Source organism: Sparus aurata, chromosome 2 (assembly GCF_900880675.1).
Source record: "Sparus aurata chromosome 2, fSpaAur1.1, whole genome shotgun sequence".
In the NCBI taxonomy this organism is placed as follows: Eukaryota; Metazoa; Chordata; class Actinopteri; order Spariformes; family Sparidae; genus Sparus; species Sparus aurata.
The window spans coordinates 24,767,465-24,909,386 of NC_044188.1; the positions used below are offsets into that span (position 1 = coordinate 24,767,465).

The 141,922-nt window shown below is 40.9% G+C and overlaps 10 protein-coding genes across 17 annotated transcripts in view; 4 read left to right on the top strand and 6 right to left on the bottom strand.

Moving 5' to 3' along the window:
- Positions 1-6,210: 6,210 nt before the first annotated feature.
- On the top strand, positions 6,211-15,816 carry siae (sialic acid acetylesterase). Its single transcript, XM_030404604.1, has 10 exons — positions 6,211-6,448; positions 6,678-6,839; positions 9,203-9,357; positions 10,263-10,401; positions 10,620-10,788; positions 10,872-10,957; positions 11,778-11,911; positions 12,172-12,326; positions 14,049-14,235; positions 14,420-15,816. Exons 1-10 carry the CDS (start codon positions 6,337-6,339, stop codon positions 14,681-14,683), a joined length of 1,563 nt encoding a protein of 520 aa, XP_030260464.1. The 5' UTR covers positions 6,211-6,336; the 3' UTR covers positions 14,684-15,816.
- tbrg1 (transforming growth factor beta regulator 1) lies at positions 15,686-24,119 on the bottom strand. 2 transcript variants are annotated; one of them, XM_030404590.1, is made up of 15 exons: positions 23,818-24,119; positions 23,482-23,613; positions 22,915-22,972; positions 22,732-22,814; positions 22,499-22,535; positions 22,077-22,139; positions 20,765-21,001; positions 20,601-20,671; positions 20,221-20,462; positions 19,982-20,118; positions 19,645-19,791; positions 18,670-18,767; positions 18,389-18,499; positions 17,730-17,875; positions 15,686-16,297 (listed from the first exon to the last, which is right to left on the bottom strand). In XM_030404590.1, the coding sequence occupies exons 2-15, from the start codon at positions 23,598-23,600 to the stop codon at positions 16,209-16,211; spliced, it is 1,638 nt and encodes a 545-aa protein (XP_030260450.1). In that variant the 5' UTR covers positions 23,601-23,613; positions 23,818-24,119; the 3' UTR covers positions 15,686-16,208. The 2 variants fall into 2 exon arrangements, with proteins under 2 accessions (XP_030260450.1, XP_030260457.1); XM_030404597.1 differs by lacking the exon at positions 22,077-22,139 and having other exon boundaries at positions 23,816-24,119.
- Positions 24,120-25,852: 1,733 nt separating this feature from the next.
- Positions 25,853-32,362, bottom strand: LOC115575286 (collagenase 3-like). Its single transcript, XM_030407202.1, has 11 exons — positions 32,112-32,362; positions 30,985-31,101; positions 30,703-30,830; positions 30,459-30,607; positions 30,157-30,282; positions 29,665-29,826; positions 29,166-29,352; positions 28,944-29,071; positions 28,690-28,855; positions 28,433-28,536; positions 25,853-27,512 (listed from the first exon to the last, which is right to left on the bottom strand). The coding sequence occupies exons 1-11, from the start codon at positions 32,247-32,249 to the stop codon at positions 27,409-27,411; spliced, it is 1,509 nt and encodes a 502-aa protein (XP_030263062.1). The 5' UTR covers positions 32,250-32,362; the 3' UTR covers positions 25,853-27,408.
- Positions 32,363-33,098: 736 nt separating this feature from the next.
- Positions 33,099-39,640, bottom strand: mmp20a (matrix metallopeptidase 20a (enamelysin)). The gene is made up of 10 exons (XM_030407229.1): positions 39,438-39,640; positions 38,104-38,357; positions 37,777-37,925; positions 37,500-37,625; positions 36,424-36,585; positions 36,219-36,330; positions 35,994-36,136; positions 35,615-35,771; positions 33,959-34,062; positions 33,099-33,646 (listed from the first exon to the last, which is right to left on the bottom strand). Exons 1-10 carry the CDS (start codon positions 39,555-39,557, stop codon positions 33,546-33,548), a joined length of 1,428 nt encoding a protein of 475 aa, XP_030263089.1. The 5' UTR covers positions 39,558-39,640; the 3' UTR covers positions 33,099-33,545.
- A 324-nt stretch (positions 39,641-39,964) lies between these two features.
- On the bottom strand, positions 39,965-46,338 carry mmp20b (matrix metallopeptidase 20b (enamelysin)). Its single transcript, XM_030407216.1, has 10 exons — positions 46,204-46,338; positions 45,300-45,538; positions 44,506-44,654; positions 44,085-44,210; positions 43,840-43,998; positions 43,586-43,751; positions 42,469-42,602; positions 41,688-41,844; positions 40,949-41,052; positions 39,965-40,195 (listed from the first exon to the last, which is right to left on the bottom strand). The coding sequence occupies exons 1-10, from the start codon at positions 46,336-46,338 to the stop codon at positions 40,095-40,097; spliced, it is 1,470 nt and encodes a 489-aa protein (XP_030263076.1). The 3' UTR covers positions 39,965-40,094.
- Positions 46,339-55,617: 9,279 nt separating this feature from the next.
- On the top strand, positions 55,618-60,478 carry mmp13b (matrix metallopeptidase 13b). The gene is made up of 11 exons (XM_030441987.1): positions 55,618-55,740; positions 55,879-55,989; positions 56,807-56,934; positions 57,024-57,172; positions 57,320-57,445; positions 57,541-57,696; positions 57,800-57,920; positions 58,686-58,819; positions 58,913-59,072; positions 59,672-59,775; positions 59,907-60,478. Exons 1-11 carry the CDS (start codon positions 55,651-55,653, stop codon positions 60,005-60,007), a joined length of 1,380 nt encoding a protein of 459 aa, XP_030297847.1. The 5' UTR covers positions 55,618-55,650; the 3' UTR covers positions 60,008-60,478.
- An 11,908-nt stretch (positions 60,479-72,386) lies between these two features.
- Positions 72,387-82,723, bottom strand: tsku (tsukushi small leucine rich proteoglycan homolog (Xenopus laevis)). 2 transcript variants are annotated; one of them, XM_030407467.1, is made up of 3 exons: positions 82,452-82,723; positions 74,113-74,424; positions 72,387-73,389 (listed from the first exon to the last, which is right to left on the bottom strand). In XM_030407467.1, exons 1-3 carry the CDS (start codon positions 82,464-82,466, stop codon positions 72,649-72,651), a joined length of 1,068 nt encoding a protein of 355 aa, XP_030263327.1. In that variant the 5' UTR covers positions 82,467-82,723; the 3' UTR covers positions 72,387-72,648. The 2 variants fall into 2 exon arrangements, with proteins under 2 accessions (XP_030263327.1, XP_030263335.1); XM_030407475.1 differs by lacking the exon at positions 82,452-82,723 and adding an exon at positions 75,183-76,124.
- Positions 82,724-88,328: 5,605 nt separating this feature from the next.
- gucy2f (guanylate cyclase 2F, retinal) lies at positions 88,329-102,237 on the top strand. The gene is made up of 19 exons (XM_030440800.1): positions 88,329-88,443; positions 88,550-89,348; positions 90,920-91,221; positions 92,701-93,055; positions 93,179-93,263; positions 93,926-94,022; positions 94,197-94,322; positions 94,740-94,820; positions 95,070-95,246; positions 95,393-95,549; positions 95,676-95,825; positions 96,004-96,152; positions 96,975-97,138; positions 97,245-97,437; positions 97,662-97,836; positions 99,154-99,252; positions 99,370-99,464; positions 99,570-99,655; positions 100,367-102,237. Exons 2-19 carry the CDS (start codon positions 88,607-88,609, stop codon positions 100,446-100,448), a joined length of 3,315 nt encoding a protein of 1,104 aa, XP_030296660.1. The 5' UTR covers positions 88,329-88,443; positions 88,550-88,606; the 3' UTR covers positions 100,449-102,237.
- Positions 102,238-103,227: 990 nt separating this feature from the next.
- Positions 103,228-107,175, bottom strand: serpinh1b (serpin peptidase inhibitor, clade H (heat shock protein 47), member 1b). Of its 3 annotated transcripts, XM_030408648.1 has the most exons (8): positions 107,041-107,171; positions 106,403-106,434; positions 105,502-105,651; positions 105,199-105,391; positions 104,846-105,116; positions 104,621-104,719; positions 104,294-104,526; positions 103,228-104,191 (listed from the first exon to the last, which is right to left on the bottom strand). In XM_030408648.1, exons 3-8 carry the CDS (start codon positions 105,618-105,620, stop codon positions 103,889-103,891), a joined length of 1,218 nt encoding a protein of 405 aa, XP_030264508.1. In that variant the 5' UTR covers positions 105,621-105,651; positions 106,403-106,434; positions 107,041-107,171; the 3' UTR covers positions 103,228-103,888. The 3 variants fall into 3 exon arrangements, with proteins under 3 accessions (XP_030264508.1, XP_030264525.1, XP_030264517.1); XM_030408665.1 differs by lacking the exon at positions 106,403-106,434 and having other exon boundaries at positions 107,041-107,175; XM_030408657.1 differs by having other exon boundaries at positions 105,502-106,434; positions 107,041-107,174.
- A 7,420-nt stretch (positions 107,176-114,595) lies between these two features.
- Positions 114,596-141,922, top strand: part of gdpd5b (glycerophosphodiester phosphodiesterase domain containing 5b) — a 43,982-nt gene continuing 16,655 nt past the window's right edge. For 2 of the 4 annotated variants that reach the window (XR_003982170.1, XR_003982171.1), the window contains exons 1-3: positions 114,596-115,074; positions 130,132-130,305; positions 141,232-141,335. Coding sequence is in view for 2 of the 4 variants with exons in the window: in XM_030403325.1 (XP_030259185.1) it covers positions 130,189-130,305; positions 141,232-141,335 (221 nt within the window). In the remaining 2 variants the exon portion in view is untranslated. The remainder of the gene's footprint in view (positions 115,075-130,131; positions 130,306-141,231; positions 141,336-141,922) is intronic. The other 2 variants (XM_030403325.1, XM_030403335.1) reach the window with 1 other exon arrangement.

Genomic DNA, 141,922 nt, shown 5'->3' on the forward strand with positions numbered 1-141,922 from the left:
TTTCCTCCAAAGCGAAAAAAAAAAACACAATAGCTGATGAGCCAGATACTCCCATTTATTAATGTGACACTCAGCCAGGATTGTTCCTCCCAGGCGTGTCTCAGTGTGGGCTTTGCTCTATCATCTAATGGCTTGCCACCGAAATAGAAAAGGTCATTAATAACGTTATAGTATTTGCATTTCGCTTTGCTGTCGTTTTCATATTGCCCCTCTGGATATCACTCTATTTATGACATGAGGGGCTCACTTCTGTGTATGGATATTTCTGTTTTGCAATATAATTAGTAACTATGACAGAGGGTGAAGTGCCCTCTTTCCCCTGCTGCTTGGCTTTAGTATATAATGTCGGTCATCAGTGAGAGAAGCTGCATCAATTTTCCAGCTTTAATACCTCCAGCTGTTTCACATGAAGCTATAATGGCCGTAAGACAACAGCTAAGGAAATCGACGCGTCTGCAGTGCCTCATGCCCACAAATAGATTCAGTCATACCTTGCATGCGTTTAGTGCCTGATCAGTATGAACACCTTAGCCCATCATGAAGCCAGAAACCAATTTAGATCTGTGTGGGAGGCTGAGCACTGGATCGGCACGTGAGGCCGGACAAGACTGGGCATATTTGTTTTGTTGCTTGTTTTTAATACATTTTTAATACCCTACTTCTTTAAAATTCATGAATCTGGTTGCATGAGCTTGGTGATGTGGTGCCCTTTCTTGGAGGGTTCGTTTGCGAACTGCTGTAGCTGGCCAGCTGACGGCAAATTCACTATCCATCACCCGAGTAAACCCGCACACTAATCAGTCACGTTATTATTATTCCCCCCCCCCCAAGACTGTACCCTCTAGTCCCGTTCTGCTGTGCTGCGATTGGCCAGAACTTATTGTTCCGCTATAGAGCTTTTAAGAAGTCAGGAAATGTCATTTAAGGATCAACAAAAGTCCACACAGGGAGGAGATTGTGGTGGATGCACTTTATTTTCATTTTTACCTCCATCAAGGGGGCTACGTTTTGCGTTTTGAGCTTTCCAACTCTGTAAATGACAGTGATGGGACAGCATATGAAAATTGAGGTCGACTTGCTCTTTTTCATCACGCAGCACAAATGTATGAGTCAAAGTTGAAAGACATTCTACTTTTTCCCTGCAAGAGTCGAATGAACTGATTTCACTAGAAGATCTCACAGTCACAGTTACTTTGCCCGGCTGCTCCCTAAAAAGCGAATTTACAGCGTGCAGAAAATATATTCTTCGGCAGGTTGTCTCGGCATAAACAGGGCGATGCAGTCTGGAGTGTAGACGGAGTAAGGTGGCAGTGAGTGTGAAAGTGTAAAAGCACGGTGCACTGAGGGCTGCAGGAGATGATGCTCGGGCTCCTCTCATGCACCTAATAGCTGCTGAGTGACTTAAAGGGAGGCGCTAATTCGAGGGATTTATCACATGATGGATGGGAGCCGGTGTGTTAAGAGACCTATGAGGGCCCTAGACAGCAGCCATAAATCTTGGTTCATGCATGAAACCACAAACATATTTGCATCTCTCATCTCTCCACATGAAATTAGCTGTAAAATGTGATGGAACAGAGCAGAGCCCATTCCACGGATCACTAGAGGAGGGATGGGCATTTTCAACCCAATTTCTGCGATCTAATTTGAGGACTGGCTTCGGACTCTGAAGTGGGGTGGTAATGTTGATGCATTACTCACACGGAAGTGCACTGTCACATCAGGTCGATGCTGTCTTGGTCGGCATGTACAGAAACAAGATAAGTAAATTACAGATCTGGAGGTGCTGATGATGACAAATTATTCAATTTTTGTTTCTCATTTTAGAGAGAAACTCGGAAATGTGTGCATCTCTATAGATCTGTTGTGTGTGTGTATGTGTTCACTGGGGGAAAAAAAGTGTGCATGCCTCCATAATTGGCGAAGCGCTTGGCAACGTATTGTTCTCTTTCAGTAAATCCATCAGGAAATAAAGGTAGCAGCCTTACGTGGAGGAAATAATGTTTTTCGTATTCCTAGTCCCATTTGTCTTCTTGATGCGTGGTATCACTTAGCAACCATATTGAAGTGCAAGTGTCGTCCCGGATCGATGTTGAAATATCAGCTGCAAGCTGTGTCTTATTGTGAAATAAGATTTTGTTGTTGTTGTTGTTTTCACATGAAACAAAAATCTCCAAAGCATCTGATCTCCTTTAACTTGTCCATAACACTTAATTACCTAATTATATCATTGGTTCTTTTTGATTTATTTGACCTTTTTCTGTAATATTACCTCTATCATTACAGTTTTAAACAGTAAGGTTTTTATACAACATGATACCATTGACAGTTTCTCTACTGTCAATCAAATCCTAAATGAATGCTTGTATGTTTGACCCCATCCAGGCCTATGTGAGGGAAAAGGAAAGAAAATCAAAGAAGAAGAGGAATGGATCATTTGGTGTGGTAACCAGTCGACTTCATTTGCTTTGCAATGGTGAGCACGTCTTCACCTTCATTAATTATTTGAGATTCTATTTGTGTGCAATTGGAAAAACAATTAAAGTTTATTTGCTAAGTTTTAATGACTGTTGAAGAAAATTGGAACATTTTATAATGGCACAGATGCCTCTGCATGATTAGTTAATTCAAATGTTCACTTTATTCACCTCACCTTCCTGTTAAAGCTAAATGATAGAAAAGAAAAGAAAAGAAAAGAAAAAAAAGAATCAGTTTTAACAGTGCATGTAAAGTGCCTATGAGGTTTCAAAGATGAGGAAAGATATTCTTCTTGTTGATTTCAGTAAATGACTCTGATAACTGACAGCAGCTTCCTGTCAGAGTCAGTGGGGTTGATGTAGCCAACAGGAACAACATAATATGCATTGTCCTCTGTCTCAGTTATCTCAAACAGTCTTGGAGAGGGGGTTTGTATTACTTGTTGATCTGCAAGCCTCAGATTTTAAAATCCAAATTTTAAAATTAGGTTACGCGTTTGAAAAATATGTTTTTGTGGAGCTGGAGCTCTCAGTTGTGAAGGAAAATTATTTATAGGATTGAAACTTGCATAGCATGATTTATATTTGTGTTGTTGAGTGTTTTTTTGCGTGCGTGTCTCTTGCCTGAAACCACATGAACCAAACAAACCCTAAAATTGATGACTTTGACAGCGTTTATGATCAAAGCAGTCAGGGTGTTTGTGTGGAGACTACAATGAAGACATCCCTATTTTACATCCTGAAGGTACATTTTCGGGCACATCACTCCCAATCTGTTTCCTCGTCATCGTGTCGAAAGTGGCATACGTTTAACTACCCCTGAGCCCGGGGTTCATATTAAGATAAATGGGCAATTTCAATGCAATTTCAACTTTCAAATACTGTCACTGGCATTTGAAGGGGTCTGTAATTGACACAGTAGGTGCACGCTGGCACTAATGCGAAGAGGAAATAATGTCATGAACCCCTTTGATCGTGGTAACGTATGTAGCTACCCCACATCTCACTATAAATACACTCCACAAATACATTTCAATCCCTCGCTTTGCAGTTCTCTCATTTCCTTATGCTCCAACAGCTTTCTCATTCTCCTGCTCAGATCCATCACTTATCTCCATGGAAGTGCTGAAGGTTTGTGGTAAATAGCATGCCAACAGAACACAGCATGTTCATTTGTCTCTACTAAAGAACAAAAAAAAAGAAAACAAACACGTAAAACGCTTCGGTAAATAAACACCTGGCTGGTAAACTGTTGGATAATTAATGTTACACCTGATTTCATTTTTCATGCTGTTGTTTTAGACCATGGATGTTAATTACTTTCTGGGTTTTCATAAGGATTCACCTCACAGTGGGAGGCTGCTTTTAAAGTTTCCCAAGCACCCACTTTACTGTTTATCAAATGTGTGTGTGAGGAGAGAGGGAGCCGTGTTACTTTATGCTGTGCAGATACTAAAGCTCTTTGAAGATAATTTGTGATTCTGCGTTAAATAAATCAATAAATGTCTCGGCTAGTTTGTTTTCTTTACCTTAGTGTTTCCTGCAAATTCCTATTCATTATATGACTGACAGCGTGACATGGGCTTACACGTGAGCAGGCAGCTATATTTGGAAAGTTTGCCCACCGAGTTTAATTCATCCAAAGTGCATTTCAGAAAGTGTGCAAACATCTAAAGCTGTTTGTGTTTGAGAGGACGGCTCACTCAAATTAAAAGTGAAACTTAAAAAAAGAGAAGAGAAAAGAAGAAATAAGCCCACACTGGTTTACAGTAGAGGATGTTAACTCTTGAATAGCCGTTGCCACTGTTATTCTGGTACAGGACCTGAATCATCACACAGCATTATAAGCATTTCTAATTACAAATCATCAATTACTTTCGGTTTGAGGGTAATCAACGTTTTCTCGGATTCCAGTTTAACAGACTTTCAAAATCGTTTGAAGGACCATTTTTAACCAACACAGTACTGTCCAGCTCTCCAGATTTGAGCTTTTTTGGGGGATTTTGAAGGAAACCTACTGTGCCTTTTGCGTTTCAGACAGAGGTTGAATACAGTGTTGCAGCACTCGACAGTATGAGAAAACTGATGGGTTTTTTGAACACTAAAGCATTTAAACCTATTCTAGCAGTAACCCAGAATTTAATTATGAACCTGAAAATGAGCATAACACGTCTCCTTTAAAAGTCTTGTCCTTAATTATAAGTTGTCTAAGGCCACTAGAGGACAGGAGGAACATCAAACAACTTGAGGTAATTACCATGTTTAATTACCTGACTACTCCAATTTGTGCTGTTGATGATGTCTACATTATGAAGTGATTTGTTTTATAACAATTGTAATCGTTTTAATGTCACTTGTGTATTTTTATTTTTATTGGATGGTTATTTGCTTTTTCAGAAGATCAACATCCCTCAACATTTTTTTTTTATCATGACTGCATGAAAAATGAATGTAGACAATTAAATTAAAGTGTTATTTTCACCTAATTAACAACAATGACTGCTTTGCCAAACCCTGCGGCCACAGTATCTGCATGCTGTCATGAGACAAGAATTAAATATATTGGGCTCCAATACCTAAAGCAGTAATCACTGAACAGCAGAAGCACCAAGAACAGCAGTATCTGCACTAGTTTCAGCTCAGTAACTGCAGGACCAACAACACAGAGGCGTTGTTTTATTGTATTCAATAAAAAGGAACATTCTCTCTTATATTCATACAAACAACATGAGGCACATTTCATTTACCTTAAAGCTGCAGTTTTTTGTTTTTTTGTGTGAAATGTGTGTGTGATATGAAAGGTGTCACTAACCCTCAGTGTTATATTACAATTATTTCGACCTCAACATTTTCAGCCGCCTTGTTTACGGGAACAGCGTGTCCAAAACAATGACCGTTCACTTCCTGCTCAGCACCAAAAGGCAAACAAGATATCAACTATAGCGTAAAAGTAGAACTTCAAACAAGCTAGTGATTCAAATTTGGGAATTTGAGCTGCAATGTGCGTGTGGCTCCATGTGTGCTGTTAAAGCTTACTGGGTTAAAACATTGTCTTTGTCTGTCATGTTGTTGTGGAGTTCTTCTGCCCCCAGGTGGTAACGCATAAATTCCTGTCCCTTTAAAGTACATGTTGGTCCTTCCCATGTCAGCAGATTTTTCCCCCACAGAATTTGCCTATCAAGAGAAAGGAGCAACCAGGACTATAAAGTAACTGTACTTCCAAGGGTACAATTGTTTTTGTGCAAAATGTCCCTTATATTGATCCCACGGACTGAGGAACTGAGGAAGAGTAAACAAAACAACTGTAACTTTGGAAAATACCAACTTACTTTATCTAACTAAGATTATCTATTAATTCACAAGTAACAATTCGAGCTACTAATGACCACTGGTGGAAAGTAACGAGAGTAAAGTACATTTACTCAACTGCAACTGATGTTTATAAACCTTTACAATTGCTTCGTTTGTAAAGCATTTCATTGTTTGTTAACCAAAGTTTGATTAACCATACTTTTTTTTTTTGTAGTTGCTATAGTGATGATTGATACTTACAATAACATGGGATTCATAGATATATAAAAATGTGTACGCTTTAACTTTAACTTAATTATAATCATTTGTATGTGGTGTTGTTGGTTTTTTTCCCCATGTGATTAATAAGAGCCACATCATGTGATGATCATGTGACACTTGCGGGATTTCTACCATTTTTGACACGCTTGCTCTTTGCTGCTTTTATTTTGAAGGCCCGCAGTCGGGCTCGATCTACCGGGTGACGTCAAAGGCAGGGTTAAAGTCCTCGGTTCCCTCCTCGAAGTCGTAAAGTAATCCTGGCGAGTCATTCAGATCAGTAACTCTTATGACTTTGTCCGTCAGGGCTCTCCAGCTGTGTGCTTATGTGGGCTGTCTTCTCGCCATGGCGGTGATTCTGTGTGTTCTTCTCATACTTGCTGCCTCTGTTCGGAGCTCTGGTGAGTAGGCTGCACTCAACAGTAAATGTTGTCAACAGCTTCTGCCATCATCAGATACTGCCTACACCGCCAATATGTGTGAAAACAGACACCAAACGCCTCTACTTTCAATTTCCTCCTTGCACATTTAATGCTTTATAGATTGAATGGGACTTTCAAAGTAATGGTTGCATGTTATAGAAGCAGTGGGTAAAAAGTAAAAAAACTGTGTGTGTGTGTGTGTGTCTAGATGGGACCCTGCGCTTCGCCTCCTACTACAGAGACCACATGGTGCTGCAGAAGTCTCCAGAGAAAGCCGTGTTGTGGGGCTACGGGCCCGAGGGTGCTCAGGTCACCCTCCTCCTGTCAGGACCTGTCAAACAGAGGAGCTCGCCGGTCACTGTGACAAAAGGTGAGTGCAAGCCAGGTGGGAGGTTACTGCTGACATCGACAGGGTCCCTGAATGGAGGCAGGGGCCACGCGGAGTGAATCCATACAGCGGCAGATGTGGCACAGAGGGACCCTTATTGTGTGTGTGCAGGCTTTGTGAGCACTGTTTGAACAAAGAATCAGCTTCTCAACCATTTTTTTAATAGAATACAATTAATGCATTATATTTTCCAAGATACATGTTATAGTGACACCGCAGAATATGTCAGTTTGTTACTGTGTCCATTTTATTTATACAGCCCACTGTCACGAATATGCCTGAAGTCCATACACACTTCATTCCCTGGTTGGGTTGCAGCGGTAAAACCCAGTGTTGTAAAAAGTACACAAAAGTTATACTTGAGTATAAGTAAAGATACTATTTTAAAATATTACTGTGGTAGATGAAACTCACCCATATGAATAATGCTTTAGTTAAATTTACTGTATCAAAAGTACTTTTTTGGCACATAATTGTACTTATGATATAAAAAGTACAAGTATAAGTAAATTATTTACATGAATGTATATACAGTGATGGAATATACCTTAGTATATCTGATCAATAACTGTACTGAAGTAAAATTTTTGTGGCGCTTGTACTTTACCTGAGCATTTCCATTTTGTGCTTCTTTGCTTACTTCCACTCCATTACATTTTGGAGGCAAAAGTGTTGTGGAGTGTTATACGCTATACTAGATTACATGAGTTACTTTGCAGGTTACATTTTGCATCAGAGCCAAAGTAGCACATTTTTAATTAAATACATTTTATAGACAGTCATAGAAAACACACTGATAATGCTTATCTGAAAAATTCTGATTATGTGGGTCGCATAAGTAAGTAAAGTTAAAGCACATTATATCTTAAATTTACTTTTACTTGTACTTTTGACACTTAAGTACATTTAATATCGGATGCTATTCCTATGGCTGATTTACATTTTCCCCAAAGAAATATGTTAACATATTATCTTTACTTCTATTCAAGAATGACTTCTGGGTAGTTTATACAACACTGTGTACATCAGTGGCTTTCTTTTTTTTCTCCTTATCCGATTGCCAATCAATTAAAGTAATTTAAAAATGCTCTGCTTTGGCTCCGATGCAGCATCTGGAAAGTAAAGAGTACCTAAAGTTATCAAATAAATGTAGTCTAGTAAAAGTACAATATTTGCCTCCACAACGCAGTGGGTTAGATAAAGTATGGCAGAAAACGGAAATAATCAAGCAAAGAACCTCAAAATTGTACCTAAGTACAGTTCTTGAGTACTTTACATTCCATCACTGGGGTCCGTGGTATGAAGATTTGATGGTGATCATACCAAATACATTTACTAATCTACAATATTGTATTATACGCTTTAAGTACAGTTCAAATATATTTATTTCAAGTTTATAACGTATGTCTATTAAGTCTATTAGGACTTAAAGGTTGAATATGTAATATGCTTATTAAAAGCTATATTTTTTCAAAAATAATACATCCACGGGGCGTTTAGAGGGGCGCAGATTAAAAGTAATGCTTTCCTTGAAAAATTATATTTAGTCTGAAATAAATAATTTAAGAAATTTTGATGGGTTCGACAATGACTTCCTGTTTACATCGTACCAGCCAAATAGCGGCCGGCATTGCGGGTTGCCAATTTCACAACCTCGGCAATGCTCAGCAAAGCTCGGCAAAGCTCGGCACAGCTAGGCTGACACTGGGTCAAATGGCGGCGTCTGCAAGCTCTTCAGAGCCCCAGCGAACGGTGCGTTATCTGTCCCAGCAGCTGAGTGACCGGAGAAGAGCAAAAACCAGAGTAAATATCGGTGAAGCATACGCTCGATGGACTCCTGGATCAGTAAGCTAACTCGCTTGCTAACTTAGCTAACGTTACCTGTTGGTCAAACTCCTCTGCTATACTTATTTTCATTATATCACGTTGATCCTAGATATGAGAATACTGATCGTGACCCATCGACCTCCACACCCAGTAAACAGAGGAAACAGAGGCGACTCAGTCCTCCTTCCCTGTCCAAACCTGGCAACCCGACCGCTGGAATTACCTTTTTGTTGTCGCGACTACGATCTTGAGACACTAGATGGCGGCATTCAGCTCATATTCCATATTCCACCTTTAATATCTTAATAAAGCATTGGTTCAACCAACAAAATCTTCTGTTTATATTCCTTTAAGGTTCATTTTTATAATAACAATAATAATAGCTGTGTTATATTGTGAAACCATGATATGTTCTGAGTTATCTTATTATGAAAATTTGCAACCCTAGTCTTCAGCCCAAAGGGCAAACATGAGATTAAGTCTGTCTAAACTCCATGTATCAAACACTGACTTTCCAGGTGTCTGGCGTGTAACTCTTGACCCTGTCGAAGCCGGCGGTCCCTTCAATTTGACAGCGGCCATTGAGGATGACAAAGCCACTCTGACAGATGTGCTGTTTGGAGATGTTTGGCTGTGTGGAGGGCAGAGCAACATGTACTTTAAAACATCTCAGGTAGGCCAAGCCATGTGAACACCAGTCCGTCTTTCTGATGAGCTCATTCATGTTGTATGTTGCATAATACGTCATACATATTATCTAAATCACAATACAATATAATTCTTATTACCCTATGTTGCAGCCATAACACTGTTTTCTCAGGAAATTCATTCGGCTCACTGTTTTTTATATCCTATATCTATATTACATATAGTATGTCCGGTACCGTGCAGTAGTGTTGCAACGGTATGAGACTTTGATGGTACGATATCTCAGAAAATATCACAGTCTCAGAGTATCACAACATACAGCATACATTAGACAATTGTTAGAATTATTTTTATCGACTACAGTGACCCGTAAAAAAATAACAAGAAAAGTATTTGGGGGTTAAGAAACATTTTTTTTTTTATCATTTCAAAAAAATAATGTCCTCCTGACAGACACAAACTAAATATGAACTTGATTTATTGTTTTTTCAATCACACTTATACAGTAGAAGTCAATACTGAACATAAGCAACTCTACACAGTGTAATGGTTGTCAATCTTCATACCATGGTATGCCTTGAAAACGGTATATTGCTGCACTTTACTGGACTTCTGGTGAGGTGTTAAACTGTATTTTAGTGTTTAGTATGTAAACTGTGCAATGACATTGGTGAATCTTATCATTTAAATGTACTTTATTTCGGGTTTGTGCAACATAATTGGCTTCAGAGGACAATATCAGGGTCAAAGATGACTCACAACATCTATGACAAAGCGAAATCGGCAAAGTCTGACTTTGGCTGTAATGAATCTGTAAAAATCCACGAGTGGTTATGAAGCATTCTATACAAAAACACTATTTATTTGCTGTGTATTTAAAAAAAAAAAAGTTATTGTTTAATGAACTTTGATTTATACATCCTCTAACAGATTTTCAATGCATTAGAGGAGCTGGCCATCGCAGCAAAGTATCCTCATGTGAGGACTTTTATGGTGGCTTTGAACCAGAGTGAAACTGAGCTGACTGATTTGATTCAAGTGGAACTTCCCTGGTCTGTGCCTACAGCCAGTGAGTCAAGGTTTTATTTACTTAGAGTTATTTAAGGACTTTAAAGTGTGCAGCAAAATGTGATGGTTTGGGGTATATTAAACTTCAACTGAGATGTTGTGAAAGCATTTACAGGACAAATAAATGAAATAAAGAACAATTATGCTATTTGTTTATGTGTGTTCTTATGTCTATTTGCATGGTGCTGATGACTGATTAACAGACGGGTGTATTTCCAGGAGACGTGGCAGACTTCTCAGCAGTGTGCTGGCTCTTTGGACGTTACATGTACGAGAACCTGAAGTACCCCATAGGACTGGTGGAGTCTTGTTGGGGAGGCACCCCTGTCGAAGCCTGGTCATCTTCCAGGGCACTGCAGAAGTGTGGACTAGAGCCAAGTGAAGACAGGTAACGATATGGCACAGTTCAGCTAAGCTGCAGCCTGATATGTATTTAAACTTGGCATGCACTTACTGTTAACATCTGATCAGTCCTAAAGAGAGAAATTCTGTTTTGTGGAATGCGATGATCCACCCGCTGCTCAACATGACCATCAAAGGAGCCATTTGGTACCAAGGTAAGACTACCTGCACAGGTAGCAGATGTTTGCTACACCATGAATCCACCTTGGAATTTCTTTTTAGAAACAGGTATTAAACATATTTAAGTTTCTTTTTAAAATACAAACATTAAAATTAAAAAAAAATTCTGATCATAAAAGTGAAATCACATTTTTTAATTACATTTTCTATAATAAAAATGTCAGAGAAACGAAAAAAGCGCTGTAAAAAGTATAAAATGTAGGATTTCCAGTGCGCCGGCTAGTGTTGCCAATGGTTTTATTCAATAACTTGGAAAAGCCACATTCAACGAGACCAAGTAATCATGATGTGTATAATATAACATGAGAATTTTTTTTTTATTTGAGTCTTTTGCCCTTTTTGTTCACGGCAATCACTGCTACCATAATAGCGCAAATAAATGTGCATCAAAATCCAAGAGGTTGGGGCTTGGCCACACTTAAACCCAGACTTAAGCAACCCATGGTGAAACCGGCAAAGTCTGACTTTGGCTGTAATGAATCTTTAAAAATCCACGAGTGGTTATGAAGCATTCTATACAAAAAGACTATTTATTTGCTGTGTATTTTCAAAAAAATGTTTATTGTTATTAAATATTTTTCATACATCTGGTCCCAGAACATGGATGAAGAATTAATAATAATTTAAATTTCACTCATCCCTTTTTGATCATGGAAAAGAAAAAAAGCCTTGTTTTTCAATTTGAAGCTTTTTATTTTAAAACAAAAGCTAAATAATCACTATTATTTTGTGGGGATCGAATTACCAAAAGATACACTGACCGTCATGCATCTATAATTCTTGTCTCTCCTCCAGGTGAGGCAAATACAATCTATCATCAAGAGAAATACAACTGCTCCTTCCCCGCAATGATTGATGACTGGAGGATGGCGTTTCACGAGGGCTCAGGGTGGCAGACAGCTCACGACTTCCCTTTTGGATTTGTCCAGGTACGCTGGTATTATAGTTTTTAATTTGTATAACAGAAACAAGTGCAAACACCGAACATTGTCACAGGTCTTTGTATTTTAAAAATACTACATGTAGAATTCTAAACTTTTGACTTTGGCGACCCCTGTTGGTAGCGTCAGAGCAGAAAAATGTGGCATACAGCAATGTGCGCTACTTTGCTCCTATGTAGGTAAAATCAGTCACAGAATTATCATTTGCAGTATTGTAGATGTGATCCATGATACCCTTGTACTCGCAGCTGTCCACTTACCAAAAAGACACCAGAGACGACGGCTTTGCGAACATTCGCTGGCACCAGACAGCAGACGTCGGCTTTGTCCCGAACCCCCGCATGCAGAAAACCTTCATGGCTGTGGCTATGGATTTACCAGACGAGAGCTCCCCCTATGGCTCGTAAGGATTGCGTTCATTCCTAACATTTGAAATCATTACACTTTTCTAAACAGGACCTATGATGTTATTAACAAATGTTACCCTACTGATAACTAACTGTGTCCGTCCAGGTTTATGTAATGTGTATTGAATACCCATTCATACCAGGATTAAACCCGAAGAAGCGTCTTGTTCAAGCGATGCACAGGAGAGCCCATCTTATTCTGAAGTACAATTATTCAGGGCTCAACAGACGTCTCTTTTTTTAAACATTCAGAGCTTCTAGTGAGGTCATATTTCATGACGCCAAAAAAAAAAAAAAAAAAAAAAAAACTTAATTTGAATAAAGTGATCCTGGAAATATATTTTTTTCTGAAACATATCTCCTAAATGAATAGAACTCATCAGTTTTGTCGACATAAACATGTGGGAGGCAGGCGTATCAACTGAAGGCACACAATATTCAGTGGGTTCTACATCTTTCTACAGTTGTTGGTGGTATGAAAGTGATGACGTGTTGTCTGAGCGCCAAGCTAACTCAGATACATAATCATCTTCTTGGGGGGGCAGGGGACAACCTATGTAATTAACTAAAGTAGTGTTAGGGCTGAAACGGGTTCGGTTTTATTGTGGTAATATAAATGCGATGCTGGATTGCTGCCAGACCGCCCGTTAATGCGCGTTCGTACCTGAGCCGCAAGCAGGACAGAAAATTGTTTTGTTGACATCAGTAAAAAGTCATTTTTTCAAGTAGAAACAACAACCAATAAGGACTGAGGCAGAGTATTTTGTTGGATAAAAACATGTTGTGAATTGTGAAGCTTTATTCAGTAAACTTTGACTTTTAGATTTGACAATGCTCTGGACATCTTGGAAATGTCTTAATTCTACATAGTATAATACTGATGTCAGTGTAGCCTAAGCTTGTAGTGGAACTTCTCACATACTCTCATTCTATCATCTTTGTATATAATACAGGTTTAAACAGAATGAGTATACGTACAGGAGGAAACTAACTGCGGAGCATCTTTGATTCCAAAGGCACCGTTATGAACAAGATTCATTCTGTTTGTTACAGCCCCGTGTTCAGGACATTCAGGTAGAATGCGGGGGCACAATATTGAGATACCGTGTTAAATAAATGTTCAAGTTACTGCTGTGCAACTCCTTCATGCAGGTTTGATCGAGAATTCTTAGATGTCAGAAGTCCACGTAAAACTAACTTTTAATTTGAGTGTTGCCGCGCAGAAAGCCAGCGCTATTTTTGACGACCGTGACAGGTTTGACCTGATTCCATTTATGCTGAGTATGTTTGTAAAGAGTTCTGCTGGAAGACTTTTAATGGGAGCAAAGAGCTCAGATCACACCTGCTCAGAGATTTCTGGCTCTGGCTTCCAGTTAGTCTTTGGATGAATTTTAAGATGCTTATAAACATCCATAAAACTTTTTAATGGACTTGCGCCTGATGTGCTGCCAAGGCACAGAAAGTCTCTGGCATAATTCTCATCTACAGACTTCCTTAATATATCACAAGATGAAAGACCAGCAGGGAAACAGCTTTCTGCTGTTTTTGTCTTTATTACATCCGATTATGTGATTATTTTCATTTCTGATAAGCTCTTTTTGTTTTTTTTACTGTATTGACTTTCAACCTCCTTGTCTGGTCTCACCATCTGGCTCATCCACGTTTTTTTCTTTTTGTTTTTTTTTTTAATGATGACTGCTTTTTATCTGTTGTTTCAGGATCCACCCAAGAGACAAGCAGGATGTAGCCTACAGACTGACACTAGGAGCGAGGGCAGTGGCCTATAATGAGCAGGATGTGCCCTTCCTTGGACCTTTCCCCAAACTCATCCTGTCCACTCAAGTGTATATCAACATCGCCTACGATCAGACAGTCTCTGTCACGCCGTCTAAAGACATCTTTGAGGTGAGGCTGTTTAGTCACAGCGAGCTGTGTCCCATATTAACCCACTGGTAGAAAACCATTGTCAAATAACAGTTAGATGTAGTGGATGTTTGGTCTGATAATCAACAAACTCAGATCTTGCTAATCAAACAACACAAAACATTTATCTTTTTTTCATCCGTCTTTTTTTTCTCCTTTTAATAAGATCTGTTGCTCGAGGATTAAGGCTCCATGTGGGCCGAAATCCCGCTGGATTGAAGTTCCCATCCTGCAGTGGAGTAACACCACCGTCCAAGTGTCTGCCAAGGTGTGTGAGCCTCCTGATGAAGTAGCTGCCATCAGATATGCATGGAGAGACTGGCCCTGCGAGTTTAAAGCCTGTCCAATCTACAGCTCCAGCGGGATTTTACCCGCACCTCCTTTCATCGCGAACCGCTACCCGACCGATGGAAACATTTGGATAAGTTAATGAACCAGCGACTGTAAGAAGACAAATTGATAAAAGCAAGTGCCTTCTTTTCTTGAGATGAATATACACTGCTTGGAGGGATGTTGCCAGATTTAAGCACAAGACAATTGATGACGATGTAAAAGTGATGGTGAGATAAATGTAGCGAATGTTTTTGTTTTTCAGAGATATAAAAAGTACTTTTTATAAAAATCTTAGAGAAGGGTAGTTTTCTTTTTTTTTTTTAAATCAACAAATTGTTTTGGCTCCTGCATTGTTATGAGAGGGAAACTTGCCATTATTTTTTTAAGATCAGCAGAGATAGAAGTAACTAACAACAGCTGCTCAAATGACTGTAGGTCATTCTTTAGGGCACTTGTATTTTATGAATATTGTTTCAAGTCTGTACTTTTTATCATACCTAAGTGTGCAATACGCCATATAATCTACTTTGTTACTTTTATAATCACAATTGAGCGCTGGGTATGATTTTAATTGAAATCTAAACCTTTCATACGCATTTTGTACCCAATAAGACTATCCAATCACAAACAGGGCAATGAAAACCCTGACAACTGTCCGGCAGGCGCAGGTCCACCGAGCAGAACAGAGCAGGAGTTGAGAGGAATTTAGACTGAAGATTTAGAGAAACAGAAACCACTATGATCAAATGCTGTTATTGAAAATATATTGAACATTGAGGGCTAAAAGTAACTAATACGCTGGGTAGCGTTTGAGAAGAATGGTTTGCACTTTTACTTGAATATTATTTTAATACCAGTATTAATAATAACCCTTTACTTGTAATTGAGTAATATTACAGTAATGTAAATGTACTTGTACTTGAGTACAGATTTTACAATCTTTCGTCCACTTATGATCGGTCTGCCTGTAAAACATAAAACTTTCTTACACTTACTGGAGCTTACAAAGGCAGATAGCTTTGGTTTCATGTGTTTATCCTGTAAACAATGTATGCTGTTAGAGCCACTGATAATAATTGCTGGACTGTATGAATGTAGATAATTGTGACAAATGTGTTTTTATTTGAACGAGACTGTGGATTTTGAAGTTAACAGCACAAATGAGACTTGAGTACAATTTTGCACAAATAAATGTCAAAGCAGCCACTAAGTTTATGTGGGTGTGTTACATTCAAAGCCGATGCCTTTTATTTCAAAATAAAACAGACGGAAATGCGATGAGTTTATTATTAATCCACAATAATCTACTTGTTCCAACTAGTGCAGCTTTAAATACCAACAGGACTATAGTGTGCCAACACATCAATTAGTAAAAATGTTATGTCCCCCGACACAGGTGTTGGGTTTATGTTGCTGTTGGCACAGTAAGCACAAAGCTAACTAACCAACCACATCCAGTATATTAGCATAAACCATGCTAGCACATATATTCCTGGTAATACGGTCTGGGATCTCTTGAAGATGACATACTGAGTTATTGAGCCAGGCAGCGAAAGGGGGAGAAAAACAACACTTTAGAAACAGAAAGTTCACAGGGGTTGTGATCGTGTTTGACCGTGATTTCAGCTGCTGTAATATGAGGTCGAGGGCTTCATGGTCGGGGAGGTCAGGTGGTGCTGATGAGAGGAGCTGGGGGACTGTGGTGTCTGTCCTATGGAAAGACAGACGGATACACAAGAGAAGATGAGTCACTAGCTGCATTTAAGTGGACCCCAATATAATATTCCACTAACAATCTGTAAAAATGGCTCATGATCAATCAGAAGAGACTGGTCCAATCCCCCCTGATGGGAATCCATTTTCAATCGAGTTGATAAGCCAAGCCTTGTAAACACTCAGATCGTTTGTCTCTGGTTGAAATCAAGATATATTGTTTGTAAACAGGTTTGCCTCAAAGCGGGGGAGCTTTAAGTGACATGAGGAGTTCCTGGGGGGCAATTGTGCATAAATTATGTGCGAATCCCATGGACTACATATCCCTTACCAAAATATGATTTCAAGTTATAACTGGTCTACCTGTCACTACCAGGGCCACTTTTTACCACAATCGTGTTACTTTGGTTATAAGTAAAGCACCTATAAAAGCTGAGATTCGGTCTAAAATCGTACAACTTTGTCAAAATGTTATTTGCTGAATTTAGAGGAATTTCACGCTGACCTGTGAGCCATCATGCTTTACAAACTGCAAGTTGTGTACATTTAATAATAAGTAAAGAAATATAAAAATTAAGTTATTAATTTATTTATTAATTTAAAAGGGGACTCAGTGGGTTCCCCTGAAGTAGAAGAAACCAAATTCCATTCAAAAATCTTGTGAGCAGATCAGATGCTTCATGAAATGCTTTAGGGCATGTAAACACACATCTCGTCAGAGCACTTATTATATTGCACTTAAACAGAGTCGGAATGATTTCAGTCTGCTTGAAGAAATATTGTCCATGCAGCTACTTTCAATGCTGCGGGGGTCATCGTGTCAGCACTAGAAAATGTGAGAGATATCAAAAATAAAAAAAACTATGGAAGGTTTGCCAGTATGGCCACACTTTTACTTACTCTTGTAAGAGGAGTGCGCTTATAGTTTTCAGCTAACCTTGACACTTTCACTTATAATATGTTATTTACACCGGAGGCCTGGAGCTAATTCACACACACTCTAGAAGGGAAGAGTATAGCTGAGCAGCTTCACTTTCACACATTTTGACAGCAGTTGACCGAGGACCAAGACAGTTTTTACTTGTTTCTCCACCACGAGAATTCCTCACCAGCTGATCAACCTAAGGTTCCACTGGTTTCTGTATGTTTGACAAGTCAGCTGTAATGCTCCTACATGTAAAATGTTTGGATGTACAGTAAATGCAGTAATCAGGGTCTCTGTAAATGCAACAGACAAAACGAAACATCCCAGGAGTAATTAACAGTACCGCAAAGCTAGAAACATCTCCAGTATGGAGTGATATGGTGGTCGGCACCTTGCATGGCAGCCACCACCATCAGTGTATGAATGTATGAATTACTGTAAGTCACTTTGGACAAAAGTGTCTGCTTAATGCCCTAAATGGAAATGGAAATGATATTCAGACAACCTGTTACGTGCTCCGTCTTGATGTTCTCATCATAGCCCTGGCGTCTCTGGTAGGCTTCAAAGTTGACTGAGGCATCGTCCTCTGATAGGCTGTGAGGAACTTGGCCGTCACCAGGGCGACACACCTCGAAACGTATCCATCGGTAGCTAAAGCAACAAAGTAAATCCCTGTTAATTTGATGCAATATCAAAAAGGAATGTGAATTAAGAGCAAAACTATTTTTCTTTTCTCCTTTCTGCTTTAGTTTACCGCATATAACTGGTTAAGTGGACACAAGACAGATTGGGTCATAACAAAATAAAATGGTAAAGTTCAAAATTATTTCATATTGTGAATCATATTACTCATCAACTGGGAAAAAACGGTTGCAAAAATTGTCAGTCTATAATAGAATTGACCCATCTGTAAAATTCACTCAGTTTGATGATTTTTCTCAAAGTTACCACACTACATAAAGTAGGTTCTTGTTTAAATAAAGTAAGCTTAACATTATTAAGCACAGTAAGAAATGTGCTTTTCAAAGTAAAGTAAAAAAAATCTAAAATGTTGTAAAAACATGAAAAAAAAACAAACATCTTCCTCCTAATCTTAGAAGATTCAGAAAAGTCAGAAAAGATGTGAAGTGCATGTTGTGTACTCAGTGGAAACGGTGAATTTACTTGCTGCATTTGCGTGCTCCAGGACAACTCTGGATCAGGTTCTGGATGGTTGGGTGTGAGAAGCCGAAGAAGTCCGCTCCTGACGGCACGATGGGCACCACAGACTTTGAACTAAGAGAAGGACACATCGAAAGAGTTTTCCAACGGGATCAAATACAGTTGACTTGGCTTTCTAAACTAACATCCAACCCCGAAGCACAAAGCGGTTATGCCGTTTGTTAACTAAAACCAAATGCCCAAATTAAACACAACCACCAAGCCTTTGTGGTGAACTCTGGTACCTGACAGATGCGATGGCCTTCAGTAGATTGGAATGGCACGTCAGGGCGGAAGAGGCCACGATGGCATTCTGAGGATCTTCTTCAGGCACAATCTCAAACTGGGAGAACAATAAAGAATAGCATGTGTCAGTAAAGTTTACTTAATACGTTTAACTTTCAGGTTACCTGCATCTTCTACAGTGGGAATTTTGCAGATGTTGTGAATTTTGTGTCACGACAATGTTGGTAAAAATGCAAATGAACAATTGTGAACCTGTCTCCATTTCACCTGTACCCAGAACCCCCAAAACATTTCTGGATTCCTCTGGTCATGTGACACAAAGTTTCAAATATCTGTATCTTTCTACTGCATAGACAGCCCCGTTTGATGCAAGGGCCATCTTGGGCCAGTCGTTAAATACTTCTTTAAACATACGCAATTCAGTCATATTCAAGGACCCAACACAGCATGATTTGAGACACAGATCAAAGGGTGATTAGTGTTACAGCACAGAAGTTTTAGAATAAATTAATTAAACCAGTAGGCTCTACAGAAGCTCTCAGACAAAGCTTAAAAAGTGAGAGAGGATGAAAGGGAACATTTCTCAGTTGTGTTACTGACGGCAGAGACACACAGGCAGACAGCGGGACATGACCTGTGCGCCCATCGAAAGAACTTAAACTCTATTCCTGCACAAAATATCCAATCCAGGCACCAATGCAAGCATCGAATACCCATGTCTCTTCACATCTATTTTCAAAAATTTCAAGGCCTTGATTCCCGCCCCCCTCAAATTCACAAACTTGAAGGATTTCAAAGACCGTTGGGAATCCTGTCAATCATAGCATTACAAACGGACACAGACTTATTTATAATATTTATTTTAATTATCTCTAAATGCTATCTACATAAAGAAAAACAAGGGTCGGGAGAATGATTTGGCAGACATGACTTCAGCAACAAGTATGTGTACGTGTGTGCATGCGTGTGTGCACCTGTGGACCTGTTCCCCCATCCTTGATTTGGCAGGTGTAGAGGCACTGCTGGTCGGGGTTTTTCATGCTGGCAAAGACTCGTGTGCTGCAGAATCCCACTGGGTAGATGGCACACTCATCGTGGAACAACATCCTGTCTGTGATGATCTGGAGATCGGACAAACGGTTGCATTCGGCTCTCCGTCAACATTTTGGTGTGTTACAGACTCAATATTTATTCATTGAACCACCACCTGTTGGACAGTTGGACTTGTCACAGCATGGCGAGAGCGTGCGTGCCCGTCAATATAAGTGACCACAGTGATAATAAAGCTAGTGAGGGAAGCCACCCACTGACCTCTCCCAGACTGTAGACCGTTAAACCTCCTAGTACGATGGGGAAGACGGGACGACCAGATGAGTCCAGAGGTATGGGCTGCACCAGCTTCCGAGACCCGTCAGCCAACTTTCTCTTCTTGGACATCTTCTTTGGAACTGAACAATCACAAGAGAATGAAATAAAATAAGGGGCCAGCTGTCTTGTAAAATGAATTTCACCTTTCACCTCAACTCATATTATCTTATTCCAGCACTCACGCTCCTCTTTTCCATTTTCCCTGCCTCGCTCTCTCCTTTCCTTCTTTGGTTTTTTAAGCGGTCCGTCTTCCCCCGTCGACACCATTGACACCAGGTTGTGGCCCCCGGACAGGCCCGAAGCCCCTGCAGGACCTGAGGTCAATGCCACAGGCGGCACAGGTGGATGCGCGCTCGAGCTAGGCGTCGGCAGTATCTCACCCTCTGACAAAGACTGGTACTGCAACAGCGACTTCAGTAAAAACCTGGAAAACGAAAAGGGAATACTGACGTGAATCAATCATTTGGTTTTTGTGCAAAAAAATGGAGTAAAATTGGACGAATGTGAAAGTCCTTGCTGGACACACCAGTTGTCCAATACCATTTTTATACCATCTACTCACCTCCGCTCCTCTTTCGCTCTCAGAAACTTCTCCTCTAAGTGGGCAACTTCATCACAGAGGGCTGCATTTTCCTGTGGGTATCAATCATTCATTACAATATCATAGCGAGTAAACCTACAAAATAACTAGTCATAGTCATTGAAAAGAATGAATAGTTTGCTCACAAATATCATGGCCCGGGCAGTTTTGCGCAGTCTAAGGTACTTGAGTCTGTACTTTTCGTTCTGGTTTTTTCGCGGACCTCTCTTCATGTTGGTCTTGCGCTCGGAGGAACTTGCAGGGGATGGGAAGGCAGGTCCCGAGGCACCTGAGCCGGAACTGGAGATGGTGTTTTGCTGCGGGGACCCGAGGAAAGACTGGGCGGTGAAGGCCTGCAGGGCCTGCTGCCTCTCCTCATCAGTCTGTGAGGGAACAAAGGCGCAGAGAAACACAGATCTATTCATCGGTACCACAAGAACCTGAGGCTAAAGCTTGTGTTGCCTTCAGGATGATGGATGAGAATAAAAACGACAAAATAACACTGATGGAGCTTACACTTAAACTGCTGTATGACAAACGGTGAAAGTTACTGGAAACAAAATGTGCGCGAGCTCCTCAAAATGAAAGAAAATGAAAGAAAATAATTATTTGTACACTGAATTTATCAATAGTAGGATTCCCTTTTTAACGTTTTTTTTCAAAGTGAAACACAGACCCAAGAAATATCCAGGCCAAGATTAACACAGGCCTGACACTTATCAACTATGAGCTCAGCTTTGATTGTGTAAAAGTAGTAAGATGTGTAGAGGTCATTATAATTAGATATAAGGAGTGATAAATGATGTTAAAATCTAATTCTCAACATATATCGTGTCTTTTCTGGTTATTATAATAATGCCAGGCAGTGATGTTTATCAAACTGCAGTTCCTGTGTGGACATCAAAATGAAAAGCAATTCTTGATTCTTTGATACATTGTGATTCTCCTCTGAAAGATTATTTCTTGATGCAGGACAGTCAATAATAGGAACTTTTACACCCAATTTGCACGATGATCCCCCATAATGAATCTGCAAAACCAGGCTGTGCTTTCCTTACAGTTAAACCAAATGGACGGTGAAACCTAACAGACATAAACGTGTGTTGTCTTTTTTTTGTAAGCTATGCCACTTCTTGAGTTTTGGTGAGGATGGCTGAGCGTGAGCAAAGATAATGGATGTAAATTAATCTGTTCATTTTCCATACGGATCATTTATGTTTTAAAAGTGGTCATACCGTGAGGGGAAAAATAAGGTTTTTTCATGTAATTTTCAAACATTTTTAATGTTTTGATGCATCAATAGCCGTATCAGAATTGCATTGTAGCCCTCTAAATCAAATCATAATGTGTCAAGAAATTCCAACCCCTAGGAGAATCCATGACCAATAGTCAAAATGCATTTTCAGTATCACATTCAGGTTTTGTGTGAAATTGGCATTAGTGTCCCAAATAACTCACCAGCAGTGCAAAGACTCCATTTCTGTTCTCAATCCTCTTGAATCTCCTGCTGCCTTTTTGTGTCTGAAACATAATGTGAGACTGATGCCAATGCATTGGTCTGGAAAAGCCAAATTTGACTGCCAAAAGCCGGGGAGGGGGTGTTCAATTTAAATTAATTCCACTATTATCAGATGTAGCAGCTATAAGGCCTCTGCGCCTGAGCACAGAGCAATCCTTTGTTGTGTCTCTTTTTATAAAATGTGAAATAAAGTCAAAGAAGCAGGACGGAAAACACGGAGAAAGAAAAGTAGCAAACAGAAATACAGATGAATGCGTGTCCTGTAGCAACCGAACTCAACACATGTGGGAAATGGAGGTGCAAGCTTTAAAACTCAACAGCAGAGGTTGCTGTTAGACTTAGTCTTAAACATTCTCCTTACCTCCCGGTACATGACAGCCTCCAGGCTTGACTTAGCACTGTCAATGAGAGAACAGCAAGATAAGCAGAGTGTGATCAAGATTCAGGAGCAAGATGGCAGTCTACTTTAAAAATTGAGACAAAACTGAGCCTTCAGTGAACACTTAAACATCCATCCTCACTGCTTCATAACCTGGCTTAACACGTGAGCAGATGAGCTCTAAGATGTATATTAAACTGAGAGATTTGCTGTACTTTGATTGAACGAGTCCCCTGTCGATGATTCTCTGTTTTATCTCCTTTATGTGCATGGGACGTCCAGCTTCTTCCAACACAATCTGCATAAAAATAAGGAGAATGATTCAACACACTACACATCTTATTTTATGATAAAATGTTATTAATAACACCAGAGTATGAGGAACAGATGGCGGGTACCTGTGCAGCATCGAGCCATGTGAGGTTCGGCTTCTCTGCGATTTCACTCTGTGGTTCACTGCAAATAGAAATGGTTCGTATAATCCAGTGTAACATGGAATTCCTGGTATGGAAATCATTAGCTATAAAACATCAAACTTTTAGAGCACACGTTCATCCATATTTTAGCAGTGAAACTGTACCAGGAAACTAAGAATGTCGGCTTGCAAGTGAAACATGGAACGTATTGTGTTTATCGTTTGATACCATATTGATCTTTAGCCAAATAAACATGAATGATGGAGTCTAGAACCGCAAATAACTTTGCCACTGTTGTCTAGGGGTGGCATTAAATCATAGTATTAAACACGAGTTGCATAATAATTTGATTTCCTGTAAGCACAACACTACACCCACTGACAGAGATTTTCATTTGGGCACATACAGATGGGATGCTCTTCTCTCTAGCCATCGCTCTGTAATCTAAATGAGTCATGAATTACATCGTCCACAGTTTCCTATATATAAGCAGCAAAGTCGACACTTTCTAAAGTATGACACAGTAATAACATGTTTTAAAATGACAACCTCTCCAGAGTCTCAGCAGTCCCAGACAGACTTGCAATGCTGTCCAGAGCAGGAAACAGAGAGTAGTTCCCCTGCCCGTCAGCCTCCATCTCAGACTCAAACGTGTTGAGTGACTCCATGGGAGACAGGGACCTGCACAGACACACACCGACACGACATGTATTATCTTCTGCCTACAAGAGCCTCGTACACTGAGCCACAGCAACTCTGAGGGGACACACGCACAGGTATCTGAATACTGTGTCGCGGTGTAGTTAGCTAACACTTGCTAATTCCTCATAGCGGCTAAAACGTAATATATTATTGTAAAGTTTAGCTAGAAGCAAATACTCACACCTCAGTAAAAACTGCAACAAACCAGCAAACCCCACTTCTTCAGGTCGTGCTCCCGGACTGTTTATTTCCGTGAGTGAACCGGAACCTTCGGTCGTCTTAATCGCATTGTTTACATACCGAGTGGCTAAATGCTAACGTTCACCACCGAGCAGCAGCCGCGTCTGCGTCGAGCTACACTGCGGAGCTGTGTGCAGAAAACAGGGAAGAACTGTGGCTCAAAATCTGAGTTTCGACGGGAAAGATATACATGATGTATGTAAAAAATAAATATACACGATCAAGGAGATCGGTACCGGAAGTGGCCGGACATTATACTGAGCGCACCTTCCGCGAATTTCCGGTTTAGTTTGTTTTATTGTTGTTGGTTTTTTTGGGGGGGGGGGGGGGGGGGTTTTACATTGTTGAAGATTGAATTTCAAGTAGTTTAAAGTTTTATTTCCGTTTAGTTTAGTCCTTGGTTCGGTCACATTCACTTACTTTCCCATCCATCCAACATCTGTATAATAATGGAGAACATTGTAAATGGCAGATTAACCTATTTTGTAAAAGTTTAATCTATATGTATACAAACATCAGAGTGGTTTCAGGAGAGGAGAACCACTTAGGATCCAGCTTTATGTTTAGTAACATGAAATAAGGCAAGCGCAGATAAACAAGGAAAATGGAGTGGTCATCTTTTTTGATTCAGAGAAGCTGTGTGATGGGAGAAGGATTATTAGTCTGACTTTCTAAGTGGGAGAGTACAAGTTGGTGTTGAAAATGGAACAGTTCAGGGAAACTTGATCAGCCCTTTATTACTTTCATGATAAATTGTGTATTTATGGGAATGGAGTGTGGAAGATTTTGAGAGATTTTGAATTTACTGATAAGAAACTGCAGGGTAGCATAATGAAAACTGAAGAATGTTCACATAAATGGGGTTTTAAATTTCCTCTTGACAAGAAAAAGACAGTGTTCGTCACAAGCTAAAGTAGAGGGCATTACGTAAAACCAAAGTTATATCCTCAAGACACTTAAAGGTTTTGGGGTTGCTGTTTGATGAGAAAATTACATGGGCTATACATGTTCAGAAAGTGGTGGACAAGTTCATGAAAGTATTACATTTAATGAGATTTCTTGTTGGAAGTGAATGAGGGACAGACAAAACTGATCAGCATGAGATTATGGCTGTGTGGTTTATGGGTCAGCAGCAAGCACTACACTCAAAAAGTTGGAACTAAAACATGTAAGTATCATAGACTTGTGTTTGCCACAGAGCTTATTCTGCAATAATCCAAAATCCAATTCAACATAGGCTTTTTTTATTAAGGGAACCAGAGCGATGCTCCCCAAATGTACTGAAGCCCCAAGAAGCAAGTTAAAAACAAAACATCTGCTGATTCATTTTCTAAATCTGATCTTAATTGTTTCTCTCCTGAGTTCTTGACTTAATAACAGGTGAAAAGAAAGTCTGTCCAGGATTATCTTTCTAAATTATTTTTCTTTTATAGAGGTTGGAGAAATAAACAGCATCCTACATAATAATTATGAATAATAACCATATTGAATTGAATTGCCAAAATCAAAACGTATCCCAAGTGCTTATTCTGTTGTGTATAGCTATCACTACATGTACAACATTATCCTTTCCCTTAGCACGTGTCCGAATGTCCCACTCACAATGTGCAAACATAGTGTATTACAAATAGTCATTTTAACATTCACCTAAACGTGAACCTTATTAGGAGGGACAGACTTCCTGCCTGGAAAAGAAAAGATTTAAAAATAAATTTCAAAATTCACCACTGCTGGAAGCAATGAATTTTGAAATTTATTTTGTAGCTAGTTCAGTGTTGGGCCCGATGTTCTCATTTAAGTAAATGAATTGTTCCTCTTCAGATACCTGGATTCAGACGTCTTCACCGTTCCTCTGAATTCTCAGTCATCCAGGTCACAGGATATCTCGAGGTACCAGCGCAAAAACGTGTATAGACTGCCTCTGCCTCAGCAGTTGTTAACATAACTCGGTTTCCTGAAAAACTCTTTTGGGCCAAGATTACTCAAATCACATTCTGATTTTATTACATTTTCTTATCCCCCATCATTGCAAAATGAATCGACAGCATGTCATACAGATCTAAACGTTTGTGTGGTTGTTTTATGTGCAGAGAATAAAATACAGATTACAAGGACATCTTGAGGAGCACAAAGTATGCCACACCTCCCCCCACAGAGCACCAAAAAGTCCTTCGAATTCATGGGTGACTGACGAAAATGAGGTCAAATTGATCTCATTGGCTGTGTACTGGAATGTCAACATCTCCAAACTAAATTACACTTGAGTTACTGCCTGATTCCTGTCATTTTGACGTGTTAGCAGGCAATAGAAGGACAAGCCCCCCCCCCTAAAATTTGATTTAAGCATTTACGTCTTCTAATCCGTATCAAGACCACCAGAATTACTAATCTAAGGGTTGGTTCACCCAAATTACAATAAAGTATTTCTTACTTATTCCTTGCGGTAAATAGCTACGCAGATAGTGTTGGTTTTCTCTGCTGACATTGAGATGGCTGCTTCTTACAGTGGAGATGTAACTTTGTGTATTGTGCGGATAGTTTTCCACTGCAGTAACAGTCATTATGACAAATGCTGACAGTGTGTTCCGGCTATTATCTGGATGGTGGGGACACACTCAGGGAAGCGATTTTGCTGTTGTGTAATCCTATGACGATGACACTTATAAAGTCCTGTCACTCCCATTGTCTTCAGGTACAAGCAGAAATTCTAGCGATGGATATTTTAAAACCCCAGCATATAAAACCAAAATGATTGGATGCCATTACATGTAAGAGATGAAGGTAATTTGGCTGTAATTTGGGTGAACTAACCCTTCAAAGCTCCCCTTTTTTTTTGTTCACCTCCTTGGTTTGTTTTGTGGACTGTACTGCTTGGACACATGCATCACTAAACCATAAAATCCTTATTTTAACCACATTCACGAAAACAGTAGTGACTCAGCTCTCTCTCTTTGTCGAGTCTCTTCTCATGTGGCCAAAGTTGACCTGACAAGCCCTGTGGTCCAATTCTAAAACTGCCGCATCCAGACAAAACACAGGAGCACTTCTGAACATAACAGAGACATGGTCAAAAACAAATAATAGTGTAATTTGTTTGCTTTTTTTTTTTTCTTCATTGTAACACAGGTTGTCACTTAAGGATATTCTGCACGCTGGACCTGATATGGTTAAAGGAGGGTGGAGAAGTCGCACAGTAACTCTTGCATTAGCCTATTTTATCATTTGAGACGTGTTCAGAGGACCACTCATAATACACTCAAAACTGTGCGATTTATCATCACTGAAATGGCCAAAAATCTCTGAGCAAATACATTCACCATCAGCACATTCCTTTGCATCATCCATACAGAAAAACATTATACAGAAAAAAAAACTTTAGCGGGTCAAGGATTATTTACTGAATTGATTGAGTGCTAATCACTCACTGACCTTTGCCTTCTAGAGTATTTGCGATAGTTTTTTACGTCATGATATGCTAACTGCAGTCACATCTCGAATGTTGACATCCGTGTTGTTGTGCCTTCTTTCCTTCTCTCAGTAACAGTTGAGCCAGCCGTAGTTGAGCAGCACACGCACCACGCTCTTGTATGCCAGGTTGTACTCAGTCTGTCTGGGGCCATTTGAGAAATATAGATATCCTGTGGGAGGAGAGATTCATTTCATATGCAAACATGCAGTATATGTCCAGCCGATTAAAGGGACAGTTCACCCCGAAATCAATAAATATTTTTCCTTTTCCTTTTTTCCGTAGCTTTTTATCCATCTGGATTGTTCCAATGTGGTGTGAGTTGTCAGGTTTTGAACATTTATTTTTTGATTTTGGAGTGAACTGTTAATTAATTTACAGTCATGATTCCTGCCACCTAATTGAAAGTACATTAAATATTCAGTGTACTTTTCACTCTGTTTTTGGTCCCCACCAACTCTCTTTGCTGGTATTGCTCCACTGTGTTCACCAGCTGATAGCTAACGGTGTCTGTCTGCTGCTTAGTGTTAGACACAGGGCGCAGTTGGTTTATTGGAGCTATTTTTTTTTTAAAAACAGTCGCCAGTTTCTGGAAACTTGGTTATACTAGGCCCATAAAACCCAAAATACACCTCTAGACATATGGTGGGAATTCTCTGTGGGTTTGTCAATGTGAGACCTTTTCACATTACATATAGTCATTCGAGCAATTTTTAAAGTTTGAGGAGTTAGTCTACCCTATAACCTCCTTAATGAATGACTGGGCCAAAGCCTGGCTGCCTTTCCCAACCTGCTTTTAGTCTTCAAAGTTGCAATATGTAAGAATCTTGCTTAAATTCAAGAAATAACGAAGATTACTGACAGAAAATGAAGAAATAACAGTTTCGACATACCGTCAAAGACGTGTATTTATTGTATTCCATATGTGTGTACTTAAGTTAGCATGCTAACCAGCAAACACTGGCCCATCCTGTCTTGTAATGCCATTCTGAGCTCCCAGTCAGGAGTGCTGCTGTTAACTGTTTCTGCCATTTTGTCCTTGTAACTACAGGTGACTTGCGTTAAACAAGTAAAGGGAATAATGTCTCTCACCATAATTCTCAAAGGCGGCATCCACTTTGGAGCCTATGCCAGGGAAATCCCAAGATATGAATCGTGGGTATCCCCTGTCCATTTGGTTTCTGAGGTCGTCATAGCTGCGAAAGAAAAAATAGAAACTATCACAAAAGCTTTGTAGGTATGTAGTTGTACGCAATAAATATCTCACTGATTTGTATTTAGATTTTTATCTTTCAAAGAGTATGTGCTTTGTTGAAAAACATAAAGACTTGATCATGACCAACACTCACCTCCAGTACTGGTTATTCACAAAAATGAGTGTTTTTCCAGTCCTCTGCACGTAGACGGCTGCATCTACCTTTCTGACTGAAGAGGGCAGACCGAGGGCTGTGAGAGACTTTGGATAGCCTGGCAGTATTGTCTTTGCATAAGCTCTTATGCCCCAGTATTGATTACCTGCAGAGAATTACTTGGAGGATATCACCTGTTTCACAGTATTCACTGACTTGAGTATTCATCCATAACCAAAGCATTTGAAACTTACCTTCAAACAGGTGGACCAAACCTTTGCTTGGGACTTCATAGGCAGCATCGACATAGTGGATTCGTGACCATTTCGTGTTCACTTTAATTAAACGGAGTCCTTGGATTGAACTCTTCCTCCAGTAGTATCTGGTTAAGATTTGAATTTCAAAATGTCACAAGATTATTACACGTTACAGTATATAAATATGCCACAAATGACCAAGATGATTATCGAAAGTACCCGTTTTTGAAGAAGTACAGGTCTCCCCCGATGGAGGTGGCGGCGTCAAACACCAGACTTCGGCTGCACTGCTCATCTTTGGGGCTGGGACCTATGTTTGGATCCTCTGTTGGGTCCTCTGGCTCTGGTTCAGGCTCTGGTTGAGGAGGTGGTTTAGGTTTTGTTGTGGGCACTGGTTGGCGGCTGCCTGAGAGGTGGATTAGCAAGAAAGATTGTCACCATAAATAACTACAAGATGCACTCTTGTTAATGCTTGGGCCTTCAACTCGTGTTTAAATCGGTCAGGGATAAGAACCACATTAATATAAATTGGATCCAGTTTAATAGTCGTGGTTGAATGGAAGATACTGTCAGGAGCCAAATACGAAGTAAAAAAAATTCAGCTTGGCTCTCGCCCTGCATATCTGGACTGATTGTTTCAACAGAAGAATGTCTCACCATAATTGAATAATCCAGCATTAATGTGACTCATTACATGGAACGTGCTGTCCTCGCTCACCATAAAGGGCTTGAACCCCACGCCTGTCATCGTCTGGCAGCCTGTATCCATTCGTGTTGACGTATTGGTAAGTGGGGAACATCAGTGCTCGTCTGTCCCTGGAGTGATCCAGGCCCAGAGCGTGGCCAAACTCGTGGGCCGCCACGAGCAGCAGATTCACACCTCAACACAACAATCACAATGAATCAGTCAGACATATAAGTATGTATATTATGCTGCAGTACATTTGCTTTATTGTGCAGGTGTTTATTTTCACCAGTGGTCAAACTGCCTGCGTTGTATAAGTAGATGGGGGAACTCCTAATTTCAAGGCAACTGTCTTGAGATTTAGAAACAAAAGGTTGTGCATTTTTATGTCCAATTGCAGCCATTTCATCTTTTCAACTGTGGGCTTTATTTTGTCCTCATGCTATGGACAACTAAACTGCTATAAAGGGAGCTGTACTGATTATATTGATTTTCTCCCCAGCGGACAGAGTAGAGTATATTTACCTCTTCGGGTAAGAGTCCAGGTTTCATCATCATCAAAGTGCGTGTCCCCTCCCTGATTCGCACCAGGAGAGTTAGCATGAGCCAAAACACCACCCGCCCCATCAAAAGGGTAAAAGTCCCCGTGATCTACAATGGGATAAAGAAGATCATGTAATCTGTAGTTTCTAGAGTCTATAATTCAATCACGGACAAGGATTCCTGTAGAGATCAGCTGGGGACAGTGACAAGAACAAAGGAAGAAGGCAAAGGGAATTGTTTTATCCAGGCTGTGTTTAAAAAGCTCTTGTTTAATCCAGACTCACATCCACCCTTGAAGAGGATCATGATGTCCGCAGTGCCACTGTTGATCTGTTTGAAATCCAGTGGGATGACATCGCTGTAGAGCTGGAAGGCCTGAGCAATGGTTGCATCCACCTGACTCCGGCTCAGATCTGGAGTGTACCGAGTGATCCTGTTCAATCATATGTCATCATGACCATCACATTTCTGTTTGTACTGTAAAAATGCAACAATGTGACTCAGGCGTTGCGTGTAACTTCCAGTTACCTGTATGTGATCAGCCTTTTCCTCCATCTGGGCTTCCCCTGGAAGTGTCCGTATCGGCTGATGTCCGACACACCACAGCGAGGTGCCTTCATCACCTCAACAGTCTCGTTATTCAAGACACCAGTCACCTTGTGGTCAGATGATGATATGAGGTACAGATTTGTTTTATGTGAGGTTAAAAAATTGTTAACATTTTGCTGTATGTTATCCTTGTCAGTGTTGAAGCCATCAGCATTGATTACAAAAGGGCAAACAGTGAAATCTTTCATTCATTGTGAATACCTCCAGGCCAAAGAAAGACTGCATGGCCTGCAGGTCCTCGGTGAAGTTTGAGAGAGCGAGGCTTCGAGCTGTGGAGTTTGTCATCCCGACGTCAGAGTAGAAGTCAAAAAGGTATGCCTAATGTCAGCACAAGAGAGATGATTTTATTGCAAATGATTCACGTTTTATCAAATCTATGACAGAGCTTAATTCCAAGAAGAATTTCAAGACTCATTTTGCAGCCTGTTCCACCTCTGACATCTTTAGTTCTCAGAGTGGCTTTAAACTAGGGGTGGTGAAAAAAGTCGATTATTGATTAATCGCGATTATGATATTGATTTTTTTTTTTTTTTTTTTAAATAGTAATACAAACTGGAGTCCTCCTCTTACTGGCTTCCGCTACATGGTCCACAGTCTGGAGCCAAGATATGTTATTCCATCCCGGAGCTTTTTCACACTTAAATCGATTCCAAATCTTTACAAGGGGACAAACCTTTCCGTGCAAGAGTCCCTCAACTCAGCTCACAGGGTAGCAATAAAGTGTGATGCCTGGACATCCAGAGCTACAGTCTCATACGTGACCGTTACAGCTCATTATGTCAGCAGTTAATGGAAGCTAATGTCCTACGTACTTCAGACGAAAGCTATGGATGATAGCCACACAAGCGCAAATATGTGTGAGTTTCTCAAAGCAATGGCAGACGAGTGGGGAATAGAGAAACACGCCCTGGTTCTCGTCACCAACAATGCTTCTAACATGAGTCCGGCTGCTGAGCTTTGCAGCTTTCTTTTAACAGTGAAAGACTACATTTGACACAAATTAAAAAATAATAATTTTGATATTACAGTTACACTATACAATATTGAAGGTGCTGTGAGGTGTTACTCAAAAGATAAGTTAAATAATTCAGAAGCTGACTGATGTTAAATGGAATATCAATAGTCGTTAATAATTGAAAATCGAATCGATAATCGTTAATAATCGAAAATCGATTTGTAATCGAATCGAGACTTAAATAATCGGAATCGAATCGTATCGGATAATTGGGCTGATTAACCACCCCTACTTTAAACGCAACATGTTGTCACCTGGTTGATCCAGACAGCTCATTATTGCTAGTATGTCTGCAAACTATGTGCTGCATTACCTGAGCCAGGTTTTCATCCTCCGGTGAAACCACTGGAGCAGTGGTAGGCGCTGCACTACACACGGCTAAACATCCCAGCAGCGACAAAATCACAAAATCAGCCGCAGACATCTTCTTAAAATGTTGTCTTCTTTCCATCCAGTCTTATAAACAAAGGCACGACAGCCTGATGAAAGCTGAATGGGAGAAAGCAGTGTCCTCTTGCACATTCAGTGGAAATGAAGGGGACTAAAGAGTTGTTTTCAGTGCTCTCTTGTACTTTTTGATAACACTTGAACAGGGACCACAGTCCAGTTTGGTGGGTAAACATGAGCATGATGTGCAGTTAACTCATGTCACATGACTTTATACCAGACACTGAATTCCACTGACGGAGGGTTCAACTACCTGTTTCTGCCATTTGGGGGCGCCAAAGTTGCCAAAGTCTTTCTTCCTGGAATTTCAACAACACAGGGGCACTGCAGTTCATATTACTGACTGAGTGTTCGGAAACTGATTGTCTGCATCTACCTGCCTGCTCATATATTATGATCCTGCAGGAGTAGTGTGAGTTTACACCTGTATAAAATGAGTTTCTTCTTTGTATGCTTCTGTATACATGTACTTGCTTAGACATATTGTATGTTTTAGTGGACTGCATTTAATTAATTTAATTAACTAAAATGAGCCCCACTGAAAGCAGCTACAACAATGAATACATGCTTCAAAGTGAATGTGCCTTTAATAATAATTTTCTTGTGCAGCATATATGATGAGGGCCATTTGCCTGCATACTGTGTTTGTTTACTTTTTATTTAAAAAAAAAAAATACTTTTACTGAAGTTATATTTTGTATATAGGACCTTTGTTTGTAATGGAGCATGTTTAAACTGGTGTATTTTTGCTTTTACTGATTCTCAGTATGGAATATGACTAGTGCACCTCACTTCTGCCTTGAAAGGCCAGACATGAAACAACTGTGTTATACAAAAACATTTTCAGTTTTGTCAACCAAAATGGCATTTTATTGAGTTCAATTTATTAAGACACATCCTGTTTTCAATTTTTCAGGCTCACTACATAGTCAAAGTTATGTTGACTGTGACATCCTACACAGTACATGTGGGTTATAAAACAAAGTAAGCTGAATTAAATGTAGATTTTAAATGTACAAACGCTATATAAAGAAATGATACACAGTGCACTTGATATTCACATTATCCTCTGTACTTTACATCCTTGCACATAAGGGCTATTGTGCTCAGCAGGGCATCATTGAGGTAATTTACATACACGCATTCACATTTAGTTAATTCAAATACATATTATAACATGGTTATTATATTCCTCTAACAATAAGACCTTTCTTTTACTCATTATTTCTCATTACAGAGTTCTACAAAACTTTATAAAGAATGTGTTCCCAGTGACTCGCTCGCCACTGTATCCACCGTATCAACATCCTAGCCAGGAATTTGCTGAAATCACTTTCACCACCTTGTTATTTCTGAAGTCATACTGGTAGGATTTGGGCCCGCTGAGGAGGAAGATGCTACCTGTCAACAGAACATCATACAAAAAGATGTGTCATGTCCACATGTTGTTTCAAAGCAAATCAGATGAAGTGTACACACGAAAGTTCAGCTGTAAACAGAAGAGTTATACTTGGGTAAGGCATTGTTCTAAAAATGGGCCAAATGGTGTTTCCAGTATAAAAGTGAGTCCGGTGCGGTAAACCCCAACCGTCTGCCACCTAAACCCGGTAAAAAGAAGAAATTACAACTTCTATTTCAGCTGTTCTCTATTTGTGTCCAGCTCCTTAGGTCCACATTATACAAAGTTCATGACCATAAACCTCTTTTCTTTACCATGTAACTTGAAGGCGGCGTCGACCCTTTTCGGAACTCCGGGCCAGTCCTTCTGAATGAGTCTGGGGAAGCCTGGGTCCATCCTTTTGCTGCGCTCATCATACCTGAGAGTGGATCATTCAAAGACACCCGTTTTCAGTGTGGAAATGTCAGTAAAGAGCACTCCTCATGCATAATGTTGTTCATCCAGCTAGATTTCTTAAAATGATTTTTCCAGATCAGACTTAAAGCGAAACTCTCGCCAAAAAGCAACCGAGGCTTTATTTGGGATTGAATATGAGTCAAACCTTCGTGTGAAAGCCTAATTACGACGAAAGAGGCACTTTTAAGATTTACTGTAGTTTCGGTTTTGGGCACGTTAATTTTGAACGGGAGTGCATGGGGCAAGACATGCTAGCATCAAAATCGCTATTTTTAGAACACTAAAAAGGCTCGACACAACATGAAACTTTGCTCGTAGCATCACTAGGGTCTCTACTCATGAACAAGAGCATTGAGAACATTGTTTGTTGTCCGCAGAGTTTATGAAAAAGAAGGTTTTTTAACTACTCACGTTAGCTGCTGCACCTCCTGCGCGTTGCCGTCATGGCAGGCAAAAAGTGTCGATCCCAGAGTGCGACCTGACAGGCACACTTGAGGAGCGGTTCACCATTACTCTCCTGCCTGTCAGGTCGCACTCGGGGATCAACACTTTTTGTCTGGCATGACGGCGACACGCAGGAGTGCAGCAGCTAACGTGAGTAGTTCAAAAACCTTCTTTTTCATAAACTCTGTGTACACAAACAATGTTCTCAATGCGCTTGTTCATGAGTAGAGACCTTAGTGATGCTACGAGCAAAGTTTCATGTTGTGTCGAGCCTTCTTAGTGTTCTAAAAATAGCGATTTTGATGCTAGCATGTCTTGCCCCATGCACTCCCATTCAAAATTAACGTGCCCAAAACCGAAACTACGGTAAATCTTAAAAGTGCCTCTTTCGTCATAATTAGGCTTTCACATGAAGGTTTGACTCATATTCAATCCCAAATAAAGCCTTGGTTGCTTTTTGGCAAGAGTTTCGCTTTAATTTGCTCTTTGGGTGCAGGGATAGTACATACTGATTTGCTTTTAACAGACAGTATATTTACATAATAATGTATTTAAGTTGTATTATATGTTTTCTATCGTGTCAAAATATATGATCAAAACAGAAAAAATATTCTAAAGGGGCAGTTCACCCTTAAAATTCAAAATACATATTTCTGCTCTTACCTGTAAAGCTATATTACATCTAGATTGTTTTTGTGTGAGTTGCCGATTTTTGGAGCTATCGGTCATAGAGACATCTTCCATTTTGCAAATATAATTGAACTACATGGTATGCAGAGCAATGGGATCGTTGTCTTTCTACCAATCAACCGTGCTCAGTAAGCTTTGGTAGCTAGCCTTGTCTATGAGTAGATGCAGTTGCTTGCTGTATGGTGATAGAGTTGGTGGATTCAGTTTGGCATAAAAAAAATTGTACAACAAGGTGCGCGCAACTGCATCTACCCATGCAGGAGAGGCTAACCAAGCGAGCTAGTGCTACAGCTCATCCGAGGGCACCGTTAATGTATTTTTTCATTTTGGGGTGAACTGTCCCTCCAAATGTGAAACGAGCTGGCACCAAAAGAAGTTACCTGTAATAAAGCTCTCCTGTGAAGAAGAGTGTTTTCCCTTTTTCACTGACATGCACGGCAGCGTCAACCTGCCTGACTCTGGCGGAGAAGCCGTACTCATAGATGGAGCCCGCATGACTTTTCATCTTAAGCTGTTGAACCACCCAGTACTTATGACCTGGAAAAACACAGGCCGTGTCACTACATTTTTGGACACTATGAAAAAACAGAAACATACCACAAGCACTGCCAAACTCAACGAGCCTCTTGCATGAACTGCAACACTTAAGTCGCACAAGGCTGTAATTTGGGTGCGACGTTGTGTTCCCCGGCTGGAAATTCGAGCCATGTCATGCTGACAAGGCCTAAGTGATGCTTTGCAGACTGCCCATTACTCTACCAGTGAATATGTACGCCACGCCTTTGGCCGGGATGTCATAAGCGGCATCAACGGGAGAACTGATGCTCGGTAAATATGTGCTCCTGAGGCTCTCTCTCAGGCGATTCCAGTACGTTGTCTTTGTTGTTCTCATCCACATGTGCCTGTAGGTTGACATAGTAAGCAGACTCGTTTGCGGCTCAAACATGCTGAAGCTCACTCACAGTCATTAAAAACATGCCGTACCTGTCTTTGAAGAAAACAATCTCATTTCCGATCGTAGCTGCCGCATCGAAGGAAAAGTTGGGGTCACACTTTTTCGGGGCTGGTTGTGTTTCCACTTTTCCTGTAGGTTTTCCTAGGAAACATTGGAACGTGAGTTTCCTATAACATTGCACATAATGGCACACTATTCTTCAGTCATTTTATATCCAATTCTTAAGTTCCTCACCGTAAAGCGTTTGGATCCCGAGCACATCATCTTTGGAAAGAGAGGACTGAGTACTGCTGCCATGCCTGTAATTAGGGTACATGATGGCAGAGGGGTCTCTCGAGTGGATCAAACCCAGCGAGTGGCCAAGCTCATGAGCTGCGACGGCGAACAGACTGTAACCTGAAACGCAGCAACAGAAGATGACCTGTTAGACCACTGGACAGGTAAATTGCCTGAAACGTCCAGAAAAAGGTGTCATTTTTGGCCACACCCATCTGATGATGTCACAGGAGGGTTTTGAATCAGCTGACATGCAACACCTGGGGCAAGTTCAATCTGAAAATGGTGTGGATCGGTTTTGTTATGGTTTCTGGTTTGAGCAACATGTTTCCTGCGGTGTGCAACAGGTTTTCAGATGCGTTTACACTCATTTGGTTGGCGTTACCCAATCAGCAGCAACATGTAATTAAACCCTGCCACAAAAGGCAGAGTGTACAAAGGATTACAGCATTCACAGTGCATCTCTGTTTCTGTCTAAATATACATACTACATTTTGCACCTTTGACACTGATTGGAGTGTTTAAAGTGGTTTAAAGGAGACCTATTGTGCTTTTTAAAATGTTTTGTCCTTGCCTTCAGGGTTTTATATATGTTCTTGTTTATATAAATATCTTGAAAGTTTAACATGTCAAAGTTCATACCAACAGAAGCTCCTCTCACACAGAAAACACTGCCCCTCAAATGCCTCATCAGTAGTCTCACCTTTAACTCAGTGACTTTGTGACATCACACCATGTCACAGAGTCACACATTTGCATGATTTTTGCCTTGCAGCAAGCGTTGCTGGGCCAGGCATGTGTGAGCTGACCAATCAGAGGAGACTGGGTAGCATAACAGTGCTTCAGTAGTCGACTATACATTTAACTATATTCACATTATGTACCTTTGTATGAAAATATTGATACACATCAACAAGCAGTGTAAGTCAAATAATTGGACTGTCTAAAAAGCAGTCTTTCTGTTTCCTAGCTGAGCCTGCTGACTCAATATTGTTCCTGCTCACAAAATTGTAAACATGCTTTGAGTGTCACACCTTGCATCCCCGCCGTCCATGTTTCATCCTCGTCAAAGTGCACGTCTCCTCCTAAGCCCTCTCCTGGCTGAAAGGCATGAGCCAGCACACCCCGAGGTCCGTCAAAGGGAAAGAAATCTCCATGGGCTGCAGCAGAAAAGACACTTCTTCACGCTATGATTTAGACAGGATTCACAAAGAATCTATTTTACACTAATGACGAATCAGGAATTCTGTGTTGAGCGTATCTTAAACATCATGTTAATTGTTCAGAGGTGTCAGAGTTTGTCAGTTTTACTTCTGCGAGCAAAGGAGAAGACTATATCAGCTTTGCCATGGTTGACTTTGTTGAACGTCAGCGGTGCTGCGTCACTCCACATCTTCAGGGCTGAACGAAATGACTTCTCTACATCCGCTCTCTTCATGTCTTGGGTGTATTTGGCAATCCTGCTCGCATGGATATACAAACGCAACATAGTGTGAGCAACGAGCTCCACAGCAGCAGCAACAGTGAAATATAAAATCAAATCTAAAAATAAAATAAACAATCTGCATGATTTTGTTTAGATGTATCTTTTTACAATATGACAATAATCAGTTTCTGAGATACTATGAAACATCTCACGTGTATGTGATGGTTGGGTTCCTCCATTTAGGCTTTCCTGGGTAAAAGCTGAAGTTTTCCACATCTGGAACACCACACCTGGGCTCTCTCATCACATCCAGGGTGTGATGGTCCAGACGACCCGTCTCTCTCAGACCAAAGAAGTTCTGCATCTCTCTGATCTTCTCTTCCACAGCTGACGTAGACCTGATAATTCTTCCCGACACTCTGCCTTTGTCTCCGGGGTTCAGGTTGTAAAACCTCCTGAGGTAGTCCTGTTGTTAAGAGGAGTTCAGGTCGAGAGACTCAGCTCTAGGTTTTCGACAAGAGGTCTAAAATGCATCTGCAGATCATGTTTTCTGTTGTTTCTTTACAAACAGAATTGTAATATGATGATGTGAGCTTAAAGCTGGTGCTTTTGCTTTCAGATGCACTTTTGTATTAGTTGTTCAAATCCTTTCCCCCTGAATCACCACAGCTAAATCGTTTTGCCACCAGGGCAGTTATCTCTCTTTCAGTTCGGTTCATGAAGGACACAGATGAAGAGTCGGGATTATCCCTCATTGATCTGACTTATTAAATGAACAGTCTATCAACAGTGAAGAGGGATTTTTAAAGGATTTTAAGATAGCTGAGCCATGGATTAATGAAAGGAACATCAATTAAGAGCTAGAGGGATGCCCACATATTTTGTTTTTATGTCATGCCAGTAATGTTGAGGTTAATTCAGAGCAATTCTATTAGATCCAATTCTGGTTTCTTTGTATAAAAAGCTGCAACTATTGTTTTTGCTGCTTTTTTATCATTTATGACGTGATGTGACTGAAGATTCTTTGGGTTTCGGACTGTTGTTTGAACATAAGAAAAGAAGAAAACTGTTAAGAGCATTTTTCACATCTTTTTCACATTTTATCAATTGAAGGATCAATTGATTAATTGTAAAAAATATATTATAAATTATTATTGTTTAGTTGCAGCCTTGATTGCATATTCTTCTTGTCATGTTATACTTAAAGAATGTGCATTTTTTCATATCCAAAAAATCTATCTATGCATAAACTGTTATTTGTACTAAAGGTAAGAAACCGCCTGCATTATGTTGTGATACCACTTTGTAAATGAACCATTAAAATCAAATACCCACAATTTTTTTCCTTTTTAGATTAAAGAATATTACAAACTTTATTCTAAAGTTTTGAATAGTTTTACATTGAACAATAAAACAACAAATTGAACCTAACAATAAAAGTAACATTCATTGGCATGAAATCAAATATGTTTTAGCACAACATTTCTGAGGTGTTTTCTGTGTATCATATAATTTCCTACATAAAGACAGTCGTCCACCCACAAACCTCAGCCAGCTCCTCATCCTCAGGCCTCGGCCACTGGTCCGGATCGATGGGTAGAGTCCACACATAATCCACTAACATCAGAGAGCCAAGAACAGGTATCCACAGCCACAACAACTCCATGTTTAAATGCACATTTCCACCAGGCTTCACATTTTTTATATGGGAGGATTCCCGGGGATGTTGGGTAATCACATGCCACAAAAGCGCACGATCCTGGTAGTTACAGCCGGGTCTACCTGCCCCAATTTTCTTTGAGGTTTTGTGGTTTAAACCTCCCAATGAAATGTCTACACACTATGTCTACATACTTTCTGTCTGTAACGGTAAAATATGTGTTCATGCACTGTGTTTTATGTACCAGAAGCCAAATGCGTTGTTTGTATAATTCTGCAGATCCTACTCAGTCAAGTCAGAGCCTGCAGCCATTAAAGTCATCAACTATCACATCTGTGCAGATCTATTTTTCTGTGGAGCACAGAAAAACCACACCGATCATTAGGTTTAAGTTCTTTATTCTGACAAAATATGATAAATAATACTCCACTTAGACGTGAAGGTGTACAGTGTTTTTTCTTTTCTTCTTCTTCTTCTCGTGGTTTAATTTAATCAAGGTTTACAGGTATTTTCCTTGTTGCACGTTTGGAGATTTACAGTACTTCAACATCCCAGCCAGGAATTTGCTTTCTCAACCCCGACGACATATTTCTGGGTGTAGTCGAATTTGTAGACTTGCGGTCCGACAAAGAAGTGGATGAAACCTGAGATGAGAAAAAAAAGGAGCAAACAAAGTGAATCATATATTTAGCGTTTCATCGCGTCTAGTTGTCTCCTATGTTTATGTTTTGGATGATGATGATGATGATGATCATCATCATCAACATCTACCTGAACTTGAATATCCACTTCTACTCACAGCAGAAATGAGGGTATATCACATGAGAGGCGGGTGGTGGGTTAATTATACGGCCTTTAATCATATAGGGGAACCACACACTCTGCAAAAAATGCTCTCGGCTGATGTTGCACGTAAATTAACATTCCTGTGCCACTAATAACAATACAACTTGCGAAAGCCCCCCTTAAGCTACAGACAGAAGTACTGCCTGCTGTCGACAAGATTGACTTGAGTAAGATTTAAAGGGGCACTCCGTAGTTTTCGAGAAGAAATTAAAACTCAGAATTTGAATATTTACCATTGCTGAGGTAATAATACAAGCTCAGAAATATTTTTTTTTTTCACAAGTGAATAAACAAGCTTTTTTCTGAGGAAAATAAGGTCCCGAGAAAACAGTTTGAAGCTAGCAAGGTGGCAGGGTCCGCCAAATATAAACAACTTCAGTCATGAAAACAAAGACATTTAGTTTTATAGTTTGTTTAGGCATGAAAATAATATGTCAATGAAGATCTTTCTCTTCTGATTAAAGAAGACAATCTACACACTTCTCCTTTGAGTGAACAATAATCTGTGCCATCATACAGTACAGCAGGTAATAATAGTCACTCTTGCTCACCGTCTTTATACAAAGCTGCATTTATTGTGGTGTTGACTCCGGGAAAGTCCTCGCCGATGTACTTCGGGTAACCAAAATCCATAACCCTTCGATTTTCATTGTAACTGAAAGAGAAAATCGTATAAGCTTTGTTTTTCAGATTCCATGACTCACGATCATCTGTCCTTCTTTCAAAGCTGAGACAAAACATTTGTTCGTGGTCGCTACTGGTCCAGTCACGTCATCGGACCTCAGAGTCCACACTGAGCCCTTTGCTCTCTGTGTGAGGTCCAGATGACAAATGAAATCCTTCAGTCAGATCTGAGTCAACTCTTTTAACGTGCAAGTCGCTCTCAACCAGTGGTTTGTGATTTGTCTCGGTTAGGCCACTACACGTTCATTTAATCTGACACAATGTCAAAACGGTAGTTCATTTAGACTAAAAACAGTACAGTGTAATTGTGTTTAATATGTAGTGCACGTTCACTTCTAAATTGTTCAATAATACATGGAAAGGGACTCTGCAATTTCCTGTCCTCAAAAAGAGAAAATATATATTTGATACAGTGCCAAACATGAGCATTCTAGTACTTGAGAGTGTTGAAATAACCTTAAAAGATTGAAAAGTGCGTCTAAGGAAAAGAAGAAGAAACTAGTGCGATCTAATTTGAGTCACAAGTCTATAAGGGACTAGTTGTCTTAACGGATGTATAAGAACAATGGGGATATTGTTTAACCGATTGGAATCATGTTGCCGTACCTCCAGTAAATATCATGCATGAAGAAGAGGGTTCGTCCTGTTTTCACTATGTGCACTGCTGCATCAACGTCCTGGACCCAGGCTGGAAACCCAAAGTGACTGAGTGCTCGTGGCTTTCCCTTCACAAGAGAGCCTCTCACTGTCCAGAACATGGATTCTGTCGACACACAGGGAGAGAAAAATCACTGGGATTTTATTTGGTCGTTAGCCTTAAGCTTTTTAAGTATGAGGCTGTAGTTACACGTGCAGCATCATCTCTAGACATGCCCCCTGTTGTGGTAATATAAAGGGCAAGAACAGTATTAGTCAGGAGGTGGCTGGGGTTGGATGGATCATTTAGAGGACTTTCCCCAGGAGAACCCCAGTACCCTGTGTGACCAAGTGTAAATGTAAATTATGTAATAGATGTTATGTAAATTATGTGACCAAACTTATGTTAGAAAATTATTTTAACGTGTTTTTTTAAACCTAACCTAACCTTAAGTAGGTTTTGTGCCTAAGCCTAACCAAAACATGCAAACCATGACCACTTTACATCACAAGCAAGAGTTGTAATATGTCAAAATATGTTAAATGTTTGCCAGCAATCTTTATTTTGAAAGTCTAACCACACATTGCATATTAATGATAACCGCAAAAACACGAGGGGTAGGTAGAGTGTCATAGTTCAAAGCTTGAGGCCACGGAACAAGCTGCCATATTTGATGAGTCGTAAGGCGAGAAGAGATGTGGTGGTATCAAGGTAACCTGTGCTGAGTACTAACTTATTGAAGACATTTACCGTGAATGAGATAGGCGGTGGATCTGCGAGGCACCCAGAAGGCAGCATCAATGCTGGTTTCAATCTTAGGCATAAAGTTGGTGATGGGACCCTCTTTGATGTCATATTGCTCATTGTGTTTGATCCAGAGATATCTGGTGAGCAAGAAATAAAGCGTGAAGTGAAAATATGAATTACCAATAACTGTTGGATATAACTGATGATATAATCAGATCTCTTAAAGGTCCAATGTGTACACCCTCCTCTCAGGTTGATGCTAAAAAAGGGAAAAATGCAAAGGTATTGCAGTACAGAGCGTGTTGGTGTTGGTTTTGTTCATTGTATGCTTCTGTAGAAACATGGGCAGACTCCATAGAAAAGGATCCACTGCCTTGATAGATTTAAAAGGGCAGTAGTTCTTTGTTTCAGCAGTAATGAAAACATGGATGTGATTATTATACTTCATTTCCACCCTACCTAAATCATCATCACTGGATCATTAATGCATACTGGGAGAGACTGTATTATAAATGAAATTAGGTATGATTATAAAATGAAGACTATATCCACACCATGTGAATTCATGAATACATACCAAAAAGTAGACAATATTCAGTTATTGTTGAATGGTAAATGCTAAAAACACTTTCACATGGCAAACCATCAACTCCTACGATCAGTCAACAGTATAAGACACAGTTATTTAGTGATACAATATGTCTGACTTTTTTCCGAAGCTAAAATACATCTCTTCATTTATAAAAGTTGTGAATTAAAGGAGCAGCTCAACAAGAAATGAGAATTCAGTCTTTATCTACTCGGAAAAGTAGAATGAAGTTTCATAGTCGAGCTCACACTGACCTCAGACGGGCAAACGCTTTTAGCTCAGCAGCTGCAGCGAAGCTTTAATAAAGTGTAAATAACATCTTTTAAAAGCTGGGGGGACGCGTTTTATGTTTTTTCTTCCGATTGTTCGTTTACATTTTAAAACAAGTCCCCATCTACTTCAGTTGTTTAGGAGAATGCTGTCATCCTTCGAAGCTCAAGACATTTTTGGTTGAGTTTTTCCCTTAATTCACAGCTGGATGGAGAACTGTCATAAAAAAATAAAAATGATAATGATAATAAATATTCATACCTCTCTTTGAAAAAGAAAGTGGCATCCCCAAGAGTGGAGACGGCGTCAAAAGTCAGGTCTGCATCGCATTTGTTCTGCATGAGTCGAGGCACCAGCGATCCCGACACCCAGGGGTTATACTGAGAGCCGTACCTCGAAAAGTAACCTGGGCGACCTCTGACCGGACCTGACACAAAACAGCACACAGGTGCTGCTTAAACCAAAAACTGTACTGTACTTCAACTATTAATCATTTCAAGTGGATATAAATTTACTGTAAAGTGCGTTGATATTCGCTACGTCTTCTCTTGATAATATGTTGGCTGGACGGGAGGATTTGTAGGTCGGATACATCAGGGACTCTGGGTTTGTGGAGTGCTTCAGGCCCAAAGCGTGACCGAATTCATGTGCAGCTACAATGAACAGATTAAAACCTGCAACAGGACGGAGAGAATTCATCCAAATAAATGACAGTCTTGTATGTGTATCTATTGACTTCACTCCTCCTTCAATCCAGCACCTGTTTCTCCTGCTGTCCAGTGCTCATCGTCGTCAAAGTGCGTGTCCCCTCCGACGCCCAAACCTGGGCCGAAAGCGTGAGCCAGTGTGCCTCTGGGTCCATCGAATGGATACAAGTCTCCATGTTCTTCATGATATAAACATGAAAGAGAAACCGCAGAGAAAACAATTTTGTTTCATGCCAGAAGAAAATTACAGGCCTCTGTTCACCTCCCCATAATGAGTCTGTCGAGATCAGCAGCCAGTGTGTGATGACACTGTCTTGTTTAGCACTTAAATGACTACTGAATCAGTTATGATTTGCGTTATACACCAAATATCAGTGAAAGGTGTTTTCACTCTGTGAGCGTGACTCAAGCTGTGCAGCCCACATGTTAATATTGTCCATCCCCGTCCTGTGTGAAGCAAAATGACAGACTCACGATTGGTCAGAAACTCCACCATGATGTCAGCGCTGCGGGTGTGTGACCTGACAAATGTCAGACCGCTGGCTCGGGCCCAAACGCTGAAAGCTGAGTCAACCAGAGAGTCCACAGTGTAGCGGGGTAAATCTCGGGTGTACCTGCCAATGCTGCAACAGCAGTGAACGCATGTCATGTTATTGATTAAAGATCAAGACATAAATCTCATGACTGTGGGGAACCTATTGAAACTGATACATCAGAGAAAAAAGTAGACATCCACGGTCCAACGATGACAAATCATGTACCAGATGGTTAAACAGCCTTTTTTGAAATGCTCTCTACATTGTAAAAACAATGGCAGCAGCTGCTTTTCATATTTTTTCTTTAATTATACATTCGTTCCACATCTAACCCAGCAGGCATGCCTCGAGCAGAACTCGCAGTGAACTGCATGAGGACATTTCAGACGGTGTTACATAAGTTCAGGCATGTATGGTGAACTTGGCACTTTCACAAGCCCACAATAACTCTCAGAGGCAGGAATCCCAAACCAAAATGCTCTGTTAACCATAATGATTTGTGACAGTTGCTATTCTGACTTTCTGCCAAAGGTTTTATTGCCCGCTGGCTCAAAGTGTTTCCCACGTACTGGCGGGGTTTGCAGTTTAGGGACAACCAGACTGGTCTGTATTTTGAAATCGCAGTCTTGGTCAGACATGCCTTTATCGGTCATATACAGTAACAATGTAATTCTACTCCATTAAAAAGTAAAAACGCTGATCATTAAACGCCATTAAAGACCGCATAAATACCTGTAGGTGATGACATTCTTGTTCCATCGTGTCCCCTGGATGAGGCTGAGCTCCTCCACATCTGGAACGCCACACCGAGGGGTACTCATCACCTCCAGGGTGTCTGAGTCCAGAGCACCCGTTGCGTTGAGCCCAAAGAATATCTGCATGTCCTTCACCTTGGAGGTGAAGATGGGCGAGCTCCTCTTTATGCGCCCCATAGGCTCTTCTTGCAGGTTGTAGTATTGTTGAAGGTATTCCTAGGAGTAGATTGGAAAGCAGCATCAGATCGTGTCGCACTGACGAGCCAGGTAGATGAACTGGTCCTGCACCATTCCATCAATGCTGAGGACGAGCTGCTTTTTTTCCGCATGCAGGACGGTAGTGTCCATCTTACTTCGTAGCATCCATCCAATTGCGCATTATCTTGAATCATGATCTCTACAGAAACATACTGATCTACACCAACAGATGGTCAGATTTACAGCATCAACTGCCGATGACACCTTCTCTCCTAACAGCTAAAATCCTTCACAATCAGTTGGATAAAAAAAAACTTTCCAAGCATTCAGTCCCCATGCAAACCATTCCTTCTGAAATAAAACAAGAACACCTCCATGAAAGGACATTAGGGAGAGAGAAACAATGACGGTGCTGAAAGAATCTGCTAAAGCATGCAATATAACAGCCACTCGGACTCCGAGGGCAGTGCAGTGACTTACCTCCGCCCCCCACCCACACAAAAACAAAAGTAAATAAAAACATAATGACAAATTCTCAACACAGGCGAGACCGGAGCCTTGCAGCAACCCTCAAGAGAAACACTTCTAAACTGTCACATTTATGGCATTGTACAGAAGAGAAAAAGTCACATGCAGTCCAGTCTCCAACATTTGCAATGCAGATCATGCAATTATGCACTTACAGTGGCCAGCTTCAAGTCAACCTGTGGTTCTGTGGAAGGAGAAATCTCTCCCACCGGCATAAATGTGGGCGCCGTAAAACACGGTCCGGGCATAAGCAAGACCAAGACGCAGCAGGAGAGCAGCATGACATGCATTTCACAGACGTAACACTACATGAACTGTAGTGGCCTAGTTTAAAAACACCTGGAGATGGAAGTTCTGGTTAATGAGAAAGCCTTTTAAATGGTTATTGTGACTCATACCGCCTGCAAATCCAAAGGGAAGCCTCAGACAGTACTATGGAATTAGGGAGGGGTTTGGAGAGAGCCAAGGACAGCAAAAGAGAAAAGATAGAAATGACATTTCAACATTTTTTTTGTCACGTGACATGTTTTCTCCAATGGCGGATCTAAAAGGATGCAGTGCATGGTTTCAATTTCAACATTTTATTCAAATTCAAATGCAAATTTAGGGCTGGAATGGATTGCCTCAGTAAGGATGAGAGCGATGTGAATTAGACAAAGATGCAAACTTTTCACTGGGAGTTTAAGAGCGCAATGTGCTGACTAACAGAGAATCGCCAACAGGTGGTGAAACTGAAATATGAGGCAACATGCAGCATCGAAAGAGATTATTTCTGCAAGATGCGCTCATTAATGCACAAGTATATTTGGCGTAAGCATGGCGCAAACATGTGGGTCAAAACCCTCTGATATTGAGTCAACGATTCCCTCAGCAGAGCTCCAGTGAAGGAACCTCAAGATTGGTGTAACACAATGAGCTGGGTGGCACTGCTCAGTCCCACGCATTCTGCAAGGGCTCCCGAAATAACCCCATCAAAGACCATTCTCGTACCGTTATAGCAGTAGATGCATGTAAGACCTTTCAATGACAGAGTTCGCTGAAAGGGGGCTGAAATTGCAGGGGTGGATTTAAGGCCTTTCGAAAAAGAAAATGGCCGCCAGCCAGGCCGCCTAGACTGGCAAGGGTGGTGCCGCGGTAAATTCAGGCTACAATTACGGTTGATTGGTCATTGTGGAGGTTTATGGGACCAACAGCATTCCTCTGCGGGGCAACATGAGCAAAGTTTTCCAGAGGACGCCTCGATCTTTTGCAAGAGGACTTGCAAAATTTGTGTCGCTATGGTTTTATGGTCAAAATACAGACGAGGTAATGAAGTCATTTTAGGCAGAGGTGATGACTGAGAGTGGAGCTTGGACCTGCAAGGTTACAAGCTGGGAGAGACAGCTGGGGTAATTAAAATGGTAGAAACAACTCTGTTTTACCCCAAACATACACTTTCAGACTGAGTAGGTGCCAGAGATGTTAGAATGAGTAGCTGAGATGACAAATATTTTTTCCTGAAAAGCATCTTTTTTTAATGTGTTATTATAAGGACAGAGAGTGGCACGGGGGTGCAGTGGTGAGCACATTTGCTTCAGAACAAGAAGCTTTGTGGCGTTTGCATGTTTTCCTCATGTCCGCACGGGTTTTCTCCAGGTACTCCAGCTTCCTTTCACGGTCTAAAGAAACGCAGGTTAATTGATCACTCTAAATGAGCTTGTAGGTGTGAATGTAAATGTGAATGGTTGTTCTCTGTTTCTGCCCTGAGCTGAGTCAGTGACCTGTCCAGGTGTACCTCTCACCCAGTCTCAGGCTCTCAGCTGAGATTGGCTCCAGCCTCCCAAGACCCAAGAAAGGATAAGCAGTCACAGATGACAGATGAATGAACGATAACGATATCTGTGCTTTTCTACTTCAAGACACTGTATATCATCCAATGACTAAAACTGGAACTGAGAGTCAGAATTACGTGACAAAGCTTTTAACGCAATGACAAGTGACTTTACAAATAATGCAGATATTTGTTAAACAATACTCAAACTAGTCCCTTCCCTTTATGGTTACTTCCATAAAGGGAAGTAACACTCAGGAACAGTCGAACCTGACTCCCATCAAACGTGAACATTCATTCTTTCATGTTGCATCAAGTTTCCCCATCACACAGAATCAACACCGTGTTCTGGACGTGACTGCGAGTCTTTGAAAACGCGTCACTCCACTGTCTAGTCTATAGTTCAAATATGCAACATAAATGCAGTTTTGTTTTAAAATGGCACTATCAAATTCACTGTTTGAAACAGACACTGAAACAAATGATGGTGCCTTTAAAGCCGCAATGTGTAGACTTGGAGTTTGGCTTTGGCTCCCCCTGGTGGTACTATCGGATAAAGTAACTGTGGCCGATTGCGCTGCACCTCGAGACTCCGCTCCTACACATCCAAACTGAAATGAGTGGGTGAAATTAACAAAATCTCAACTAGGATTTTATAGGATGACATTATTTCTACAAGAGAAATTTATGACAATAAACTGAAAGAATCCATAATTATATATATATATATATGTGTATATATATATATATATATGTATTGCCATCAATACAAAAGCCACATATCATAAAAAATAATAAACTAATTAACAGTAGTGCTGGTATTTAGGCTTAAAATGTGTTTTTACAGGCTTTTTCGATCTTTCGACGAAAATGTTTGTCCTCTATCTATTTCAGTTTAACCTCTGTTGATCTTTAACACTCCATGAGATGGTGGTAACATAAGTGACGCACAGAGGACCAGAGGGACAACAGCCGTCAGACTGCTGCTCTGGTCTCTGCTGCCCTCCTCTGGTGTCTCTTAAGTACATGTAGTTTCTACATTTTGCTGAATAAGCCTGACCTTAAACCGCAGCAGTCACTGCGGTTTGAATCCTAGCTGTCACTCAGTAATTGGAAATGTTCAGCATTTTAAATTAAGCCCTTTTTATGTATTTTATTGTGAGCTGGCAATGTGTGAAGATGAAATTACAGCTTCAATAGAGTACTGTATGATTTCTCAGTCTGCTGTGTAGTCTAAATCCTCTCTTTACTGAGGGCTGCAGCTGGTTCATATTGTGGCTCACTGAGTTGTCATTATATTACATTATGTTTATTTGGCAGATGCTTTTGTCCAAACAGATGTATGCTACAATACATGTTCCATCTTCTTCCATGGTTGCATAATGCTGTTGCAGGTCCCCAGTCTGTTGCCAACAAATGTGTCATGCAGTATGTCAGGCTGTGGTGTACTGTTTAAAGGTCTGTGCTAATTGTGCCTCAGACCTTTACACCACAAAACGATAACAACAGAAGACACAGGTTGGCTTTTCCTGCTCCTCTACCTTCACAAATATGGTATGCAACTACATGACACAATCAATCAGATTTATTTATAGAGCACTTTTCATACATCGTAATGTAGCACAAAGTGAAAGAATTAAAACAGTAACAATTTCAATACCCCCCCACATACATACGCAAACACATACTCCCACCTACACACACACACGTATCCAGCTACTTAAACACAGTAAGTTAAGTAAAAGAGTGAGTAATAATAAATGAATAAAGGGTAATAAATAAAACAAGGCATTAACAACAGGTATTGCGGAACTGAGGAAACGCTATCATTGATGTATTTCACTGAGGTTAGCCTAAAAGTTAGCCTAAAAAGGAAGGTCTTAAGGTTGCTCTTAAAAGTATCAACATTCTCCATTGTGTCAACTACATGACACAATGTACAGAGTCTCCAAGTTTACATTCTAAGTTAATGGCTAACACGGTACCTAACAAATTAACTAAAAGAGTTCATAACCCACGTTCACTGGGTAGCCATTTCCCGTTCAAGGTGGAAACTTAGGATTTTGCACTGCTGTCTTCCAGGGTAAAAGCTGTATTAATGCAGGGAACCTTACAAATGTGTATATTTTTTTCACTTTCACTTGATCAGCAACTGGAAAGACAACATAAAGTGAAAATCCAGAGGGACATTGAGCCATATTTCAAGGTAAAACAACATATTTGATCCCATTAGCTACTGTTAGACAACAGCTAACGTTAGCATACAACCTTATCCTAGCTAACAAAACCATGGTGTCTTATACAGTGTAAAATGATACGATAGGAAAGGTGCAACTCAAATGTCAACACACATTTATTTAAACGGAGGCGAGATGTCTCACTCTGTTGCTAAAACGGAGTGTTCAAGCAAAAATGACCAAAATGGCAAATTTTACCATGATTTCATGATGATTTTGGAGGTGGATCAAAAGGAGAAAAGTGTCATTTCAGCTCCACAAATCCTGCTGTTTTTTTCTTTTTTTCTTTTACTATAAAGGACATACACATATAAATCCAACAAGTCTGATACATTTAGGCACAGCCGAATAAATGTACAGGCTCTCACTCAGACCATGGCCATACACGTATTCAGTAAACTCACTGACTGAAAGCAACAGATACAGTTTGTGACTTATCTGCTGGAGAAATTAAGGCAAATGATTTATTGAGCAATGGGTCACTGTAAAAACTTTCAAAAAATATTTGATTTAAAATGTGAACTGTAAAATGTTATGATGCTGAAGTTTTTCAAGGTTATTTCAAAACCTTTTTTCTGGGTCAGAATTTCAAATACAACAATTAATCACTGATTTACACGATGAAACGCTGGACACATCGAAGTGAAACTAAAACCAGCATCTTATGTGACAGCATACTGTAGTTCCAGGTAAGAATGAGTCCTCTCCTTTCGTGGAACTGTTTATCACAGTCAGGCCTGTCCTTTTTGAGCACCTCCTGCATCAGCGTTCCTCTACCACAGCAGGGGGGGTTGATTTACCACACTAGGGGTGGGCGATACCATTGAATTTAGCTTCGTTCAGATACCAAGTAATATGAGAACCAGGATCATAAATATCTACACCAGTAACAGTATTTTAAATTGAGTGTGCTATTAATAGGTTATTCACAATCATGTGAATGATCTGACCTGAAGAGGTGATCACTGTGGGCATCCACAAAACAGCTGCAGAGATGCAAATATGAGAGAACTATGAATATTCCCAGGATGTGATCTAACATGTGAGGGATCCAGTTATTTTTCTGTATCCTATTGATGCGACGGTCAAACGAAAACTTCATATTAGTGGTATGGTTACTGTGGGCATGATCCACCCTCCCCTCTGTCACACCACTTCATCCCTGATCAGCCTTATTGCCAGTTCCATGCCAAAATATAATGACGAAGCTGTATAATGAAAGTGAATTCACTGACATGAGTGTCATTCCGGTTGCAAAACCAGTAAAGTAATCCAACACACCAATTCAGAGTAAATGTTCGCAATTTAGGTTTTTGCAAACCCCGGATTTATGTTGTGACAACGCTGTCCTTACGGTCTGGTCAGATTTAGGTACAAAAACCCCTGGGATAGGGTTTGGAAAAGATCATGTTTTGACTATAAATATCTGGTTTGGTCAACACAAAGCATTCTGGACATGTCACGATGTCTCAGTAAAACCGCTCTGTTCTGTCACCACAAATACAGCTAGAAATTGTCCTAAGGTGTCCTTAAAGTATCCAGTGGTGTGGCGCTTACAAATGTTGATATAGAGTCTCCAACTGTGGTCAGTGGCTTGGAAGCCTAGCGGACTTGTACCTTCCACCTCCAGCCAGCTGTATTCCAAGAACTGAGATAACAAAAAATGCAATAACAAAACCTAAGAGGCTTTGGATCGTTGGATTACCAAAGTGTTGATTTATCCTCAAGAGGAGCAAAAAGGGTCTGAACAGGGAATGAAGACAAAAAACAGAGTCATGTGACCAAAGCCTGCAACTGACCCGAAGCCCAGTGGCATCAACCACTTCTTCGTTGTGTCAGAGAAAGGTTGATGCAGGACGGTGAGCGACCAGATGAGTTAGCAACTCTCATTTAATGTTTCATTTGTCATAATTCTCTGTTTCCAAACAGCAGCTCATGATGTCCATCTCAGGACTTGTCTCTTCGTATGACAGGATGTTAGAGGATGTTACTGAGCCTGAAATGTACAAAATCATTCAGTGTTGGAGAGGATAAAAAACCTTTTCCTCCATCTCCTTAGTCGGGCAATAATTCAAGTTTTTACTCCACAAGTGGTAACAATCACCATCTGACAAAAGATGTTTCATCTGTGGGATGAGAATTACAGCATCGTGGGACTGCTAACGTGGCTGAAGACTTATTGTTCCTCTGAGACAAGAAAGAGCGTCTCTTATTGAGAAAAACAATGACAAACAAGCTGACAATGTTGCCTACGACAACACCTGAAATTATTTCCTTATCTCTGTAACAGGGATATCATTGGGTGTACCATACAGTGTGCCATTTGTGTGCTTTATAGGTTTGAGTGCTCAGACCTGCCGCCACAATACAGGTCACAGGGCCCCATTTTTTTTCACAACTCTGTACAGTAACTATCTTTGAATGCAACCGGAGGCGCACAATACAAATCGGGAGTCTGTGCGCTTCGATATTTTTGTGTGTGTTTAGTGTGTATGTCAGTGACACTTTAAAATAACAGCAAAAATCCCCCTTTGCCGCCAACTTCCCCTGGAATGAGTCAGGAGCACTATGTTAGCCACCGTCTAAACAGTGATGTTACTCCAAAAATATTTGTCCCCACAAGATGCTGAGTAGTTTGGATGCAGTGTTTGTTACACATCACACATGATATCACTGACGGGATACAGACGAACGCTACTTTTATTCTGTGATCTGCGTATTTACTCTCATAATATAATACTTACCATACTTTGAATCTTTTTTTCAAGAAATGTATTAAAAGCATCAGAATTTAACTTGAAGTCTCAACAGGCACTGCCACTAGAAATACTGCTCCAGCTGTGGAGCCAGCTGTTTTTAATCTGCATGTGTATGAGGTTTGGTTGTCTCTGACAGCGCAGCGGCCTGACTGCAAGACTTGACGTACTGTCTCATACTTAGAAAAACATTGTCATTAAAGGACATTTCCCAAAACTTTAGGCTGTACAGACTTCTTTGAATGCCTGACTTACTCATAAAGTTTTTTTTGTTTGTTTTTTCTATCCAGAAGTGAATAGATCACATGGTAAACACTGCAATTTTTTGAATGAATTGATTTAAAAAAGTGTAAACTCTTTCAAACGTTTGAATTCCTGTGGTCTTATCTCCTATGAAGAGGTTAAGGAATTCCATTGTTGTGGCAGGAGGAAATAATTATATACCTCTGTTGTCTCGCACTGACAGTGGAAGCAGTAAAAAGCAGCATGTTGCTACCTGCCCTGACTCCAGAGGCCTTCCAGTTACTTTTACAGGTTTATTTGTCCATTGTCATATCCTGAGTCCTGGTACAACAATGCTTTTATTGTCTTTCATAGCCAGACACCATTTGACATCATCACTACTGCAGTGCCAGACACAAGTTTAAATCAGAGCTTCTATCACTTTCTGTGAGAGGGGTTGTTGTTAACCATAAAAACAATCTCCTTCAAGCTTGCGTATGAGACCTAAACCCTCCCCAGTCTAAGCAGTCTACAGCCGTGTTAGCAGCTTTAGAGGCTTTTCTGATGCACAGCAGTAGGTCAAGATGTGCTAATATCATCATGCTAATGTGCTTACATGGAACTGATAACATGCTGACGTTCAGGAGGTATTATGCTCCTTATGCTCACCATCTTAGTTGAACAAGATGGCATGCTTACTCGATAGCTAGCAGTAAACACAACGTACAGCTGAGGTTGATGGGAGTGTCCTCGATATTTCAGCTTCTTGGTTGTGAATAAAAGCGTTGGACAAATTTGTATTGTTTTCAGTGATGGCAAAAACTGTAAAGTTAAGTGAACACATTAAGTAGGATCCATTATCTGGGCACAGGTCAGAGGTATTTCTCTGGATGAGTGAAGATATTGACCTGCCGTCGGCGCCAAATCAAAAGTTAAGGGATCAACAGAGTTGTTGGGATTTATCCTGAGGGTTCCACAGATTGATGCACTAAATTTCATGGTAATCCAATCCAACAAGGTGTACAGATATTTAATAAAAAGCCAAAAAGGTCAGTCAACAAAGTCGACAGTCCACAAAGGTTGTGGAGATGTTTCATTATAACCCAACTGCCAGAGTAAACACTACCTTAGTACGTTTCTGTAAAACCACAGACAAGTTCAAGCTGTAAGTTTCTTAATGTTGCAACGTTACATTTGTTTAGGTGGACATTTATATTTCTCTCTTCTCACAACGATGTGCTCACGCTCTGGTTAGATTAAGGTTTGTTAGGCGGAGGAAAACAACATGGTTTTGCTTAAAATGCCTCTTTTGGTCGCCACAAACACAGCTGGGGATGGTCTGAAAAATATATGGCATGTTTTGTACATATGTCAATATGGTACATAGCCTATGCCACATACAAATTAGTCTGAAGAAGCAATAAATGCTAACATTATATTGTGGCAACTGGGTTGGGTCAAACCTACAGCTTGAAATGTATCATCTAAACAACTGAAATGTTCTATTTATGATTAAACAACCGTCTGGTATATTTGTTTTCTTTGTGTTTCTATGTATGCAAACTGTGCTGCAAAATGCGATTACTCAGCATGTAATATTTAATTGTTTTTGCAGTGCGTCACCAGGGTTTCTACACTGTGATCAAAACTTTTAAAGAAAACAGATCCCCACAATTGACAACACCGGGGTCATTTGCGCATTCAATTAGTCATCGATGTTCTGTGTAATCCTGCTGACTCTGAATCACACACTACTGTAAGGAGTAGTGGGTGACGGGGAAACAGCTAAATTAGAAAGAGCTGCTGTCAATTACGAAACGCATGCAGGACATTTGTTTGAATGAGCTCAATGTCAGTATGAGAGTGCTCACTTTATGTTAAATAAAGTTGTAACTATACATGTTTCTAGTTTAAATGTCAATGCTTCATCATTTATTTATTTATCTATTTGTATTTATGTATTAAATTTGACGTGTGTTTGTTAGTCACATATTCCTAGACGTCTTCGACCAAAAATAACATGACGCAGACTATCATGAGACCCGCTGCAGCATGGAAGAATTCCTGAAATTCCCTACTTTTCATAGTAGCGCATTTACCTTTTTTCCCAACTTTACAAGATAAAGATAATAGGTAATAACTTGTGACATTCTTATTTAAGGAAAACCCAGAGTACCCTCTCCCAAAAGGTCATCTCTTCTAAATCTGCCGACAAGCAAAAGATAAGACGTGTTGGTTCCTGCATTTGAGGGACGAATGAAAGAAAAGTGCGTCATTTTGCCTCATAAGCATTTTCGAGGAATCTATCGGCAAACTCCTTAAGTCATGGCGATTATGGGAAATGGGATATGATTTATCGCAGCACTTTAGGTGGGTTCAAAGGAGTGCACCCAAACCACAGACACTGTACAAGCACATTCCCAACACACAGAGGAGGAAGTGGCGAGGTGCTTTTACATGATTCACTTGGGACCTTTGAAAAAAAAAAAAAAAAAAAAAGTGGACTCAAACAGTATAAATACCCCGTAGAGCTTTGTGACCCCAATGACTGGTTAGGACAACACAGAGACAACAACAATGATAGCTTTGCTGCTGCTGGTGCTGGTCGCTCACTCCTTTGCTCTGCCTGTGCCGACAGGGGACAAAGACGACTGGCTTTTAGCTGAGGTAAGATCTGACGTCCTTTACTCTGACCTAAAGTGACTGCTAGACTGTTACATAGAGTCAGAATGGAGTAATCCGTGGCTATTTTTTATCATAATTGCTATGACTGCCATTCAGCTGTTGTTCTCTCTCAATGAGCAGAAGTACCTCAGAAAGTTCTATGGCCTTCCAGCCGGTCTCCAGGGAAGACAGAGGACATCAGATGCCTTTCAGGACAAGATCAAGGACATGCAGAGATTCTTCAACCTCAAGGTGAGCAGATCTGCTAAGTAGTTTATTAATTCTGCTGATACAAATGAAGAGGGCTTTTGGTGCTCTTGTAAATTTGAATTTGATCTCTTAATTGTTCACAGTTTAAGGGAGAATAGTGAGACAGTCTACAGACCTTCATCGTTGATTTTTGGTTTACATTAAAACTGAGTTGTAGGAAAGAAGTTAAATTGCATCGAGTTGCCTTTATCGCTGCAACATAACTTAGTTAGGAAGTTGCCTTGTTGAGCTCATAGTGCAGGTCAGACAGGTCATTTTAAGCAGCATACAAATAATGAAAATTTCAAGATTTGAAATGTAACATTTCCAAAACGACCAGAACTTCTCTTCTATACTTTGTTGAGTTGTGCACTTACATTATCCTAAATGTTTCCAACAGTGTTTAAACAAACCTGTAATCTTATTAAAGGCGGCGGTGCATCATTTGGATGCCTGTCGCTATAACTTCTGACACAGTCACAGAGTGAACAAGGAAGTCCAAGAAAGAGACTAAACATGACATGATTAAAACTTGAATACATCACCATGTCGGTGAACAAGAGACAACAACAGTAAAGAAGGATGAAGGTTTAACACTGGAGACAACAGCACATATTACCCCACGCTGAAGTCTGTCAGTCAGTTGCCCCTAGTGGTAGAAATGACTTACTGTGCTTTTGTAACACACTGAAAACACAAAGAGACAAAATGTAAGAAAAATATATGTTAAAGAATCCAAGCTTTAGCATTCAAGTTCACCACACGAGTAACATCTTGTTATTGATTGTACCTATGTAACGTTTTCCCTCCACCTCTGTAGGTGACAGGAAATCTGGATGACAACACTCTGGAGGTGATGAAGCAGGCCAGATGTGGCGTCCCAGACATCGGGGAGTACAACCACTTCCCACGACACCTCAAATGGCCAAATAACAATGTCACGTTCAGGTATGTATTATAAAAGCACTTGTGAATATAATGCGAGTTGAACTATTCAGAAAGCGAACACTAAAATCGCCTCTCCCCTGGTGTTTCAGAATAGTCAATTATACACCAGATCTGCAGAAGTCCGATGTGGACAGAGCCATCCGCAATGCACTCAACGTTTGGGCCGACGTCACCCCTCTGACCTTTAAGAAGTTGCACCGGGGCATCGCAGACATCATGATCAGTTTCGGGTCAAAAGGTGCGACAAGCGTTCATCCTGATGCACTGCACAACCTCTGGAAATAGTTTTTCCTACACTGCAGCTGCTTGGCTTTACAGAAAATGTGTTATGCAAGTGCACATTCTGTTCAGGGTGTTTATATCTTGTCTGTTCTTTACTCTGCAGAGCACGGAGACTACAACCCTTTCGACGGGCCTAATGGATTGCTGGCTCACGCCTACCCCCCCGGCCAAGGCATCGGAGGAGACACTCACTTTGATGAGGACGAACACTGGAGCAAAGATTCATCAAGTACCAGTCATGCACAAATGTTCAACAGAATACAATGAACTGCCTCCTAATGATTCGTCTGAGCAGTATTTTGACTGAGCATCTTTTCTTTCCAGCCTACAACTTGTTTATAGTGGCGGCCCATGAGTTGGGCCACGCCCTCGGCATGGGCCATTCCACAGACGCCGGCGCCCTGATGTACCCCGTCTACTCGTACGCTACAGGCTTCCCGCTGGCTGAAGACGACATCGAAGGCATTCAAGCTCTCTACGGTGGGAAAATACACAATCTGTGTTTTTTTCTATGGCACAAAACAGCATCCATTAATGGAAATATTATGTGAACAGTACATTAATGCCAGATGTTCAATCACAGGCCCAAACCCGGACTCAAGGAAAGTGAAGCCCAAACCTGATGCGCCAAACAAATGTGACCCCATGTTGACTTTTGATGCCGTCACAGAGCTCAGAGGGGAAACCATTATCTTCAAAGACAGGTAAAGTAAGAAGCATGGAGGTGCTTAACACGATGCTTAATCATGAAGTCTAGAGCTTGATCACCATTGACTGCACTGGTGACCTTTAACCAGCAGAGGGCATCTGAGGGAAGAGCTGATTATTCTGTGACAATAACAATGTTGTATTGAGATTTTATCATAGTATATTTGAAGATATAAACTCAGATAATAACTCTCACAATACAGGGTTAGAGATAGGGCTGCTGTGATATATTTATACATATTGTAATTTTATCTATTTCTTACTTCATTGTTTTTATTTATTTACCACAATGTTTATTCTCTTGTGTTTTAAAGGGGCAATATGAAATAATTTTAGTGAAACACATTCAAATATAATGTAACATTTTCAACATAATAAAAAGAAAATACCAGTTTTTTACATAATCATGTTGACATATGTTGTTGCAGTGATATTATCTACTGATGTTAGCATGCTAGCAGTGTAAACAATAACGCTCCCCTGGTCCCCAAGTCTGAACCACTAGCTGCACGGCTAACTGAGCTAACTAGCTACAGTTAGCAGCAGTCAGCGGGTGCTGCCTCCCTATTTGTATTGAATATGAATCTTACAGGTGGCCGATTCTTACATATTGCACCTTTAAGCTTTTAGTTATCACACATTGTTCTTTTATTGCTAGTTCAGCATTTTTTTACATCTCAACGCCATTGTAAATGAGGATGCCTCCTTAACGGTTATAATGGTGATAAGTTTCTTCATCTATATATCGCACGTTGTTGCAGATTCTACTGGCGTCTCCATCCTCAGATGCCCGAGCCAGAGCAGACACTGATCAAGTCCACGTGGCCCTCCATCCCCAACAAGGTGGACGCAGCATACGAGAACCCAGAGAAGGATCTCGTCATCATATTCAGTGGTAGGATATACATATATATAGATACTCACTGATGTTATATTTCTTTAATGTTTCTTAGACACTAGATGCAAACTGTGCTCTGTGTTTCAACAGGGATCCGAATGTGGGCTTTGAACGGATACAGCCTCGTGGACGGTTATCCGAAGTACATCCACAAACTTGGACTTCCCAAGAAAATCAGGAAGATAGATGCTGCTGTGCACATCAGCGACACCGGGAAGACTCTACTCTTCACTGATGAGGATTACTGGAGGTACGTGGTGAACAGTCCGCTTGTGTTTCTGTACATACACTAAAATGTGGAAATCCCACATTGCTTTAGAAATTCTGTCTCTCTTTAACAATGTAAACATTTACACATATATGTCCTTCATTTAAATTAAAATAATTATTGCTAATGTTGGGCCTATCAACCTGAATGTCTGTGTTATTTATCTATATATATTTATAACCTGTGTACTTTTGTTATTGCTGCTTAACGCTGTATCGTCATTTGGGATTTCTCTTCTAAATTGGTATGTCTGAGTCTATATATATGGAAAAATACCTGGTTAAGCTTGTTAACTTGTATCATTTGCTTGTACTATTCATACTTTTATTGCGTTTGTCCTCACTGTAGTAAAAAGCAGTTTTTACTGCCTTTTTTTTTTACTGCAGACACACAGCTGGCAATGTTTTTTCATCTCTCTGATGTCTTTTTCTTGCTAGAAATACAAATAAATTAAATTAAATTGAGAAAGTATTACATGTCTGGAAAAAAAACAGATTATTGAGGAACTCTTGAGTCATTCTTGTATGTAATTGTTTTCAACATTGTTTTGCTCTTTTTGTTGTTGTTTTTTTTGCACACAGCTATGATGAAGCAACAAGCACCATGGATACTGGCTACCCACGATCCATTGAGGAAGACTTCCCAGGGATGGATGACGAAATCGATGCTGCTGCCTATCACTATGGTATTGTGAAGCCTCAAATATCACATTTTCAGTGTTTTCAGTGTAGTTTGAGTGTACAAAAGTAGGACTATTTTCCCAGCACCTCCACCAGACTGTTTCCCTAACTGTTATCTCGCTCTGTTTTCTTTCAGGATACTTGTATTTCTTCCACGAACAAATGCAGTACGAGTACAGTTACAGCTCGAGGAAGGTCATTCGCATCATGAGGACCAACTCCATGCTCAACTGCTGAGGAGGGAGTCCGCAACTGTCGGCAACGGCTTCACAACATACACAGAATATGCTCAAACATGCATGTAAGAAATGAGATATATGAAGATGCAGGTCACTGAGTGAGCAGGAAACTGGAGACAAGCAGACGAGTTGAGTTGTAACAGTTAAACAGTTTTTTTTTTTTATATTTACTCGTGCTGGACACCCGTAGGTCTTATGATTTGTCAGACACAGGATGCTGGAAAATTCCTCAGAAATATATTTCCTTAGATTATTTCTATTTATTTTACATCTTTATATTTGTACTTCAAGTTTCACTACTGGCCGCAAGATTCTTAGCAGGTTAAGTGTCTTGTCGGTCTCATTATTTGACCACTTGTCTCCCGAACTTTGGTGTTTCACCGAAGAGGTTAAAAGTTTAATATATTCTGTGTTTGTCCTTCCATTTTTGTAAGTTTTGTGAATTACAATAAAAAGCAAAGAAATCAAAGTCGGTGTGATGATCTTGCTGTTAAAGGGCTCAATATAATGTCATGTTGTCCTATTTAGTGACAACTTGAGGGAATTCCAACATTCAAGACTGCATTTCAAGTTTCATCCTCAACATTGCAGACCTAACGCTGCAAAAATGTTTACATATTGAGTATGCGACAAATAGACAAATACTGCTTTTTCCAAATGTGCTTCAGCACTGAAGATGAAGATATTTTTTATTTTCTCGTAATATTTTTGAACAATTTGGCAAATGATTCATTAAATGATATGCAAGTATGCTATGACACTCAGTCATATGTCAGTTTGATGTGTGTGCACCAGTCAGTCAGTCGCCCAGTGGTGTACACAGGATGTTTGTGGAACAGTGGGGAAAAAAATCAAAAGGGCCCCACATGTGTGCAGGAAGGGGGTGTCAGAAAGTCATGATATGTTAATAGTGAAGAGAGGACAGCATGTGTTGTATGCTGAACGGACCTTAGAGGGCACTTAATCGCCAGAATTGATGTTGGCATTGAACATATGGACAAACCACGGATACCTTTGCATTTCTTTATGTTTAAAATGTACATTTCGATTTTAAACTTTATGTTGTGACAACAAAGCGCTCATGGTCTGGTTTAGGCACAAGAATCACTTGGTTACGGTTAGGAAAATATCATAAAATCTGTTTTGGCGTCTCATTAAAAAGATCCAGTTTTGTTGCCACACAGACGGCTGAAAAAAAATAATGGTCACTAAAATTACCGAGTTCTGTCTGTTGAAACGGGAAGCAAATAATGGTCTTTAACAGTGGTCTCTCATCTAGCAGTTGTCATGTAGTACATATTGTTGAAAAGTTACATCATGCATCAGTTTAGAATGATATCCAAAAAAAATGTATGATATAATAGACTAGTGTTAAGCTGAGCACAGTTGAGAATTGGAAGCGTTACGATTTATCGATCGTACAAATATTCAACAAACTCCTCACATCAAAGTGAGCCACTGAACAATATGGTAGTGGTATTGAACATGTACTTATCCACTTATCCACTAGAGGGCACTGCTACCAACCATTTGAGTGCACAAAGGTCTCACTTTGACCAGAGACCTGACAGTTCTGAGACAGATTATGCAACAAATAGAAAGATATATCCAATACACAAGATTTTTGCAACATCATGACAATAATCCACTGAGTCGTGCTAGGTCTTTTTGCCATCAAGTGTCTCTAAGTTGGGGGGGAAAAAAAAAATCAGTGTACGCTTCATTAGCACAACAAATGTTGGGGAAAAAATGGCCACATTAGACCTGAACATACCACATATCAAACAGACTAAGCACTAATCATATTAATAAAGAGCCATTACACTCAGTATCTTCATCCCCCAGCTGTCTGTAACAACCCAAACCCGACGATTTCGTTTGTATGCGAGTTGTTTTTTCTGGAAATTAAGGATTTGTGGATTGGGAGCAGTCCAGTTTTGAAAGGTCAGTAGAGTATCTCTTGCCGAAGTTTAGAAAACAGCGTAGCCTGGGCCAAGCAGCATAATCCACAGGCCCAATCATGTGGATGTAATTACAGTGCAGTGAAGCAGTCACCTCATTTGCTCATTTCCGAGGTATTGCGCGGTGAAGGCTGCACCACCGGTTCACAAATCCTGTGTGTTCATCACCGCTGTTGCCTTTGAACGTCTAAGCTCCAGTTTTACAGAAACACAGATGGTTGATCTGAGACTAATGTGCCTTTTACTGGAGCCTTTTTCTTTTTCAATTAAATCAGCATTATAATCATTTGCATGTGTCAGTAATGATACACTCCCTTTAGATCGCCACTTCATATGTCTTAGAACAGGATTTGTTATTTTGCAGTGGGCAGTGAGAAACAAGGGGAGAGACAAAGGCAACATTTAGACAAGAGAGCTCATTGTGTTTTGTGAACAGCAGCAACCGCTGATACTGCCACAACTTACTCCAGGCCTGTGTAAAATGGTTTACAATCCTCCCTTTTCCTGTAACTTCACCTTGATGCTTATCACGTTTGGCGTGCACGTTAGCGGGCTGAGAGAAAGCAGATCCGATCCAACTCTGCAAAGACGGGAGAAGCTCTCACAGAGAAAATAGCGAAGGTGTCAGATTTAAAGTTCAAGTTTTAAATGTTTATCTCAGTGTGAGGATCACTCTTGTCTCTCGTATTCTTGGACTTTGGAAAAATGAACTAGACTCTAACTAAATATTTACTGCTGCTCCTCGGTGGTTTGCACCACTTTTGGTATTGACATGACGTTTTTAGAGCAGTGCAACTAAGAAACATCAAAAATTGAGCCACTCTGAGCCTGTGTGGATTCAGAGGTCGTGTAAGTCTCCCTTATTTCCCTGCCCCAGTCAAAAGTCATTACCATATCCAACTCTTTCTACTCATTCGAAATGCAGCATCAAGGATTTGAAGCGGAGCCAAAAAGAGAAGGTCATAAAGCCTGAATTTTAATGTGTCTGCGCTGGTTTACGTGTAAGGCTGAGGAGTGTTGCTGCGTTCGCTGGTGTTTCAGGAGCAGCCAGGTCAATGTTTAGCTGCGTTACAAAGCGCTCGCTGACCTGTGAGCAGAGGATTTTGATCCTGCAGCCAAGACTCAAGAGAAGGTGGGTGCGGTGCAGCCATCAGCGCTCCTAGTATGGAATGAGCTCCCTGAAGCTAGAAAATCAACCTTTATCTTCTCGTCCACCTCTCATTTTTCCATTTTATTATTTCTATGTCACGTTGAACACTTATTCAAATAAATCTGTGGGTTTTTTTTTTTTCTAACTTCAGTTTTATGGGGATATTTGACGTTGCTCATTTATTTGCCTCTGTTTAGGCAGCACAACTGGAGTTGTTGGAGCAAGGGAAGAGACAGTTCAAAGAGGTCAACGGAGGAAAAAAAAAAAAAAAAAGCAAGCAATGGAGGTTAAAACAAAGGTGGTATCCTTTGAGGAAACCTTTACGCAGTCCAGCCCAGCAGCTCCTGATGGAAACCAGATGGAGGAGAGTGACAGAAAGGGCGGCAGTCTCAGGATATATCCCTTTTCCTCTGGGGAAACTCCCTCCTCAGACACACCAATATGAGAAGGGTGATGCAAGACTCCCGCTGCACCAACACTGAGCAGATTATTCTGAGGCTGACCGAGCACCAAGATATGGTTCTGGGGTAGTTATGAGCGTTATTAAGAAAAGAAAGCTTTTTCGTTGAAACCTTTCTTTATGTTCTTTAAACACAGAGGAATTGCATATTTGAGTGTCGGGAGATTTAAATGTTCTAGTTACACTTTATGTCCCCTGACACAATGGACACATTTCTAAACATGCGTGTCAGTGAGTGTGCAGGTCAGCATGATGCCAGGTTCTTGCTTCAACTTCATTTCAAGCGATGAATGTGTCTTTTATAGTTCATCGGAATATGTTTATTTGAATAGTTCATCGGAATTCTGTTTCGGTCCGCGTGACGCTGACCTTCTTGTCTCCCTGCTGTTATAAAAAAGTGTTGTAAAAAGAACCCAAAGGTCTTCCTTGAGTCGAAGTAAGGATTGTGTGTTGAAATATTATTTCTACAAAAATATACAAATACAAATAGTATATGAGTGAAAGTATGTGCTATGACATGTTCTTAGGTGTTAATTTAAACAAGTGAAAGTAAATTAAACCTGTATGCTCAGTGTTGACCTGAGGCGTTGGCTCCGATGCAGCATGCAATCTCCAACTTAACTAGTAACTACAGTTATCAAATATGTAGCGGACTAAAAAGTACAACAGTTGCCTCCAAATGTAGTGCATAAAGTGCATATAATGTATAAAGTAGCATCAAATTTAAATACTAAAGTAATATACAAGTGCCTACAAGAGTTTTACTTAATTACAGTAATTCAGTAAATGTACTTAGTTGCATGCCATCACCGGTTATTCTTTTGTTTTCCCTGCAGTGTTTTTAAAGCAGCCAGTGTTTCACTGAAAAGGTGCGGCCTGTGTTTCTTCCTGCTGGAATGTGGAGAAAGTCTAAATGAAGCTCTGTGTTGACCCATGAGTAGCTAAGTCTGACCAGATACGACCCCCGGGGCAGATAGGGCTTTGTCGTAAAAGTGACCAATAAATTCAGTAAAAGAGTTCATCTCTTTGGTGCAGCAGCAGAGCCGGCGGCGCACTTTTACAATGAGTGGCTATAATGTTCCAAGAAAAAGCTTAAGGTGTTCATTGCACAAGATTCATTAAAGCTGGTATTTTGTTGAAGAAGCGCAGGCAAGGCCTCAGTTGAGAACACAGGAGTCTCTGTATTTTACAAAACCTCACCAGTATGCTTTCAGAAACAACAGACCAGGAGAGCCTGACATATGCACTGCCCGTCACTCAGTCTTCTATTCTCAGGCTGTGAGACTCCTCAATTCATCATCATCATTTGTTCTGTGAGTGAAGCACAAAGGACTCAAACCTAGTTTTGATTTTTAAACCCTTGTGTTTTAAAAAGATGAAAATAAATGAATACATTCACCTTTTTTCCCCTACAAACGTTTGGGATGTCGATGAACGTCTTTCTGTCAGGGCGTTCCCTGCTGACCTTATGTGTGGGATTAGATTATGCGTGTTCTTTTCACTCAGAAAACACAGTGTAAGCCAAAATGCAAATAAGCCATTTGTCAGCGAGAGTAATGCGATCCCGGATTTGCACCTTGACAAGCAAAGTCATGCTTTTCTCTCAAATGCCTCATGTCGCACACTGTAGATACAAAACAGATAACCTGAAGCCGACCTCCTGTAAGGAACGAGATGTAGATTGCGTCATGTCGTGGCGGTACAACATCAGTGATCACCAACCTGTTCCGTGGTATGTTCCACAGTCTGGCTGAGTAACAATCTAAATCTGACACATTATAGGATTGCTTTGTATGTTCAGTAAAACGCAAGCAAAAAAATGAATAAATTAAAACACATGGGAGAACTATCTGAACTTGACTTGTGTCGTTTTAACCACTTAAGAGTACATTTGCAATGTGAATACAGCAGCAAGCAATTGTTCCGTCTTTGTTTTGCAAAACCTGACCTCAATTTGCGTTCGACATGAACACATGTCGAATGCAAACTTGTTCTGCAAGGTCCTCCTGAGGCAAAACACAACCATCAGCGCAATAAAACTGCTACTGTACTGCCGCTAGTGACCTATAAGCTGGTCGTCCACATGCTGAGTCAGCTTTTTTTTTTTAAATAATGGCTCAATTCAAAACGCTGTTTATTCTTCTTGAGATCTTCGACTTCTTGCTGATTGGGGAGATTTTCGAAAGCCACAGCAGCATTTTTGGACAGCAGCGGGTTCCCAATGTGTTTTTCATCATGATCCCTGAAAACAAAGCAGTGTTTACTCACAACCCATTGTCATAGTTCCCATGCATTTGTCCTCAGATCATGAGAAAGAGTGATTATATTTCAAACTATTTTAACTTAATCTTAGAAACCTAGAGTAAAAAGTGTCATTTTGTTTATTTTTTGGTTGAAGAAATTTATATTTTTTCCACTTCCCTCTGTTATTAATCATGTTACAAGCCCTTCAGAGGGTCCCAACGACCGCCTTAAACTACGACGGTCAAATTCAGTGAACGTGTTGCATTTTCATTGTTTAAACCAAGTCTAATAGGATTTGCCAAACGCATAATAATGCCATACATTGGCACCAACTCCAACAGTTTTAGTGGCTCTAAGAAAAACAAGCAAATCTTTGTGGCCCGTGACAAGTTGAGCTGATCTTTTGTTTGTATGAAAAACAAAACCTCTGTGCTGAGCTGCAGTACGCTGACACAGTGCCTTGGTGTCTATTGTCACGGCGGCACGACAAGCCAGAGGGCATTCAGAGCATCAGTACGTCCATATCACTGCTGTCCAATGAAAACGTCAAAATCTGCTTCAACTCTTCTGGAAGTAGGATATTTTTCAAGTAAAATAAACACTTGAAACAAAGAGCTTTCGGGAAGTTGCTCCTCGAAAGAAAACATTCTTGAGTTTCCTGGCATCCCGCCGGAGTGAAAAGTAAAACCTTGCAGAGTTGGGAGCGGTGCGGCCTCATTGTTGAGGCAAAGTGAATTAGCTGCTTGGATAGCCTGATCCTCCAGAGGGTCTATCAGGGAAGGTCAAATTACATTTGTTTGATAGCTGCTCAAGCAAAGAACAGCGCACTTAATAAAGACACCCTGGTTCTGCTTGCCTGAATTAATTATACACAGTTCAAAGCTTCCCCCTGCTTTGAAGTAATTACATCTCGGAGCCAGACCTCTGCAGAGAGGCCAGTGATTGCCTAATGATTTGATCGCTCACGTGTCCCGCACTGCCGAAAAAAAAAAAAACACACCCAAATTGAGTTGTTTTCTAACTTTGAAATTAAACATGAGGTTTTAAAATGCTCTTTAAACAGTGGCCGTGCTTTGAAAAATGAACTGAGAAACAAGAAATTCAGGTAGATAAAGCCCCCTTTTATTCAGCAAAGGCTGAGGCAATAAAGACTTATTAAGTCCTGTTTAAACTTGCATAAACGTGAATCTGCTGTTTGTTTAGTAGGGATCGCACCGCAAACGTAGGCACACATTGAAATGCTGTTTCACCTGACTGAAAGCACGTACCACTCACTCAAGGTCTCTATTGACCCAGTGTCAACTTTATCTTCAGAGAACAGCCAGAAAAAGGCCCTTTGCTCTCCTGATTACTGTCCCCCTTCTCATCTGACTGTTTTTTTAGAGAAGGCACTGTATTTATGCGATGACATTACCTCAAACGACAAAAAAACATGACGAAACTCCCGACACTGTCGTTGCTCCATGGATGTATCTGAACACGCTTCATTTCTTTACCGTCATGGGAAGTTGAACCTTCTACTTCAACCGTTAGGCAACCGTATCCCAGTCGAATGTCACTGCACTTCTTTTTGAGTTCAGCATAGTTTGTTTTTCCAGTGTCCAAGAAATGTCAACACTTCTGTTCAGATCGCTATCGATTCCAGCTCTGACAGAAACGTCTGCACCCCCGCTATCTGTAAACACATCCCAGTTGCCAGGACAAAACAGTGGCATTGCACACTCGTGAGTTAAAAAGGTAAGATGCGTAATTATTTCAGGTTAAAATGCTCAGAAATAAACTAAAAAAAGATCAACAGAGTGTGAGGAAGCAACGGTTTCGACATTACATCAAAGACGTCCATGTAGCGTGGTGCAAAGATATCTGCTGAAGTTTTACAACTCTGCGCTAGCTTACTGCTAACTGCACGGCTAACTGAGCTAACTGGCTAAAAGCAGCTATAGATAGCAGCGATTTATGGTCACCCTGAGGATCTGACATCCTTCCTAAGTATGAATTTGAGAGGTGGCCAATTTTTACTATTGCATCTTTACATTTGTATGTTTATTTAAGCTGACTTAAGGCCACTGTTCAAGATGGTGTTTCAACATTGGTGAATGGGAAACCTCTGGATGTTTTTAACGAGACATGGGGACATTTTTATAGCTGTGTTTCTGGCAACAAAGTCAGACATCTGAAACACATCTTTAAAACAATTTCCAGCAGTTTTTCTGGCAAAAGCTATTTAGGAGCCAACGCATGATCTGTTTTCCAACGCTAGCCAAGTGGTTATTAAACCTAATCAAAGCATAAGCACAACATTGTCCCGACTAAAAAAATAAAAACTGAATGTAAAGAAAAGGGAAGTTGCAACATAAATAAATGTAAAGTTTCAACTTGATTATGTTTTTTAGCATTTGTTCTGGCAGTTAGTAAAATATTGTTAGATGTTCTCTTATAGATTGTGCTTCATCGTGTGTTTTCTTCGAACAGAGCAGCAGACACATGTACAGAGGATCATTGTTGTCAGCCAGCAAGTCTGTAATGTATCATTGAGAAAGCAGGATAACCCATTTGTAGTGCTTTTCAACACATCTCTGCATGTCCCAGAGCAGACAGATGTCCATTGTTAGGAGCAAACTGAAAATATAAACAGACACATGACCTGATCTTCACTCGGTCTATCTTTCTCATTAAGTCCTTGCCCCTCTGAAATCTCAGTCATGTGGCACCCTCGCACGCACGGCACTTCAACCTGAAACCATCATGACACAGACTGGACTTCGTGTGCAGACATGAAGAGCTGCAACCGTGGGACCACAGTGAAAGAAATCCTCTCACTTCTGATCTGTAACCTGATTTGTTTTGCTGATGCGTTCCCTGAATGTCTGTGCAATTTCACAGCGACATTCATCACCGCGCTACTGAATGCAGCAGGGACTGTGTCTGATGGATGGCCGGTTCCTTAGGTCTCAACATGCCAGCGCTTCAGGAGATGGACCAAAAAAAAAAAAAAAAAAAAAAAAACCCACAAACATCTGGAAGTGTTTTCTGCAATGGGGTCAAGCCAGAGAGTGCTCTCTGGCAGCCTCCTGACCACTTGAAGAGAATAGTCCCATTCACACATAAACCTTAAAGAGACTCATACACAACTGGAGGGAATTTGGCCTGCTCAAAGACTCACCGAAGATCCTCTGTATTCTCAAGCACGTACCACCATGATGCAATCTGGGAAAAAAAAAACCCTTTGGTTTAGTCAGCCTTACTTTGGCTGTTTCTGGGTGTCTCGGAGTTTAAAGGATGTGTCACAGGAAGGAGGGCAAATTCTGAGCGTTTTCTCCGTCTCGCAGGACAAACACTGATTGCCAGACACCACACAGGAGATCTGTAAGCTGCCGTGACTGAAACCCTTCTTTCTCCCCCTCTTCCTCCTTTCTCTACCCATCTCCTTCCCTGCCACCTCCTTGGCGGGTTACCAGCCCAGTGTAGCGTGGTATTCTGCCAAACCCAGGCGTTTCTGCCCACTTTAAATGGGTTTTTTAAGGAGTGTTCAAAACCACAAGTGCCCGTATGACAGCGTCTATGTATCCAGACACTTTCAAGTAAATGCGGCAACAACGACAACAAAAAAAAAAGCCCTACACAAAAACATGCTACCGAGCTGTAAAAAGAAAAAAAACAGAAGCTGTTGCGAGTGTTAAAAGCGCTCCTCTTGTCCTGTAGAGGGACACACCCCGCTATGAGTCAGTCCTGTGCTTACAAGCGCATCACACTTTGCTTTGAAAAACAGGATCTCATGCAAACTGTTAAATACAGCGTTGACCCAGACACGTTCTGTCCTTGTTTGTGGTTTTCTTTTTAATGTGTGTTTACCCTCCTTCGCTGACACACCTAACAATTGTTTGTCATTTCTTACATCAAACAGCCAAGCGCAACTGTGAGAATAGTCATTTTATTACACATATGATTCATATACAGTATATATAAAGTTATATACAATATAGTTACATACACACACGTACAAACTTCTACACCGAGACTGGGCTGATTTGACTTTCCTTTAACCCAAGTAAAAAGGTGGATTCTTTTTTGAATTTTCCAAACCAAAACACTGAAGGCCATGAGCCTTTTACACATTGCTGACATTCAAAAACCCTTACATGCAGTCTCGAGGCTGATCGTCCACGGAAATACCACAGGAATGCCAAGGTAAGGCTACACAAGACAGCACAGTGCAGCGTGCCGTTCAGTCATCGACATCAACATGCTGGCATCGCCTCGTCACCTGTGAAAGTTGCCATACTTCATTGGTCAAAGTTTGTGTCAAACAAAACATTGGTCTTGCTCAACTGGAGACTAATTTGACAGCAGGTCAAAATAAAGTCCCGGGTCAACGTGGTCACATGTTTGTTTACTCCTGTTGTGTAAAAACAAACAAAACACAAATCACTGAGTGACATGTCAAAGGCTGTTTGAATCTAATTTTGCAAAGGCTGTGCACCGAGCCTCGTCTCATTATGAGGATTCATTTTCCAGACACAATGGACGAGTTGTCAGACTCGGGCTTGTATTCATGGAGACTAATTCAAGTAATGAAATGGTCATTTTGTGGGTTTAACAAGAAAAGATCTTCACACTCGGCTAGGTTTAGTTACAGTGTCTGTAACAAGACTTTACTGGAAGTTTCCCAACCAGACCGCGCTCAATAAAAGAATCCTAGTCCTTGGATTGTACAGTTTCACATTTTTGGGAAGGACACCATTAGCCTTCTCACCGAGAGTTAGATAAGAACGACGACACATGTATTGTCTGTTAGGTAAATATGAAGCTAAAGCCAGCAGCCACGATAATCCAGATAGTTTAGGAGGGAACAAAGACAGGAAACAGGTGGAAACAGTTAGCCGAGCTCTGTCCAAAAGAAAAATAATCCATCTTACAACAGATGATATCTAATTTCTGTATACACAGAACCCTCCAAATATAAAAACAACAGCTTGTAGTTATTTGGGGGATCTTAGCTGGTTGCTTTGAGACCTCATGGTGAGGACAACAAGACTCCCGGAAGTCTCTGAACTGGCCATGAAACTAAAACTCGAACTACGACCATTGTTTTTTTTGTTTTTTTTTACTTTGCTGTTCAGGGGCTTAAACAAACAAGACATGTCATGTTAATTACTGAGCTTTAAAGTGAAACTCTCGCCAAAAAGCAACCGAGGCTTTATTTGTGATTGAATATGAGTCAAACCTTTGCATAAAAGCATAATTACGAGGAAAGAGGCACTTTTAAGATCTACCGTAGTTTCGTTTTCGGGCAAGCTAATTTTGAATGGAGTGCTATGGGCACTTTTACAATAGCATCAAAATCGCTATTTTAAAACACTAAGAAGGCTCAACACAACATGAAACTTTGCTCGTAGTGTCAACAGGGTGTCTACACAAGAACACGAGCATTGAGAACATTGTTTGTGTACACAGAGTTTACTATAAAGAAGGTTTTTGGACAACTCAAGTTAGCAGTAGCATCTCCGGCGCAAGAGGCAGGAGAGTAATGGTGGACCGCTCCTCAAGCCTTCCTGTTAGGTGATACTACGAGCAAATTTTCATGTTGTGTTGAGCCTTCTGAGTGTTTTAAAAATAGCGATTTTGATGCTAGCGTACCAGTGCCCCCACATTCAATTGAAAATTAGCTTGCCTGAAAACGAAACTACGGTAAATCTCAAAAGTGCCTCTTTCCTCATAATTATGCTTTTACAAAGAGGTTTGATTTATATTCAATCACAAATAAAGCCTTTTTGGCGATAGTTTCACTTTAATGCTGATAGGTGGATTAGTACCGTTGGACAGTATAAGGCTAGCTCTTTCCCCTATTTCCAGTCTTTGTGCTAAGCTATGCTAGCTTGAAGCTATCAATCTTCAGATCTAACTCACCTCTAGAAAGTGAATATGTGCATTTCCCAAAACTCTCCCTTTAACCGTTCCAATAAAGCATCACATTCAAAGTCAAATGAAATAATCGTAGTGGTCAACAGTAGTAAAATACTCTTCAGTCTGGATATTATGAGCAATGCATTGCTGGTTTTATGTTAGGCTGGGTGAGATTTCGGCCATGTCTAAGTGCATCGTTAAAAAAAATATACCATGACTGGGAAAAAGTGCAAATAACTCTTAATATGGTCCCACTTTAAATGAAATGCATGATATAGAAACATTGCTTAAAGTTTTGGTTTGATGAAAGGCTGTCTACCAATTTAACATACACGTGAAGAGAAATAGTCCTGTGCTATCAAAGATAACATTTTGTCTATGTGTTTTAAAGAAGGTACATGAGTTCATGAAGGCTACATTAAACCTTTAAGACATATTCCAGTTTCGCCTCAGAACAGAGGTAATTAAGCAGGGGTATCACAAAAAATTGTTTTGCATATCAAAGATAAGGCACGGCTCTGGCATCGAGATTGTGAGGGCTGGAGGATATTCTCTATCAGAACTAGATTGTACAATGCGCTGTTGGACCACATCGGAAAGTGTTATCGTTGTTATGTATGACTACAAAAGAAGGCGGAGTAAAAAAAGCCAGCGAACATGGGTTGCTGAATTGTTTAAAAATGGGGATGATGGAGAACATCTTTACTTGGTGTTGAACTCGCTTGTACACAGGAAATGTTAGAGAAATAGTTGTGTCAAGGAATAAAGTCGGTGTGAATGTCAGATCCTCAGTTTCAGAAAGACACAGAAACGGTCGGACACAGCCTCCTCTAATCCAACATTGAAAAGCTCCGAGTGGAACCTTTTCAACCACCCAATGAGTTTACTGGCCCCTTCAGGAGTGGTCCATGTCCACAGCCTCACAACACAACGCCCTCCACATTACAGGTGAGCACCTCGTTGTGTTGGACCTGACCCAGCTGCCGGTGGAACTGTCCCTGTTTCTGGGTCCTCCAGCAGTGAATGCTTTCTCTCAGTGTTATACTCTTTATACTGGGCAAGTGGGTCAACATGTTATTTGGCAAGGACACCACACCGGAGCCAGACAAGTTCAGCTCTTGCAGTGAGTCCAGTCCGCTGAAGACCGCAGGGCTCAGATTCTTGAGCTTGGGGTTGTTTGAGAGATCCAGAACTTGCAGGCTCTGCAGGCCCTTGAAGCTGTGTGGCTCGATTTCCTGAAGCTCAGGGAGGCCACTGATGTATAAATAAACCAGATCTTTCAGCTGAGCGAAAGCCCCCTCCTTGATGCGGGTGATGGGGTTACTGTCTAGATTGACGTACCTCAGTGGAAGACCTCCGAGCTTCGGTACGCTCAACAGCCGATTTGCTGACAGATTTAAGCTTTGAATGTGTAGTACTCTTCCATGCAAAGTCATGGAGATGGACACAAGCTTGTTATGTGACAGATCCACGTTGAGGGGTTCGCCATTGACTTTAGAAGTGAACACGTCCATGTCAAACTCTTGGAAGCTGTTGTGGCTGAGGTCAACCTCAGCCAAAGGGAGGCCGGAGAAACAGCCTGGGGAGAGGCTCTCCAGGTGGTTTTGGCTGAGATCCAGAGTCTCCAGATAACGCAGCTTGGACAAAGCATTGGGGCTTATCTGAAAATGTGAAGGTAAGGGTGAGCAGAACAAAAAGAAAGATAAGTTCAGAGATACAGGTCGAAGATACAGTGAAATAATAACATACTGTGAGAGTTGACATATATATCTTCATATAAAATCTGATGTTCTTTAAAAAAAAACATTTTTGAGTATTTCTGTGTATAAAAAAAACCCCAGATCACTTTCAAATACGTTTAACGACTCCTGTACAATACACACATTCATTGAAATAAAATGAGCTGTGCTCTAATGTCATTTAAATAAAATAAAAAGACATATCGTCAGAAACGCATCACCAACAAAGCCACTGTTTAGGGAAAGGGGAAAGGACCATGTTTTCATGTTTATCTTGCAGATGTTAAAAGTTAAAATAGAATGTAATGTAATTTATGTAATATAAAAAAACTTTTCATTACATCAATCACATATGGGAAGGATATTTTTTTGATCTACTCCAAGACCTTTTAATGCTACTGCACCAGTAATGACCCTGTGGAGTCTCTGTGTAATTGACCCCTTAAAATGCTAAAACATAGCATACAAAGTCAGCGGTCGAAAAGCAACATTAGCATTGATCTGGCATTGTGTTTCTCGACCCCTAATAAACACATGTCCGATATACTTTCTCTCATTAACTCAGTTGTGTCCAAATATATCACTCTGTAACACCAAAAGTTCATAGTCTCATCATAGACAAAAAAAAGTCCATCAACCACTGACCTTTGTTATATGGTTGCTGCTAAGGTCCAAGCTAACCAGGGTAGTGTAGCCCGGACCAGCTAACATGGTGTCACTGAGCGGGCCCATGGTGATGGAGGACAGGTCTAGGTGAGAAGTGTCCAGCGGGATGGGGATGGGCATGGCGGTGCTGGGTCCCAGCCCTCGGCAGTCCACCCTAGTCAGGCTGAAGCTGTCGAACAGGCCAAAGCTTTCCACCTCACAGCGGCAACCGGGGTGGCAGTTCTTGACGGCGCTGGACTGGACAGAGGCCAGCAGTGACAGGCTGAGCCACAGGAGGAGTGCCATTCTAGCCTGGAGAGAGAGAGAGCAATATTTACATTTAAATCTTTTTCACCTGCCACTCTCACTGTGGTAAGAGTAAAAAACATATGTTATCATGTTCAAAACAGCTTTCAGCTTTTACTTTCTGTCACCAGATAAGATCAGTACATTTAGTCCAAACTAATTAAAAAGACCACCTTGTTTGTGTTAGATACTGGAGGAGCTGTCCCTGCCCCGATGTGCCCTTCAAGGTATTTATTGAGCTCTGTGAGAAGAATTTAAGCTTTTATTTTTGCAACTTGAGTAGCCCCAATTTCCCCTCCTTCTTGGCTTCCCAACGGGTGTGACCTAATTTATTTTGATCAAAGAGTTCACTTGCACCATCTTCGTTTACTCTGTATGCATGATTGTAAGACGGAAAATTGGAGTGGCTCATCTCTGTTAGCCTGTTAGAAAATGAGATGTGCCCACTTTTCAGAGCACCTTCTCGTTGCATTCAGACAAAATAAAACTAATTCAGACAACTTCTCCTTCTGAAAAATTATACTTTCATATGGTCTAAAACCAAAGTAAAGGAAGATTCAACCCCCACACCCCCACCCCCCAAAAAAAGGAAACACAGCAAGCACAATTAAATTATGTAACAATAACTTTACAGTATGAATTACAAACTCCTAAAGAAGAGAATAAAATATTATACAAAATGTAAATGAAAATGTAAAAAATCCACACTAAAGATTAGAGTTAAGCAAAAGTTTGGTTAAAAACCAGAGAAGAACATGTCATACCTTTCTTTCAACTGTTTCTGCAGCTGTTGCTGTCCCTCTATGTGTGTCAGTCTGTGTGTAAATGAATGGTGCTCACCGGGTTCAACTTGAGCAACATGCACAGTACACACGCGCACGCAAACACTTAAATAAGTAAGAAAATTGGACAGAGGTGAAGAGTTGTGCAACAGGTGCACATGAACAGTCACAGTCAAGTGGCCCGGGCATGACACAGCAGAGCGTGTGTTTGAGATACCGTCCAGGGTTTTACAGCATTATGTTCACTTAAATAGAGCCTCAAAGCTCAAAACTGTATGCAGAATTGTACTTGTTGTTTTTTTTTTTTTTGGTATTCTTGAAGGTGTTTCTTTGTATCATAAAGTAGTTTCTGAGCACACTATCTTTCAAAATTCAGCTCAAATTTTTGAATAAGAAAATCCAAACTTTCAGAGAAATGCAGGGTATGTTCCTGCTAAAATCAGTCGAATTGAAAGCTCTGTAATCCTCGGGACCGACGTGTGTTTTAAATTCAGACAGACTTTTTAGAGAATGCAGTAGCGATGTGCTAAGTGACTCAGGTTATGGCTGTAATCAGGCATATCATGCAGTAGGGGTTAACTCATTCATCTAGGCTTATGTAACAGGATGAGGTTGCAAGCCTGCATAGTACTTGTGGGTCAACATATGCAGGCTGATTACAGTGGCTCAAAGTCTGCTAAGACTCAGCTGTGTTTCTTTAGTTTTGACCCATGAACTCACTTATTGGCTGCTTTTCATACTGAGAATGTCTGTTTCTATGACATAATCACCTGACTCGTTTTAGTGTAGGGCGTTTGTGACATCAAAAGTACATGGGTCATGTATGTCTTACTCTTTGAGGTGAGAGTTCAGTCACTGTTATCTTATTCTGTATAAAGAATCAAACTTTAAATGGTGCAAACCAGATTAAACTTATCAAAAGTTGATTAGATGAACCATCCGTCTGTCACCTTCTGTCGCGAGCTAACTTCTACAAACCACACCAACAGTAGGGGAGTGCTTCCACCAGTGGAGCCCCTTGGTAAAATAAAGAAATGATTTTAATGGTAAGGTTACAATCAAGTTGAGCATAGGGTGAGGGTTCAGGGTTAGGCAATTAGTTGAGATGGTTTAAGATGGGGGGGCGAGGGAATGCATTATGTCAATTAGGGTCCGTGTGTGTGTTTTGAGAGTAGGCTAGAGTCTGTTAGCTGTGTAGGTGTTGACCAAACAGGAATGGGCAAGTTCCCCTTCTTACCAGTTAAGCTGAGGATACAAATCTTTCACCCGCTGAACAAAATTTAACCAGATGTTTTCTGCCTGAGCTCTTGAGGAGCTAAATAATATTCAACCCATGGAATGAATCACTCACAAAAGACAGAGAGGAATCTCAATGAATGACCTGATGAATGGATTATCCATATCTCGAAGACATTGGTAGTACGATATGGAGGACCAAACCTGACATAAGTATAAATAAATAAATAAATAAATAAATCCATAAATGCATAAATAAATACATGAATAAATGCATAAATGCATAAATAAATACATAAATAAATAAATAAATGCTGAAATAAATTTATAAATAAATAAATGCATAAATAAATACATGCATAAATAAATGAATACATAAATAAATGCTGAAATAAATGTATAAATAAATAAATAAAAGTATAAATAAAAGAATAAATGCTTTTTATTTATTTATACATTTCTGTTCACCTACATTTATTTATTTCTGTATTTCTGTTCACCTACATTTATTTATTTCTGTATTTCTGTATTTCTCTTCACCTACATATATTTATTTCTGTATTTCTGTGTCCATATGTAAATGAGGAGGTAGGAGGTCCTAACCTCAGTCAAGAGCATGATTGGTTACAGGAGTGTGCTCGATGAGGGTCCACTACTTCTGCCTTACTAGCAGCGCTGATTCCTGTACACTGTACAGGAATGTTGCTGGCTACCAGCAAGCCCGCTCAGCTAACTGTTAGCTGCAGTTGTTGACATTTGTTCATGTAGCTCTGGTTTAGTTATGAATTTGACTGGCGTTCATTTTAACTTGCGAAGGTCCCAGGTGTGCTGGTGGTGTGGTTTGAGAATCCCGTCTGGAGAGAGAGGTCCTCAGCCATGTCCGCTAACCAGGAAAAACGTTCTGCTCATCGCTCCAAGTCATGTATATGTGTATTCTAGACGAGCACAAATCGTCCAAAAGTGCATGTTGTCGGTCTCATATCTTTGTCGTGAATGTCTGTACTCTCAAATAACTCATGGGTGGAACAGGCTGAGGCATTTGTTCGCGCCGAGTGGCTCGAGAGCGGAGTGGAGATCCCTTTTAGCTCTTATGTTAGCTGCTCGCTGTAGCGCAGCGTCCAGGCTACCTTGTGACACCGGTTACCATCGGGTATTTTTCATTCCACACTGTTCAAATGGTCGCTTAAAGCCATCGTTCCGAGCCGCATACATCGTTATTAAGCTGAAGCTAAGTCGGTGTGAAAAGTGTACACTGTCATACAGCCTGCTGGTCAAACAGTCTGCAGAGTACGTTGACATCCAGCCCGAGCTCAGTGTGAGGTCAATCAGCTGTGGCAAATCGTGAGACGTCCAGTTCAACCTGTGATACAAACACCAGTAGCGACAATGGTTCATAGGAAAGCCCAGACATGTATCTCACTCTCGGTGGTAACATGTGTCAATAGTTAACCTGGACGCTACGCTCTTAGCGCTACAGCGAGCAGCTAAAAGCTAACTAGCAGCTAACTGCTAACAGCGGTGTCCACGCCGCTCTCGAGCCGTTCGGCGTGAACAAATGCTTAATACTGTTCCACACATGAGTTGTTTAAGAGTACAGAGATTCACGACAAAGATATGAGACCGACAACATGCACTTTTGGACGATTTGTGCTCTGTAGCGCTCGTCTAGCAGTGGTTTGCAAGTCGCAGCCCCGGCTTCTCCGTGTGGATAGAAGTGTTCAAGCCACGTCAAAACGAATACACGTATACATGACTTTGAGCGATGAGCAGAATGTTTTTCCTGGTTAGCGGACATGGCTCTCCAGACAGGATTCTCAAACCACACCACCAGCACAGATGGGACCCTCGCAAGTTAAAATGAACGCCAGTTAACCTGTCACACTGGTCGAGGCCATTAAGCTAACTGGAGCTGTTTACAACGTTACAGAGAGCGAGGCTTGAGATCAGGAACCGTTTGCTTTTGTCTGGCTCTCCGATTTGACCAATCATGCTCTTGACTGAGGTTAGGACCTCCTACCTCCTCATTTACATATGGACACAGAAATACAGAAATAAATATATGTAGGTGAACAGAAATACAGAAATAAATAAATGTAGGTGAACAGAAATACAGAAATAAATAAATGTAGGTGAACATAAATGTATAAATAAATAAATGTAGGTGAACAGAAATGTATAAATAAATAAAAAGCATTTATTCTTTTATTTATACTTTTATTTATTTATTTATACATTTATTTCAGCATTTATTTATTTATTCATTTATTTATGCATGTATTTATTTATGCATTTATTTATTTATACATTTATTTCAGCATTTATTTATTTATTTCTGTATTTATTTATGCATTTATGCATTTATTTATTTATTTATACTTATGTCAGGTTTGGTCCTCCATAGTACGAGACCAGATTTCACACACACGTGTTTTGGATATTAACTCCACACTTTGAGGTTTTATAGTGGCTGCTAATCTTGTATTTTTCTGTGTATATATCACATCATTGGCTGATTTAATAATGATAAAAAGGTCTTTCTCTGCCCTCTCTGCAATTCTACGTTTTGTTTGACCTCAAGCAAGCTGCAGGCCTCAAAAGAGATCAGCCTTGGTGGGAAACCACAAAGAAGCCACATGCAGACTAAACATGGGAAACTGCCAGTAAAACCAAGTGGTCATACGTTTTTCTACCGCACCGCCCATCAGCAGCAGCTCGTCATCTACGTGTGGTTTTGCACCCACATTCGTTCGTCCCTCCTTCTTTTCCATCGTCCTCTGCTCCATCTGTTACTTCAGCGCGGATTGTGAACTTTCTGCGCCAGCTGTTCCTCTCAACCTCCTGCCAATAAATCTCAGCTAACAGCAAACTGCTGTTGCCGCTGCCTTCAAATCAGAAACAGTCTAACTACTGCAATTACCCAAAGGCAACAGCCATTTGGACTGCGAACCCCCTGAGTGGACAATTGGCAAAGACCTGTGAAGTCACGCCCCAACACCTTCTCACTTTCAGAGTCCTCTTCACACCTTCTTATCCTGGGAAAGAAGCACAACAACCCCTGCTGTCCTCTGAGGATTATCAGCCATTAGTTGTTTAGTATTTATTTACCCTCCTACAGCTACGGTACACTCTTCATCGCACAGTTTTAGCTAAACTACAACTTAGTCCCATGCAGACTTTTGCTAAACTTTTATTGTGATAATCCTATTACCGTTATCATCATTATCGTGACATCATTGTGAATGCAATAATTAAATGTGTCAAAAGCAAATATCAAGCACATTTTTTATTGCCCACAAGCAATGTACTTATCTTAAGTCAAGTAACAGACTGTTTTTCCCCAGCTGACTTTTTCTGTATCAAAATGCAAAACAACTGAGAAACTGTGCATTTAAAGCAGAAGTCAAACTGATGATCTACATTGGTTATCCCATTTAAAACATTCATTTGCATCTATGTCACATGTCATCGAGCCCTCAATTTGTTCAGCATCCTCTGCTCTTCTTCTGATGTATCCTTCATGTCATTGAGACTGCTCGCTCCCAATTTAATCTTCCAGTTGAAGGCTGAAAACTGTGTAATTAGAAGATGGATGCCACGCTAATCCTTTTAGGCCAAATTAATGCATGACACTGAGGACAAGGCAGTGAGCTTAAATTAAACTGATGGTACTTAAGTGTTTTAAAACAATTAGGCACCAATGGGATGCCTACAATGATGGTGAGTAAATCAATTCAAGAGAAAGGAGACTGATCAAATTCATCAAAGTACGTTTCAATGAAGCCGGGAGAGACAGTCATTCAGAAAAAGTGATGAAAGATTCACCGGAGGTGTGGTTAACTGCATGGTCTGTTTATAACGACCGCTTTTGTCAAGAGACAGTCTGATGTAATAGTTTAACTTCCCCGTAGGCCGATCTCTGGCTAAAAGACGATGAACTTTAATCCTTTAATTTTGTGTACGCAAGACAGACTCCTGACTTTTTTTCCTAAGTTGATTTCAGCCAATAACAACATGGTTGTATCATCTGACACAACAAACTGCCAAAGTTGATCTCAATAGTCTAACTTAAGAGAGAAGAAGCAGCAAAACCCTTCAGCCTTCTTCTTGTATTATAAAAGTAGTGATGTAGGCTTCCAGTACTGCAGTTCTGACGTACTTTACTTCAGTGTTTTCATTGTGAAAACCTTACACATCTTCTCCACTACCTTCCAGAGAGAAATTATGTTATTTTACTCCACATCCTACGTTTATCTGACAGCTTCAGTTGCCAGTGTGTATTGTTGATAAGATTTTACCTGAAAACAAGCTACGATCTGTTTATAAGACAAGATGCATTGTTAGATTATATTACCCAACAGTATAAAGTCGCTACCAGCAGCTGCACTTCAGTTAGCTACATCATGGAAACCCTGCTAAATCACTAGAGCTCGAAGTGACCACAGAAAAATAAAAAACTCTTGACATTATCAGCTGATATGATCCCTCAAAAACCGTTTGTCAAACATTTGTGACAAAGATTCGTACTGGACACGGGATATTTTTACACTTTAACTATAAACATCATTGTTTAAAATGACATCAGTGCACTGAAACAGTGCATGTTAAAGGTCTTGAGGAGACTGATAACTGTTATTCTGAATCAATCCAGGTCTGCAGTTGTAATTAAAATCTTAAGTGTCAAAACTTTAAAGTATCCAGCGATGGAAAATAACAAAGTGCAATTTCCTCAAGTACTGTACTTAAGTACAATTTTGGTGCACTTTTCTTGATTTCTTCCATTTTCTGCCACTCTATACTTACTCTCCACTACACTTATGTGATAACCTAAGTGACCAGCGCAGCACATTTATAAGTAGCACATTATAAATTCATTAGGCTATCATTTCTATCAGCAAATGGATGGAGAAAAAAAAACTACTAAACACTGATGATAGAAAAGACGCGGAACATCAGCCCAGATAGGCTCATGATCAGCCTAGCCCTAACTGAGCATTTAATAATCATAATGTACACAAATCATCATTTTCCGCATTATAATCTCCAAAAGGGAGGAGGTTGTGTGGACAGCATTTATGCCGATACCAATATATTTGTGATTGGCCAATATCGGCCAGGCGACAAATTGGTCGGGCTCAATTCAACAGTGATTTGTCAGTAAAAGTAATCTGATTATTGAAAATATAATGTTACAACACAGACAGAATCATTAAAAAGGAGGCTCCTTTTACTTTTACACATAAACATTGTTACTCATTGCACTATTGCTACTTTTACATCAGTGACAGCCTTCTTCCACCTCTCTTTCTGTTATACGGCCAGCAGCAAACCCTTATTATGCTCTAATTTGTCTCCTTTTTTCCCCACCTTCTGTATCATTCACAAGTCTGACCGACTGAATTAGTCACTGCCCTCGCTGCACTACCACAGTGAGCCACTGCCCTGTCCCGGGAAGTTACCACAGGAGGCGGGTATACAGTCCCTGCACGGGCACCTCTGCAGATCAGATTTCCTGCAGCCGTACGTGGCAAACCGAGGAGCGGCGGGGACGCTGCCGCAGCCTTTTTCGGGCGAAATTGAACAAAACAGCGCTGACATGTTTATCTCCGAGCACCGTTATTAATACCCTCGATGTCAACCCCGCCCCTCTCGGCTTGTCAATCACAGCTCCACATGTCACCTCTCTGCGCGCATCAGTCGCGGGAGTTTAAGGAGTTTACGCTCCCCGTAAAGTTTGTGCGTGCGTCCCAACGTGTTGCGGTAACGACACGCTCGCGCCCGGTCAGCTCTCTCGGAACACCAGGGGCGGTTTCTTGAACGCGGAGGAGAAACGTGAAACCTGATCCTGACCACGGAGGTCCGCTGGTCCGCGGCGTGTGTCCGAAACTCCGCCGCAGGGAGACGAAGACCGAACACACGCTTTTCTGACCAACACGGGAGGAACACGGTGAAGACCCCGTCCCACTTTTTGTGACTTTTTTTTTCTCTTGCTTCCCCTGTGTGCAAAGAGTAACTTACTTTGGTACCGTTCATCCAGACAGTCCGCTCTTCGGCCGTTTTTTTTTTTTTTTTTTCACTTCACCGCTCCCATTTTCCAGACCCCCGCAGCGCTCCCGTGTCCCGCTGGTTCGCGTGTCCTCGGGTCCACATGAGCTCCGCGGCTCCCTCCGTGCTGTCTGTCCCGCCGCAAGAAACTGTCAGGAGCTGGAGACACTGGGACACACTCGTCTCTTCCCATCCCACAAAGTCCTCCGCCTCGCTTCTACCGCTGTCAAGCACGGCCGCTCACAAAATAAGAGCACTTCCGGTCCGTACTTTCCAAAGTAAAACACCTTAAAGTGCAACTTACTTTTTTTCTTTCTTTTTTTTTTACTTCTGGTTTCATTCGTTTATCTCGCAAAGGCTAGCTGAATTAAGCCCATTAAATGTTGTAACCCTGTTCATAGTTAGTAGGTTTGTTCTTTCATTGTGTTGCCATGGTGCTTTTAATGTCAGTTTTTTTTTTTATTCATTATTTTACCCAATTAGCTAAGCTAAAACTCAACAAGGTAAGCTACACCGTAAGTTTCACATGATCCCTTGAAGAAAATAACCTATTTACCAATAAGATTATAGATATGATTAAAAACCAGCAAACACATAGTCTGACTTTTGTCATAATGTCTGGTGTTTACACAAATACATGTTTTTTTATTATTTAGTACGAGCTTGTCTATTCTTTTTTATGGACTGTATGATTTGCTGATAGGGTGAAACAATATGAAGTGTGGTACAGTGATATTTCTTAACTGTGTATAGGGATCTATTTGAGGACTGTCGCACTGACTGCTGAAATGAGAAGATGCCTTCATTATTTTTTATGTGAGCTACACCTGCAATTATGTTCTTCTTATTTTTTTTTATTTATTGTATCTATTTTTCATGTACCGTTAAAATAGCCTTCTTGTTTTCAATCTGTTTTTTGTTTGTTTGTTTGTTTGTTCGTTTTTGCGTAATGCCCAATCAGTATTCCTGCTCGAAATTGTAATTCACTAAATTGTTCACCCCCGACAAATCTCACGCTTTTATTTTTGAAGGCCCACACGTGTAGCTTCCGGTCTCCGTCTGCCGTCTCAGGTAGTGTGGACTCTGTTTGTCAGTGCGCCCTCGAGTGGAGACGCCGCAAACGAAACCACATGCAAAGAAGCTGAAAACATTGTTGCGCAACAAGGCGGCGGATTGTTTCATTTGGCCTGCAGTTCACATTTTGATGAAGCTGATTAAATAAAGTGAACAGGAAACCCACACTTTTCCTGTTTCTGCCTACGCAGCATATTTGGCTTGTGAAAAGAAAGCAACCATTAGTGTGGTAAACAACATATGTGCAAAGAAGGATCCTGCATGTTTATGTACAGTAACCATAAGAAATGTTAATATCTTTACAATATGAGGAGCAATGAATGAATTTCAGTCTATAGACAGGAATAGAACAGCTTATTACAAGGCAACTTGCGTGTGCATTGTTAAAGAACATAGAAAATATGTGGAGACATACTTCCTGTTAGATGAGAAACTGTAATAAGTTCCCTCAAAGGAGGCCCAGAAACACTCAGGTCAAGTGTGATGAATTATGATGAACATCTGTTGCTGCTCACACAATGCTGCGGGGCCTCCGCTCGTCATCTGCTCCCTCAGTCATTGTTTTCCTCCTGAGAACATGACAGCATCACTGCACAGCACAGCACAGCACACACCCATACAAACTGCACTCGCACTCTCAACAATACACACACTGCTTCAGTCTAAAACGAAAGAAAAAAAAAAGGAACAAAAGACTGATGGCTGTGTCCTCTCAAGTCATGGGTAACTGTCGCGCAGTAGGTTGCGGTGGAAAGAGGAACCTAACCTAAACCGACAAGTAGATACTTGTATACACACATGTCTCTTGCTCGTTGTGGTGTCTGGGGATCTTCAAGGGTGTAAAGATAAGATAAGGGCAGAGGCAGACAGACATCAGGATGCAGGGTCGGTCTGAAAAAAGAACAACAACAAAAAACCCCTCAGAATCTGTGATAAATGATCATGAATATCTTACATAGAGCAGACACTGCGATCACCAGATAGTGGATGTTTGTGGTTGTTGTCCACAAGTTTCACACGTTTTCAAACGCAGTCTCACATGAAATACTCATGTAACGCTGTTGGACTCAAGTTTAAAAGCAAATGATCAAAATTGTTACAGCAGAGTCAAAGATAGCTCCTTTTTTTTTATTTCATGCATTCTTCCTCCTTTCAAAACCTGGCATGCACATTAACCACAATGCAACTTAACTATCTAGTGGCAACATTGGAGGAAGCTCAGACTGCATGCAGCTTCCTCTGGAGTAGTATACGCGCTGTATACTACTTTTTTTTCTTTTTACATATGCAGTAGTACTCGCCAAGACAAGTAAACACACATTAATGCATAAAATCTTTGGCATTACTCTTTAAAAAATACAATAAAAAGGATTCCCAATACAGAGTGTTGTCATGGAAATGATCCCTATTTAATCTAAATTGAAAGAAGCAGTTATTCAGGTTGTTTAAGAATCCAAAGAGGTGAATCTCAAGATGCTACATAGGGTCTATTCGATTTTCTTCCAGTGCAAAGTACAGCAAGTGTCACTGCAGACTCGTCCACTAGATGGCGCCAGAGCTAAAAACATCCTCTAATAAACTGTCTGCAGCTGCACAGCAAAGGCTTATAAAGCAATCCAGAGAAAGCAACTCACTTTTAAACATATAAATGCATTCATTGGAAAAAAAAAACAAAAAAACAGGAAATTCAAACAAGGGGTCAGTGCAGGTGCCACATTAAAATAGTCAATAGCATTCTATCGTTCTGTATTGATTCATGGCTGTGGCCACCAAGTTTGTGCATCTTATTCTGGGCAGCTCTTCAGAAACCTTGATTTAAATAAGTTTTAAGTTAGTCCTGAGATTTGTATTGATTCTGCATGAATAGAGCTGAACGTTATGTCCCAAAAGAGACTATAATGTTATTAAGAGTCTGTCTGAGCCAAAAGCATTTTCACTCACATTGTTGCTCAAACGTGCCCTGATACAACCCTACTCTCCCTAATTAAGAAAAAGTTATTTAATTCATAGAGTGAATTAATTAAAATTAAAGGATGGCCCATTGCAGGATAAGTTCACAAAAGAAAATGAAAATCCAGATTTTATCTCCTCACTCAATGTCGGGGGAGGTTTTGTAGTCCACAAAACATTTCCGGAGCCTCACAACAACTAAACACGACTTCCTAAACAACTGAAGTGGATGGGGACTTGTTTAAGATCGTAAAAAGCCATCTAGAAAAAATCATAAAATGGCTTCAGCTCACCTTGAGTAATAGAAGTCTTCAGAAGTCCTGAGATCCCAAATTGATTTGAAAAGATATATTTACACCATTGATGTGTGGTCAAGCTTGTGCGACCACATCAGACAGGGTGCACTTTTAGCCTACAGTGATGATTTTGTCTAAAGAGACATGAATTTGGAATATTCAGGCTTCCGGAGATTTGGATTACACCAGCCAAGCCGTGTGGAGCCATTATAGTTCATTTCTCAGTGTTTTCTTTACATTTAAATCCCTCTCTGCTGTTGTTAAGGAGGTTGCTGCTGCCATGCTGTTTTGCTGCGAAGCTCCAAAAACTGTTATGTGGACTACAGAACTTCACCTGACTTTTATTCGACATGGTGTTCAGTAGATTATGACGTAATAATCAGTTTTGATTTTTGGATGACCTCTTCCTTTTAGGGGCCTTGACGTTACATGTCAGGTGTGATTGACTTTCAGATACAATTCAAAATATTAACACACAGCAATTTTATTCCCAGGTGTCTTTATCTACCTGTCACCAGTGTGTTTTTTTCCACACCATCTCCTCATTTGTTGGACCTGTTAATCGTTTATCTCCTTCTTGCCCACGCAGCAATTCAGATATTTCTCTCAGTTCTACACAGAGATGTGACTCGGCTTGTTCGATTCATCTCGAGTCGCTGAATTTACCTCCCTGTTGCACCTTTCTAATCATTATGTATTTTGTTTTGCATAGCTTTTTATTCCACAGCACTACTTTTTAACGTTGTTTTTTTTTTTTTTTTTTTTGCTTGTGTGGGACAAGCCGTCCGAGCGTCATCAGACGTGCTGCGTTCACTGCTCGCTGGGTGGACGCAGTGCATAGCGCTGAGTCGTCTCTTCTGTCCTCTATTCCTGGATGCGGGACAGCGTTGTCAAGGTGGTATGTTTAAGAGGCTCATCAGCTTACGTGGGATATGGGTCAACAAAGGTGGAATCACTTTCCAGCTCCATGTGCACACAATGCAGCGTTGTGTTCCTGCTGCATCAATGTAATGTTTCTGTACAGACTCACTGCCTTTTGTGCCCAGCAGTCAGAATTGAACTTGTCCTCCAGAGACACACACAGTGTATGTCTGTCTGTCTGTCTGTCTGTCTGGTGTTGGTTGAAGCATTCACCTTGGTTACCTGAAGCCTTGGTTGTTTGTCACCTGAAACCAAACATGATGATCCGTCTTTGTGCAGCTTATTTCCCTTCCTAATTTTTCTAACAGCCAGTAAGGATGTAACATTACTTGTTCAGGCTGAAATTGATAATCATCGCAGTGCTCTTGACTAATAAACACACCGTACCATGATATCAGGGCGCGGAGGCCCCTGAACCTGAAGGATCTGCTAAAACAAAAACAAAAAAAACCCACCAGATTTCTGATGTATTTTCGCAGCTGTTTGCTTTGTAATAATCACAGTCTCATCAACGCCACACGGTTCTGTTAAGTCATCCATCCAGCCCGCATCTGTGCCTTGAGGCGCTGTCGTGCAAGGTTGATGTTGTGGCAACCAGCTGTTCCGGGGGATCATTTAGCGGGCGGGCTGCGTCACCTGGTGGAGCCTTTTCGGGAAAAAAGACTGACGCAGGCAAAACGCAGCAGAAACTCAGGGGACCCACAGGGAGAGCCCTTCGTTATAGCTTTAATTACCACCATCTCCACCAGGGCTCGAATTCATTTTAATCTGCTGCACCGTGGGCATATTAGACCAATTACAGCACGGTTCAGGTGTCCTTACAGTGCCATGAGGCTAAGGTGTCTCCATGGCGAGAAAAAAAAATGGCCCCGGTCTGCACATCAGAAAAGTGTTTGCTTACTAAATCAATCACACCGTTAAGTGAAATCTAATCGGGAAGAAGTGACTTGTGACTACACCTCCGGGGGGAGTGTGATGGGGAAGGCCTGGTTGGCTCTCCGAGCCCGCACGATAACAAAGCTTTTAGAGTGGACTAAGGCCTGCTGTCAATCCTCTTATATTGTGCCTCACTGAAAATGGATTAGTGAGTAACACCTATTGGACCCGGGTCACTTTGGAGGGATTTGATTGAATGGGCCTGTAGCTGCCACTGGCCTCCCATATTGATGATACCACCAACAGGCCTGCTCCTCCATTTTTTGTTATTCTAAAACAGTATTTCAGGGAGGAAGATCGCTCACACCTGGAATATGTGAATTCTTCTTCTTTTTTTTTCTTTTTTTTCAATCTACACCTATGAATGGGAGAAAAGCAGAGGAGCAGAGCAGAGGTGGTTTTTTCCTCCTCCTCCTCCTCCACCTCTTCCTTCTTCAGCTTCTTCTTCAGACATGCAGCCTGTGAACGGAGGTGTTGGTGGAAACGCGCGGGAGCCTTGAGAGGCGCTGACTGCGGGACGTGAGCAGCTCTCCAGGGTGCTGAAGTTGCCTCCAACCGACCGGAGCCCTGCCCGTCGTCAGCATCCAGCACCCCCTCATCCAGACACGATGACCTGTGCGCGTCTCCTCCGGACCCTCGGGGTGAATAGGTGAAGGGGTTTTTTTTTTTTTTTTTTTTTTTCTAGGTATGGTTAGGTGACGATTCGTGCGGATAAAGCAGATCCGAGAGGACACCTGTGCGATCGTCTCATCGGATCCAGACGCTGTCCTGATGGAGTCAGACAAACGGTGAGTGGGCGCGTCCCCCCCCCCCCCCCCCCCCCCAGCCTTGTAATGGTTTTTGGTCTGACTGTGAGGAAATCACCGAGGCCGCTGTGTTCACCCGTTTTTGCAGGTGGTCTGGCTGACAGTGGACACAGAGATTCACCACCTTGGATACCCCTGAAGGACAATGCAACATATTCCTCCAAGCTTCAGAGGGGCGCTATGGGAGTCCAGCCATCCATGTGTGCCCATCATTAAAAGCAGGCCAACTTTGACGACGCTGCCCTTTTACAACTTTCTGCTATGGGTGCTGCTCGGGGTGCTGACGTTCCCCTGCTGTGTCCGCTGCCTGATCTTCAAAGTGGGGGTCCTGGGGCCCTGGAACTGCGACCCCGTCTACTACAGGGCCCTGCCCGCCGCGGCCGCCAGGCTCGCCGTGAGCAGGATAAACGGAGACCTGAGTCTGGACCTGGGTCTCAAAATGGACTTCATCATCCTCCAGGAGCCGTGCGAAACCTCCAAAGCCCTCACCGCGTTCATTTACTACGAGAAGACGGCGGACGCGTTCGTGGGCCCCGCCAACCCGGGGTACTGCGTCGCCGCCTCCCTGCTGGCCAAGAACTGGGAGAAGGCCGTCTTCTCTTTCGGCTGCGTCAACTACGAGCTGGACCGGGTCATAGGTTACCCCACCTTCGCCAGGACCGTGCCGTTCCCCTCCGACGTGCTGTTCGCCGTGCTGAAGCACTTCAGGTGGGCCAGCGTCGCGGTGGTCTCCTCCAATGAGGACATTTGGAGGGACACCGCGGGGAGGGTGGCCACCGCCCTGAGGAACAAGGGGCTCCCGGTCGGCCTGGTCACATCCATCGGTATCAATGACACGGAGGTGGAGAGCACGCTGAGGAGGATCCAGGCTGCGGGGGAGGTCAGGGGTGAGTGTGTGTGTGTGTGTGTGTGTGTGTGTGTGTGTGTGTGTGTGTGTGTGTGTGATGTGAATTATGACTTGTCTACATTGCAGTGATAAAACTTAACCTGCCAGATTATTATGCGTATGTGATACCAGGGAGATAACCACAAAGGAGAGTAAGATCGTTAAGAAGGGTGCAGTTGAAATAGTGGATTTGTAGCAATTAATAATATAAAACCTGTAATTAAACAAAAACAAACAAACAAACAAGGGGAGCAGTTTCCACCTCCCAGCAGGAGACACCCTCTCCTGCAGGCTTATCACTCCACCACCTGACCAGGCCGCCATTTTGACTCTGCAGGTGTCACCTTGTTGTTGAGGTGAACTGGAGCAACAACAAGGGCTGGGCTGGGCTGTATCATGGTGACATGAGTCCACACATCAACTCAGGTGTTTTGATGTCGTGGTGGCGGCGTGATGCGGCTTATGCGTGCTGTCTTTTCATTTTCACAACTCCACTGACTGTTCGTGCTCGCCTTTACCCAGCGTGTCATTATGTCCCCATGGCTGATGGTTCTGTGTCAAAACGTTGTGCCTTCTCAGTTTGATCCTCTGTAGTATTCATATATTTATATGTATATTCATATCATAGAAGTTCAGTCATTGTAGATGTTATTTGGTCAGTTCAGAAAGCCCCCCCCCCCCCCCCCCCCCCAGTCTTCCAGTGCACCCCATCATCTCTACTATAGAGTGTTATCTAAACTGTCCAAGAGTCAAAGTGCTGTAAGTGCCGACCAACCCGCACTGCAGATTTATAAGAAGAACTTAATAATGATAAATAGTTTCATGCCCCACACATGAAGCGTGTCTGTGGAGCAGTCTTTGGGACTGTGCTACTGGCTGAGCTCTAGTTGGTTGGCTAGCTGCTGTGCTAAAGTCAACTTAAAAGAAGACACACGTGTATTTTTATTTACTGTTAACAGTCAATAGAATAAAACACATTTGCCATTTATAACCAGACTGCTTTTTTTTCTGGTCAATTTCCTTCCTTGTAACTGTTTTGAGTCTATCTCTTGTCGCTTCACTTTAAGGGGACGTGAAAGTAACCTTTCAGCCACTGCATTTGTCATTTGGGGGCTGCAACTGACAGTTATTTCCATTATTGATTGATCTGCCAAATGTTTTTGCGATTTAATCAATTAGTTGATAAAATGTCAAAAAGAACGCGAAGAAAGCTCATCACGATCTCCCAGAGCCTGTGGTGACGTCTTCCAAATTGCTTCTTTTGTTCAACCAACAGTCCGAAACCCCCAAAACTCTTCATTTATCATCGTAAATGACAAAGAAAAGCAGCAAATCCTCACATTTCCGAATCTGGAGCCAGCAAATGTTTAAAATATATTAAGAGAAAAAAAAGAGTAATAATCAAAATAGTCGCAACTTTTTTTTTTTCAATCAACTAATTGAGTAATTGACTAATCGTCCCAGCTTTGTTTGTCCCCTACTGACACATACAATCATTATGATGCTGAGTTCAGTCATGTTACCACTCAACTTCAGCAAAACCCCACCTTGTGTTCTCCTCGTCTGTTTCAGTCATCATCATGTGCATGCACTCCATCCTGGTTGGAGGCGAGCAGCAGGCTACTTTCCTCCTAAAAGCGCAGAAAATGGGCCTGACCTCGGGGAAGTACGTGTTTGTGCCCTACGACACCCTCCACTACAGCCTGCCCTACACCAACGTCTCCTACCCCCCCCTGCTGAACGACAGCAGGCTGAGGCAGGCCTACGATGCTGTGCTCACCATCACTGTGGCCTCGGAGCCTCTGTCCTTCAACGAGGCGCTCGCTGCCGCCCAGAGGAGCGAGGAAGTGACATTAGCCGTGCAGCCAGAGCGGGTAGGAAATTAAAGGACAGGATCACATGTTTTTAAAGCTTTTCTTAAAAACTGTGCTCACATGTCCATGTGTGCGGTAAAAAAAAAACAAAAGGTAGTGGTTGTCCATACTGACAGTGAAGTGAATTCCTTCCTAGCATGACTCCATTGTTGGAGATTGGAGGTCCTCAATGCAAACTAATATGAGTCAGTGTTAGTTAGACAAACCCAGCAGCTCTCCTCCAAATGTACCGTCTTTATTTAGACATTTGGTTTCAGCTTCGTCCAGCAAAGTTTATTCACATTTTTAAAGCAGCATTATGTAACTTTTTCACCTTACACTAACAGCTTCGTCATCATGTTGATGGTTCAGTGTCTTGTAACAGGGCGAATGGTGTCTCTGTCTCAGCCACTCCGCCCCTCCGTCACTTGTTTCTGCACTATGTAACTTCAGTGAGAGGGTAGGATCACAGCCTTACATACATGTTTACTTCAACGTACAAGTTTTCAACACATTACACTGTTACAATGTCATGAGTTGTGTTCGTAGTTAGCACCTACATTGCATCTGACAAACTGTTACAGATCTGGAATTTGTATTTACGACCGTGGTGTTCCACTCAGAATCTGTGGGGGGCGCAAAATCACACAACATGCAATTTCTACGTAATGTTGCTTTAAATATTTGCATTTGACAATGTTTTCCCATATTGTGAGCCATGTAATGTGAATGTGTCTGTGGTTTTCTCATATATCTCCAGTTCCAACTCATGCTTGTCTGCTGGTCAGTACGGCCTATATTAAATATGCTATCATACTAAAAACTGGATATTGATCAATTAACGGCCAGGCTGATTATCAGATCCAATATTCAGCATTTCCCAGATTAGCAAAATCAGGTTGTTTTTTTTTTAGCTATCCAATTACAGATATAATATTTGATAATCTGAATATGCAAAGTACCTACAAGCTTATAGTAATGTCGAGTGGACTGGAAGTATAAAGTGCCAGAAAATGTAGATATTCAAGTAAAGTACCGTTATTCTTTGCCTAAAGTGACAGCAGACAACTTTCCCCCCCATTGCATGTCCAACTCGTGTCATTGTTGGAGCCAGTGTTGCAAAGACAACTGGATCATTTCCAGTTTCCTCAATTTTTTAATCATTAAGTCTGTAATACAAATGGATCACCAGTTCTCGAAATTATTATTATTATTTTTTTACATGTATAGGGCACCCTGGTAGTTTGGCCATAAAATTACGTTTTTACTGCAAATGCATATCAGTTCTGAATATCAGTCCTCTGTCTCCTCGGCCCTGAAAATAACTCATTTGTGATCCCTACTATGAACTTAGTATTTTGTCTCCATCTTCACTGAGCACTCTATGTCAGTCCAGCTCTGAAACATCTGATTTGGTCCCTGTCATTTCTACTTGGATGACTTCAAATAGTTGAATTATTCTGCAGATACATTTCATGTCTTTTCTTGTGCCTCTTGCAGGTTAACCCTCTCTTTGGGACCATCTATAACAGCATCTACCTGCTGGCCAAGTCCATCCACAATGCCAGGAGAGCAGGCATGCGGCTGTCGGGCTCAAACCTGGCCTACTTCACCAAGAACTCCACCTTCAGCGGCTTCAACCAGAAGGTTTGGGTGGACACTGGTGGGGATGTTAAGACCAACTACGTCATCCTGGACACTGACAACAGGGGGAGCCAGCTGTACCAGACCTATCTGGTGGATGTAACGGCCGGGGTGCTTCGTTTTGCGGGGAGGTCCATTCATTTTCCTGGAGGGTCTCCTCCGCCGTCCGACTCCAGCTGCTGGTTCGAAAAGAACGCCATCTGTAAAGGAGGTGAGAGGCACGTGGGTGTATGGGTGGATGGACGTGTTCACTCAGTGTTCTCATATACATTTTGCCATTCATTCATCATTCCTCATTTCCCACAACATCAAGTTTACCTGCTGTCATCCTCAGGTGTGGAGGTCACCTACATCATAGTGGTGTTGGCTGTCATCTTCATTCTGGCTGTAGGAGGGCTCGCTATAAGTCTTTATATCAGGTACAGCCTGGAAACACAAACAAACTCATCTTTCCCACCAAGCAACTCTTCCAGACTTTTTTTTCATCAGACCAGATGCGTTCGTATATTCGATGATGTGATGTGCGCAGTGATGGGTGGTCTGTGTTACGGCTTGGAAATGAGAAAGGAAGAGTTGCGAAAAATAGTCGAAAGGGAATCATAGCTGAACAAAACAAAGATGACCACTTGAAGATCATCTCAATTATTTCATTAGTTGTTTGTTTGAGATCATTTAAGATCCTAAAAGAAATACTCAAACCTATTAATCGATTATCAAAATAGTTGGCGATAGATTTAAAAGTTGCTAAGTAGCCGATTATCATTTAAACCACACTATGGATTTCCTTGACGTAGACTTCGAGGTTACCTTTACTTTGAAAGTGCCTTAATCAAGTGCTTCTAACAGCACAGGTGAATGTACTCCAAAAGTAAAGACTTGATGATACATATTAGAAAACCTGACCCTTTTTATATTCTCCCATCTGACTACAAGAGACTAAAAGTAGTTCTTATATAAGGCCGAGCTTTCCTTGTTCCTCATCTGTCTTTGATCCAAAGATCATCTCTGACGTAGTTTTAGTAAAAACACACTGCCATTGGTTGAACTGATTTCCTTATCTTTTCTTGAATCTCGTTGACAGGAGGAGACTTCAGCAAATCCAGCTGGTCAAAGGGCCCAATCGGATCGTCCTGACCTTAGAGGATCTCACGTTTATCAATCCTCAGCTTAGCAAAAAGGTAAGCAGCATCACCGACACCCAATCAAACTAACGCACATTTAATCTATTGTTTGTGTGTTTCCACATTCTTTGGACACAACTCACTGATTTATGAGTTCAAAATACGAAATAGCATGCACATTTGATTGATAGAATGCTTCGGGATGCAGCTAATTTGTTTGATGTCACACAGAAAATAACTTTGGAGGATCTGAGCGAGTCTAAGAGCGCTATCGAGGAGAAATCTGCAGACCGCTCACAGTCCGTCAACAGCATGCAGACGGCGACTCATGAGACCACCAATGTAGCTGTGTACGAGGTAGGTGACACTAACAGAGTCATCGTGCTTCGGGGGTCTGACCTCATAACTCTTAATGGGACGTAATCAACAAAAACAACCCGTTTTGTGTCAACACATTTTTTCAATATATTGTTTGAGATCTCTATTTTAGGGGGTTCTGGTCAGGTCGAATCCATTCTGTTGTTTGGGCTTAATTTAGAGTTAAGTTTTATGTTTTGTTTTTTTTTAACGTCTTTTTTTCTAGAATCTACATGTTTCTGTAAGATCGAGGTAACAGCCAGCAGTAAAATAGGCATTGACTTATCTAGAAGTCTAAAAAAAATGGTTTTATACCTCTTTCAGGATGTAACGCCATCGTCTTTTTTGTGCATACGGATATAAGTACGTGAGCCATACGTTTGATCCTGCTGTAACAACATGGCTTCTCTCTCCCAGGGTGACTGGGTGTGGCTGAAGAAATTTGAGGAGGGACACTTCAGGGAAGTGAGGCAGAGCACCACAAAGATTTTCACGAAGGTACAGCAACACGTCTTGATCTGTAAGAAGGGACACTGGTGCGGAATTGTATTTTTACTGTCACAAAGTGGTTTGAAAAAGCGGCGCACTTCCCTCAAACACATGCCTCACACATTGGCCTCATACTCAGGGCAGCAAATATTGCAGTTGCTGAAAGATAGAAACTACACATTAAGTCCAAGAAACAAGGTGATAAATAGATGAATCTGTTGTGACAACCTCCATGAACTTGTTTATCTGCCTCCTCAGATGAAAGACTTGAGAAACGAGAACGTGAATCCATTCCTGGGCTTCTTCTCCGACTTCTCCATGTTCGCGGTGGTGACGGAGCACTGCTCGCGGGGCAGCCTGCAGGACTTGCTGAGGAACGAGGACGTCAAGTTGGACTGGATGTTCAAATCCTCTCTTGTGCTTGACCTCATCAAGGTGAAACACTCATATACTGAATATTATTATTAATAATAATGATCCATCGTGTGCTCCAGTTGTCCTCGGCATCTTGCAGGTGTACAGTTTATTATGCGGTATTTGTTTTATGATTAACCACACTGTTGAACGTGTCTTGCTTCCAGGGTATGAAATACCTTCACCACAGAGATTTTCCCCATGGCAGACTAAAATCTCGTAACTGTGTGGTGGACGGGCGTTTTGTCCTCAAGATTACTGACTATGGCTTCAACGAGCTGCTGGAGTCGCAGAAAGCTCCTATAGAGGAACCTCCACCCGAAGGTACCTCACTGTCTCATTGCTGTTAATGGCCTGCCACATATTATCCTTTAAGTGTGGTGCATTTTTGTAGAAAGAAGGTACCATGTTCGCACTCTAATTCCCAATCTTGTCTTTGTCTTCACTCAGATCTATTTTGGACAGCTCCTGAGTTCTTAAGGGACCTCGGTAACTCACGTAAGGGAACCTACAAGGGAGACGTGTACAGCTTTTCTATCATCCTCCAAGAGGTGGTAGTCAGGGGGCCGCCGTACTGCATGCTGGGTCTGACACCCGAAGGTGTGTATCCATCGGGGAGGAGGAGGTGTACATAAACAGAAGCTGCCGTGAAAATGTGTTTATATCCTTCTGACATGCAGCAGAGCTAACAGTGTGACAGAGTTACAGTGTAACAGAATACTGATGCAGTACATGTTCTAATATAAAACTTGACTGACACGTCCTGTCTCCTCACCAGAGATCATCCGTAAGGTGAAGAAGCCTCCTCCAATGTGTCGGCCAACCGTGGCCCCGGACCAGGCTCCTCTGGAGTGCATCCAGCTGATGAAGCAGTGCTGGAGCGAGCTGCCCGAGCGCAGGCCAGCGTTCGATGAGATCTTTGACAGGGTATATTTCTGGAAACACCGTTGCAGTACAGGATTGTTATCAAAATGTATTCTTATTATATGACTTTATATGCATTTAAATGAGAATGTATAGTAATGTACATGGCTTAATCACTTTTTTCTTGGCCATATGTGTAACGGCCGTGAAAAATGAGACCCTCCCCATTTCTCTCGGTTGCCTGTTTAAGTTGCCTCATGCTGTTGGACTGTGGATTCATTTGTGAACGACTGGCGTCAGATTTTCCGTCTGAAGGATGGGACTTCTCGAGTGCCTCGCTTCCACCAGATTACAGAAGTGACTCATTCTGCAGAATGGCTCCTTTCCCAGTGTTCTATTATCACATATTATGTTATTCTGCTTTGTCACTAACGGATACACGGAAGAACATTTTAATGTTGTGGTCTGACAACGTGGAGCCTATTTTACATACTGTGTATTGTGCTGGGGTTGATTAGTCACACAGTACTGCATCATGTCCTTACATATATATATATATAAAAAAGAAACTAATAACAAGAAGCGTCAAATAAATGTAGAATATTTCCCTCTGAACTGTAGTGGAGAAGAAGTTTAAAGTGTCTTTAAATGGAACTACTCCAGTGAACTTAAAGTATGACAGAATTGTCATTAAGTGCTTGACACACACACACAGTACTAGAGTAAATATACTTGATTACATTCCACCACTGCACCCTTGCAGCCTTATTGTTTCAAATCGAACAGTTAACTGTTATCCAACTTAAGTTAACCAGTTTTTAAAATATTATATATGTATTTATATGATATATACACATTGTTTAATAAGATGTTAAATCTCTTTAGTTCAAGTTAATCAACAAGGGAAAGAAGACGAACATCATTGACTCCATGCTGAGGATGTTAGAGCAGTACAGCTCCAACCTGGAGGACCTGATCAGAGAGAGGACAGAGGAGCTGGAGGTGGAGAAACAGAGGACAGAAAAACTGCTGTCAGAGATGCTCCCACCGTGAGTTTACACACACACACACACACAAACTCAATCGGAATGTAACCTTTCGTGCGTCTGATGGGTTTAGACGTATCTGACAAAATGCCCGATCATCCGTCCTCAGTTCTGTGGCTGAGGCCCTGAAGACCGGCGCCACAGTGGAGCCCGAGTACTTTGACCAGGTGACGATCTACTTCAGCGACATTGTGGGTTTCACTACCATCTCGTCGCTCAGCGATCCCATCGAGGTGGTCGACCTTCTCAACGACCTCTACTCTCTGTTTGACGCCGTGCTCAGTAACCACGACGTCTACAAGGTGAGAGAACAAGCTCAGTAGTGTCAAGTTGGCGCTTTGTGAAGATGATGAGTTTGTGACTTACGGGGGATTCTGAACAATGTTCACAGGTATCTAGGTCTTTAAATATTCGATGAAGTGGGTTGTTTTCAACTGAGAACATGTGAAAGGCAGGTTGACATTGACTGAACTTAATTGACACATTGAAGTGGCCGTGTCTTAATAAATGTGTTGACATTATCCAGGTGGAGACCATTGGTGATGCCTACATGGTGGCATCGGGTCTGCCGAAGAGAAACGGCAACAAGCATGCTGCCGAGATCGCCAACATGTCTCTGAACATCCTCAGCGCAGTAGGAACCTTCCACATGCAGCACATGCCAGACGTGCCGGTCAGGATACGAATAGGAATCCACTCAGGTGAGACGGTGAAAAAGCCGAAAGTCTCAGTCACTCACTGTTTACATTGGGGGGATCCACTGCCTGTGCACAAGCTGCAATTGAGACTGCAGATTATTTTAACAAAAAAGTTTAGTCATTTTTAGTCATTATTTGTAAAGATATACATTCAAAATTTTGGCTTAAATGTGTTAAATGTGAATGTGTTTTGGTGTCTTTACTCCCCTTTGACAGTAAACTGAAAATCTTTGGGTTTGTGGACAAAACAAGATATTTAAACACATCATCTTGGGCTTTAAGAAATACTGATCGACATTTTTCAACATTTTCCACCATTTTTTCAGACCAAGCAGCTAAACAAATAATCTAGAAAATTCATCATCATTGAAAACACTTGTTATTTGCTGCCCCAACCTGTGCAGATGAAGGCAACAGTTGGCCTTATTTCAGCTGCACATCGTGTCTGTTTTTATTCACATTTACAAATAATAAACCATATTCTCAGTGCAGCCATTATCCTCTGACAGCTCAAAAGTGGTACCGCTGTATTCTAGGTTGCATGTACCATAAGCGTAGTGAATCGAACAGACTGGTTGTAATTTCACTGCTTCTTGATTGATCAGCAACTAAAAAGACAAAGCAAAGTGAAAATCTAGAGGAAAAATCCAACTAGCTTTCATTAGACATCAGCTAACGTTAGCATCGGACCACTTACTTGCCAAGAATAGTGTACAGACTTGGTTCGATTACGTTACTCAAGATTTTCACACTCAATCCTCTTTACAGCTGCTGATCAATCAGGAATCAGTGAAATGACAACAATTTTTCAGACTCCCTACATGTATACGACTTGCAGCCTGGAACACGGCAGCACAACAATACTCCACCACCATACTAATATGGTCTGTAGTCCACCTCAGAGAAGGTCTCATCCATCACCTCGACAGTCCAGGCTGCCCCAGCAGTCTGCAACAACACCAATTTTCTCTGATACTGGTGTTTTTTTTGTTTGTATTATATATTTTTTTTATTTCCAGTTGTTTATGAGGAAACCAGAAGTGACTTTTAAGCTTGCAGATGTTGAGATTTCACTTTTAAGTTTTAATCATGCCGACGACAGTGTTGAAGCATGCTGGGAAACGCAAATAGTCAACTAGTGAAAATGTTCAGTAGATTGGCCAACAGGAATCAACATGAGCTTCACACTGATGGCAAAACAACACAGTTACAGCCATGGTATTACCGTAAATTGGACTGTGCGATCTCCTCAGTCTCAAGTGTCCTACTCTTGACTCCATGTTTGAACCGGACAAATGTCGTCATTCTTTGTGTTTCCAGGGCCCTGTGTTGCCGGGGTGGTGGGTCTGACCATGCCTCGGTACTGCCTTTTTGGAGACACGGTCAACACTGCCTCCCGCATGGAATCCACTGGGCTGCGTCAGTGTCACACACACACACACACACACACACACACACCCGCCAGATTTATGTTGTGTTGTTTCATGCTTTTTTTGGGGGGGTCTGATTTCGTCTTCCTTTCTCCTCATCCCCCAGCTTATAGAATCCATGTAAATATGAGTACTGTGAAGATCCTCCATTCTCTCAACGAGGGTTATAAGATAGAAGTCAGAGGCAAGACGGAGCTGAAGGTAACATAGTCCATAGTCTCCCGTCTAACTTTTAAAACCTAACTTTAAACCTTTTAATGTCGGCGTTTGAGAGTTATTAATTTGTGCTTCCTTTTGTTGTTTCAGGGTAAAGGAATTGAGGAGACGTACTGGCTTGTGGGGAAAACAAACTTTACAAAACCTTTGCCAAAACCGCCAGAGATCAAACCAGGGTAAGATCTTCAACCCACTGTTGCTCCTTTCACCTTCTGTATGTGCAGAATCGAGAAAATAGTCATTAAAAGTGTACAAATGAATTAATATATAATGATTAGATACACACTTCCACTAACCTACTCTTACCCATCTGATCCAAAACCGAATAAATACCTTCGCTACCCTCCACCTGCAACCATGTGAATATAACTTCAGGGAAGACAATCACGGGCTGAACCCGGAGGACATAGCCGCATACAGGAGAAAGAAAGCTGAGAAAAAGGCTTGACCATCTTAGTCCGAACACAGGAGGTAGAGACCTGCATGCCGGCTGGTGTCGTGTGGTGGAAATGTTACTGTGGCTATCAGCTTGATGTGGCCGAAAGAGCACAGTGTTGTGTCATGATTCTTGAATGTTATTGATCGCCCTGTGACCTTCTAATCTCGTTAATCTCTTGATCTTATCACCTTCTGCATCTTCTTATAAGCAGATTGGCGAAAGCCCCCTTTGTTTTGGCCATTCTCTTTCATTACAGCTGGCTGGCACGCTGTCACAATTAACTCTATTTTCCTGTGGTTTTGTCACCACTTGTTGGGTTTTTGTCTGCTTTGTGGTGTGCTTTTTATGTTTTTTTTTTCTCAGCTCTTTCAATCCCCAGATTTCTGCTTGAAAACAAATGTCCGTAAAACACATTATCGGTCTTAACTCCACCCTCTGTATCTACCAGGGACAACTGGCAGGAGATGGTGACGGAGGAGATCAAGACCCTTTTCCGCAAGGCCAACAGGCAGGTGGATAATAAGATCTGAAGAGAAGGAAAGTTGTGAACATAACAAAACAGGAGGAGCAGAGGAGAGGAGAGGAGAGGAGGACACATCCAGGGGAAAGGACGGGACAAAGATCTAGGAGGGGCAGGCAGGAGACAGAGAGCACCACCCAGCCTCTCACCGTGGCTTAATGCAGACTTGTTTAAGAGGATTGTCCATCGGCTGGCTAATCTGCCTGCAGCCAGCGCAGCAGAACACCACGGTGCTAATGTAATGAGAGTTGTCACATTACCTGCCTACGTAGCACGGGAAAGCTGCTCCGCTCCTTCGTGAAGGATGAACCCATTCACTCCTCTCCGCACTCACCGGCCACCGAGTGGTCACCTACTTCAGGGCAACCAGAGGCTCACCCACTGGAAGACACACCAAAAGCCTATTTCTGAATGAAATGTTTATATTTTCTGGTGATCATGTCTGTTTTTAGTTTGCCATGAAAGCTCAAAAATAGAGTCATGGAGCCGAGGCTGTCACTTAGCTGTGGATGAATATTATAATAATATTATTAGCTCTCCAAAGTTGGAGGCAAAGGCTGCTACTGTATATGATTCTCTGAAGAGAAAAGGAGAAATTTGCCACTTTTATTATATTAGAGCAGAAGTGAAGTAGGAGTCCATTTAAGTCCATTCAAATAAATTATTTTGAAAGAAATTCAGCTGTCACTCTTTATTTAAAGAGTGATAGTGCTCGGAGAGTGATGGGAATGCTATGAATGTAAGGAAAATAATGTTTGCTTTTTTTCTGTTATAATCAATACAATTTTAAGGTTCAATTGTGAAACATGTTGCTGTTTCCAAAAGTGCTCCACGATGGTTTTATCCACTGACGCGTATTGTTGTAACGCTAGGAGTCAGCATCTATAATCCTGCAAATGAGTCAAAACTGAAATGAGGTGTTGTTTGTGCTGAATGTCAAACTGTAAACCATACTTCTGTGGTATTCGCTGGCCTTCAGTAACAGACCTCAGGACATTTTTACATCAGGACAATAATTTGTGGTGGCCATTTTTTCAATGTTTCAGCATCATCACAACTTGAAATATTGTTAGTTAGTCATATCACACGTTTACGACCTCTATTTTATGTTTGGATACGAGAACACAAATTGCTGATGCTCATACTGCAATTTTTTTCTTACTTCATAATTTATAACACTTCTCAAAATGTCCTCAATATTGAATTTCACTTTGTGGTGTCAAAGTAACTGTGATGTTAAACCACGGTACTTTTAAAGAGGTTTCCATCTCAGATGGGTGATGTGTCTGTTGGGTGCTTACGAGCAACATCTAGTGGTCAAATAAGACGTGTTCAGGAGCAATGAATGGGTGTCGAGGGAGTGAGAACAAATTAAAAAGCAACATGTTACTGTGACATGTTCACTGTCATTTATAGAATGTAGGTGTAAGGAGCGCACTAAATTGATGATAATAATATTGAATGTGTTATTTGATAGAAGTGTCTGTAAAAGTATTGTTTTGACATAACCCCAAATATAAAGCCACCTCTCCACCGAACCATAGCCAATAATGATTATAATAATTTTTTTTTTTTTTTTTGATAAAAAAAATAAACCCCCTGTATCTCATCATAATATTCAACGCACTAGAGGAGCAGCTTAATTCATGCTTGGTGTACAAAACAACAGCAGAGTCAGTCAGAAACATGTACATTGTGTAATTTATGTCTCTATTTGTCTTGTATATTATCACTGCAATGCAAAGTATGAGGTGTATGTAAATATGATGTCATTAAGTAATTAAATCATTTATTTGTAACACCTTCACTGTTTGGCCTTACTTACAGTGTAACGACTCCTTTTCCTTGGTACGACCAGAGGGTGGTGCTATTATACAGAAATCCATGAAGGTTTTGTTTCTTATAAAGGGATTGGATCATTATGTAAGAGGGTAGAAGTCAACATTTTGTTTTTGCATCCTTTGACGATACAAGAAGTCTAAGATAACGCTTTAAGGTCGACGATGTAGTTTGGGGGGAGACCGTTTATTCAGAAGAGATAGATCTTCAGTCTGCTGAAACAAACCAATCAAACAAACTGTCTTTGTTTTTAACGTCTGAATGGACAAACTGACCTGAAAGGACAACACAATTTCATACTGTTTCAGTTTGTTTATATGTGGCGGACCCTGCCACCTTTCTAGCTTCAAACAGTGTTCTGGGACCTTATTTTTCCTCTGAGAACAGCTTGTTTATTCAGTTATTGGGGAAAATTAATATGTCATGGTTTGTCTTATTACCTCATTAACACTGTAAATGATACAATTCTGAGTTTGAACTACGTAGTGCCCCTTCAAGTTGGATGAAATGCACATTTAACACTACTCAGTTGGATACTTTTATCAGTCTGCTGTTGCATTGAAGCTCCAGCTTTCTATTTCGTCCACTGGAATTGAAGGTGACAGAGCGTCCCATTCACCACGTGAACCTGCACTCCAGTTTTTGCGCTGCAGTGTGCTTTTCCCCTGTTTGAGACGTTCCGGCAAAGATCCCTCTGACGTTATTTAAGCTGGAGAAATGATCCACAAAATTCTCAAGCAGATTAGCGGTATAAGAACACCCTCATTGTTAAATCCCTGCATTCCAGACCTGGGAGGATTGTGCTACCTCCAGCCGACTGGAAAGATTGTTATCCTTTCCCTTTGAGATGTTAACTCTAGCGAGCTCGAATTCCTTTTCTAAACACGCCACAGGACTGTATCAACTGTGTCAAAGCGTATTTAGAAATATAACACACACACACACACACACACATCTTTTTCTTTATTTTTATTGAAAAAAAAATCAACACATTATTATCACACAATTCCAACAGCTTCTCTGTGAAAAACAGCAACAAAAATGGCACAAGTGTGGTGGTGAGCGAACGCAAAGGAAAACGCCAGACATTTGCCGCCTTTATTTTCTGAACAAGAACAATTCAGTGCAAGGCTGGGCAAAAATAACAACAATGAGAAAGTGAAGGGGGGAAGGAGTGAGACCGAGCTGTTAAAAAAACTAGCTTGTGCATTGATCTTTTTTTTCTTTAAACATTAAAGGTAATGCAAGAAAGCGCACATGGACCGTGGCCAAACTAATACTGGCGAAAACAGGGTGCGAAGAAAAAGAGATCATACTTAATATAAGCATGTTGTCTGCTGTGCCAACTGCTGTTTGTTCATGGAAAATCTCACATGTGTATTTGTGACTGAGAACGTTACGCAATCCAAGATGACTTAAGGCTGAAATGTGACGTTTTCACAGAATTGTTCCCTGCGAGAAAAAAAAAGGTCTAGTGTATCTCAAAGACAAGTACGCTCAGATTGCCTGTTGGAATGTGCTCATGAGGTAACAGACACACCAGAAATATTTCATGTTTCCTGCCATTCATTTCACAAATAAAGCTACCCAGCGCGACTCGCAACGCTAACATTATAGCTCGTCGCGCATCTTTTCTCCCTTGGGTCTGACCACCCTGCCGATGTACAGGATGGAGTTAGTCTTGTTGTCCCTCACTAAGAAAAAGAAGGGATGATCCACGTAGAAAAGTTTGGGGTTCCTCAGCTTGTCGGAGCCGAAGATGCTGGTGTCGTACGGGTTACCTCCCACGTCCAGCTCCAGGGCTGAAGCGTGGAAGACGTTGGAGAGGTAGAGGTCCTTCTTTCCGGAGATGTTGGACAAGTCGGCCTTGGCTTTGTCCACGGCCTCGGTCAGGCCGAGCTCAGCCAGGTGTTTCTGGGAAAGAAACATCACTCAGGTCAAAGGGGTCGCTGCTGGGTTGACTTTTAGATATAACCGTATTACAACCAGCTGATCCATCATATCACCATGACTTACCTGCAGGTTGTGGCTGACGTCCAGTGAGATCTTGGGGAGGGAAATGGCCACAGCCCTGTTCTCCATCTTGCTGATCCAGGTGTCCACCTGCTTTCTGGTTAGGAGTTTCTCCAGGCGATCGAGGGGCTCCAGGTGGTAGGGCATGATCATGATCATAGAGGTCTGCTTCTGGCCCAGGGGCATGTTCAGCACGAAGATGCGGTTCTCCGTGTCATCGTAGAAGTCATACAGACCTGCGGGGAGCACACAAATCAGAAAATGTTATCTTGCTTGCATTCTTGTAGCTAGAATCAGTTTTGAAGACACAATAATGACGGATAAACTCACCTGTGCGATGCATCATGGGAATTCCAATGGTGAATGAGCGGGTCACCAGGAAACCACGCTGGTCCACCATTTTGTCATGGAACTTCTCGTGCCAGTGAGCTGTCGGGACAAAACCATTGAGGACTCGGTTACGAATCTGAACTGTTATTTTACATCTCCGTGTGACTGGGATCAGAAAATGAAAACACAACAAGGCTTTGAACAAGAGAGACTACTCGTACTTACGCTTGAAGAACATAGCGTTGACAATCATGGCTCCGTCCGTGTTCTGCACATCCTTGGTGATCTCAGGCAGCTTGCCATCGGTCGACTTGGCCGCCCACTCGTTGATGGAGTTCACCGCGCTCCTCTTGTCCCTGAAGTTGATTTTCGAGTGGTCGTAGTTGTAGTGCTTCTTGCTGGTCTTCACAAACTCGTCCGCGAAGGAGACGGAGCTGGGGCCGTAGAGGCGGTTGTTGATCTTCCAGGTAGTGTTGCGCTTCTTGGCGTCACTCACCTGAGAAAGAGCAACATATGATCGGTCACAAATGTAGAAGGACTGAGGGTCTAGTTTGTGTATTTGATATTGCTGTACTCACCTCAGTGAGCAGCTCCGACAGGCCAGCATGCAGATGCTCATCCTTCAGTTTGTCAGCACTGAGGACGGTCTTGACCTGGGAGGCGGTGGAGGCCTTGCCGCCAAGAGCCACCATCCCCAGAGAAGAGGCCACCACCACAGGGGAGATGAGGATGTTCTCCGTGTCCTTCTCCTTCGCCATGTTGTGGTAGAGGCTAAATCAGAAGCACAAAAAAGATGGTTTACTTGTGTTATGCTTCAGCAAAACCAAACATCGCTATACACAATTATATCACAGAATCACAGAAATGTGTCGATGTCAGACCTGAAGGCCAGATTGGCGCTGGTGTCAGCCAGCGTGGTGGCGTGGCTGCTCAGCTTCTTGTCCTCTGCAGAGGCCATGAGGCCCAGCAGACAAAGAGCGACAATGTTAGTCATCCACATCCTGTCCGTCTACTAAAGCAGCCTTGGCAGCCTGTGAAAAGGGAACAAAAGAAAAAGTTAGGGCTGAACGTTACTCAACCTGCGGTGGCTTCCTAAAATCAAATAAAACAGGTATGTGTATTGATTTTGAGATGGAAGGCACACGTTCAGAGTTTCTCCCCAGATTGGGTTTGTGGAGTGAATAATCTTCAGAACTGGACTATGACTGGGATGTGAAGCTGTAAATGGAGGGGCAGGGCCGGCTCAGCCCACACAGAAGCTTGGGAAGGCCTCCGATTTCAGGCAGACATGCACCTCGCCACGTCAGCAGCAGCTGAGGCCTTTAGCTGTACAGCTGGAGCTGCCGTCCAGTCAGAGAGAAGCTCTGCGCTGAGTCGAGACTGAAATATGATACCTCTCTTGTTCTCTGTGTATTGTAATACCATCTGCATTTTGATGACTTTAGTGACTTCTTCTTGAGCTAAAACAAGATAAGGATAAGAAATCCCTGTGTTTCCCCTTGTAGGGTTTGTTTTACACATTCTCTACAGCAGCTCCCTGAGTCCATCTGAAGTCCCAGAGAAAGGGCGTGTGCCTGCAGGCTACATCTAACTCATCCCATCACTTGTTCAAACAAAGCGCTCAATGGATAAGGCTGTGATTAACCAGCTGCTTCTGCATCTCTAAACACGTTTCCGCTCCCTCTCCACCATTCTGAGTGCAGACATACAGTATGTCGTCTGCATCTCTGTTTGCATATTTGTGATACAGCAAAAAATTACTTTTTCGTCATGTTCGTATACCTTGAGATCTTTTGATGCCTGCGATTTTCATTCTGAAAGACAAGAGGTGCGAGCAGGGTGTAATTCATTATACAAGTTCTGATGGAAACATATTCTGTGTCTGTCGAATTTTTCCATCTTATTTCCCAGTTTTCAACCTTTGGAGTTAAGTCGTTATGCAAGTTAGCCACCACTCATTCACAACTTTTTTTCATTGGCTGAGTGGGAGCCAGAACAATTTCGTCCAATCAGCTGCGCCACAGTGGAACAGCAGCATGGATTTCTGGAGGGCAGGGTTGGACCTCTCAGCTTCACGAAGTAATGGATTCAACAACAACAAAAAAACTAATTGGGTGCATATGAAGTCCTGATTGCGCTTAATACATTTAAGTGTGCACTGACAAGCAAGAGGCAAAAAGCTAAGTATCATCATGCTGGGAAACTTTAAGCTCAGCAAAAGATGTATCCTTTTTTTTCCTCTACAGATAAACTCAAATAATCTGCGTGCAGGTCAAAGAGCCAGAGAGATAGTCGAGATTTAAAACTGGTTAAAATGGAAAAATGCTGCACTGTAACTTTAAACCATTAATACACAGAGCAGTCCTTTCACCCTCTGCATTCCTCCCTGAAAACAATGACAGTTATTCTCTAATCCTTACCTGGCACAGATTCGCTGGGTCTCTCCTCTGAGTTTTTGTCCTGTGAAAAGCACAACTGCAACACACTCTCCTGCTCTTTATATCCTGAGAGAGAACCTTCTGGAAAAGGGAATGGGATATTCCAATGAGGGTGTCTGTCTTTCCTCAGGAAGTTGGGAGCTGGGACGTCCCCCTTTAAAACCACAGGCTGGAATGAGAGGGGCGGCTGAAGTCTCAGCACTGGTCTGGGCTCAGCTTTGAAACTTTCCCAGCGGTGGTTGCAGTTTGAAACACAGAGGAAATCTGATTTATGGTCAGTCTTAGCTGCTGATGTACAGAAATACTCCTCGGCCTCTTGGTCCTAAAGCTGCTCGCTGACTCAATCTCTAACACTGGTTTCGTCACATGTAAAATATGAAGAACAAACTGATTTTTTTAATATGAATCGAATGATGATTGTGCGTTAAAAGTTGTGGCATGTCGACGGTGTCTTTGCAGTTATTGAAAACTTGTGATTGCGAGCCTCTTTGGAGCAGCATTCTTTTGCAATCTCAGCTGAGATGACCAGAGACGACACAACAGCGAATGGGCTCATTGTTGGAAATATTATACCAAGTAACAAGAGAAGCAGTAACTTTATTAGTGTTAACATTGTTAGAAAGATGTCTGATTTCACATGGAAACTTCCAGAACTTCAAAAGCTTTACAAAGGCTCACAGGGGTTTGCAAGATCTCCATCCTCTGCCCCCTCCCCCACAGTGCCACGTCTCTCCAACCCAGCTGCTGATTGCAGGGTTGTTGAAGGATGGGGGTGTAAAGGAAGGGTTAGGGTTAAACAAAAAAAAAAGAAAGAAACTGCAGTGTCCTAAGAAGGGATTCCTTTCTTAATTCATTTAAGAACATTTTAAAGACAGTAAACTATGTAATGTAATTGTGTTAACCTGTCTGTCGTTTGCTTAAACACGTCATCTTGATATGAATGTCTGCATCATAATATCAGAATTAGACAGTGTTAGTCATGACGTGTACTTATTTCTCTAAAAGCTCTGTCTAATCTGCAGATATCAGTGAAAAAATTCCCACAATTATATCCACTACAGAAGGACAGAGAAAGACAGTTGATGGATACGTATACATTTTTGATCTTGGAGTCTGATGCAAGCTAGAGGAATTCCTTCACTCTTAATCTCTCCTCCTTTGCAGCCCTCTGCAAACTGTCCTGACATGCCAGCTAATAACTGGCTTGGAGTTTTTATAGTGGCTCATCGGGCGGGACGTTACAAAAGTTCTGCAAAAAAGGAAACAGTCCCCAAATCTAACAACGAGCCCACCTACCTCCCAATTTCATCTTTAAAGGGTTTCACACATGCAGGCTAAGAGCCACTTCCCTCACCTCAGGGGGTGTTTGTCATTCTACGAAAAGCCCCAGGAGCAAAAGTTCACTGTGAAATTCCTGACACTGAAGGCAACTTCTGGGTCAAGCAAGTCTGGTCAAATCTCTGAGTACACATGATCTTTAAACTAGCAGTCCTTTCATTGTCAGCTGTTATGTGGAGGACACCTGGAACATCCATACAGATATAAAAAGTGGGAAGAAAGGGACTCATAAAGGATGTTGTATTTGTATGATAATGGTATGATCTCAATGAAGACTTGCGATCGTGATACTACATTGCATTTGTGCTTTACAGAAAAGACTCGATGGCAAATACTGACACGGTATGGATACAGGATTAGTACCTCCTTGAATGCAAGTGTGAGAATAAAAAGAAGCTTCCAGCACTTTACTGAACCACCAACACATGCAAACACCTAAAAACACAGTAAGACTTTTGTTCCTTGAGATGTGGTTGTAAAGGATGTAAAGGCAACACTTAAATGATGCAATATTTCACCAAGTGAAAATGTAAAGTTGGTCAGAGGATTGCAACAGAATCTGATAAAAGAGCAGGAGTGACAGGCCTCAGAGGGCGGAGCCAGCCCTAAATAACTAGAGCAACGAAATGCTATGGAGCCCGGTCAACATCTGGATATGATTACACTAACCTCAGCACCCATCTCCGTCTGTTGCATCATCAGTTCGTGTGTTTTTCAGTGCTGCTTAAAGTAGATCGATAGATGCGGTTCTTTTCTTGCTCGTTTGAGTTCATTTAAGGTCCATATATTTGGATTTAAATGATAAACTATGGTTGACAGGATCAACACTTTCACAAGCAGGAAGGTTAATATCGTTAATCTAAGTACTAATTGGGGAATGAAAAGTAATTATTATTATTTTTAAAGGAGACATATTATGCTCAATTTCCTGTCCATAATTTTCATTTTGGAACACTTCCAGAAAAGCTAAAAAAAAAAAAAAACACATCAGTTTTCTCATACTGCACTGTATTACTCCTCTGTCAGAATCACTCCGAAGGCCCCCCAATCCTGAATACCCCGTCTGTTCGGATTGGTCGGCTCACTCACGCCTGAGCCAGCACACGGCAACAGTGCTGACAACAACAGAGCAGCTAACAACAACAGAGCAGCTGTGCTAAATCCATTTATATGTGCCAAACTGGCCGCTAAGCATAAATTGTGCAAACATTTGACACTGTGATGTGGCGTGATTTCAAAAAGTCACAGAATTAAAGGCGTCACTACTGACGAGGCGTTTCAGGAGCAGGGAGAGAGGAGCTCTGTTAGAGCCAACTTTGACCTTTTTAACTTTCAAGATCTTTTACATGCACAAGAACATATATAAAGCACCGAAGGAACACACACACAAAAAAAAAAGAAACACAAGTCTCCTTCGAAGGTCCAATGTTTAGGCTTTAATGGTATCTAACAGTGTGGTTGCCTTACTCTCCCCTACAGAGGCCATTAAAAATGTAAAAGGCCCTTTCTATATCCGGTGTTTGATTTGTCCATCTGGGCTACTGTAGAAACATGGTGGTGAACATGGTGGACTCATTGTAAGGTAGCAAAAACACAATTCTCTTTTCAATGCCAATTGATGCCCCCTAATTCCTTCACATTGGTTGTTGCTATTTATCAAGTCATAAGGAAACATTTATATATATATGGAATGCAACCAAATTACATTCAAGCAGTTAAAGTTGCTACTATAGAGGAGGACGGATGCACGAGGGGGGTGAGATCAAACGTAGGAGTTCAAGAACTCTCCTGTGTGACCATCTGTGTTAGTTCTTCAAACAAAAAGACAAACAGGACTTGGCAGCCTGTTGAGCTCTTAGGAGGATTTCTAAACACCTACTTCCAGACGTGTGTGTTGACCCTTCCTCGTTAACGTACTTTCCATATGGACAACGATATTGTTTACAGATTCCTGTGCCATGGACTAAACTTACCCAAGGTGTATTGGGCAGAGTTTGAAGTATTCTCTGCAAATATTTTCTTTATCATTCACAGTTGTCCTTAATTAAAATGTTCTGAAAGAATGTTAACAGTCTTAAATTAGTGTTATATATCATGCATGTTTATCAGGGTCGGTTGTAATCATGTCTCTCTGTCAGAAACTACTACGACTGCACACTGAGGAGCTGCTGGACACAAAGAGTCTACTGAGGGAAGCAGAGCACTGCAGCTGCCAAGAGAAGTGTGACGTAAGACCTGAGAGGTGTTTCATCTTTGCTGCATGATGTGACTTTCTGTACCTGTGAGTCTATGGGTGCAGCGAGTGGTTTGATTTTATATAGTGCAATTTTAAGTCTGACCCAGACCTTAAATTAGCCATTATAAGATGATAATTAAATGAACTTTACACACACTGGAGAATTAGGACCACTTGCTCTTCTCTGAAACAGACTGACTTCACAGTCAATTTTGAACATTTGAACTGTGTACTAACTAAACTACTGATGCTTTACAAGTAGGGTTTACTCTTAATCTTCTAATAAACACTACTACCACCCTTGAACCAGTTCCATTGCTTCCTCTATAATATTTGTGCATTTAACAAATAAAGATTTATCATCATACCACAGTCTGAATCCTGTCACTCAACACTTCGTCTTTAAGTACATTTATATCAGATTGAGACACGCTTGCACCCATCTGTCTACGAAAACGTCAAAATGAATAGGGGGCAAAAGAATCATGTTCAATCAAAGTTATAAGGCTGACTATACTGGCCACCAAACTTTTAATTTAACAGAGCAAATGATAGGTGGATAATTACATTGTCATTTTGTGCAGCGTAACTGTCTAATTTGGATCTAAGTTGGTGATGACAAGGCACTATGGTGAGTCCTTCTAATGGTTTGGATAATGAATGAAAATGCCCCCTGGTGGCAAAGATTTGAGGTTGTAAAGGTCCTCCAAGGCCACCAAAGTTCTTTTCACAGTAATTAAAGTCTTAATTGAGGTTGTATTAAAGTTCGGATTCGTTCTGTTACTGTCGAGATGTTGTTAAATTTAGCCTCTTTTAATTGGCATTTTTTTAATCTCCCACTACGTGCATGAGAAAAAAAAAAATGCTAAAAAGAAGAATTTTGCTAAGACAGCAAAGACATCCAAGCCTTAAAGTGTGTGTGGGAGCCTTACGTGTTGAATTTAAACACTTAATGTCAACAAATTTAGAAAAACCATTGGAAATAATGTTTCAATATTTGTCAGACAACATAACTATTCTACCACTGCATTGCATTGTGGACTAACAGCCACTAGATGGAGAGCACAGCAACCAAATTAAGTACACCCTCTGTGCCAGGGAAGGTTTTTCAAGTCGTCTTCCTCAGAGGTATGCAGTTGGTATTGTTGATCCACTACAGCATGAAATAATAAAAAGTGGGGGGAATTTTGAGGAGTCAAATCAAGCTGCTTTGTTGACAGTCAGATATAACGTTAGTGACTTCCACTTTCTGTTTAGGGGGCACTCAGACATTTTCCTGTTTATGTCTGCCATTGCTGCCTTGCTGAGGAATGTGGTGTCTTAGCCCTCGAGGCGCTACTTCTTCATCATCGCATGTTGGACTGAGGGCAGACTAGACACTATAGTAACTCATTATCGGCTCTTACAGGGTCCATATTGGCGTTACAAGACGGGATGTGTAGATGCTAGCTGGTTACTTTTAACTTCAGTCAACATCCCTGAGACAAAATGACACATGACGTCAATGCTTATTTCGTCAAACTCTGTTGATTACTTGACTTGATTTTGAAATGTTTTAAACCTACATTCTCGCATGCAGCTCCTTGTAGAAAGGAAAAGCGAAAGCAAAATACACAGGCAAACATTCACATCGACACCCTGCAGCGATCTTTAAAGTGTTATATTAAATCTTTCTGTCCCCCGTCAGACTTGCTGCACTGAGGCCTCTGAACAAACCACACCCTGCTGTGAAATTCCAGCAAACCCTCAAAGTGATAACAAGCTGCTGAAGTTGCATTTAGACGACACAGTCTGCAGTATTGTCTTTATTGGTATTATCATTATTTCATCCTCATTCCCCCATGTCTCTGCACCAGTCCTGTCCTGTGCCCTTTCAGACAACGGTAGTCACAAACTCTTCCATCGATTCCTCTCGCATTACGTAACACCACATGAACAGGAGACCCCTACCAGCCATCCCACCCTCCCTGCTTGGTTGGCATTTGCAAATGGGTGGAGTTCACAACAAAGTGCAGCAGCAGGAGCTACTGGCTAATACCAACCTGTGGAGAGAAGAGCAGGGAAGCTGGGGTCAGCCACATCAAACAGTGATATGCCACGGGAAATGGTCCTGAGGGGAAGCATCTCCCCCTGCTTCCCCACCTGTTGATCGTCATAGGGCGACAATGTCAAGGTGTGTGTGTGTGTGTATCTGTATAGTGTGAAGTGGAGGGTGTAATCTCAACATCAAATTGCCGATTAGTTTACCCCTTTCGGTCTGACTGCAGTTTTATGCAACATGCCTTAAGAAAGCCACACATACACAAACTCTTAATTTCCATCAGAATGATGCAGCTGAAGTATCTGGCAGCATCGCCACACTGACTGTTTCCTTGGTGATACATCTGAACTGTTACTCTTTTTAACCACAACTCTTCCTCCACTTAACATACGAATGTACAATGTTCAGGTGAAACCAATTAAACGCATCTGCTCTGAAAATGCTTGAGTGCCTCAAATGCTGTATTTGTATCTGCTGATGAGTCATTTTACACCCCAGAGACCTGCTGACCACCTGTCATTGTCCTGGACGATCATCACAGTCTGTGTGAGTTTCACTGTCCTCTCAGATACAATACACAGTTCAATTTGTCTGTGTGACTTTGTTCAAGAGAAAGTGCATGTGTATGAAATTAACAGTTAACTTTACATTTCACCACATACTGCATATATGAGAGGCACCTTAATGTGTGCAGATCAGTGAAAGATGGTGGGTTGTTGGCCACTTTCATAGGTTTCTTACCTCATAGAAATAAATATTCTGGTGTCATGGTCCTCAGGCAAATCAGTCTGTGTAATCCAACAAACTTCTTTTTTTTTTAAAAAAAAGAAAAAAGAATTTACCTTTTTCTTTACGAGTGATTACATTGCATCCATGCAGTCAGTACACTGTGCATTTGACGTTTCCAGAATACTAATTTGTGGTTAAAATGGGGTTTCTGTTATGAGTATTGATTCAAGTGACAAAGAAAATGTTGTAATCATTACAAGAGGTCAGCGTTTGACATCACCCACCATCACTGTGGCACTATCAGCAGCACATCTATACAGCTAATGGAACAAATTAGAATGAATACTTGATGTATCACAGTGTGTCAATGGTCGATGGCAAGGCCCTGCCTGACATTACATGTTGCCTTTGTTTATGACTGCAGATAGCGTTCTCGTGACAAAAAAGAAAAATCAATATATCAGTTTTGTTTAATGAGTCATCTGGTGTGTGTCAATGACCGAAAGCGACAGAGTCTGAACGTGGAAAACACTGAATGTGGAGGGGCCGGTGACCCCTTTGGCAGATAGATTGTTTACTTTGTTGAATTGCCCGGTCGATTAATGAGACTCATTTGAACAGTAGCTAACTTTATCAGAAGCAATGGTCTCTGATGGTACTGGAAAGCAGACCTCACTGCCTGTTAACGTGGAGGACAATCACAAAACAATAGGATATTAAAACATGTTATGAAAATGACTAATCTGATTAAAAAGAAACCCCTCCATCATTTGCATAGAGAATACAAAGATGAAAATGTTTTCGGTCACGACCTTTAATCTTTGTCACGTCTGATAATGAAAGGCTTTTTGATCATTATCTCTTAATATGTACAGTGTGTGTTAGATGTGTTGCTGAGACAATAAACAGATTGATAAAACTGCTTTTTTGGCCAAAATGACATTTCCACGTTGTTGCGTTCAAATACCAAACGGTCGATTGGCAAATACGGTAGTTCAGCACCAGTTAGCTTCGATTTCTCTCACTTTAGGGTGTTAGTAGAAATTATGAAAATCATATCGAAACCTCACCTCAATTTATCTAAATGTTTCGGTTAATTAAAGCAACGTGAGCGCCCTTTAAGGTGTACCAACGACGAAACAAACCGCCGGCCATCCGTGAATTTTCGACGCGACGTGAACGCGCAGACCGGGAGTAAAGTCAGCCTGGTGACGCTCTCTCACTGTACAGGAGGGCTGGAGATAAAAAGACCGACACACACTCCTCCCACCATTCAGTACACTGAATCAGGGGTGTCGGTGACTAGAGCTGTTCACAAAGGGGACGAGGAGGTTCTACCTACAGAGCGATCAAAAAACCACAGAGGACGGAGTAACTGAACATAGAGACGGGACGTTTTTTTTTAAAGCTCAACCGAAGACACCAACAACAACCGTCCCGCACTCACCTCACCCGGCTCCTTTCTCCTTTGTTTTCGCTGTGAAACTTCGGCTCTGTCAGCATTTACCGGCCACCCACCTCTCACACGTTACCTCTGACACTGGTTGTCCCCGTTTGACTCTCGGACAGGGGGACATTTTTTTTTCTTTTACCGAGGAGAAAGAGCCTCAACTTCACCGAGCGGCGCGAAGCTGACTGAAATCAAAGAAAAGTGGCAGCAGCCCTCAGACAGGTGAGTTTGTAACGGTGCGGTTTGTTTGAGCTGTTTACCTGAGGGTGACTTTTTTAAATTTATATATAAAGTTACCAACATCTTCAGAAATTTTCTTTTTAGAACATTTTTACAGTCACACACCTCACCTTTCACTTGTTAAAAAAAGTGTCTGCAGCTCTAATTGATGGGCGTTTTTACCTTTTACACTAGCTAACTAGCTATAACGTGCCCACAGTCAAAACGAGCTAGTATCCTTCACAAGTTGACACGTTTCTGTCCTTTTAATAGACGTTTACGTTTCAAAGTGAAAGGCTCCCTCAGTGATGGGCATCATCAGTGTATTTTTAGCTATAAGTATGTGTTTTACCCATCACAGGATTTAAGCTTGTACTTGCCACACTGCTCACTGGTGGTCTCATGTGCAGCCCAGAGGAATGGGACACGCCCATGATGTTGTTTCCCATGAGAGCTAGGGTTTTCCTTTTTGGTGAAACTGGATTGATTCACACACCTGAGCTTCCCATTCACCAATTGGGGAAAAAAAAAAAATCATTCATGTAAAGCTGAGGCTATCTGTGGATTCCTCACTCTACATGTACAGCATGAATTGGGGCGATATGGCCTTAAAGTGATATCGCAATATTTTTAGGCTATGTCACGATGCGTGATGCACATCGCGATATCTTAAAATCTCCCCAAAATCACTCCATAGAAGCCGTAACCAAGCGACACAATCTGAAAACAGGACATTTTTTACCAAACCTTGATAACGATATTTAGACTTATTGCAGAATTTTGATTAAAAATATCTTCAGTAACGTGGCTATATTGATTAAGTGGGTAATATTAGAGCAAGTAGAATAGTCTGGTGAGTGTAGAAGATTACAACATTTTACTGTAACACAGCTTTAATAACCAGCAAAAGACACTTGTGCCATATCACGATATGCCTACATATTCAAGACAATATACAGTCTCATCTGAAATAATGATAACGATTTGATATTGATATATTGCCCAACCCTTGTATTCATTTTACTCATGCACAGCTCTCTTGCCACCGACATTCATAATTCATGACACCATTATTTTCTCTTTTGAAGGCCATGATTGTCATTCGGTTGGTCCCGGGATGTCAGTATTCCAAGAAAGATTTCAGTGTCTTGTGCGATTCATGGGATCATAATGCAGCACTTCATCAGAGTTTAATCTAGTCAATATGCAGGCTTTACTCATCTTTAAACCCGGGCCACTGGAGAGGATCCATTTGGTACATCGTCTCTGACCTTTAGATCCTACTTGACTTTGTTCACACGTCCCCATCTGTCACTGCAACACTTCCAGTAAAAACAACTAACACTTATTTGTTTTTGGTAACATCTTCTAGGCATGTAAATAATGACTTTTTAAAAGGATTACAACCTGCTTGGTCAGAGTTTCAACAGACAGATGACTCAGGACGAGTCACTTTAAAAAGTGACTGTGCAAGGCTGTTTGTTTTTATCGCTTTTTTACAAAGTCTATAAATGGATTTAGGGGCCTCGGATTGGAGTGTGCTGAATACTGTGTTTTTTAACCTCTTTTTGGCTTGTACCACAGTGCTGTATATGCTTCTGCATAGTGAGTGAGGCTCCTGTCCCGAGGGTAGCCAGCACTGTTAAAATGTTTTCAGGTCATGACATTGAGAAATGTGAGAAAATAAACATTACTCTTGATGCTCGGATCGCTTCAGTTGCAGCTGTGCGAAAAAAGGGTACAAAGCGTTGACATTTTGAGGTTAGCGTATGTGGCATAATGTATACATTTGTACAGTTCTTCAAGTTTGCTTGGATTAGAGTGGGATATGCTTGTCAAAAAATGTCAGCAGCCATGCTGAAAAGGCTTCAGCTTGTTTTAAAGATTACCCGCAACTTGAAATGTTATTTTAGGAGAATAAATAGAGAATAGAGGGAGATATAATAGGTCAGAACATGGAGGAATGCAGTGTGCTGTATTCACAGCAGTAACCCACTTACTGGATACCAACTCTTGCACACGTAGTGTTGCAGATACATTGAAGAGCTTTTTAACCTTTTCTTTATACAGCTTCCATCTTCCATGCATATTGCTACTGTTCGCAAAGTAGATGTCCTGCTGATTAGACATGTTGAGTTGCACTGCGGAGACAGTAGCTGGCCGTATTGTCCATGTGAGACGAGTATTGATTCTGTATTTCAGCCATTTGGCTTTGCCCTGCTTATGTAACTGCCCGTGTATTTGTTTATGTACTGTATCCTCAGAAGAGAAACATGCCCAACACTCCCCCTACTATAGATGAAATATCTTGTAGGATACTTGCTAGCCTCTTGTACTGAAAGAAACACATCTCTAATATCAGTCAAATCAGTAGAATTATCCAGAGTACCAGTCTGACTTGTAAAAAATGACGTGTTATTATTTGCTACCCCTAAGCAGTGAGGTCAAGTCCAGCCCTTTCTGTCTCTCTTTCACGCACACACAAACTCACACATGCACACATCTTCCGTGCCTGTCCCCAGTAAGGATAATGAACCTCCACCGAGAGCTAGCACGCTTCTGAAAGCAATTGCTATTAGTTCGTTGCACCCACATAAAGGAAAAATCTGATTTGCATGTGGTTCTACTCACTGGAGCATTAGTAAACCTTTCATGCAAAAGTAATGGGTAGCTAAATTGGATTTAAAGGTTTAAGGAAATCAGGAATAATAAAAGCTTTCGTACAAGGCTGTGTACATATCAGTATTGCCTACGAAGAGAACTGTGCATTTCACAGTATTTTCCTTTATGCTAATACATTTCTCACCATCTTTAACCAGAGTTAGGCTAATAGAGCTTAGATGAAGCACACGCTGGCAAAGATTAAATTGATGCTGAGGAGTGGCAGTGCTCAAGACTTTACAGTTTGAGCTGGTCTAATTCTGTGTGGCATTGTTGAAGCAAATGTGGATGAGTAACAAATGTTTGTTTTTTCAAAACCGATGTTGAAGCACACAGTCAATAACATGCAATCACGTAATGGTGCCTTGCTTCACTGAGAGAACAAGCTTACTCAATTCAGTCTGAATATAAACAACAATAGGTTGAAGTTGAATGATTGGCTAACAGGGGGAAAATCATTTGTTTATCTAGAAGACCAATTGACAAGCCAAATCTTCATCTGCATGTGCTATTATACACTTGGTCAGCTTCCTTCAGTCCATGGTTTTCAGTCAAAGAACATAGAGGGCTTGGGGCCAAAGTTTATTCATATTTGTAGTCATGTTTGGTGTGCAAATCATAAGTTGATGAGTGAAGCAATCCCTAGAATGAGCTTTTACACTATATTAATAATTGAAATTAAGACTATTAATTAATAACAATTATGTTAATAAACATAATTGAGTTAATAATTAAAGGTCCCCTCACGTGTACAGACACACAGTTTGCACCAGTCGCTGACAGCAAAAGTCAAAACTGTTAGAATACCATTAGGTGATGATTGCTTCTGTGTCAAATACACTTATTTGCAATGAATAGCAGATCCTGTTAAATTTCGGTGTTCAGCAAGACATGACATTTGTGTGAGATGACCACCTGATGGACTGTGGTTTCTGGAAAATTGTTGTCAAATTGGAGCCGACAGTAAAAGATCCAGGGCTAATAGCTGTTAATTTCTCCCTCAACAGTGGAGGCTTTGATTCGCTGTTTTTGCTAGTTTGCAACTTGAGCTGTCTTCAAAGCCTGACAAACTGGGCGGTGCAAAACAGAGGCCTCCCTTTGAAAAAACGCAATAATACTTCCTTAACTGCATAACAAGTGTGTTTGTTTTTCTTTCATTCTTGGTAATATTCCCAGCATTTGAGATCCACCGCCACAGAGTTTGAACATTGACCTCTGTAGCTCAGAAAATGCCAATCTAGTAAAATAAGTTTTTCATATGTTCAGTGCCTCGGGCGTCTCTGCATTACATTTTTTATGGAAGAACTGATTATGGTTCTTATCTAATCCCTTAACCACGAGAAGGAAAGTGCCTTTTTATTTTATCATTTTAGTTTATTTCAGACACATATTGTACTTGTATTTAAATTGTCTTTGCTCCTAGGAAATGAAAGTGTTGTTTTGTGTAATCAGTCCTGCAGTGGAATCAGAGAAGTTGTTTACAAGACCATGTTAATATATTGAGAAAGCTCAGAAAACCAAAGATACCATGGTGGCACCTGCTTGTCTGGTTCTGCCTCCCGGGCTCAGACAGCAGTCACAGTAGAGGACAGGGCTGGGTGTGATGTCAACACACAGATGGTGGTGAAGAGCCCTCACACAGACATACAGATGGCTCCTTGATAAAACATACTAGTCCACCCACTTTCTTTTTCCTCTCAGCAATTGTAAAACAGTCAGACTGAGGTGGCTAGAGGGTGAACTGAGCCAATGGAGTTGTCCATTTGCCCAAAACAATGGTTCCCACCATGTCTCTGCATGCCACGAATGTCTTTGTCAGCTGTTTGCTTTCCCGGCCACAGTATCAGCACGACAGTATCACCTATGATTAGGAACCCAGGGTACTTTGTCTCAACCCTAAACGGCAGATCATCAGGGATGGGTCCAGACATAACCCCTTTTGCCATTGCTGTATGTTTCTTAAAAGCCTCACAGCCAGGAATATTGGGTCATGCCAAATTAATTTAGGAAGCACTGCCCCAGGTAGTATTACAGGAAAATAGAGGTGTACAGTCCAGTGTCGGAAGTAGGTCCATCATTTTCTGACAGGCAGCACTAAAGTGCCAAGTTTTCATCCAATCCAGAGTACGGTCACTGATTTCATTGATGACTGCAAAGTTAAAGCCAAAAGAACCAATCTTTTAAATCCTCTGAAAACCTGATTGCTCTCCGCTTCTATGAAACATGATTACACATCACTGCTGTAGAAAATAAATTCTCAGCAATAGATTGTTTCAGTGATCGGTTGAGTGGTAACAGTACACGCACCCTTTTTTGTTGACTGGCATTTTATGCCAAAAGCAGTTGTGAAAGCAGTGACATGCTGGATAAAATACTGTAGGTTCAATCACATGGGGGCACTGTAAAAAAGTAACCGTTGCCTTGGTTGAAAAGCAATTTAAGCAGGCTTGTGAGCTCTCAAGTGGTTGTGATGGACTGTGTGTTTTTTATGGCCTCTCCACTCTTTCATACAAAATGAATTTTGTAGGTATTTTAAATGGACCATTAACTTAATCAAGAACCATCAAATGAAAAGCAAAAAACAATATCTGCCTGCATGTTTCTTTCTTTATTACCAAATTCATGTACCATGTTATGAACAGTTTGGAAAATTAACAATTACAGACCATTTAATGGAAGCTGCTGATGTTCCAGCGGAGCTGAGCATGGGAGCTTAACGCCTAGTTCACATTCGTTATCAAAGCTTTAGTAATTGGTGTGAAGGAACATCAAATCCAGATGGAAGTGACTATGAAAGCTGTTAAAAAAAAGAAACCTTTTCATATAAGGCTTGAAGATTGGATCCAGAAGTTGTACACCTGCTGCTGGTTACAACAGCAGTACACTCACTCTGGTTTGACAAAAGAGGGAAAGTGCTCATTTTTTCTCTCTGCAAAACCATTAATCCCCCTGCCCTTTTGTCCTGGCTGTCTCTCTCCCTAACATACATACAAAGTATTTTTTTGTAGAAACAGAAACAATGTCAGAAACCCCTCGAGTCATTTGGTTGCTCCAACTTGACGTGACTTTTTTTTTTACTGATTTTTTTTTGCACAAATATCTCAACAACCACTTAATAACAAATGAGGTTCACCTTTGTGGTTCTAAGTAAAATGTCTAAAGAACATTTGAAGTGGGTGCCATTTATATTTGGCACCAACTTTCAGTACCATCATCAGGTCAGAATTTCAGTTCGCCCAATACTTTGGTCTATGACTAAATAATTGCAAAACAAGAATGAGACTCCGTAGACCAGTCTCCTTTTTAATACAATCAAACCTAATCCAAAATCAAACTCAACAGGCCCATATCATTCTAAATTTGAAACCACCTATAAAATTTTAGCTATGATATAGTAAGATATAGTAAGCTCCCCCTATCTCACCATGGGATAAAGGGAGAAAAAAAGTCCTGGATCCGTCCCTTAAATTTAATCTTAACCAAAAGTTATGGGTGTTTTTATTCTGGGACGAAAATCTGCTCAGTAGCTTTTGTTTAATCCTGCTGACAACCCGACCTAAATCAGTTTAGCATCAAAATGTGAAAATTGTCAGTATATTAGAATCCTAAGGTGTGCATGTAGCTGAAAGCACCACTCCTTTCAAAGTACAGTGGCTTAAAAAAATAAAAATTGAAAAAGTAAAGTCAGCATTTAGCTTTTAATTTATGGATTCTTGTCAGCTTGAAGAGTTGCATCATGGACACAGACATTCAGACATCCCCACAGAGTTCTTCCTGTTAGCTCTTCATAGCCTGACACTGGGATCAACCTCCTGTCCTAAGTGCTTCCCTTCCTACTACCCCTCCAGACATCTGAAATCACAGGCTGTACTGAAGTTCATAAGAAAGCGGGGTGCAAGTATACATTAAGCAGACAAGAGTCAGTGTCATCCAGTCTTTAAAGGCGATAATTATTCCCGCCCACACACACCATCAGCTGCCTAAACAGTGGCATAGTGGAATCAGAGGTTAGCGCTGTCATCTCACAGCAGGAAGGTGCTTGGTTCAAACCCCTCAAAGCTGACTGGGGCGTTTTTTTGTGAAGTTTGCATGGTTTTCTTTCTGCTTCTGCACCAAAACATGTGTGTGGGTGGTCCACGTATCTAAGGCATTGGTAATACTCATGCCTTTGGCTTTGCAGAAGAAACCTAGCACCTAGCAGAAGAAACCTAATAGATGTTGCTCAAATTGTAGATTCCTATTTTCATGGTACATTGGTTCATGCTTCAAGGGAAAAGGACTGCATTTGCAGCACCTAAAACACATAAATCAATGATGACAAACTCCTCCACCCCAAAGGCACCATAAAGATCCTAATGTGGCTTTATTGTTTACTTTATCCACGCTGATTTGTCAAGCACTGTCCCTGCACTGTCAAGCTATCAAATCACCTTTGCTCTGACTCCAAATCTTCAGTCCATGAAAAGGCTTTCTAGCTATAAGGTGAAGCCCACCTTCATAGACTGAGCCCAGATTATTTTATATCCAGATGAATGATGAGGGCAATATCTCCACACACCACTTGACCCACTTACACCTCTTGTCATATAGCTAGCCTGCACTGAAATGAGTGGGTGGATTTCCTTCGCCTCTCTGAGTCATTCATTTCATTGTGTTTTGCTCTAATAATGGAAATGAGTGACAGTAATGACTCTTCGTCTCCCATTGTCAATTTCCTAATGTGAAGATACTGATGGGCTGTGATTAGATTAATTTATCCTCGGGATTATCTGTGACCCATATTTTTTTCACATTGATGGGCTGGCAGTGTGATGAACAAAGTGTCAGATTGTCTGGATGTTCCTCGACCATACCCCTCCCTTCAGCTTAATTAATTTTATTGACTATTGCTGTTTGCTTATATTGTGTCCTCTGAATTATGGCAGTAATTTTATGTTGGTTAGTTAAAAAACTATTTCCCCTCACAGTAATTCTTATTTCTTAGCTGATTTTGAGCTACACTTGCATTACTCACTGCCTCGTATAGCAGAGCCCTGGAGTGTGTCTCTTTTAAATCTCAGGTTTAATATATTTAATAGCTCAGTTAACTGGTAAATGGTTAATATGGTGCCTTTTTTCTAAAGCTTTCATAATGTCATAGAGGATACTTTTACTCAAGATTAGTGATGTAAATTGATTTGTACGTTTCAGAGTCATTTTGTCATTAAATGCATATCATGACCTGTTCAATGTCAGTCGCAGGCAGGATAAGCAGCCAAGAGCCCTTGCATAAGTGTTTTGCTATACACCTCTATCCTCATTTGTCAGGTCAGGATGTTCTGGTGCCACCATGCCGCCAGTATGTGTTGAGTAATACTCAATTATTTTCTTTCTTGATGTTATAAAATCAGAACTGGAGAAACCTGAACCACTGATTCATGTTACTGAATATTTATTATGCCCCGGGCTTGTTTGCTTAGACATTAAACTGCATTCATTCTTATGAATATGTCAAGGACTGTTTTTAAGGTCATCAAAGTGATTTCAATGGACCAGCGCCATTAAAGACCCGAGGCGTGTCCCCTCACACTGCCTAACGTCCTCCGTTGAAAAGATTCACTAGGCAGCGCAACAACATCCACCTGCTTTGTCAGAAGTAGTGACGAGGGATTTGTCAATCACCTTTTTTTTTTTTTTTTGCACCAGTAGAATCTCTTTTCCCTCCTTGTGTCCACTGTTGAAAATGAAAGACTTAAAATTCCTGACATCTACCTTTTCTAACATCAGAGCAAACTGCTTGTTAGCCAGCATGCACTTAATTGTGCTTTGTCAGTGCTTATAAAATAGTTTTTGCTTACTTGCAGCAAGTTAATCAGTCTTCCTCCCCTGATTTTTAAATATTCTGTGAAAGCAGGCTGATAATTGTTAACATCCTCCTATTTGTAGGCGCCTGGTCACCCTTGGTGGCCCTGACAAAGTTGAATCAATGACTGTAACTGATTCTGCCATAGCTCAGTCATTTGTCTATCATTCCATAGCATCTGGATACATAACTGGAAAGAAATTTTAAGCACGGTGTGAATTCAGTTTCAATCTCATCTTGTGGACCCATGACTGAAAGTCTTTGGGAAGGTGACAAATCACCTTACCTCCATGTGTGCTGTAGGAGTCACTGACTGGCGGAGATGACTGGACAGTCTTAGAGTGATTTGTGGTAGGACTTGATGTCAGACTCTGGAAGAACCAGAGTCTGAGGCTATAGGCTGTAGTCGTTTATTCTTTGCCCTCTACCACATTGACTCATGGGAGTGATTTATAGTATTTGTTTAGAATTATGTTGGTAAGTTATGTTGACCTGTTAGTATTTATGGTTGCATTTGAGATTAGATGGAAACATTAAATATGTTGGGTAATGCAGAGGCTTTCTGCATTGATTGGCATAAAGCCAATGCAGCAATAAGAGGCTCAGTTTATACAGTGTATTGCACCATGTTGTTAATGCATAATGCATGCCGTACCTTAACACTACCAAAAGTATGTTGTATGCCTGTTTCTAAGCTTGTAACCTTATATGGAAGTGGATATTTCTTCACACCTTTTGATATTTTTGTTGTTGTACTTTGTTGATTATGTTGTGAGTGAGATGGATAGAAGCACAAGGGAGAGTCGAGATGGGAGACAACAGTCTGAGAAATAAGTTAGCCAGAGAAAAGTAATTTCCCATGGTGTCCTCTAAAAAGAGACATTGAATACAGCTTTGAAAAAAGACTGGACAGACTTCCCATGGGCAGTTCAAACTCAGTATGTCTCTTATCCAGGACTGTAGTGATTATTAAAAGTGGCACTTTTAGACAAAGCACAAACATACCCACTTAAATCCTCAGGGCAAAAAAAACTAAATACAGTATATTCTATGGCACTGAATCATGACACAAGTTAGACATCATCATTTTTATTTTTTCCCTCAGATATTGAGCAACTGAGATGTTGTGATTTAGGGTAATACCCTTCAATCAGTTACTCCATGGTTATTGAAGGGGGTGTTATTCGAGGCGGTCACCATGTGATGGTGGATACGATTTGTTTAGTCGATTATTATTTTCGTCATACAGATGAAAGAAACCAAATGAAACTGCAACTTTGAGGTCCGAAGTCATTGAGGTTGAATAAGCAAATTGATATGGTGGACACAAGCCTGTGCTTTTTTAGTGCCTGCCACATGATTGCTTTTGAAATGTGTGTGTACATGGTTGTAATTTTCCAGACTGTTTATGATGCAGTTGTGCATTATTTTTCCACCTTTACATTATATAACTTTTTGCAGGGTTTTTGCTGGGACTGGGAAAAGTGTTTTAGATTAATTAATGATGCAGTACAGTCCACTTAGAAGGCCAAAGGTAATATTGAGTAAAGTTAAATTATGATATATTATAGTGTGAGAGAAAATTGACTTGGCAGATTGTTTTGAGCCAAAGCCTGTGACTTTCCTGCTGGGATTTAGTGTGTCCTGCTGCCTAAATTAAAACTTAGATCTCCTTGTCCCTGATCAGCAGTGCTCCTTTATGAATACATTTAATTTAACAGAATCTTTTTTTGACAGTAGTTTGCCCTTGTGTCCCCTGAGCAGTTGAAGGAGTTATATTTTAGAAAGTGCGCACACATCTCAGACACACACTCTCACATAATATATTGTCCATGCCTGTTAGGACATGTCTCCACATTTGAGTTTTTTTAAGAAACTAACTTGGCTTTGTCACATGGCAAGAGGAATTAAAGAAAGTAGGTACAAGCTTAGCTGGCATTAGTTTGTGTGTCTTTCTTTATAACCTATGTTCACCTCTGTTTACATAGCTGATGATCTTCCTCTTTTTTGTTCAGAAATTATCTGAGGTGGAAACATAAGTATGATACTGGAAAAATGTTAGTCACATAAATTCTAAAATCTAAACACTGTAGTCTTGTGCTGCAGTGCACAGGAGGTGAAGGGGTTCACTTCACAGAAAGCAGCAACACTGGTTTGTTATTGCTTAAACAGCAAAAGAGCTGAGTGGCATTGGCTACCAGCACCAAGAGCACAGATTATTTGGGGGGAAATGGACCTTTCAAGATTTCAGATGTTGCCAAGACTCTCTACGGTGAGTGTCCTCGACTGCGCTGGCTGAGCCAGCTTCAGCATTTCTGATGTAATGACTCTCCTTACTTGCTGTAATAGGCTTTTTCCCCAAGTGTCACCAATCAATTCCCTCACCAATCAAATCTTGCATCTTCTGAAATATTTTTTTTAAATATTCCCTTAAGGAACTTCTCATTCTCACTGGTGGCCTTCATACCCATAGTTCTCTGCTGCTTGCCCTGTCCCTCCGCTCCTTGGCCACTGAAGAAGACACTGTTTTCTGCTGAGAAATTGCTGAGGCATTTCCTCCCCTGCAGACTGTTTTCCCTCGCTTTGCCTTTGGATTTGAGGAAATGAGGCAGCAGAAAAGAAGATGACAACAGCCATTTAGGGGTTCAGGTCATACACCCCTCATCATCTCTTCATATTCACCCATGTTCCAAAATCTTGTGTGGCAAACACAAGTGTGGAAAACTGTTTCTCCTGTGTTGAAAAGCTTAAATCACTTGCTGATTTCACCTATTTCAGTCACAAAGACGAATTATAGGTGACAGGATCTAAAATTGTCGTTCCAGGCTTGGCAAAGTAGATGTTTTTCTAAAGATTTTTGGATGTCAAAATAAGCACGAGGAAGGTGGTCTTTTTCTGATCTTGTGGCCTGGTTGATGTGCCTGTGACACAGTGAGTCACTGTAGTAGTGCAGCCCACATGGTGGTCACACTTCTGCACCTACTGTGGCCTGAGGTGTCGCATCCATGTTGGCAAGATATGACCATGCAGCTGCAGAGTCTTGCATGAATATATTGTGTTTATAAGATTTTAATTTGAGGAAGATTACTGCTCATTCTGTATTTGAAGTCGCTTTTCCAATTCATTGCAGTTTATTCAAGATTTAATTGTCTCCACTGGGTCACATTTAGCTGATGAGTTTCTGGAAAAACATCATGCTGATAAAAGGATTAACTGCAGCGTCTTTATGCAGCCTGGAGGAGGGTTGGAGATTATTAACTATGAAGTAAAAATGGATGAGCCTCCCATTTGAGGATGACAAACCTGTGGCCTCAGTGCCGCTCAGCCTAATTATGATAATATCCCACATCAAATAGTTGGAATTAAAGGGCTGTTTGATGTTCGTGTGTGTGTGTGTGTGTGTGTGTGTGTGTGTGTGTGTGTGTGTGTGTGTGTGTGTGTGTGTGTGTGTGTGTGTGTGTGTGTGTGTGTGTGTGTGTGTGTGTGTGTGCGTGCGCGTGCGCGCGTGATATTTTTGACTTTGAGGATACAAGAGGCTGCAACACTGCCTTGAATGGAAGCTTTTGGAGGTAAACATGTTATAACAAAAAACAAAATGAACCACTTGGCTGTAACAGTGTGGAGATACTGTTGTAGATACAGGTTCTAACAGTATAATTTGTCAACGAGTGACAACACGACGGTGCAGAAAGTGGTTGTTACTTGGCCTCGATGAACACGCCGATGGGGCTTTGCTGTGTCAGCTGCACAATTGTTTTTTTTTTTTGTCTTAAAGGCTTGGTCGACATGCCCAGACACATTTCCATGTTTGACTTGTTCATTATATGTGGAGTTGTTGATCCCACTCAACCGTCAGCTGGTGGTCACACTGAAGTTCATGCCTGCCAATATTAATATTCAATCTTTTAATCCAATTTCGTGTTTGTTTAGCAATGGATTTATTTTATGTCAGTGCCCTCCCAAGTAAATTCATCACTGTCAAATGGAGACGATTTTTTGTTTAATCCTTTAATTCGTTAGTACTAATTGGTCAATAAAGTCGATCCTGAAAATGACAATAGATCACCGTCCAAATTTGTACCTTCCTAGTGCTGCATGCACTAATAAACAACAGAAAATGACTTACTCTCCCATGTTAGTGGTGGCGTTTCTTTCTTTCTGTAAAGAAATATATTGTTTGTGGCAATAAGGGGGAAAATGTAATTATTTGATATTTGTCATCTTCGTATATCATTTGAATGTCCACATTGAATGTCATGGGACTTAACTGATTCGTTTTTGAGGTTTAATATCAGACCAGTGCCCATTTTAACCTGTTGTTGGTACCATGAAAAGTTTTTTTTTTTTTTTTTTTTTACTGCTTGACCCTCCAATAGAGCGACTGCCAACACCATCCAATGAGCCCTGCTGCCAGTGTATCTAAAAATGGCAGATTCTGTGCACATTTTATCCCTTCAGCAGACCCCAAATCCTGTGCTTACCAAGCTGTGATCTCCATCCGTCCTACAGACATGATTTATTCAGAAGAAATATCAGACAAGCATAATTGCTATGCCAGTAGTCAAGCAGTTCTGATCTGATTAAGGTCCAAATCCCACAGACTGTGATGTAGCTACTCGGTAACGTTGGCTGCATGACAGCTTTATATTTGGCAAGACAGTAACACAGATAAGATGATTATTGAGAACACACTGGCAGCTCATGGTGTATTTTGCCAGTGGTGGAAAGAAAAGTGATGCTCTGCATTCGTCCAGTTCATGCCTGGTTTTGTTTGACAGAGTTTGTTCCATATCAGTCAGCGCCAGTGTTTGGGGTTTGATTTTCATTTCAGCCAACCAATAGATTTACTCACTGTATTTGAAGTGCTTGATGTTTAAACAGTAACCCAAATCGTATGTTTTCCAACCTAAAACGCAGCATTTGATTCAACAATTCTGATCTTACTCTTTCCAATAATCTAATATAGTCCAGACCTAATCGCTGGTCATTAAATTAGTTGGCCTTGAAATCTTGTGGTCGATTTAAAGAGGTTTGATTGTTGACTTCATGGTTTTCTGCACCAATGTTGTTTCAATGGCTACATCTCTCTTTGTAATTATAGGCCTAACTGTTCTTGATTTAAGTGTAACACTTCATCTTGAGGCATAGAGCAGATTTGCACATTGACTTTCAAGACCCTTTTTTAAATCTGCTGGGGTGGGCCTGTAACATTTTACCCTCTGGTCAGCCCAGCCCTCCTCAGAGCAGTTTCACTAATAACAGGAAACATGGCCACTGCTGCAGATGCTAATGAGCAGCTGTCCAGAGCCTGAGACAGCCTGATTACAGCAGGAAGAGTGTAGTTATCACGCTAAATGCTCTGAAACATCAGACCGACTTAACCATGTGCTAGCTGTGCTTCAACGCTGCAAGGAAGTAGATATTTTACTGGTAAAAGTGCTGTGTTTTTGTGTTGTTAAGCATGTTTGTTTGACTCTAATTAGCACGGAGGGATTCCATTAATTATGCATAGTTTATGCTTGCATAACCCCAACATGCACTTTCAACCCCAGTTTGTGTTTTGCAGCTGTAGCAGCACAACAGGCTCCATCGTTTCCCTGGAGAATGAGTTAAACTTGTGATAACAGCCAGCACTACTGTAACATCATTATTGTTATTATAGCTGTTTGCAGAGTCTCAGTGCTGAATCAGCAGCAGCTCAATGGGAGGACTGAGTTATAACTCTGATTGTTCACAGCCAACACAGCCTGGTTCTTCCTACTATGGTCAAATCCACAACACTAGACAAGCAAGGGCTTCTTGGTTTCTTCTAAAGCATCATTCTGATGCTCCTCAATGTTAAAAGGGATAGTGGAGTGGTAGTGGAGCTGTAACGGGCACCAAAGTATGATAGCTCCCTGACACTTTCATTTTAAGATAAAGCATCAAGTAGACACAGAGACCGTCTGATTTTTTTGAGAGATCTAGAGAAGGCAGTAGAAAAGATGGAAAGGCCATGTGCTTGTTTGGGTTAACAAAGTGGCATGCATTGATTTATATTCTGTAAAATGAATAGTTTTACTAAAATGCCACTATTATGATTCATCCTCATTATGCCTGTTGGCCTTTTCTTTGCTTTGCCTTTGTCCTGGGCCTGGCATAAAAGATGGGGCTTACATGCTGCCTTTTGGCCCAGACATGTACTGACTGTGTGATATATTCATTGTCACCATAATTTAATGTGATATTTAAGAGATGGTCTGTTCACCAAGCCCATATTTCAATTTCATTGTACCTTATTTTTCCCTTAATCATATTAATGAAAGCTGCTAGCAGTCTCGGTTGTTATTGGAAACAGGAGCTGGGACACAAGGTCTTAATTTGAGACTGGCCTCTTTATCAAAAGCATGGTGTTTTTAAGCCAGAATGTGTTTTTCAAAGTGCCAGACATGTTAATCTAATTACAATTTGTTCTGTGGATTGTTCAATTGTGTCTTGTTGGTCTCAACACTTTGTAATTATGTTTGCATCAACAATAATGTTAAGACTTCAAATGTTTTTTTTGTTTTGTTTTTCAGGATACTTTGTCGTCAGTGGGATGTTAGAGCTCTGGCAGCGGGACTGACAGAAGGAGCATGGTGAAACACCAACCCCTCCAGGTCTATGAGCGACAGCTGTGTTTGTCATGTATCACTGGGATTTACGGTTGCCGCTGGAAACGCTATCAACGTTCCCATGATGACACCACCAAGGTGAGAGGGTGGGGGATCCCCTTTTGTGGATGAACACCACCTTCTGACAAAAGACAAAAAACACATCATGGCTTCTTTTGTTGACCCGGTGCAGCATATTTCATTACAGTGCAAGATATAGTACATCTATGTGATGGTCACTAGATAATACACATCACTCATGTGGGCCTTCAGCAGCCAATCTGTTAATGCAGTGGGATGACATTTGACTGACCTTGCAGCATTTTACTACATGTCTGAATCTTTCCCATCTTACTTGCTTAAGAAATTTCACAGTCAGGAGATTAAAGATAGCCTTTCCCTGTGAAAAATGAACCTTGTTGAAAGTTTGTCGCACCGGTACATTGAATTGTCATAACAACGGGGGTTAGTAAAGCAGTGAGGCTGGGCTTGCTGTCATTGATTATCTCTATACACTTACACAGATAATTATATTCTACACACATGGTGTTCACATTTGCTCCGATCAAGTTAGCAGTGAATGAGACCTGAATGTCTCTTTCTGTGTAATCTGTCTTATCAAGGTCATTTAACATGATCGCTACACAGCTCTCCTGAGAGACATCAGTGTAGATTATCAGTAGTCAGTTATTTGTATGAGCATTCCCTTTTTTAAACATGAATTGCTATGAATTTGATTAAGATATTGCAGTGTTTCTTGTCATATACATCTTGCAGTGAGCTACCACCTACATTTTTGGCAAATCCATGTGTATAAAAAAATATCATTCTTCCTCTTGATTTTGGCTACTGAATTTAAAAGATTTTATTGTAGCGGTTGTACTAATGTGAGCATTTTCACAGCTCTGAGTAAGAACATGTTATGTAGGAACTGGAACATTTTCAAACGTACTCTGTTACTGAATGTACTTGTGAGCTAAATCCCATAGAACCATCTCTGTCTGGCATCCACTGCAGTGTGCTTGAACACTGCATGGTCTCTAGATGTTTTGCCTCAACATTGATTTACAAAGAACAATTGTCTTCAAACAAATGTGTCCTTGCTGGCTTATCCAGCATCCAATAACCTTGAGCTTTCAACGTAGAGGTCCATTTGACATTACAAAACTCCGCTGCTTCCAGTTACCTGTCATCTCCTACGCTCTGCACATGTTTAATGAGTTTAATCAGATTTTGTGGTGAATATTATTAAAGAAATGTTTAAAGGAGGTGAAAGAGTCATCATTTTTCATATAGATTATTTTTAAATATTTAATGAAAGCCTGTAAATGCTTAAATTCCTTAAATGCCTCCCCAAATGATCATGCCCACTAGTCATGACCTACTTGCATTATCTGTCAACATAATCGTAATATGATTGACTTTCTACCACATCAAGCAGCTATATGTGTTACACATATGATTCTCACCTTTTATGAAAAAAATTGGGCCAATTATTTTTCAACATTAATCGATAATTTTTTTAGCCTTTAGAATGTGAAAGGACTGTGAAAATGAATATTTTGTCTTCAAATTGACAAAGAATAGCAGCAAATCCTCAAACATATAAAGCTGGAACCGGCAAATGTTGCTTGAAATTTTTGTTTGAAATGCAATGAATTAATTATCGAAATAGTTGTCAACTAAGTGTGCAGCAGGAAGAGTCACACTACACTCCCAACCACAGAATAGTGCCGTGCTTTATTCTCATACTAGGCACATGCCAGGATAAGTATTACAGCTGACACAAGATCAGCAATTCATCCTGACCTTTTCCCTTTATCTCCTCTGCTCTGTATTTAGGACGGACACACAGGTTATGTTGCTGCAACAAACTCAGACACACAGCACATACCCATGTCTGCACTCTCATGCGCTAGGCTGGATAATTTATTAATGTCCACATACCATACTGTAGACAAGCAGAAACCTAGGACACAGGCAATAAACTCGTGTCACTCAGCACACACTCACAGATGCAGCAAAGAAAATATATGGCCTGGATTAAACCTACATCAGTTGTGTAAACAAACAGACATGATTATACGGGAAGGGATGGGTGGCTATATCTGATAGCTCTTGGATCATATAAAAAGCAGAACTAAATAAAGACAGATTGATTTTTTTTCCCTCCTGTATGCAGGAAACTGGACACTGTAGCTCTGTTTCCTGTGGCAAGTGGTTGTCTTTCAGGCCAACTGATAGGATAATGCCGAGTCAACATTCTTTGCCCACGGTGCTCATCCTTTGTTTTGACCGCGTTGGTGGTGGATAGCACTTGTCTTGACCTCGGTGTAAGAAGCACACAGTCAGGCACATGCTGTCAATTGCAGTCAGGAAGCAGATTTTTTTCCCCCTCTACGTTCTTTTAATCTGTTTACGTAATGAGTGGAGCGAGCTGGAAATAGATTGAGCCAAAATGATGTTTGTATGAACAATAGAGGAACAGAGCTGGTGCCCGACTATTTATATGTCTGTAATTAACGAAGTGTCCATGAGGAGCAGAGAGCTATCATTTCCATTGGGAAAACTTCCCAGCATGGGTCAAGGTGATGTTATATAAGTCTGCATCTTTAACGATCCCAGTAAACAAACTGTGACCAATCAAGGACAGGTATCAGCTACATGTAACTGGACCTGAGCGAATCACAGAAGCGTGAGAACAGAGAATCTCATGTTGAAGCAACTGTAGACTCATTCATAATCCACAAGTGGATCATTCAAGACCATTTCTCTCCTTTTTCATCTTTGTTCCCCGCAATGAGCTGTTCACGTTGACTGGCTGTCTCAGTGAAGCTGCTTCTCTCTGTGTTCAAGGTGCTTTGTAGAAAGACGGCCCACGTCATGCAGTGCAAGCCGATCTGGCCTCTCAGTAATAATTGAAAGTATTTCCATTTAGCCAGTCTTTACCATTCAGTCACACAAAGGCTTCAAAAATAGGAACAATGCTGCTCTGCCTTCATTTGTCAGTGATCTTGTGGTCTTCATTAGCCCTGCTCTGTGAAATATTGGATATATATACGACTGCACCGTTACCCAGAAATAAGAGTTGAGCATGGTGTCAGGATTGATGGTGACACAGCTCGGTATATTGCTGTTTCATTAGCTTTGTAAACATTTAAAAATGGCAAGAGAACAGGAGAGCAACTGAGCAGAGTTAAAGGGTAGAGATTTTAATCGTAGAATGGCCTTTGCAAGCCCAGAATTTCTTGCTCGTATGGTTTGGATTTTGAATATGAATTTTTTGACCAGTGTCTTGTACACATTTCTGAAGGACATTTTCTTTTCTCTGCCTTTTTGTGAGCCTGATCACATTCTAGTCCACCCGCTTTCCCTCTACTGAAAGGTCATAAGCTTCAATAAATCAGATGTGATGTGACTCAGCGATGAGGCTGAAGGTGTGATGGATGCTTAATGATGTTTTTAATGTAAGAATGGTAATAATTATTCATAAGGATTTGGGTTTATCAAGTAGTTAGCATTAGTTAGAAAAGTAGTTGTACGTATGATAAAGGTCATTTTTATATTATTGAATACCACTAAACAATTGATCAGTCCATTGACAGTAAAGTAACCGATATGTTTTGAAAGTCAGTGTCAAATTTATGAAACTATAGACAAAACAATTCATAGATTATTGGATAAAATAATCAATCATGAAAATGGCTGCAGCCTTACACCTCACTCTTACTGGAATTCAAAACAATCAGTAAAGATTCATTGAAGTCTTTTTGTTAATAAAGATTATAATCTGTTATAGTGCAGTATTAATATAAATGTGATGGGCTGACTTCCCCACCTTACCTGCAAGGCAGCAGTTACTCAAGCAGTCGCAGAAACACCACACCACATGTTCAAGACAGTGAAACCAAGGCCTTGAGGGGTGAGGGATTCATTTATCACTTCTCTGTTAAGTCGGCACACACTGAGACAGCATTGTAGTATTATTCTTAAGATTATCAGTCATTTATTTAAAAGTAAAGCCTCTAGTTATCTGGCAATCACTTTAATGTGTATCAGCAGCACAGAGGGTGGCTTTGAACATTTTAACACGGGGAATCAAAGCGGCTGTCGCTAAGGGACTAGAGCATCGATGGTATGTAGAATCTAAAATATAAACCTGTTATCACCTGAGTGCTCTGATAACTAAGGCTGTTGCTGAACAACATATTTACTGTATGTGCTGTGCTTAGCAAAACACCAGCCTGCTTCCTGGTGTGACTGTTCACCCCTGTGAGGCCTAGAGTACGTGACTTCTGAAATATTGTCTGGTATGTTATCTGCCTTTTTTAAAGAAGTAATCCCAAGCATCCAGTAAATTCAGAACATATATACAATGTGAAAAGTATAGAATATGTTAACTCCATTAGGTGTATGGACATCTTTGTGGACGGTCTGGCACTGCTTGTGATTAGAGAAGTCTTATGTTTAGTGTCAGAGTGCTGCTCTTGCGGGAGGAGTTAACAGCAACCACAAACACTGTGACAAAAATCCTCTCGCATCTGACCCTTTTCACTGCAAAGACGTGATCAGATTTAGGGATGTTTCAAATGGAGAAGCAATTAATGATCAGTAGACAATGTTGACTGCCTTTCCAATAACAAAGCAACACAATAAGTATCAGAAAATTAAAAATTTTTGTCAGTAAACATTTACGGTGTATTTCTGTATTTAGTTGCTTTCAGGGCCACCAACTTACCTTTGCATACAGGTTAACATTGTGAGGATTACTCTGGTGGTATAAATGCATTATAAAGCTGTGCACGGCAGCAGTGTGTGAAATGCCAGGGACTTATCTGGATATGTTCAGGAATGTGACAAGGGACTGAGGTGTTAAATCCAGTGAAGATGGAGGCAAAGAGGCATGTGGGACTCGGCCTGACTGCCTCACAGGGAAAGAAGCACCGTCAGCAGAACACGAACAGCTAAAGCAGCTTTGCCTTTTTTGTTGTTGTTGTTGTTGTTTTAAAGTTGTATGGGAGCTGAAATTGTCTCTCCTACATTTACATGAGTTTTCAAGTTTATTGGCACACACCAACATGTTTGTGTTTGTTTGGATCCGTCTGTATTTGTTTTTGACAGTGAGTTGATTCAGGACCATCCCACACCATATTTTCGCTCCACAGTGCTGGCATGTTCAGTGGCAGCATACTGAGTCAAGCTGCCATCTAATTGAATGCATCGTTTACTTGTGTGTTGTCTATATGGTAGCAGAGGTCTGCACTTAAATGATCTGGTTAGAAATTATCTCTATCATATATATGTACAGTAACTTTGCGTGTGTAAATGAATGTTAAATGTCTGTTTTGGTAGAGGAGACTAATGTTGGCTGTCAAAACCTATTTTACATCAGATAAATACAGAAACATATCACGTGAAGTAAATGGCAGCCTGCTTGACATTCTCTCTAAGCTCAAGTATGGGGATACAAATTCTGGGTATAATAAAGGTTTTAATATTTCCAAAGGAATTACAAGGGATTTATGGGAAATAATGGAATATAACATATAATGTATAATGTGAATATATATGGGTAATTTGTTCTTGGGCTATTAAAGGTGCAATATGTAAATATTCTAATTGAGAACATTAAGAGATGTGTTTAAATCAACACAATGTGAAGAAATAACATCTTTAATGACATGTCTGTGGATTATGTTAAAGAGATATCTACTGAAGTGCTAGTGGTGTAAGTACCAACATGCCCTAAGTGCTGGAAGCTCATAGTCTGGACTGCAAGCTGCATGACTAACTGAGCTAACTATCCAACAACAGCAACAGCTTGCTGAAATGAGTGACTACTCTGGAAATATGTTGTCCCTTCTTTGTTTTGAGTTTGGATTTGGCAGGAGGCCAATTTTACATATTACATCTTTAACCATGTGTATGCATTTAGAAATAAAAGCTTTACCATGCCGTAAAAATGTTTATTTCAATTGTCAAATTAATCAACTCATTTATTGAATGTTCAAAGATTAATGGGAAGAGTTTGATACAAGAAATCCTTAAACAGGACTATCATCAAGCTACATCCCACATGGTAATATTTGGCTAGCTGTTTATAAGTTAAACTGTGTCCTTGGCTTTAGGCTACTATCTGCTGGGTAATTGTTTTAAATATATTCAATAATTTTAATAATGTTTTCCTCACTGTAGTCCTTTGGCTCAGACACTGCCGTAGTCTTGGCAGTAGTGTGGGCTGCACATGTGATGGGAGAATAAACAGTGCTTGCCGTGGGTTGACTGAATTTCTGTTTAATGGGATGCTGAAAAAATAACTGTGCATGTGATGGAAGAGTGAACTACCAAATGCAGTGCATGGAGGTTACAATGCAGTTAAAAGAGGATACTCTTAACCAAAATATGCCATAAGACCTAATATTGCTTTTTCATGTGCATCTTTACCCCACCCCAGTAAGTTTACTATTTAAGGGTACAATTTTATACACCCACTCTAAATATCAATATATAATATCAATATGCATTGTTATTTCCAGAGTTGTCTTGTAATACCGTACATGGATGCGTACAAGGACACTTTCTTCATGAAGTGCATACACATACATACACAAGTAAACCAGCACACACCCAAACATGCTTCATTATGCCTCAATGCTTTATACCGCAGTTCTTTAAAACCTAGTGAGATATGCAGTTATTGGTACACTAGTAATCCACATGTTTGGCTGTGTGATTTATTGGCGAGTTGGAGTTAAGCTGCATGTGTAGGTTTGACAGCTTGAATAAATTTGCACATATACACAGCAATACACTGTTTGACTTGTGAATCTAGAGAGGGGTTCAAGAGTTTCAATGTGTGAATGCTTTTATTTATTTAGTATCACTTCTCAAAGAGTGTTGCATCATAGTTCCATATTTGTCCCAAGGTTGATCTGCAAAACAGATGCAAATCAGAGTAGATAGTATTGGCATTTGTTTATGTATGTATGTATGTATGCACTGTGCTGTAGCACAGCTGTCGAGCGTGAGTAATTGTCATCCTGTGGATATAATAACTTTATATTGTAGGCTGGATCCTGTTTGACATATTGAAGCATTCTTGGAGGCAGAACCGGGTGCACAGGTCATTCAGTCATGTTTACAATGTCATTAAAAATCTCTGACCATTATAGAATAACAGACTTACTGTTCACATTTTAATAAAAAGTGCCAAAAAGCCGAACAAACATCAGTTTACAAGTAAGCTACTATAACTACAGTAAATGGGTTTGTTAAACTCTATCCTCCTGGCACCACAACTGATGTTCACCATGCACTAAAGGCAATATTCACCAAGCTGACCACAAATGACCATCAGGGCTGCAAAATTTGGACAGAACTATGGTTGCCATTTGGCGAGGTATATACTCAAACTAATTACTTAAATTCAGTTAACCATATTTAACCTAAAACACTTGATGCTGGGCTGTCTAAGACCCATCATGTGGAGGCAGTGGAACGCAAGCAAGTGTTTATTAAATAGCTTGATGGTGTCAGCTCAACAAGAAAATTAGTGCTATTATTTAGAAGGCTTCCCAGAATTATGTGAGGCACTTTAAACTTTGCAAAATTATTGGCTCCTTAAGTTGTAATGTACTGTACTGTACTGGGCTTGCTTTGAACGATTAAAAGTCAAGACGTATACATTTACAGAAAGCCACTCAGGGAAACAAAGGAAAAATTGTGTATTCTTGGACAAATGCCAAAGTTATCTTCTATCTATCTATCTATCTTGCTCTCTCTCTCTGTCTGTCTGTCTCGCGTTCTTGCTGCAAAACCTTGGTGCAATCCCATGATAACAATGGATGAACACTGTTTTAGTCTGCAACAGGCAGTAAATCCTTTTAGATGTATTCCTCGAAATTGTCTTTTTATAGCACTGAGTTCAGAGAGCGCAGTGCAACTGGAGGGTTGTCAGGAATGTTTTTTTTGTTTGTTTGTTTTAACATGAGTGTTTATAATTCTGTTGAATATTTCCTGATCCATTTGATCCCTAATTTTTTGCCAGTGGAGTTTGTTCTGTAGGACTTATTCTGTATCTTTCGGTATTTTTGTTTTAGTTTAGTTTTGGTTTAAATCCTAACCATTCTAGCTGCCTTGACTACATTCAGAAAAGGTCTCTGATGGATTTTAAAATTAATTCTGACATTTTTTTGAATTACTTTTTAATTACAGCACACCCAATAATTTAATTTAAATTCACATTTATTCTGAATCTTTCCAAGGAGAACTTGTCCCTCTTGTCCTCTATGATTTTTCCAAGGGAGAACAGAAGAGCACTATGCCAATCAGAGTAATTTTTCGAACAAAGCACAGATGACTGTGAGCATATGCTGTCAGTCAGACACTTACCAGAGATTGTGGTGGTCTGATAGATTTACGTTGCCTCACCGTCAGTCTGTACCATGGGACAAAATGCCAGCCATGTAGAATGGTAATGTGATGTCACTGGGGCGGGCCAAGTCGAGGTCAGCTGGACAAGCACTGCTGCTGAGTTAGCTGGCAAACAGAAAGAGGACATCGGACCTATTAAGGGTTTTTTTAAATCTTCAGAAAATGAGAGATGAAGAAAAGCTAAACAAAGCTATCAAAGCTAAATGTTCTACTTGGCTGTTACAAACATACAAAATGTCCACAACTTAAATTAATGAACATGAATAAATTCTACTGTATGTTGAATGTGAGACAAGATGATCTCCCCTTTTGTACTTTTGTTTTTATCAGTTTTTATCATGTGCATCGTAGTGATAAGATAAGTGATACAAAGTGATGAAAAGATAATGATGAGAAATGGGTGGTGGAGCAGAAAAAATGGACACAGAATAAATTAACACTGCCTCAAGAGATTTGTATATAATTGCTATATGCAAGCCAATATTGTAGTGTGAGTAAATAATTGGTAATAAAATCCTCAGCATCAGATCTCAGAAATGACATTGGGTTTATTAGGTTATCCGATTAATTAAAGAAACCTCATTGTGCATAACACAGATTTCTCTCTCAGGGGCATCTCAGGACGCATCCATCATAATCCACAGGGGAGGGGGAGGCGGGGTACATGAATGAAAGGGTAGGGGGTTAACAATCTCCCAGGTAGTTATTAAGGACCATGGGAACCAGAGTCTGTGCTTTGTCATCACTGAGCAGATATGCCTCCCACAGAGCCCATCACTTGAGTGATTTGCTGTGCTCTTCGTCAGAGGACAAATCTGAATGTAGACAATGCTTTGTTTTGTTTTGATTTTGGTTTTGGTTTTACTATGTTTAATAGTAATGATAGAAACATATAAAAATGTTTTTTTTAGCTGTAAGTTGTTTTGTTTTTTTGTTTCATTTAGTTCTTGTAAAGCGAGCCAAAGTAATTTGATGCCCATATTATTTGATGTACAAGGCATAGGGTTAGTCATCCGAGGCTTGCATAATGTTTTTCTTACACTTCTGAAATATACTTCAGAAGCCATGTCCATTTATGAGATGGGATTGAATCAGCATTCCCCCTGGGCAGGTTTCCCTTTTTTGTACAACTGATCTCTGCTATGCTATCATCATGCCCAGAAATGTAATAACCCATCTTTATACCATCGTGATTTCCACATTAAGTCTGACCCCAGGTCCTCCTGTTGAAATGTAGGAAAGCTCTTAAAACAAGCCTCAGGTCAAAATATGACCTTCAAATGCTGCACTTTTTCTAATAATTTCAGGAAGTGGATTGAATCATGATTCCAAACTTCCATATTAAGCATTAGAAAAGTGTTAAGACAAACCAAAAACCACTGGGACTGAGAGCAGTTCAAAACAGGTCAGATGGACTGTCTTACCTGTGTGTCGCATCAGCTGGTCGAGGTGATAATAATCTGATCCTCTGTGCACACAACAATGGTGCATTCAAGCTGATATGCTTAGGTTGCTTAACTGAGTGTCTTTAACTTGACACACTAGTGCACACAACACACACGTGCAGAACATATAGACACTCTGCTGATGGACTAATCGACTAATGATTTTTGCACTAAACATATCAATTCATTGTGAATACCTCTGTACTGTTCGTGCAAATGTTTGCACATATTTTACCAGAAGTCTTAGCCCTCCTAAGGCCATGTTAAGACACTTGACATCTATAATGACTACAATTACAACTGACCTTTTGATGTGATGTGAGTTTTTCCCTCCCAGGGTCACCCAAAGAAGATATTACTGACAAAATGTGCAGAGTGTTAAGATGACACAATTAAAGTCATAATTAAAGAAGCCTAAGTAGTTTATCTTGGAATGTGATCAGTATGTTGGTTTTGTCACACCCTGTCATGTATTCAAGTGTTGAACATTTTTAGTAGGCAAACACTGCCACTGCTCGGTTCTTTCAGGTGCACAGAGTTTTTATATAATATAAGCAGTCTCTGTTGTTTATGAAAAGGTCAAAAGGTTCTTGTCTGACTCACACAAAAGGGTCGTGTTTAAAGTATGCTGAGAAAAATGAAGATGAGCGTACCTGCGTGCATGTATGCTCCTGAGTATGGCCAAGAGGTGTATTTCTGTATCTGAAGATGTCGCCAGTTTTAATATTTGCCACTGTACAAAAGTTCATGGCAGAGGATGACAGTAATTAATCAGCTCGCTTGTGAAGTTATTAAAAGTAATTCCTTGATAATGAGCAAAGTGTGTTAGGGAATACTCTCAGCAAAGGTCAGCAGCCAGGTTGACATAATGTGCTCTATGTAGGAAAGTTTAAGTTAAGTTTACTTCTAATAAACTCTGCCGGTCTCTGAATATCTTCTGGAAAAAGCTGAAGTTGTCTTTATCGAGCTGATAAGTTATACAAAATCATCCCTCAGAGATTCAGCATCATGGCTTTCTCTCAACAGCAGTAGAATCCTCAGCCGCCACAGCTGCTCTACATGAATTTTCCAGAGCGGAGACCAGTAAATGTGCTTTTTAGTATCACCCAAATTAATTGTATTCATTTGTATGTTTGCATTTGTGCAGTGGGAGCTGCTGTGGTCCCTCATCCTCCTCTTTACCTTCTGTCTGCTGCTTGTCTGGTTCTACTTCTGGTGGGAGGCACATAACGACTACAATGAGTTCAACTGGTGAGTACACAACCGTAACCGATTGTTCCTGAGTGCTGTCAGGTCAAACTTTGAGCCAGATTGTCACCATATTGTTTTGGCTGTAAATAAATTGTATCCATGCTTGTCGGCTTGTTGATTTCCTAAATCAGCTGTTTAATCCGTCCTCTGCCTTAATCTGACCGGATACCATCGAGTTCTCCGCAGATTACATCATTACATAACAGCGATGGTTTGACCAATATTTCCTGTTCTGTCAGTGACGCAGCCCCTAGTGGTTGTTTTTATGTGACCACTTGTTTATGTGACTGAAAACATAACAAGCAACCAAAAGTGAGACTTATTCCAAACCTATAAGCGGAATCTGTTTGTTTTTCACGTAAAGGTTTACAATAAAACCACACATGCAATTTTCCTTAAAGCACAAGAGTTACTAATATTTCATGCAATAAGTGTTGGTGAAATTCAAAATAGATAGCTCAAAGTGAAAATGACTTACAGAGATCATTTACTGCCAATTAATTATTCAGAACATTAAAATGATGTATTGGTGGATGAAGTTTTAACATTCTGCAAGCTGTGGATGAGACGCCGAAGACATTCTTCTG

Excerpts from the sequence above, each read along its gene's own strand:
- siae (XM_030404604.1), top strand. The coding sequence starts at position 6,337 with ATGACTTTGTCCGTCAGGGCTCTCCAGCTGTGTGCTTATGTGGGCTGT. Across the intron at positions 10,402-10,619 it reads CTGGTCTGTGCCTACAGCCA|GAGACGTGGCAGACTTCTCA; the intron begins GTGAGTCAAGGT and ends GTGTATTTCCAG. Across the intron at positions 11,912-12,171 it reads TCCCTTTTGGATTTGTCCAG|CTGTCCACTTACCAAAAAGA; the intron begins GTACGCTGGTAT and ends TTGTACTCGCAG.
- tbrg1 (XM_030404590.1), bottom strand. The coding sequence starts at position 23,600 with ATGGAGTCACTCAACACGTTTGAGTCTGAGATGGAGGCTGACGGGCAG. Across the intron at positions 21,002-22,076 it reads ATGGAGTCTTTGCACTGCTG|ACTGATGAGGAGAGGCAGCA; the intron begins GTGAGTTATTTG and ends GTTCCCTCACAG. Across the intron at positions 20,119-20,220 it reads GGAAAATGGAAAAGAGGAGC|TTCCAAAGAAGATGTCCAAG; the intron begins GTGAGTGCTGGA and ends GTGATTGTTCAG.
- LOC115575286 (XM_030407202.1), bottom strand. The coding sequence starts at position 32,249 with ATGGAAAGAAGACAACATTTTAAGAAGATGTCTGCGGCTGATTTTGTG. Across the intron at positions 28,856-28,943 it reads TTTGGTCCACCTGTTTGAAG|GTAATCAATACTGGGGCATA; the intron begins GTAAGTTTCAAA and ends AATTCTCTGCAG. Across the intron at positions 27,513-28,432 it reads TGCCGCCTTTGAGAATTATG|GATATCTATATTTCTCAAAT; the intron begins GTGAGAGACATT and ends CTCCTCCCACAG.
- mmp20a (XM_030407229.1), bottom strand. The coding sequence starts at position 39,557 with ATGGAGTTGTTGTGGCTGTGGATACCTGTTCTTGGCTCTCTGATGTTA. Across the intron at positions 38,358-39,437 it reads AGGATGAGGAGCTGGCTGAG|GACTACCTCAGGAGGTTTTA; the intron begins GTTTGTGGGTGG and ends TCTTAACAACAG. Across the intron at positions 36,586-37,499 it reads ATGGACGGCGGGGATGCAAG|GTTACAGTCTGTTCGCCGTC; the intron begins GTGTGACACTCA and ends GCTGCGTTTCAG.
- mmp20b (XM_030407216.1), bottom strand. The coding sequence starts at position 46,338 with ATGCATGTCATGCTGCTCTCCTGCTGCGTCTTGGTCTTGCTTATGCCC. Across the intron at positions 44,655-45,299 it reads AAGAATGTCATCACCTACAG|CATTGGCAGGTACACCCGAG; the intron begins GTATTTATGCGG and ends CTGCTGTTGCAG. Across the intron at positions 40,196-40,948 it reads TGCAGCTTTGTATAAAGACG|GTTTCATCCACTTCTTTGTC; the intron begins GTGAGCAAGAGT and ends TTCTCATCTCAG.
- mmp13b (XM_030441987.1), top strand. The coding sequence starts at position 55,651 with ATGATAGCTTTGCTGCTGCTGGTGCTGGTCGCTCACTCCTTTGCTCTG. Across the intron at positions 55,990-56,806 it reads AGAGATTCTTCAACCTCAAG|GTGACAGGAAATCTGGATGA; the intron begins GTGAGCAGATCT and ends CCACCTCTGTAG. Across the intron at positions 57,921-58,685 it reads ACCATTATCTTCAAAGACAG|ATTCTACTGGCGTCTCCATC; the intron begins GTAAAGTAAGAA and ends ACGTTGTTGCAG.
- tsku (XM_030407467.1), bottom strand. Across the intron at positions 73,390-74,112 it reads GCAGCAACCATATAACAAAG|ATAAGCCCCAATGCTTTGTC; the intron begins GTCAGTGGTTGA and ends TCACATTTTCAG.
- gucy2f (XM_030440800.1), top strand. The coding sequence starts at position 88,607 with ATGCAACATATTCCTCCAAGCTTCAGAGGGGCGCTATGGGAGTCCAGC. Across the intron at positions 95,247-95,392 it reads TTGTGCTTGACCTCATCAAG|GGTATGAAATACCTTCACCA; the intron begins GTGAAACACTCA and ends TCTTGCTTCCAG. Across the intron at positions 99,656-100,366 it reads CCGCCAGAGATCAAACCAGG|GGACAACTGGCAGGAGATGG; the intron begins GTAAGATCTTCA and ends TGTATCTACCAG.
- serpinh1b (XM_030408665.1), bottom strand. The coding sequence starts at position 105,620 with ATGTGGATGACTAACATTGTCGCTCTTTGTCTGCTGGGCCTCATGGCC. Across the intron at positions 105,117-105,198 it reads TGTCGGAGCTGCTCACTGAG|GTGAGTGACGCCAAGAAGCG; the intron begins GTGAGTACAGCA and ends GCTCTTTCTCAG. Across the intron at positions 104,192-104,293 it reads ACGTCAGCCACAACCTGCAG|AAACACCTGGCTGAGCTCGG; the intron begins GTAAGTCATGGT and ends TTTCTTTCCCAG.